General features: G+C 43.5%; 2 protein-coding genes across 5 annotated transcripts; both read left to right on the top strand.

The window, feature by feature from the left end:
• Positions 1–300: 300 nt before the first annotated feature.
• LOC137332923 (MARVEL domain-containing protein 3-like) lies at positions 301–46,536 on the top strand. 4 transcript variants are annotated; one of them, XM_067996986.1, is made up of 4 exons: positions 301–465; positions 9,675–9,903; positions 15,361–15,536; positions 44,628–46,536. In XM_067996986.1, the coding sequence occupies exons 2-4, from the start codon at positions 9,713–9,715 to the stop codon at positions 45,317–45,319; spliced, it is 1,059 nt and encodes a 352-aa protein (XP_067853087.1). In that variant the 5' UTR covers positions 301–465; positions 9,675–9,712; the 3' UTR covers positions 45,320–46,536. The 4 variants fall into 4 exon arrangements, with proteins under 4 accessions (XP_067853087.1, XP_067853060.1, XP_067853069.1 ...); XM_067996959.1 differs by lacking the exon at positions 44,628–46,536 and adding an exon at positions 33,797–34,689; XM_067996968.1 differs by lacking the exons at positions 301–465; positions 44,628–46,536 and adding exons at positions 473–572; positions 33,797–34,689.
• Positions 46,537–81,496: 34,960 nt separating this feature from the next.
• Positions 81,497–118,648, top strand: clptm1l (CLPTM1 like). The gene is made up of 17 exons (XM_068000195.1): positions 81,497–81,778; positions 89,644–89,744; positions 93,820–94,009; positions 96,873–97,015; positions 98,479–98,557; positions 99,349–99,466; positions 101,706–101,800; positions 103,727–103,811; positions 105,715–105,818; positions 105,999–106,064; positions 107,480–107,530; positions 107,867–107,949; positions 108,053–108,087; positions 108,213–108,268; positions 110,314–110,358; positions 116,513–116,628; positions 117,332–118,648. The coding sequence occupies exons 1-17, from the start codon at positions 81,608–81,610 to the stop codon at positions 117,417–117,419; spliced, it is 1,626 nt and encodes a 541-aa protein (XP_067856296.1). The 5' UTR covers positions 81,497–81,607; the 3' UTR covers positions 117,420–118,648.
• The last annotated feature ends 25,531 nt before the right edge of the window (positions 118,649–144,179 follow it).

The following is a 144,179-nucleotide window of genomic DNA, read 5'->3' as shown; positions in this document are numbered from 1 at the left end:
TCCCTTCCCCAGAGAGCGGTGGAGGCAGGGTCATTGAATATTTTTAAGGCTGAGTTCGATAGATTCCTGATTAACGAGGGAGTCAAAGGTTATAGTAGGTGGACGGGGAAAAGAAGGGTCGAGGTCACCATCAGATCAACCATGATCTTATCAAATGGCAGAGCAGGGTCGAGGGGCCGAATGGCTGCTCTTAATTCGTTATGTTGCTACCTGTACGGCAACCAGTGCTGGAAGGCTGCCTCCAGCCTGACTGCCAATGACTGGATCAAATAACCCATTCCAGGCTTGGTGGGCGGTTTCCAAAGTACACCTGTTCCCACTGCCCAACAGGCGTCTCCACAGCACAGAACACTGTACAGTACAGTCTGAATCCACTGTCTGACTGCCTGATCGCAGAGTCACATAGACAGACAGACAGAGAGAGAGAGAGAGGGAGAGAGAGGGGCGAGGCAGTCTGAGGTTCAGGTGAGCAACTCCAGAAAGACAAGAAGGAAACGCGACCCTTTGATTGTCGGGGAGGTTGAGATCAGCTTCTCTCCCGTTTACAGAGGCGGCTGGTATCGGTCAGACAGGTAGTTTATTCGCTGGTTTAATAATTAATCTGAAAAAGAAAGGCCAAATCTGTTGGGAGTGTTGCTTTTTTTTTCTGGGGTGGAGTTGACTCCCAAGTTTTCGGGCGGCCGGTTCCTTTTTCTTTTAATCAGAATTTCTTCCCTCTATCATTAACTCCTGTAATGGTGTGTTTAGTTCGAGCGGTGCCCAAGTAATCTCTCTGAGCTGGAAGCTTTGTACAAACCCGATCAGCCATTGCCCTCCCGCCCTCTCCTGTTCACCTGGTTTCACTCTTCAAACAAGATTGTGCTGCTGGAAGGTGTGGACTTTATCTCGGCTTCAGCTGCGGTTCGATATCCTTTTCCCTCTTGGGTTTTTCTCCTGGTATTTTCACTCAGATGGTTTGAGATTTCGGTCGTGGTTTTGTGGGGTGATTGGCGAGTGGTCTCGGGCTTTTGTGAACCTTCCCTCTCAACCTGGTGAAATGCATCCGCGGTGTTGTGATTTGGACAAAGTTGAATGGCCCCCCCGAGGATTCGAAACCTGCTTCACCTCGGACAAGGAGAGTGCACGGTCTCCCCCCCCAGGTGTGACCCCCGCCCCCCCCCCAGGTGTGACCCCCGCCCCCCCCCCAGGTGTGACCCCCGCCCCCCCCCCAGGTGTGACCCCCGCCCCCCCCCCAGGTGTGACCCCCGCCCCCCCCCCAGGTGTGACCCCCCTCTTCCCCCCCCCCCCCCATGTGTGACCCCCCCCCAGGTGTGACCCCCTCTTCCCCCCCCCAGGTGTGACCCCCTCTTCCCCCCCCCCAGGTGTGACCCCCTCTTCCCCCCCCCCCAGGTGTGACCCCCTCTTCCCCCCCCCCAGGTGTGACCCCCTCTTCCCCCCCCCCAGGTGGGACCCCCTCTTCCCCCCCCCCCAGGTGTGACCCCCTCTTTCCCCCCCCAGGTGTGACCCCCTCTTCCCCCCCCCAGGTGTGACCCCCTCTTCCCCCCCCCCAGGTGTGACCCCCTCTTCCCCCCCCCCAGGTGTGACCCCCTCTTCCCACCCCCCCAGGTGTGACCCCCTCTTCCCCCCCCCCCAGGTGTGACCCCCTCTTCCCCCCCCCCCAGGTGTGACCCCCTCTTCCCCCCCCCAGGTGTGACCCCCTCTTCCCCCCCCCCCAGGTGTGACCCCCTCTTCCCCCCCCCCAGGCGTGACCCCCTCTTCCCCCCCCAGGTGTGACCCCCTCTTCCCCCCCCAGGTGTGACCCCCTCTTCCCCCCCCAGGTGTGACCCCCTCTTCCCCCCCCCCAGGTGTGACCCCCCTCTTCCCCCCCCCAGGTGTGACCCCCTCTTCCCCCCCCAGGTGTGACCCCCTCTTCCCCCCCCAGGTGTGACCCCCTCTTCCCCCCCCCAGGTTTGACCCCCTCTCCCCCCCCCCCTAGGTGTGACCCCCTCTTCCCCCCCCCTAGGTGTGACCCCCTCTTCCCCCCCCCTAGGTGTGACCCCCTCTTCCCCCCCCCATGTGTCACCCCCTCTTCCCCCCCCCATGTGTCACCCCCTCTTCCCCCCCCACCCCAGGTGTGACCCCCTCTTCCCCCCCACCCCAGGTGTGACCCCCTCTTCCCCCCCACCCCAGGTGTGACCCCCTCTTCCCCCCCCACCCCAGGTGTGACCCCCTCTTCCCCCCCACCCCAGGTGTGACCCCCCTCTTCCACCCCACCCCAGGTGTGACCCCCCTCTTCCCCCCCACCCCAGGTGTGACCCCCTCTTCCCCCCCCAGGTGTGACCCCCTCTTCCCCCCCCCCAGGTGTGACCCCCTCTTCCCCCCCCCCAGGTGTGACCCCCTCTTCCCCCCCCCCAGGTGTGACCCCCTCTTCCCCCCCCCCAGGTGTGACCCCCTCTTCCCCCCCCCCAGGTGTGACCCCCTCTTCCCCCCCCCAGGTGTGACCCCCTCTTCCCCCCCCCCAGGTGTGACCCCCTCTTCCCCCCCCAGGTTTGACCCCCTCTCCACCCCCCCCCCTAGGTGTGACCCCCTCTTCCCCCCCCCCTAGGTGTGACCCCCTCTTCCCCCCCCCATGTGTCACCCCCTCTTCCCCCCCACCCAGGTGTGACCCCCTCTTCCCCCCCACCCCAGGTGTGACCCCCCTCTTCCCCCCCACCCCAGGTGTGACCCCCTCTTCCCCCCCACCCCAGGTGTGACCCCCTCTTCCCCCCCACCCCAGGTGTGACCCCCTCTTCCCCCCCACCCCAGGTGTGACCCCCTCTTCCCCCCCACCCCAGGTGTGACCCCCTCTTCCCCCCCACCCCAGGTGTGACCCCCTCTTCCCCCCCACCCCAGGTGTGACCCCCTCTTCCCCCCCACCCCAGGTGTGACCCCCTCTTCCCCCCCACCCCAGGTGTGACCCCCTCTTCCCCCCCACCCCAGGTGTGACCCCCTCTTCCCCCCCACCCCAGGTGTGACCCCCTCTTCCCCCCCACCCCAGGTGTGACCCCCTCTTCCCCCCCACCCCAGGTGTGACCCCCTCTTCCCCCCCACCCCAGGTGTGACCCCCTCTTCCCCCCCACCCCAGGTGTGACCCCCTCTTCCCCCCCACCCCAGGTGTGACCCCCTCTTCCCCCCCCACCCCAGGTGTGACCCCCTCTTCCCCCCCACCCCAGGTGTGACCCCCTCTTCCCCCCCACCCCAGGTGTGACCCCCTCTTCCCCCCCACCCCAGTGTGACCCCCTCTTCCCCCCCCCCCAGGTGTGACCCCCTCTTCCCCCCCACCCCAGGTGTGACCCCCTCTTCCCCCCCACCCCAGGTGTGACCCCCTCTTCCCCCCCCCAGGTGTGACCCCCTCTTCCCCCCCCCCAGGTGTGACCCCCTCTTCCCCCCCCCCCAGGTGTGACCCCCTCCCCCCCTCCCAGGTGTGACCCCCTCTCTCTCTCCCCTCCCCCCCCGCAAGGTGTGAACCCCCTCTCTCTCTCCCCTCCCCCCGCCCCCAGGTGTGACCCCCTCTCCCTCTCTCTCTCCCGGCCCCCAGGTGTGACCCCCTCTCCCCCTCCCCTCCCCGGCCCCCAGGTGCGACCCCCCTCTCCCCCTCCCCTCCCCGGCCCCCAGGTGCGACCCCCTCTCCCCCTCCCCTCCCCGGCCCCCAGTTGCGACCCCTCTCCCCTCTCCCTCCCCGGCCCCCAGGTGCGACCCCCTCTCCCTCCCCGGCCCCCAGGTGCGACCCCCTGTTCCCCCCTCCCTCCCCTCCCTCCCCGGCCCCCAGGTGCGACCCCCTCTCCCCCTCCCTCCCCGGCCCCCAGGTGCGACCCCCTCTCCCCCCTCCCTCCCCGGCCCCCAGGTGCGACCCCCTCTCCCCCCTCTCTCCCCGGCCCCCAGGTGCGACCCCCTCTCCCCCCTCCCTCCCCGGCCCCCAGGTGCGACCCCCCTCTCCCCCCTCCCTCCCCGGCCCCCAGGTGCGACCCCCCTCTCCCCCCTCCCTCCCCGGCCCCCAGGTGCGACCCCCCCTCCCTCCCCGGCCCCCAGGTGCGACCCCCTCTCCCCCTCCCCTCCCCGGCCCCCAGGTGCGACCCCCTCTCCCTCTCCCTCCCCGGCCCCCAGGTGCGACCCCCTCTCCCCCTCCCCTCCCCGGCCCCCAGGTGCGACCCCCTCTCCCCTCTCCCTCCCCGGCCCCCAGGTGCGACCCCCTGTTCCCCCTCCCTCCCTCCCTCCCCGGCCCCCAGGTGCGACCCCCTCTCCCCCTCCCTCCCCGGCCCCCAGGTGCGACCCCCTCTCCCCCCTCCCTCCCCGGCCCCCAGGTGCGACCCCCTCTCCCCCCTCTCTCCCCGGCCCCCAGGTGCGACCCCCTCTCCCCCCTCCCTCCCCGGCCCCCAGGTGCGACCCCCTCTCCCCCCTCCCTCCCCGGCCCCCAGGTGCGACCCCCTCTCCCCCCTCCCTCCCCGGCCCCCAGGTGCGACCCCCTCTCCCCCCTCCCTCCCCGGCCCCCAGGTGCAACCCCCCCTCCCTCCCCGGCCCCCAGGTGCGACCCCCTCTCCCCTCCCCTCCCCGGCCCCCAGGTGCGACCCCTCTCCCCTCTCCCTCCCCGGCCCCCAGGTGCGACCCCCTCTCCCCCTCCCCTCCCCGGCCCCCAGGTGCGACCCCCTCTCCCCTCTCCCTCCCCGGCCCCCAGGTGCGACCCCCTGTTCCCCCCTCCCTCCCCTCCCTCCCCGGCCCCCAGGTGCGACCCCCTCTCCCCCCTCCCTCCCCGGCCCCAGGTGCGACCCCCTCTCCCCCCTCCCTCCCCAGCCCCCAGGTGCGACCCCCTCTCCCCCCTCCCTCCCCGGCCCCCAGGTGCGACCCCCTCTCCCCCCTCTCTCCCCGGCCCCCAGGTGCGACCCCCTCTCCCCCCTCCCTCCCCGGCCCCCAGGTGCGACCCTCCCTCCCCGGCCCCCAGGTGCGACCCCCCCTCCCTCCCCGGCCCCCAGGTGCGACCCCCTCTCCCTCCCCGGCCCCCAGGTGCGACCCCCTCTCCCCCCTCCCTCCCGGCCCCCAGGTGCGACCCCTCTCCCCCTCCCTCCCCGGCCCCCAGGTGCGACCCCCTCTCCCCCCTCCCTCCCCGGCCCCCAGGTGCGACCCCCTCTCCCCCCTCCCTCCCCGGCCCCCAGGTGCGACCCCCTCTCCCCCCTCCCTCCCCGGCCCCAGGTGCGACCCCCTCTCCCCCCTCCCTCCCCGGCCCCCAGGTGCGACCCCCTCTCCCCCCTCCTCCCCGGCCCCCAGGTGCGACCCCTCTCCCCCCTCCCTCCCCGGCCCCCAGGTGCGACCCCCCTCTCCCCCCTCCCTCCCCGGCCCCAGGTGCGACCCCCTCTCCCCCCCCTCCCTCCCCGGCCCCCAGGTGCGTGTGGAGCCTGCTCTGTCTTTCGGGTGTGTTTTCTGTCTGTCTAACCTGCGGCTCGGGGACCCTGGGCCGTGACCAGACATCTGCCTCCACTGAACTCTGCCCTTGTGCCATTTTTTTGGCCACGCAAGCATGCTCTCCGGTCCCAAGTACGTTATTTGAATACCCCCCCCCTCACTTAATGAAGTGTGAATCTTTACTTCATTGGAATTTGTCTTTGGTTATTCCTAACATTTTCTTTTGCTCCAAATCCACTGGAAAACAATTTTTGCCCGTGGATAGAAAATACCGTGCCTGCTCACGAGGAGGGTGCTGAACAATTTCCAGCTATTTGTTCCAGTCCCAGATACTATGGGCGTTTTAAAGATGAGCTGGTTACAGAGAAACCCATCTTCTGCCAGTATTGTTCTTTGCTGGGATGTGCGAGAATGCCCTTGAAAAGGAATAAAACAGAAAGAATGCATCTCCAGAAGTTGTTCAAATTAAACAACATGTCAGTCGTCGCCCTTGATCTTGTCCAGTGACTTACTGAAATTAGGTTCAACTCTCTCATCACTTTTTTTTCCCCTCTGAAAATGTAGTATAACCTACTAGTCAGTTGTAGCAAAAAAAGCAGGGTGTTTTGCAAAATGGTTTAATTGTTTTTACATTGCATGGTTTTTATCATGTTTCAACCTGTCCTGCTGTTGAATTCTTCTAAAATACAAACTGAAATAAGGAAATGTAAATAGCAATCTTAATGTCATTTGAAAGAGGTACTACATTCTGGATTCTAGTATATGCACTGTTCAAATTTCCAGCAACCACTCAAATCTAATAATAGGAACAGGAATGAGCCATTCAGCCCCTCAAGCCTGTTTCGCCATTAAATTAAATGTAAGGAATCTTACAACACCAGGTTATAGTCCAACAGTTTTGTTTGAAAATCACAAGCTTTCGGAGCTTTCCTCCTTCGTCAGATGTGTGTGTGAAGGTTTCCATAAAAGCACCGCATATATAGTCACAGAACAATGCCTGGTGATTACAGATAATCTTTCCAACTGCCCGTTATCACACCTCTGCATGGATGGTGTTCAGACAGGGGAACATTACACCCAAGACCACTGAATACGCAAGCAGTCAGATTACAAAGACAGACAGAGAGAAAGAGAGAAACAAAGAATGGCCAGTTGTATCAAAAACAGATAACTTTTTTTCCCCCTGGTGGGATTACATGTAGCGTGACATGAACCTAAGATCCCGGTTGAGGCCGTCCTCATGGGTGCGGAACTTGGCTATCAATTTCTGCTCGACGATTTTGCGTTGTCGTGTGTCTCGAAGGCCGCCTTGGAGAACGCTTACCCGAAGATCGGAGGCTGAATGTCCTTGACTGCTGAAGTGTTCCCCGACTGGGAGGGAACCCTCCTGTCTGGCGATTGTTGTGCGGTGTCCGTTCATCTGTTGTCGCAGTGTCTGCATGGTCTCGCCAATGTACCATGCCCACATCATGGCCCCGGAGCATGGTACATTGGCGAGACCGTGCAGACACTGCGACAACGGATGAACGGACACCGCGCAACAATCGCCAGACAGGAGGGTTCCCTCCAGCAGTCAAGGACATTCAGCCTCCGATCTTCGGGTAAGCGTTCTCCAAGGCGGCCTTCGAGACACACGACAACGCAAAGTCGTTGAGCAGAAATTGATAGCCAAGTTCCGCACCCATGAGGACGGCCTCAACCGGGATCTTGGGTTCATGTCACGCTACATGTAACCCTACCAGGGGGGAAAAAAAGTTATCTGTTTTTAATACAACTGGCCATTCTTTGTCTCTCTCTTTGTCTCTCTCTGTCTTTGTAATCTGACCGCTTGCGTATTCAGTGGTCTTGGGTGTAATGTTCCCCTGTCTGAACACCATCCATGCAGAGGTGTGATAACGGGCAGTTGGAAAGATTATCTGTAATCACCAGGCATTGTTCTGTGACTATATATGCGGTGCTTTTATGGAAACCTTCACACACCTGACGAAGGAGGAAAGCTCCGAAAGCTTGTGATTTTCAAATAAAACTGTTGGACTATAACCTGGTGTTGTAAGATTCCTTACATTTGTCCACCCCAGTCCATCACCGGCATCTCCACATCATGGCCATTAAATTAGATCATGGCTGATCTGTATCTTAACTCCATCTGCCTGCCTTGGTTCCGTATCCCTTAATACCCTTGCTTAACAAAAATAAGGATCCTTTGTGAAGTCTTAAAGATTACTGTTTGTGACCAGTCAGGAAGACAAAATCTTTATTGCACTTTCAATCGGAACATTTTATTAAACATGGCACCAAAATTTGCAATGTAATTTCTAAAGGAATTTTAGGATACTTAAAGGGAATCATTACTTTTGCAGCAGAAATACTCTGTCCATCCCCAAAGTGGTTTACTGCAAAAGTTTCTTTCGCCTAATTTAGTTAAGGGGAATCTTGCTTTTAACCCCTTCCCATAGCATCTAGAGTCCTGACATTTCTAGTCAGGAAGTCGCCAGAGAGCTGCTAAGCTGACGGTACATATTTCTGTTGAATTAGTGGGATTGACACCCATTTCCATTCTCACTACCATTCCAGGCTAGTCAGCCATGTTGAAGTTCAGTACCACTCAAGTACCATGTAGTAAAGCTTTTTTTTAATTCATTCATGGGATGTGGGCGTCGCTGGTGAGGCCAGCATTTATTGCCCATCCCCAATTGCCCTCGAGAAGGTGGTGGCGAGCCGGCTTCTTGAACCGCTGCAGTCCGTGTGGTGATGGTTATCCCACAGTGCTGTCAAGAAGGGAGTTCCAGGATTTTGACCCAGCGACGATGAAGGAACGGCGATATATTTCCAAGTCGGGATGGTGTGTGACTTGGAGGGGAATGTGCAGGTGGTGTTGTTCCCATGTGCCTGCTGCTCTTGTCCTTCTAGGTGGTAGAGGTTGTGGGTTTGGGAGGTGCTGTCGAAGAAGCCTTGGCGAGTTGCTGCAGTGCATCCTGTGGATGGTACACACTGCAGCCACGGTGCGCCGGTGGTGAAGGGAGTGAATGTTTAGAGTGGTGGAAGGGGTGCCAATCAAGCGGGCTGCTTTGTCCTGGATGGTGTCGAGCTTCTTGAGTGTTGTTGGAGCTGCACTCATCCAGGCAAGTGGAGAGTATTCCATCACACTCCTGACTTGTGCCTTGTAGATGGTGGAAAGGCTTTGGGGAGTCAGGAGGTGAGTCACTCACCGCAGAATACCCAGCCTCTGACCTGCTTTTGTAGCCACAGTATTTATATGGCTGGTCCAGTTAAGTTTCTGGTCAATGGTGACCGCCAGGATGTTGATGGTGGGGGATTCGGCGATGGTAATGCTGTTGAATGTGATGGGGAGGTGGTTAGACTCTCTCTTGTTGGAGATGGTCATTGCCTGGCACTTCTCTGACGCAAATGTCACTTGCCACTTATCAGCACAAGCCTGGATGTTGTCCAGGTCTTGCTGCATGCGGGCTCGGACTGCTTCATTATTTGCGAATGGAACTGAACACTGTGCACTCATCAGCGAACATCCCCATTTCTGACCTTATGATGGAGGGAAGGTCATTGATGAAGCAGCTGAAGATGGTTGGGCCTAGGACACTGCCCTGAGGAACTCCTGCAGCAATGTCCTGGGGCTGAGATGATTGGCCTCCAACAACCACTACCATCTTCCTTTGTGCTAGGTATGACTCCAGCCACTGGAGAGTTTCCCCCTGATTCCCAGCTCTTTAGCATTCCACCTGGATCTAATGTTCCTTTAAATCCTGCTCATTTAAGTGGCGTCACTGAAAATGAAATCCTCTTTTCTTGGCTCATTCTGTATTGTGTAGCCATTATATTTACTCTTATTGCAGAACTACAGCTTGTACATTGTTTCTTGTCTTTGATAATAGAGATAGCAGTTGTATGTTGGCCACTCTGTCTTTTTGAATGGAGATTTGTCACCATGACAAAAATAATCTATGAAAAGCAAATATTTTATTCATAGAAAAAATCTTAATTCCCATTTTATGGTGGAATGCGTTACTGACTTATGGCAAAGTTGTTTTGCCATATGTAAAATATGGAGATGTATTTGGCACACTAAATATTCTAGTTGTACTCCTGAATAGAGAATAATTAACATTTTCTGGAACCAATTTCACTACTATCTTTTATTGCTAGTCTTTCTGTAACAATTATTAAAAGTTTTAATATCTTACGTCAAAGTTAGCTTGCTCCTTTTCACATAGTTTTTTGATAAATGTACTTCCTTTCATCTTCAGATTTGATGTGTGGACCTGGGAGCAAATGAAGCTGCAAAATGTCTGATTCAAGCAAATATGCAAGAAATTCTGACAGAAGTCGACCCTCTAATAGACCACATCGAGAAAGAAGACATCAAGACCGTTCGAATGCTGAGAGTAATCGTTCTGGTAGGCATGGTAGAGATCCCAGAGAGTCTCACCAAAGTAAACCATCTCCTTCTAGGCAATCGGACCCTTCGAGTGAAAGGTATGTTCTATTTTATAACTGTTTTCCATTCTGTCATGTAATAAATTCTTTATTTTAATAACCAAATGACATTGAGCAATTTAAATTTTGTACTGTGTGAGAATTCAAAGTGATCATGTCTATTGGATTCAGATTCACTTTAGAGAACTTGGAAATGATGCAGTTGTGCATTTTTATATAGGGTACTTTCCTGTTTAGTATAGAACAGTATGTGCTACTTTCCTTACCTCATCCTGTGCCGTTTGTGTGCATGTATTTTGGAATGAAAGAATATGTTGAAATACAAGGTTTAGGAGATCACAGTATTTATGATCCTTGGCGGGGATTTAAAAGATCTTGTGGCATTGTGAATTCAAAGGGGATAGTCTGTGGCTTCTGATGCGCTGTAGGGTTTATGGTATGTATGGTGTCAACTTAACTCAGTAGGTAGCCCTCGCCTCTGAGTCAGAAGTTTGTGGATTCAAGCTCCAGCATGGCTTTGACCACATGATCTGGGCTGACAGTATTGAGGGAGTGCTGCATCTTTCTGATGAGATGTTAAACCGAGCCTCCGTTCAGGTGGACATGAAAAGATTTTATGACTCTGTTCGGTGTCTTGACTAAGATTTATCTCTCTACCTACATCACCAAATACAGATTGTCTGGTCATTTGTTCATTTGCTGTTTGTGGAACCTTGCTGTGTGCAAATTGGCTGTCATGTCTACTTGCATAACAGTAACTATACTTCAATAGTAATTTGCTGTTAGTAAAGCCAATTGGAATGTTCAGAGGATGTGAAAGCTGTTGTAAATCGAGTTACATCGAAACTACAGCACAGAAACAGCTCAATTGGTCTGTGCCGACGTTTATGCTTCACATGAGCCTCCTCTCTCCCTACTTCATCTAACCCTATCAGCGTACCCTTCTATTCTTTTTTCCTTCATGTGCTTATCTAGTTTCCCCTTAAATGCATCTCTGCTATTTGCCTCAACTACTCCCTGTGGCAGCGTGTTCCACATTCTTACCACTCTCTGGGTAAAGAATTTAATGCTGAATTCCCTATTGGATTTATATTTATGACCTCTAGTTTTGGACTCCCCCACAAATGGAAACTTTTTTTTTTCTACGTCCACCCTATCAAACTCTTTCATTATCTTAAAGACCTCTGTCAGGTCACCCCTCAGCTTTCTGTTTTCTGGAGAGAAGAGTCCCAGTCTGTTCGGCCTTTCCTGATAAATATATCCTCTCGGTTCTGGTATCATCCTTATGAGTCTTTTTTGCACCCTCTACCGTATATCTATATCCTTTTCTATAATATAGATACCAGAACTGTTCACAGTACTCCAAATGTGGTCTAACAAAGGTTCTATACAAGTTTAACATAACTTCTCTGCTTTTCAATTCTATCCCTCTAGAAATGAAACCCAGTGCTTGATTTGCCTTTTTTATGGCCTTATTAACCTGCGACTCTACTTTTAATGATTTGTGTATCTGTACCCCTAGATCCCTTTGCTCCTATATCCCAATTAGACTCTTAGGGGTCGATTTTAGGGTGGCCGAGCGGGTGCATTGGGGGCGGGGTGGGGGGGCTCGTAAAATCGGGGAATCCCGGAGCGGGTCCGGAGCCCGGCTCCAACCCGCCCACTTCCCAATGACACGTTCGGGTGCGCGCGCAGCTCCCGCATGCGGGACTCCCACCAGCAATTAAAGCCGGCGGGATGACAATTTAAGAACTTACTTACCTAGTTAAGGTCCTTGACAGACCTCATTGACAGGAGATTTTGGCAGGGGTGCAATCTTCATGGATCCTCGGCATGTTTCCCGTGCTGTGGGAAACACTCCCTGTTGGAGCAGATGTGTTTCAGTCAGCAGCCAGTGGGAGATGCAAAGGATTATTTGACAGTTGGGGGGAAATATCTCATTTATTGCAGCAGGGCACTCTGTCACTTCAGACAAAGTTTTGGCTGCAACACTTTGTCTTTCCACTCAAAATTATTAGTTTATATCCTAAACTCTGCTGTGCAAACACATTTACCTACTTTGCGGACCCCCTCAAACTCACACTGTCAGGATGGGGGGGTGCCATGGCTGCATTCATCACTTCATCCGAGAACGAACAACATCACCAGCCTCGCCAGGCACGGCGTCCACCTCCGCCACGTGGAGCTCCACAACACAGTGCTGTACCACAGGCACCTGCACAAAGTAGTTGTGCAACCACACATACACCCACTGTAGGGTGACCCAGTGGGTGGCATCAAGTGTGGGTGTTCATGGTGAACCTCATGAAAGGGACTTATTGCACAAGTCAGTCAAGAATGGCCAAGACGTGGCAGTAGTGGTGACAATACAATATTTAATGTGGGTTGAACCAAAATCAAATATAAATAAAAAACATGACAAACCATCAAACACCCTTGTGCATCCCCTTTATGCTCACAAAACCTTTGCCTTACGCTTCCTACTACTCATACGTGATGCATCCCCTGTGGCTGCAGCAGAAGTAGTAGCAGGTTGGGTGAGGGTAACTGTGAAAGAGATGCATCAGAGGGTGAGTATGAAACAGAGCCATGAGATTGTATAAGGATTGGGTTGAGTGGTAGTGGTGGGATGAGTATTGGGGAGGTGAGTAAGTTGAGGATGAGGTTTGAGTGGGCGTGAGGAGTGATGTGATAGAGTAGTGTTGGCAGTGCAGAAGGAGTTGTGGGGTGGGGCAGTGATGTGGAAGACGGAGTGTAGGAGAATGAGTAAGTGTGCTCACTTTTGCTGACCTAGTTAGATCATTGAAGCGCTTCCTGCACTGTATCCAGGTGCGGGAGATGTTGCTGCTGCTGGTGACCTCCTCTGCTACCTCGAGCCAGGCCGCCTTGGTGGCAGAGGCAGGCCACTTCCTCCCGTCCACCAGGTAGATGATCTCTCTCTCTCCTCCTCCTCACCCCATCCAGTAAGACCTGGAGTGAGGCACCCTTAAATCTGGGAGCAGCCTTTTCCCTGGGCTGCTCCATTGTATAATTTTGATTTTTTTTGCTCCAGGAGCAGCATTGGAGGATTGCCCCTTTAAATAGGGCTCCTCCAGCTGACAGCCTGTGATGCGGGTGCGCAGTCCGCCCGCTGCGCAGGTTTCCAACGGGAAACCCGGAAGCCAAGGTAAGTGTCTTCAATTTACTCCCGATCACATGGGGAACCCACCGATTTGACTGGACGGGTTACCCACGCGCCCAGTCGACCCCCCCGCTGCCAACCCGCCTCCCTGGTAATATCGGGGCCTTAATATCCAAGCAGTCTGTGACCTCTTTATTCTTCCTACCAAAACGCAGTACCTCACTTATCTATATTGAAATTCATTTGCCAATTTCACATCCATTCTGCAAGTTTATTAATGTCTTCCTTTATTTCCTTTATGTTAATTTCCCATCCCTCTGCCCCCCCCCCCCCCCGCCCCATTTGGTGTCATTTGCAAATTTTGAAATTGTATTTTCGATTCCAGAATCCAAATTGTTAATGTAAATTATGAACAACAGTGGTCCCAGCACCGATCCCTGTGGAACACCACTTCCCACCTTTTGCTAATCTGAGTATGTACCCTTTGTACTCTCTGATTTCTGTTTAGTAGCCAACTTACTGTCCATTCTGCTATGGGTCCCCTTACTCCACATGCTCTGACCTTAGTCATGAGTCTACGATGCAGTACCTTATCGAAGGCCTTTTCAAAATCCAAATATATTACTTCTACTACATTACCCTTGTCTACCCTTTGTTACTTCTTCTAAGAATTCAATAAGGTTGGTCAAGTATGACTTTCCCTTCTGAAATCCGTGCTGACTATTCTTTATTATATTTTCATTCTATAGATGTTTCTCTATTACATCTTTGAATAAAGATTCCATTATCTTTCCTACTACCGACGTTAAGCTAACTGGTCTATAGTTCCTTGGACTTACTCTATCTCCCTTTTTAAATATAGGAATAACATTAGCTGTCAGTCAGTCCTCTGGCACTATTCCCGTTTCTAATGAATTTTTATATTGATGTAATAGTGCCTCTGCTATCTCCTCCCTAACTTCTTTTAATATTCGCAGATGCAATCCATCTGGATCAGGGGTTTTATCTCTCCCCTCTTTCTATCTTAAATGTTTTTATTTCTTTTTTGATCTCTTCTTCTAATGTCATGCCCACCTTGTTAGTCTGCCTGGTAAATACTGAGGCAAAGTAACTATGCAATATTTCTGCCATTTCTTGTGCATCCCTTAGTGCCTATCCCTATTCTGATTTTTCTTTTGTTAATTATGTGTCTGTAGAATACTTTTTCTTTTTTATATGTCCTTTTTTTTGAGGAACTCTAGAATTTCTGTTAGATAATACTTAGTTGGGGGAAAGATCCTAGTCCAGTATACCTGATCTCTTGGTATTTTTCACTTAGGAGGACTTAGTTGACTATTGGTTGATATAAACTTTAGTGATGATTTGCATTAAAAGTAACAATATTGTCAAGCTGTATGTAGAACGTGTTTTGATTCAATACAAAAGAATCTTGGCAATTGAAGATTTCAGTCGTGATGCAAGCCATTGCTTCTTGTTACTATAATGTATGGTGATACACTGTGCATTCATCAAAATGGCTTCCTCCTTCCTATTTTTGAACCTGTTACAAATCTTTAAAACTGATGAAAACTGGTAAAAAGTTTAAAAACAGTGGATGTCCAAAGGGACCTAGGGGTACAGGTACATAGACCATTGAAGTGTCATGAACAGGTGCAGAAAATAATCAAGAAGGCTTATGGAATGCTGGCCTTTATATCTAGAGGACTGGAGAACAAGGGGGCAGAAGTTATGCTGCAGCTATACAAAACCCTGGTTAGACCGCACCTGGAGTACTGTGAGCAGTTCTGGGCACTGCACCTTCGGAAGGACGTATTGGCCTTGGAGGGAGTGCAGCGTAGGTTTACTAGAATGATACCCGGACTTCAAGGGTTAAGTTACGAGGAGAGATTACACAAATTGGGGTTGTATTCTCTGGAGTTTTGAAGGTTAAGGGGTGATCTGATCGAAGTTTATAAGATATTAAGGGGAACAGATAGGGTGGATAGAGACAAACTATTTCCGCTGGTTGGGGATTCTAGGAGTAGGGGACACAGTCTAAAAATTAGAGCCAGACCTTTCAGGAGCGAGATTAGAAAACATTTCTACACACAAAGGGTGGTAGAAGTTTGGAACTCTCTTCCGCAAACGGCAATTGATACTAGCTCAATTGCTAAATTTAAATGTGAGATAGATAGCTTTTTGGCAACCAAAGGTATTAAGGGATATGGGCCAAAGGCAGGTATATGGAGTTAGATCACAGATCAGCCATGATCTTATCAAATGGCGGAGCAGGCACGAGGGACTGAATGGCCTACTCCTGTTCCTATGTTCCTATGTTCCTATGTTTCCTATGTTCCTAAAATTTGATAACTTAAAAATATGTTCTGTCTCTGTAGACATCCACATGATCCACCTGAAGAATCTTACTCCACACCACGTACTGCGAGACCTCCATCATCTCAACCAAACAGTAGGCCATCTTCTTCAGCACCTCCCTATTACAAGTCTGTATCACAAACTTCCCCAAAAGAATCCTTCGGGACAAAATGCTCATATTTGTGCTCAAGAAGAGGTATGTATAATATCGCTGACCTTAAACATTCATTTTTTTAAAATGCATCTTGCTATATTATTTTTAAATTCGTATGGAAAATGATTTTGCTGTAGGTGATAAGCTTGATGTAACGCAGCTTATCTACGATCGGTTTACTGTGACATTAGTTTGCTGAAAATATTTCCTGTTAAATATTCAGCTGCACTCCGTATTAATATATTGGCACGTGGATGTTCACAATACAGCGAGCCTATCAGATTTCATGTTCAGATCCACATAGTGTGACGGTTCAAAGGATTGCTATCCGTATTGTAATATTTTGATAAGCAATACAGTTGAATCCAGGCAAGCATAAACTAGTTTGAGAAAAGTGCTACCTTCTAGTACAGGGGTAATTTTACCATCTGTGATACCACATGCTCAGTGTTATTAACCGACAGTGATTTTTATTTTGCATATTGAAGTCTTTTTAATCTATCCTTATTACTATCCTCTCTATCTCTGACTATGGTGGATTGTGAACTTGTTTTGGACACTGCTTTATATTATGTGTAGGATGTTGAATTTCTCACCTGGAAGCACCTGATGTTCTGTGAGATGCTACAACTTTTTGCACCATCATTCAGTGGCAGTTCCAAAAAAGAATTGGCAGAGGATAGATGCATTTCAGAATGGATGAAATGGCAGAGGATAGATGCATTTCAGAATGGATGAATTGGCAGAGGATAGATGCATTTCAGAATGGATGAATTGGCAGAGGATAGATGCATTTCAGAATGGATGAATTGGCAGAGGATAGATGCATTTCAGAATGGATGAATTGGCAGAGGATAGATGCATTTCAGAATGGATGAATTGGCAGAGGATAGATGCATTTCAGAATGGATGAATTGGCAGAGGATAGATGCATTTCAGAATGGATGAAATGGCAGAGGATAGATGCATTTCAGAATGGATGAATTGGCAGAGGATAGATGCATTTCAGAATGGATGAAATGGCAGAGGATAGATGCATTTCAGAATGGATGAATTGGCAGAGGATAGATGCATTTCAGAATGGATGAATTGGCAGAGGATAGATGCATTTCAGAATGGATGAATTGACAGAGGATTGATGCATTTCAGAATGGATGAAATGGCAGAGGATAGATGCATTTCAGAATGGATGAAATGGCAGAGGATAGATGCATTTCAGAATGGATGAATTGACAGAGGATAGATGCATTTCAGAATGGATGAACGCTGATGTTTTTCCTTAATACTGAGATTTGCTGATTTGCATACGGAGTGATTTGACAAATCATAGGCCAGGAATTTGTACACTGAGTCACTACAAGTTAGAAGTGCTACTGGTTAAGTCTGCCACCTTTTTCTTAGTAATGTTCCATTACTGGATTCTTTTCCCCACCCACTCACCAAAGAAAACAGCACACTTACTTTTAGAAACTAAAGTATAAGAGTTAGCTTGAGGAAAATGGCAAATGCAATTGCAAAAACAGCTGTGTGGGGCATGCATGATATGGGCTTTTCTGGATGCACGAGATATCCAGGAGAAGTACACATGAATGAAATGTTGGAAGATTTTGTTGCTTGAGGACGAGTTGATCAGACTCTGCACCACACAGAAGGTTTGTGGAACGTAAGTCCCAGAAAGGGGTCACGTCACAGGCAGAGAAAAGTCAGAAGCAGAAGAAATGGGTGACCACTTGTAGGGCAGGAAGGAGTATCAGAGAGGAGCAGGAAACCCCTCTGCATCTGAAACAGTCCCAAATCCTGAGTACCTGCGATGAGGACAAGATTGGAGATACGGGGTGGGTGGGGTAGTGTGAATATAAGTAACATCATGGTACTGTTGAGCAAGTGGTTATGCAGGTCGACAAAAAGAAAGAGGAGAATGAGTAACTGGTAGAGGTGGCCGATTCGATTATTAGAGTGATGGGTGGCCTTTTTTTGCGGGTTCCAAATGTCGTATTGCCTCCCTGGTGCCAGGGTGAAGGATGTGGAATCATAGAATCGTACAGCACAGAAGGAGGACATTCAGCCCATCATACCTGTGCCGGCTCTTCGAAAGAGCTATCCAATTAGTTTCACTCCCTTGCTCCTTCCCCATAGCCCTGCAAATTTTTCCCCATCCCTTTTGAAAGTTAGTGTTGAATCTGCCTCCACCACCCTTTCAGACTTTGCATTCCAGATCATAACAACTCAGTGTTTTTCTAAAAAAAAAATTCTCCTCATCTCCCCTCTGGTTCTTTTGCCAATTAACTCAAATCTGTGTCCTCTGGTTATCGACCCTCCCGCCAACAGAAACATAACAGAGCGGATGGAAAAACCCTTGGAAAGGAATGGAGAGCAGCCAGACATCGTGGTCCACACGGGAATAGTATTGCCAACTCTGGTTGGACGTATTCCTGGAGGTTTGATTATATGACATTAGCCCAACATTTGCAAATCTTACTGCATTTACCATATAAAGATTGGGTACCCTGAGGTTGAGTGTCTTTGCTCGTGATTTCTTTCTTCTTAAACCTGAACTTGAGTTGGGTTTTTGCTGCTTTCAGCAACTCTGGAGACTAGCACAAACCCCTAAGCCATTTTCCTGGACCGGGGTAATTTCCCATGCAGGATAGGCTTCAGCCGAAATTCCTAATAAGAGGGAGCCCGTTGCTCAGCATCGGAAGAGGTGGCCAGGGATTTAAAGGGGGCTTTTGCCCAGAGAAGATTTCAAAAATTCCTTTTAGGCCTCCCCTGAGACTGAAGCCTAAAAAGGTCAAAGCTGGATTAAGAATTCTTGGGGCATTAATAAAACAAATCAGTAGTAGTAGCAGAGTTAGGAAGGCTGACCCCAGGCACGGTTGAAGAGACAGGTTTCGAAGCTGGGGAAGAGAAAGCCAGGCTGAGGGGATCCGTGAGAAAGTACATTTAAGAACAATGAGTTAAAATCATTTCAAAAGTTACTGTAATTTGCAACGTAATTCTAAAGCAGTGCTGCTAAACTACCTTGAGTACATTTTTGTTGCTCCTATACCTCTGCCAGCGGGAAAGACTTGATTTCCGTGTCGTGAATGAATATCATCAAGTGACAATCAGCCCCTGAGCGACACTCCATGGAGCATCACCGTCAGCCATTAGCTTCTTTCAAGCTGCCCATGTTTGGATAGCAGGAGGGGCAGGGCATTCTGGGAGTTATAGTTCTGCATTCTTGGAGACCTTCCACCACCAAATGGCAGAAGCAAGTTAAGAACTACATCTCCCAGGATACACAGCGCCCAGATGCACATACGCACTGAAGGGTCAGTTATTGGCTTGGCAAGGAGAGACTCCACAGGAGGACGCAAGAACCACGAATTCTACTTCCCTGTTTTCTCCTGGGTTGCTTACAGCAGCGCCCAAGAAATTAATCTTGCATTCCTGGAGACTCCAGGACAATCTGGAAGGGTTGGCAACCCTGTGTAGGAGCTAATGTCTTAAGAAAAAGTAGAAGGGAAGTCCTGCGGCGGCAGTATGAGGAGTTAGGGTCAAGTCTGAAGATCAAGACCTCCAGGAATAAATCGAGTGCGCTAGAAATGTTGGTACATAGAGAGGAAATAGAGGTAGGAGTGACTGAAACCTGATTGAAATCAAATGATGATTCGGGAGTTCGTTTTCAGGGTTTGATGTATATTAGGAAGGACCAGGAAGGAAAGCAGGAAATGGAGTGTCATTATTTGTTAGATAGGGACTAGTTATAGTAGAGTTGGGTGCTGGAAGTGGTACTGAGTCTCTTTCTATAGAATAATAGGAATATGCCATAGGCCACCAAATAATCAAAGGGAGACTGATTCCTTGTACTCCTTTCATTCATATAAGCACAATATTCCTACTCCCTCTTTCTTAATTTATGGTCTGTTCTGCTTTCTCCTCCCCTTGCCATACTAGTTTAAATCTACCCCCGCTGCCTTATCTAGCCTTCTTGCAAGCACATTGGTACCCCCCTGGTTCAGATAAATCGTCCATCCCGAAAAGCTTCCCTCTGCCCGAGAACTGGTCCCAAAGTCGTAGGGATCTGAAACCCTCCCTCTTACACCATCTGTCAAGACACGCAATAATGGATCTGATCAGTCCTTGTCTTGCCTACCCGACCAAGTACATAAGCACAGGAGATAATCCGGAGATTACCACCCTTGAGACTGATGCAATTTTGTGGGAGACAATAAGACAGATGAGTGCCAAGCATTCAGTGGGAATTCCTTGGGGAATTTCAATATTCCTCATATTGACTGGAGGGCGTAAAGGGAACAGTGCATGCGAGCAGGAATTTATTGATGTTTTGAGGGACTCGTTTCTAAAGCACGACATTCAGGAGCCCTCAAGGTAATGCAATATTGGATTTAGTTCTAAGGAATGAGGGGGAACGGTAAGCAAAGTAGAAGTAAGGGAATATTTGGGATCGAGTGACCATAATGTTTTGACATTCAGGGTAGACATGAAGGTAGAAAACAAAAGGAAGCCAATTCATAAGATAAATATTAAACAAGCTAATTATAAGTATGTGAGAGAATGCATGGGAATGGTCAAATGGGAAGGGATAATGGAAGGAAAGTGGAATAGTGTCAGAGATCATCCAACGTGTTGTGTGGCACTACCACCGTGCTAAATGGGATAGATTCAGAACAGATCTAGCAGCTCAAAACTGGGCATCCATGAGGTGCTGTGGACCATCAGCAGCAGCAGAATTGTATTCCAGCACAGTCTGTAACCTCATGGCCCGGCATATTCCTCACTCTACCATTACCAACAAGCCAGAGGATCAACCCTGGTTCAATGAGGAGTGTAGAAGAGCATGCCAGGAGCAGCACCAGGTGTACCTAAAAATGAGGTGCCAACCTGGTGAAGCCACAACTCAGGACTACATGCATGCTAAACAGCAGAAGCAACATGCTATAGACAGAGCTAAGCGATTCCACAACCAACAGATCAGATCAAAGCTCTGCAGTCCTGCCACGTCCAGTCGTGAATGGCAGTGGACAATTAAACAACTAACGGGAGGAGGAGGCTCTGTAAACATCTGCATCCTCAATGATGGCGGAGTTCAGCACGTGAGTGCAAAAGAAAAGGCTGAAGCATTTGCAACCATCTTCAGCCAGAAGTGCCGAGTGGATGATCCATCTTGGCCCCTCCCGATATCCCCACCATCACAGACGCCAGTCTTCAGCCAATTCGATTCACTCCACGTGATATCAAGATACGGCTGAGTGCACTGGATACAGCAAAGGCTATGGGCCCCGACAACATCCCGGCTGTAGTGCTGAAGACTTGTGCTCCAGAACTAGCTGCGCCTCTAGCCAAGCTGTTCCAGTACAGCTACAACACTGGCATCCACCCGACAATGTGGAAAATTGCCCAGGTATGTCCTGTCCACAAAAAGCAGAACAAATCCAATCCGGCCAATTACCGCCCCATCAGTCTACTCTCAATCATCAGCAAAATGATGGAAGCTGTCGTCGACTGCGCTATCAAGCGGCACTTACTCACCAATAACCTGCTCGCCGATGCTCAGTTTGGGTTCCGCCAGGACCACTCGGCTCCAGACCTCATTACAGCGTTGGTCCAAACATGGACAAAAGAGCTGAATTCCAGAGGTGAGGTGAGAGTGACTGCCCTTGACATAAAGGCAGCATTTGACCGAGTGTGGCGCCAAGGAGCCCTAGTAAAATTGAAGTCAATGGGAATCGGGGGGAAAACTCTCCAGTGGCTGGAGTCATACCTAGCACAAAGGAAGATGGTAGTGGTTGTTGGTGGCCAATCATCTCAGCCCCAGGACATTGCTGCAGGAGTTCCTCAGGGCAGTGTCCTAGGCCCAACCATCTCCAGCTGCTTCATCAATGACCTTCCCTCTGTCATAAGGTCAGAAATGGGGATGTTCGCTGATGATTGCACAGTGTTCAGTTCCATTCGCAACCCCTCAGATAACGAAGCAGTCCAAACCCGCATGCAGCAAGACCTGGACAACATCCAGGCTTGGGCTGATAAATGGCAAGTAATATTCACGCCAGAAAAGTGCCAGGCAATGACCATCTCCAACAAGAGAGAGTCTAACCACCTCCCCTTGACATTCAACGGGATTACCATCGCCGAATCCCCCAACATCAACATCCTGGGGGTCACCATTGACCAGAAACTTAACTGGACCAGCCATATAAATACTGTGGCCACAAGAGCAGGCCAGAGGCTGGGTATTTTGCGGCGAGTGACTCACCTCCTGACTCCACAAAGCCTTTCCACCATTTACAAGGCACAAGTCAGGAGTGTGATGGAATACTCTCCACTTGCCTGGATGAGTGCAGCTCCAACAACACTCAAGAAGCTCGACACCATCCAGGACAAAGCAGCCCGCTTGATTGGCACCCCATCCACCACCCTAAACATTCACTCCCTTCACCACCGGTGCACAGTGGCTGCAGTGTGTACCATCCACAGGATGTACTGCAGCAACTCGCCAAGGCTTCTTCGACAGCACCTCCCAAACCCGCGACCTCTACCACCTAGAAAGGCAAGGGCAGCAGGTACATGGGAACAACACCACCTGCATGTTCCCCTCCAAGTCACACACCATCCCGACTTGGAAATATATCGCCGTTCCTTCATCGTCGCTGGGTCAAAATCCTGGAACTCCCTTCCTAACAGCACGGTGGGAGAACCGTCACCACACGGACTGCAGCGGTTCAAGAAGGCGGCTCACCACCACCTTCTCGAGGGCAATTAGGGATGGGCAATAAATGCTGGCCTCGCCAGTGACGCCTCCATCCCATGAACGAATAAAAAAAAGATAGTTATTAAGATGCAAAAAATAATTTTTCGCTGAAATAGGTCAGGGACAGAATAAAAGAGTAGGACCAATTTGGCTTACTGACAACAGTTGTGAAAGACATTATAGAGAAAGCATACAAAAATTTTAAATGTTCAGAGAGGGAAATCGCTAAAGACAGGTTGAGGAGTGCCAAAAAAAACCAATAGACTGTAAAGAAGGATCATGAGGAAAATATCGCTGGAAACAAAGCAGGACAGTAAAGAATTCTTCACGTATTTTACAAGTAACAAAGGGTAGGGTTGCTCCGCTGAAGAAATAAATGAGAACGGAAAAAAGTGTTCTTCGAAGATAGAGAAATTGCTGAAGTACTTAACCGTTATTTTTCAATAGTGTTCGCAAAAGAAACGGGGGGAGAAATGCCAGAATTGGGGGGATAGTTCAAAGGTGAAAAAAATTAAAATCATGGGAGAACATATTTGGGAGGTTGTTGAAGCTCGTGTTAGATAATGTGGAGATGCCTTTATGTTAGATAAGGTCCTGTCACTGACAACTTTCATCCCAGGGTTTTGAAGGAATTGGCTCAAGCGATTGCGGGTCCTCTTGCGGATATTTTTCAGAGTTCACTGGACTCTGGTCAAACCCCAGAGGATTGCAAAATAGCAAATGTGATTCCCTTCTTCAGAAAAAGGATAAACCATCAAATCATTGAATAAATTCAAAGCAGAAATACAGTTTCCTAGAAGTGAAGGGAATTAGGGGTTACGGGGAGCGGGCAGGAAAGTGGACATGAATTTAGATTTGAGGTTAGGATCAGATCAGCCATGATCTTATTAAATGGCGGAGCAGGCTCGAAGGGCCAATTGGCCTACTCCTGCTCCTATTTCTTATGTTCTTATAAACCTGTAAGTGTTGCTTCCACTGTTGGGAAAGTGTTTGAAAGTATTACGTGGGTTAGTGTAAGAGAGCGTCTTGAGGGGGATGAGCGAATCCAAGACAGTTTTATCAGTAGGAGCTCATGCTTGACTAAATTATTCGATTTCTTTGAGGATATGACAGACCTGGTAGATAGAGGAGAGACAGTAGATTTTGGGAAGACATTTGACACTGTCCCACATAATAGATTACTACATAAGGGCCAAGCCCATGAGCTAGACGGGAATGTATTAAAATTAATTAGCAAATGGTCGACTGGTGGAGAACAAGTAGTAGTGTATGGGCAGATATCTGGTTGGCAGCTAGTTACCAATGGAGCGCCTCAAGGTTCAGCGTTGGGGTGGCTGTTGTTTATAAATGAGAGGAAGGAATGATGATCAAGGTGTCCGAATATATCAAATTGGGAGCGATGGCAAATGATGGCTACCAATGCACACTAATTCAAAAGGACCTTGATGAGCTCAATCATTTGGCGGAGAAATGGCAGATGCAATTTAATACATGGAAATATAAGATTTGGTAGAGGGATGGTTGATGTGAATTGTGGTTGTGGGAATGTACTTGAGGTTTTATTAGACAGATCACTAAAACCATCAGTACAATGTTCCCCGGCTGTATTTTTTTTGAAAAAAGCAAATAGAATGTTGGGATGCACCGCAAGGTGTATAACATGGAAATCGAGAGAGTTCATTGTAAAACTGTATTTGGTCCTGATCAGACCACATCTGGAGTACTGTGTGCAGTTTTGGTCTCCCTGTTTCAAAAAGGATGTTCAATTATTGGAGGGGTACAGAGAAGGACTACATGGTTGATCCCAGTGCTTAATTGAATGATGTATGAGGAAATATTGATTGCCCTGGGTCTTTTCTCTCTTGAAAATAGAAGGTGGACAGGAGGTATGGTAGGTGGTTTAAGGTTTGGACAAATTGAAATCTAAGTAATCTTTCTGCTGAGTACAGAATTTAAGCACAGGGGGTTATATTTACAATTAAGGACAACAAAAGAAAATCGGAAATGCAGGAGGAACTTTTTTTTAATTAAAAGGTGGTAAGAATGTGGAACAGATTACTGGCATGCGTGGTAGAACAAGAAACCTTTGTGGGTTTCAAGAAGGAGCTAGTCAGATTCTTGCTGATAAATGGGATTCAGGATTGTTAGAAATGCATCAAGGGAATGCTGTGGATAGGTGGGCTAGATGGACCGAAGGTCTTTGCCTGAAACTGTTACTACGCCGCCATGTCACAAAAATCCCACACAATTGGTACCAGACAATTAGAGGCAGTAATTCATTCTCTGGGTTTAGATGGTATTCAAGCTTCAAAGTTGAGGTTTATGATATAGAGACTGAATTACCAGGTTGCACTGCTGTTGGACTTTCAATTTTAAATACCGCAGCAAGATGGTTGGCATGAGCACAACAGAAGTGATGTGATGCAAGTGAACGGCTGAGCAAGCTAATTATGACTTGGGATCGGGCGAGTCATGCGACTATTTCAGTACTATAGCACCAATGTATAGTACTATGGTGTTATGAATTTTTGAACTGCACTGGATGTGCTCTCAGGCTCAGCATCACTGGTCTCTCCTATAAGTGGATCCTGTGTCCCTTTATGATCAGTAATTTAGTCTTGCAACCCAATATTTTCTCAGAAGATCATGGACCTGGGGCCGTAACAATGAAGCCCTGTGTTAAATTAACTGGATACTGTAATCTCTTGCGTGCCCTTCTTTTGTCTTCTGATTCATTCATCAGTGAGATGAGGCTGAATGCAAACCAACAAACTGGTTTATTTTAACAATTGCTTAGTGAATGTGCAGAGTAACATTTATAATAAATCTCACCTCACTTTGACATAATTCAGTAAACTGCCTTGTAGTACAGTATGGAAGACAACAAAACATATCATGATGTTCCCCATTAGCTGGCTAAGTATTCACTTTTTTTCTGGTCAACCCTTTCTCTGAATCTGACTGGCTCCATCTTCAGGAAAAGACACAGGCCTCTGCCCTGCTCTCATTCAGCAGACCTTCTGCAAGTGGCCCTGTGGAATGTGTACTTCTGTCTTTTTTTGTTTTCCTAGCTGGACAGGAAGCCAGCAGCTTGACCTCTGAACTTTTCCCTGTCAGGGTGTTGGCAGTAGGGCTTCCAGTTAAACCACTGTTACTGCTCTCAAAATGAGTAAGACGACCTTGACATAGCTCACAGGTCTCAACACTCCATTGTCCAGAAGCAACGTGGTATGCAAGAAGCCCATTTCACACCATTGTCCATCTTTTTTTTATTCGTTCATGGGATGTGGACAACGCTGGCCATGCCAGTATTTATTGCCTATCCCTAATTGCCCTTGAGAAGGTGGTGGTGAGCCGCCTTATTGAACCGCTGCAGTCCGTGTGGTGAAGGTTCTCTCACCGTGCTGTTAGGAAGGGAGTTCCAGGATTTTGACCCAGCGACGATGAAGGAACGGCGATAGATTTCCAAGTCGGGATGGTGTGTGACTTGGAGGGGAACGTGCAGGTCATGTTGTTCCCATGTGCCTGCTGCCCTTCTCGGTGGCAGAGGTCGTGGATTTAGGAGGTGCTGTCGAAGAAGCCTTGGCGAGTTGCTGCAGTGCATCCTGGATGGTGTCGAGCTTTTGAGTGTTGTTGGAGCTGCACTCATCCAGGCAAGTGGAGACTATTCCATCACACTCCTGACTTGTGCCTTGTAGATGGTGGAAAGGCTTTGGGGAGTCAGGAGGTGAGTCACTCGGTGCAGAATACCCAGCCTCTGACCTGCTCTTGTAGCCACAGTATTTATATGGCTGGTCCAGTTAAGTTTCTGGTCAATGGTGACCCCCAGGATGTTGATGGTGGGGGATTTGGAAATGGTAATGCCGTTAAATGTCAAGGGGAGGTGGTTAGATTCTCTCTTGTTGGAGATGGTAATTGCCTGGCACTTGTCTGGGGCGAATGTTACTTGCCACTTATTGTCCAGGTCTTGCTGCTTGCGGGCACGGACTGTTTCAGTTCCATTCGCAACCCCTCAAATAATGAACACTGCAATCATCAGCAAACATCCCCATTTCTGACCTTATGATGGAGGGAAGGCCATTGATGAAGCAGCTGAAGATGGTTGGGTCGAGGACACTGCCTTGAGGAACTCCTGCAGCAATGCCCTGGGGCTGAGATGCTTGGCCTCCAACAACCACTACCATCTTCCTTTGTGCTAGGTATGACTCCAGCCACAGGAGAGTTTTCCCCCTGATTCCCATTGACTTCAATTTTACTAGCACTGCTTGGTGCCACACTCAATCAAATGCTGCCTTGATGTCAAGGGCAGTTACTCTCACCTCACCTCTGGAATTCAGCTCTTTTGTCCATGTTTGGACCAAGGCTGTAATGAGGTCTGGAGCCGAGTGGTCCTGGCGGAACCCAAACCGAGGATTGGTGAGCAGGTTATTGGTGAGTAAGTGCCGCTTGATAGCACTGTCGACGACACCTTCCGTCACTTTGCTGATTGACGGTAGACTGATGGGGCAGTAATTGGCCGGATTGGATTTGTCCTGCTTTTTGTGGACAGGACATACCTGGGCAATTTTCCACATTGTCGGGTAGATGCCAGTGTTGTAGCTGTACTGGAACAGCTTGGCTAGAGGCGCAGCCAGTTCTGGAGCACAAGTCTTCAGCGCTACAGCTGGGATGTTGTCGGGACCCATAACCTTTGCTGTATCCAGTGCATTCAGCCATTTCTTGATATCACGTGAAGTTAATCGAACTGGCTGAAGACTGGCTTCTGTGATGGTGGGTATATCAGGAGGAGGCTGAGATGGATCATCGACTCGGCACTTCTGGCTGAAGATGGTTGGAAACGCTTCAGCCTTGTCTTTTGCACTCACATGCTGGACTCCGCCATCATTGAGGATGAGGATGTTTACAGAGCCTCCTCCTCCCGTTAGTTGTTTAATTGTCCACCACCACTCACGACTGGATGTGGCAGGACTGCAGAGCTTTGATCTGATCCTTTGGTTGTGGCATCACTTAGCTCTGTTTGTAGCATGTTGCTACCACCGTTTAGCATGCATGTAGTCCTGTGTTGTAGCTTCGCCAAGTTGGCACCTCATTTTTAGGTACGCCTGGTGCTGCTCCTGGCGTGCTCTTCTATACTCCTCATTGAACCAGGGTTGATCCTCTGGCTTATTGGTAATGGTCGAGTGAGGAATATGCCGGGCCATGAGGTTACAGATTGTGGTGGAATACAATTCTGCTGCTGCTGATGGCCCACAGCGCGTGATGGATGCCCAGTTTTGAGCTGCTAGATCTGTTCTGAATCTATCCCATTTATCACGGTGGTAGTGCCACACCACACGTTGGATGGTGTCCTCACTGTGAAGGCGGGACTTCGTCTCCACAAGGACTGTGCGGTGGTCACTCCTACCAATACTGCCATGGACAGATGCATTTGCGACAGGTAGATTGGTGAGGACGAGGTCAAGTGTTGGTTCGCTCACCGTCTGCCGCAGGCCCAGTCTGGCAGCTATGTCTTTCAGGACCCGGCCAGCTCGGTCAATAGTGGTGCTACTGCGCCACTCTTGGTGATGGACATTAAAGTTCCCCCACCCAGAATACATTCTGTACCCTTGCTACCCTCAGTGCTTCCTCCAAGTGGTGCTCAACATGGAGGGGGACTGAATCGTCAGCTGAGGGAGGGCGGTAGGTGGTAATCAGCAGGAGGTTTCCTTGCCCATGTTTGATGCCATGAGATTTCATGGGGTCTCCCGGAGTCAGTGTTGTGGACTCCCAGGCCACTCCCTCCTGACTGTGTACCACTGCACTGTCACATCTGGTGGTTCTGTCCTGCCGGTGGGACAAGACATACTGGCTTGAATGCACATCTCCTAGCCCTCTTGCTGGAGAATTTAGCCTCATAAGAGTAAAATTTAACTTCAGTAACATTTCAGTATAAATCACACCAAGCTCTTCCCATGGTGAAATTGTCAAAAATCCCATAACATGACACATCTCTTATTATTTTCTAGTAGATTTTAGAAAGATCTACTTGATCCTATTAATAAATTGTATATCCTGTAATACATCATTACTGCCGTCATGACACTCTTCATGAAGATTTAGAAGTTTTAAAAAGTATTAGCTACAATCAAAATAGTGAAAATAAACTCCAGGTAGACAAAGGGGAAAAATTTGAAAATCAAGTTTCTTTTTTGTTGCACTTTTTTGACTTTCTGGGTTCTATTGTGTTGTTAGTTTCTATACCTGCCCTTAAGAAACTACAGTGACCAAACTGGTTTTAACCAGCCTAGTTTCACAAGAGCTATAGAACCACACCCACTGGAAGCACTTTTTCAGTGATGCATGGTAAGCCTTGTGTTGTCATTGGAATGAAACCTGTGTTTCAAGATTCCACTGATAAACCCAAAGCCATTATGTTACAGCATATGCATGTGATGTGGTGATTTGTTTGTCAACCACGTTCTATAGCAATAAGGAGATGTCCTTGGACTTACAAATTTTCTTGGCGTCCCTTTTATTTAAGGCATAACAAAATTTATCTAAAATGCAGGAGATTTATTTTTAACCACTTGAAAAGTGAAGAATTTGGAATTTGCTTTAATTTTGTTTTGAGTGGAGAAGGAAGAGACGAGCGTGAGAAACACAGAGACACGGAAGCCTAGAACTTCTACTCCTTCCTGGGACAGAATTCAGGTGTAGTGGTCGCGGAGGGACCAGGAGTTTCTGCCCCATGGAAGAAGAAATAGCGAATTCTGGTGGCGGGGGGAGGAGTTCTTCCACCTGCTCCTCCAGGAATCGTGCCAGATATATTGCCGACAGAAGTTCTGCCCTGCAACGTTTCCTGTGGTGCAATGGTGGAATATCTAAGCTAGTTATTTTAAGTCTAGGCTTTCCTATTATTTTCCAAACTGAATTGACATCCAACTTTCTTCGAGTTTCGGAATTTCAGTAAAGAGGAATGGAGTAACTAGAGACTAAATTGTCTATATTTGTCACGCCTTTGTTGATACTGAAATTAGGTGCTCTGTAATGCCACAGAATAAACTCAACTCCATATTCCGAGCATTCATGGTATGGCTTTAATTGCATTCCAAACTCTTTGCAGAATGTGTTTTCGTTGCTCAACTCTACTGCAGGCAACCTCCGCAATACCAGCTAGACCTCAAGTAGCAGCCTTCTACCTATTCCACAACCACACGATATCTGTTGTACTTGCACAGAACTAGAGGGCAGGTAGTCAACTGTATTGCAGCAACGTTTAAATCCTTTCAAAGAAAAAAAACAGACTACCTAGTGATGTTTAACTAGTGTACCATGTGTTACTCGGGCATCACTATTTGATGGTTTTGCTTTCCTTTTCCTGACCCCCAAATTTATCGTAGTGCAAGTAATCTTTTAAATGGCTGTCCACCTTCGAAATCCAACCAAGAGCATCCATAAGCCTATTGAGATTCCATGGATTGCACATATCACTCCGCTTTTTAAGAAAGGAGAGAGGGGGGAAACCAGGGAATTATAGACCAGTTAGCCTAACATCTGTTGTGGGGAAAATGCTGGAGTCTATAATTATGGATAGGGTGACTGAACACCTTGAGAATTTTCAGTTAATCAGAGAGAGCCAGCATGGATTTGTGAAAGGTAGGTCATGCCTGACAAACCTGATTGAATTTTTTGAAGAGGTGACAAAATAGTGGACAGGGGAATATCAATGGATGTTATTTATATGGACTTCCAGAAGGCATTTGATAAGGTCCCACATAAGAGACTGTTATGATGTGGAGATGCCGGTGATGGACTGGGGTGGACAAATGTAAGGAGTCACACAACACCAGGTTATAGTCCCACAGCTTTATTTGAAATCACAAGCTTTCGGAGCTTTGCTCCTTCGTCAGGTGAAGTGAAGAGTTGCATAAAGGCACAGCATATATAGTTAGCAAAGATAGAAGCCCATGGAATTGAGGGAAAAGTACGGACTTGGTTAGGAAGTTGGCTGAGCGAAAGGCGACAGAGTAGGGATAATGGGAAGGTACTCACATTAGCAGGATGTGACTAGTGGAGTCCCGCAGGGATCTGTCTTGGGGCCTCAACTTTTCACAATATTTATTAACGACTTAGATGAAGGCATAGAAAGTCTCATATCTAAGTTTGCCGCTGACACAAAGATTGGTGGCATTGTAAGCAGCGTAGATGAAAACATAAAATTACAAAGCGATATTGATAGATTAGGTGAATGGGCAAAACTGTGGCAAATGGAATTCAATGTAGACAAATGTGAGGTCATCCACTTTGGATCGAAAAAGGATAGAACAGGGTACTTTCTAAATGGTAAAAAGTTAAAAACAGTGGATGTCCAAAGGGACCTAGGGGTACAGGTACATACAACATTGAAGTGTCATGAACAGGTGCAGAAAATAATCAAGAAGGCAAATGGAATGTTAGCCTTTATATCAAGAGGACTAGAGTACAAGGGGGCAGAAGTTATGCTGCAGCTATACAAAACCCTGGTTAGACCGCACCTGGAGTACTGTGAGCAGTTCTGGGCACCGCACCTTCGGAAGGACATATTGGCCTTGGAGGGAGTGCAGCGTAGGTTTACTAGAATGATACCCGGACTTCAAGGGTTAAGTTACAAGGAGAGATTACACAAATTGGGGTTGTATTCTCTAGAGTTTCGAAGGTTAAGGGGTGATCTGATCGAAGCTTGTAAGATATTAAGGGGAACAGATAGGGTGGATAGAGAGAAACTATTTCCGCTGGTTGGGGATTTTAGGAGTCGGGGGCACAGTCTAAAAATTAGAGCCAGACCTTTCAGGAGCGAGATTAGAAAACATTTCTACACACAAAGGGTTGTAGAAGTTTGGAATTCTCTTCCGCAAACGGCAATTGATACTAGCTCAATTGCTAAATTTAAATCTGAGATAGATAGCTTTTTGGCAACCAAAGGTATTAAGGGATATGGGCCAAAGGCAGGTATATGGAGTTAGATCACAGATCAGCCATGATCTTATTAAATGGCAGAGCAGGCACGAGGGGCTGAATGGCCTACTCCTGTTCCTATGTTCCTAATCTATGCTACTGTTCCTTCAAATCTCTTCTGTCCGTAGAACTGAAAAGGTGATTTTCTGGTTCTTCATACTTTGTGTGAATTTCTTTCAGTTTGGAGTACAGGATTCAGCAACATTCTACAACAGTTAAACGATGACGTTTGGTGTATTTATACAGATCATAGCTTTGTTCCAGTCTCCTGGTAGCATAAATGGATGAACAGTGTCACTATACCTGTATGTGTGGTGGTGGAGGGGGAGTTTTTGCTCCTGTTTGAATTGCTATCTTGACCTTTACACCGTTGCTTTTACTAGTTGCTGCCTAACTTCATACAGTCGTGCAGATCTCCGCTTTTGCTGACATGTTGGAGGATGGCTGGTTTTCATATGGTGTTTTTCCCAATCTGAATCCTTCATTTTCAAATATTCAAAACAAGTAATAAATAGATTTGCAGCAGATAGTAACATTTTAAAAAGTTTAGATATCAGTTTGGAGCCATGTTAAATGGTGAGAAAAAAATCATAACAACCACATGTGCTTATTCTTGTTATTATCCATGTTGATTATTCCTGTTTTCTGAGTCCTCAATATAATTGGCAATTCAAATAATGAATTGTTAAGAATTAGACTTGCATAACCTATTGCAGAATTATGTGGGGAAGTTCATGGGTACAAATTAAGTTATCAATTGTACAGAGTTCCTGGTATGATCAATTTTTAGTTGTATTGTCTGTAAAACAAATGAAAAGTTCTGCTGTTTAATAAGTCATGACTGCTTACTGGTAGTATTTTTGTCACACCTCTTTGTTGATCAAAGATTTTTAAGGATGCTTTCCAGTCAAATCCTAAACTAGGTACTAAAATACATTAATGAAGTGATATCAAGGCTGGAGTTCATTCATCTAAATATAGGATAATGGATCTTGCTATCAAACAGATGTATGTGTTGCTAGAACCCCAATTACTGCATTAAGCTGCTGCTTTGTGTATACTAGCTGAGGATTTGGGCGTTATGGGTAGTCTGGAGCATGGCTATGATGTTCAGTTGCAAGGTCATTGTTTTATGTCAAGAAGTGGTGTAAATAGATCCTGAAGTTAATTAAAGGTTATTGTCTGACATTTCCCTCACGTGGATGGTAAATGCCTGGTTGGGCTGAATGGCCTCTTTCCGTGCTGTAACTTCTGAGTATTTCCTTGCTTCCTCTCCATAGAAAGACCAAGTTATCTCAGGGCCTGGAGGAGATATTGCTTAGCCATCTATGACATTTGTACTCTGAAGTCCTTGAGAACACTAGCTCATTAATCATATTGAAGACAGGTGCCAGGATAAGGAATAAGATGATGTGCTGTATCTTGTACATTTTCCACGCCTACTGCTCCTGGTGAAAGCAATAGTAATCAGCAAAGTAGATTCAGAACCCCGTTCAGTGGGTATATCAGGGAAGGAGATAACTTGGTACGCATATTTTTTTTACCAATTGTAGATTACCCTGATTTCACAGCAGAAACCACATTAATCATACTTTGGGCTCACTTGGAACAGACTTTAATCACTGTTGGGGTGGGAGGGCAGTTAGCATTGTGTTGCAGTGCGATGGGAGTTGAAGGGACAGGGCAGATTAGAAGCTACCATGGACCTGCATCATAATAGCACGGTGGCAGAGGCCAAGCAAGAGAACTGTGGGAATGAAAACTGCAATTCCAAAGACGTAATGCTGTGCACTTTTCCAGTGTAACCTGAACTAGGTTTATGAACCAGATTTGACTTTACCAATGTATACTGTTTTGAAAACTGAAAATGCTGGAAACACTCGGCAGGTCAGGCAGCCTCTGGAGAGAACAGATGAGTTAACGTTTCTGTTGTGAACCCTTTGTCAAAGCTGTTTTCATAAAAGGTCCACGCCAGAAACGTTAAACTCATTCGTTCTCTCTGCAGATGCTGCCTGACCTGAGTGTTTCCAGCATTTTCTGTTTTTGTTTCACATGTCTGGAATCTGCAGTTTTTTGTTTACACTGTTTTAATATCGCCCATTAAATTGTACCACAACAAAAGAGCAGATTAATCAACCTGTAAGTTCTGTAAATTATATCTTGCTGTGTTTAATTAAACTTTTTAAAAAAAAGGCACCACTTTACATTGGAAAGGCGATAAAAATATCAGATTTCATTGGTATCACCTTAGAGTATCAAAAATACAAATTACATCCGAGGAAAGCAAACACACTTTAAATGCTGTGTCATATACGCAATAACATTGTTGCTTGAACCATAAATTTATTTATTAAAACCACATGGAAAATCTAATCTTTATAGCAATTTCTAAGTACTGTATATTCTAGCATTTATAACAATACATTCGTAACTGATAACACAGCTTAGTTGTGGACCGATTCTCAATGCACTCAATGGTCCTCCATTATGTCCTCTATTGGTCTGTTCTGGTGAGATGTTGGACTGAGTGTGCTGTAACTGCCCATTAACAACTTCCTCAATCTGGTTGTTGCAGGATTGTTGCAGATGTTTGAAATCATTCTCAACCTGGTGGTGCTGATCTGTGCTGCAGCAACCCAAAGTGCCTCTGCAGGCTTCGATAGTATTGGAGGCTTCGGGAGTGCCTATTATTACAACATGGGTTATGCCAACAGTGGATTTCTAAATCACGAAATACAGCAGGTCGGTCAACTAGATGTACAGTACAACCAGATGAAGTCGGCCACGGTGTACTGTGCAGTAGGGCTTAGTGTGCTTCTGTTTGCTTTTGCCTTGGCCTTCCTTGTAGTCGGATGTGTAATACAGCACAACAGATCCTCAATGCAGCACAGTGTATTCTCAAAGCTCCTGATTGTGGAATGTGCAGTAAAGATTCTCGCAGCTGTGGCCTACATCATAGGAGTGGCATTGTACCTTCATTTCATTCATAAAATTAATTCTACTGATATGTGCAAGGAGAGGGAATCGCTGTACAATCGACATGGCTACAGCTCGGTGAAATGTGCCATACTAGGCACAGAAGTTGCAGTTTCCATCTTTGCCGTGATGCTCATAATTGTTTACATTGCCAGTGTAGTTTTTGGAGTTCTGGCTTACCGAGAGATACAAGCGGCACAACCAGAAAATACAAAATCTCCAGGGCCTTCCACTGTGCGGAAAGGTGATACATCCCCTGAGATGGTGCCAATGAAATCTGATCTTTCATATATATAAGCTTGAGTTACTGGTCCACAATTAAGGCTATATTTTAATAATACAAACAGCAAGATATATTTGCCTAATTTTGTGGAATAAATTCTGTATGTGAACGTGGAAAAGCATAATCTTTGTGCATTCAGAACCTGCAAATCTGTTAAATTCCTGCCTGGGAGACTGTAGTTACTACCTGAGTCTTAAATAATGTTTTCACTTGGGCTTCACTTACAGGCTTAGTTTTGGCTTTAAAGAAAAAGGGAACTGTATTCCTGCACTGTTGAAGCATACTAAATGGCAGGACAGCTAAATTATGGCATTAATGTGTACGTGGGCTGGAGCAGGGTTGGGTATGTGAGGCTAATTAGGGAGAAAGGAAGAAAATCTACTGTAATCAAAATAGTTTTCCCTAACATTTGATTGAATACTGGCTGCAGGCTGATTAAAGATGATGTTTTGCCATCAACTATTCTTTTTTGCTTTGATGTCCTTTAGACTAAATCAGGGGTGTCAAACTAAATTTACTTGGTGGGTCTGATCTGACATCCTGACCCTTGGTGTAGCCCACATTCAGCAGAAGTTATTTAGATACACTAGGGTAGAAATTAGTATGTGTTTTGTCCAGTATTTGGGCGTAAAACGGGCGCATTGTGTACCAATTTCTGGGCGCGAGGTCCTCGCACCAAATCTGCGTGACGGCAGATTAAATCCCATTTGTACAAAAGCATTTTGGTCCTCGCTGTCTTTAGGCGTGCCCGGCGACTGACTGGAATCAGCGTTGGATCAATTTACATCTGCAAAGAAGGGTCCTGCGCCTGTTTCAGGACCTTCTGTAAAATGCATGAAAAGCATGGTTTAGCATGCGGTGTGCAACCTCCGTCTAGTTTTTCCAATTGTGCAATGATCCTTAAAGGGACCTCTGGAGGCCGCTGAAGAAATGGATGGGAAAGTTCTTTATTTACTTCCCCTTCTATGGAGCTTGGAGGAGCAGGAGAGCTCCTCACAGCTCCACTGCACTACTGTGACCCTTACTCGGTCCTCCTGCATCTCACTCCTCCTCCATGTATTGGAGTTTGTGATGTGAAATCAGGGCGTGCAGCTCCCTGCGGGCAGGGAGTACCTTCAGTTTCCATCCCCTCGTTCCCAATTCACTCAACAGTGGAAACAATCTTTCACTACTTACCGACTTCCCCCAGCCCCGATCTCTCGAGATCCGATCTCCTGAGGGTGCCACGAATGCTGCTCTTGTTACAGATACTGCGAGGTGTATAAGACAGTATAGGAATGCGTTTATTCAGTGACCCTATTTATTTATTCCCCACATCTGTGTGGAATAAATACCGCTTATAATGGAAAGACTCCCTCTTCACGATGCTGAAATTAAAAATAGTACAATACAATCAGGTGACAGATCACAAAATGGTGAATTTGAATTGATCGTAACACTTTAGCTAGGTATAACTAGACACATTCTGTTGATCCAACAAAGTGTAAAGGAAGTCAGTGCTGTGATATTGGGTATATTAGACACTGTTTTTTGCCCTTTGCTTCAAAACTAGATGTATATATGCCAGTAGCCTCTTGCATAGCTGCAATTTTGTTGCTAAAATGAACAAATTCATATATAAGCTATTAATTATAGAAGGGAAGTGATATATAATGTAAGTTTTAAGCATTTGTAAAAGCTGCATTTCTGCTTAAACTATTGAAGTTGGGATTCTGAAGGAGGTAGGTTAACCATTTAAATAGACTGGATACAGAATGATATAGTCATTATATTACTTTGTCATAGCTTATGCAGTTAATTTTATGTGAGATCACTCCAGTGAGGCTCCCCACTAGGAGTGCAGACTTGTGAAATTACCCCTTATATGTATAGATCCAACTATCATTTAACCTGCAGAAGCGGCACATTAACCTGATCCCTAGTCTTCTGTTGTTTCTCAAATCTAAATTGAGATTTGTTTTGTGTGGCCATCCTTTGTAATTGCTTAAAGTAGATGAGAATTCTCAGGAAAATTCAATCTGTGAAGTAACTGGCTTTGAAAGCTCTGCTGCAAACCAGTTGTGCCAGATGCCACTGGATGTTTACTCTCTGTGTTTCTATGTTTCTATGTTCCTTCTTCAGCAGGTGCTATATCTGAACGTAGTGCAGCTGAGCTACAGATGAATTTGTAGCCCTGGATGTAATTGACACTATAATATTGCTTGATCATGTCATTGTGTTCACCATTGTAACACTATCCCTTCAACTTGAATCATCAGGTGATGGCAAATATATTTTTAAAGGCCAAATTTCCTACAGGACAAAATAGTTAACAATTTCCAATGCCATTATACGTTGGAATCCTTTATAACTAGTATGTCTTGCTCTGATATTTCACTCTGTATCCTGAGCAATTTCAAACTGCTTTGTTACATTGGAACTTTCAACATACAGTCGAAGGAACTTTATTATAAGAGCAATGATGTAGACTTTTTTTAAAAAAATGAGTGCACATTATAATGGAATAAAAACAATGCTAGAAATGCATGTCATATGAAAAGGAAAAGGAAAAGTTAACTTTTTGGGCACAGACCCTTTGAAACTGGAAGGTAAGCAAGTCTCTTTATAAGGCTTAGTCACTCACCAAGAAAGAACATGCCGAAAGAGAAAATGATCCTTGGCATTTTGTTAGTTGTGTGTTTAGCAGTGAACTACAAGGAGGTAATTCAGTCATGCACTTCTGTTTAGGTTAACTACAAGAACAAAGTGTGACTCATTTATTAATATTATTGAAATCTTGAGACAGATCACTACCTTAAAGTTGATGCCAGCTATTTTGTTTACATTCTTTAGTTTTATTTGGCAAATATGTTGAGGCAATGTGATGTGTAGGTAAAAAACTAATGATTTAAGGACTAATAGGTATATGGAAATAATGTACTAGTATCGGCTGTTTTTTAAAAAAATGTTAGTGTCTGTTCATGAAGGGTTTTGCTGTATTTAAGTAGAAAGAAGTATTTTGGAAATTTACTGCTGCAGTAATACAAATATTTGACATCCTTGTTTACAGTTTCATTATGTTAGTAGTGGTTCTCTTACAATTGTAGCACAATGTGATTTATCTATGTAAGTTCAATGGGGGGGAGGGGAGACAAACTTGCTGTTTGGTATTAGCCTAGTAATGCTGGGATGTTGTTGAGTAGATTAAAAATTTCAGCCATTAATGCCAATTGAGAATTTTGGAAAAATTAAAGCATGAAAGTTCAAGAATGATGAAAATGTGCAATCAGCTGTTGGGAGGCAATGGAGTGCAGTATATAGTGATAGGATCCAGGTTTATTCCCTCAATTCTACAAGGAGCAAGTTTTCAATTTTGGGGGAAGGACGGAGGGAAAATTGGACATCTAGTCACCCTAGCTTCTTAATTGGTTTACTGAGGAATGTCAGAGGTCCTGGTCATTTTGGGAATGGTGTATAGTCCTGAAAGGATAAGGGAGAAATAAGACTGGACATATGTTACTGGATACAATAGTCTTGAGGCTTGATGCTGTTTTGTTTTTTTTAAGTATTTAACATTCACTGTTGAGATTTAGGACAGTAGAAATAATTAATTATGTTACAGTTCATTAATTATGTTACATCCATCAATTATGTTACAGTTTATATTGCTACAAAATATTACATTGTCCATCCCTATAATTTTAAAGACTTAATGCCATTCTACAGTGATTTGGAACTTTCTCATTGTCGAGGCTGTTTCTTGATACTTTTGCTCTTTCCATGTCTGTCTGCAATGGTACACGGCGAATACGTTTTTGTGCCAAATGTGCTGAATGTTCAATGATAGTGTCACATTGCACTGAATACAATTTTTTTTCCCCCCCCAAGAAAGAAAGAAAGGGGACACTTCAAAGAGATAAGAATTGCTTAATTCAAATGACCTATTAATTCAAATTGAAATCAATCAAAAAAAAACACCTCCAGTACTGTATTATTAAAATTGGTTAATTCAAACTACTAGATAATTTGATTTTTTTAATCAAGCAAAAAAACAATTTTGAATTAACAAGAGTAGACTGTATACACTCTATGGTGCCTTGGAGTGGAACCCAAGGCCTTAATCACATTCTTGCAGCACTTTCATTTGTGATTTAAAACTGGTTTACTTTAGTAACCACTTGACAGCGTTTTTCAATCCCACAGTTCACTCAGAACTGCATGTTTATATCTGTGTAGAGCGTTATAATTCTGTTACATACATTTTAAGTTAATATTATGATCTTGCAGAGCCAATGGAAAACACTTCATGGTGTAAAATTATTCGTACAAAATTATAGGTCAGTTTTCCACTTGGTTGTTGAAGCTCAAGAACCTAATTTTATTTATTGGTTTACATAAGTCCTTTTTTAATGGCAGCCTGATGGCAATACGGATTTGAGTTTGTTCTTGAATTGTGAGCATTACCAGACCAGAGTGGGTCATTTGATGAAGTGGAAAGAATGCCACTTTATCTGGGATTGTCTACCTTCCTGATCAAGAAGGATAGAATAGATAATGCAACTAGCTGAAGAGAAAAGTGGGGCAGTATTTCAAAATTTATTTCCACTGCTGTCCTGAAGCTTTTCTCCCGGTAACTTTAAGGCGCTGTCCCTTGTGGAGGTACAATTCTACAAGTGTTGCCTTCTTGAAGTAGCTACTCTTCATGTGTAAGCCTAGGTAATGAGTGTTGATAAACTGATCGACTGGGAAGGGCATCGCAGCTCAGCCCCATCCTGTTTTGCACAATGCTCACACATGGGTGTAGTTCCTGAAAATTGAGAGTAGGAACTCTGAATGGTTTTCGTTCCCCCTCCCTTTCTAGGCCAGGGGGACTGAGCTTTTAAAAGACAGGATAGTATAGCCTTGACTGGTGAAGGTGTGGTTTATTTTATTTTTTTATGTGCTTTTATAACCTGCAGATGAAACCACTACAACTTCAGATTAATGTTTTGAATCTTTTCCCCTACACTTTTATTGTCCGTGTGTCTGTATCATTAACTTGGCTATACTATATACTGAACAGGTTCTGAATCTGCTGTGGATTTCAAGTGTTTGAGTGAATTACATCAGCTCTGCTATATTTACTGATTTTTATAGTGCTTGAGTGAGATGCTCCAGAATGCACTTTTCAGTGATATATTAAAATCATTTGTATAATTGCATAATTAACAGCCCAGCCATTCAGAACCCCAACTTACTTTTAGTAGTACTTTGTTCTCAAAAATCACCCATTCCCAAAACATCAAGAAACCATACAGTGTGTGGGTTTAGTTTTGCTTGGTTCTGGCCTGTTTGGAGGTAGATCACTATGGTTACATAGCACTTTGGGAATGAATTTCAGATAACTTTGGTTCCCAAAGTACAGCATAACAAAGGTACTTTTAGCTGGCCAGTTACACTGAGTTTTCTACCGCTTGATACCAGTTTCTCAATTTGTAATTAGAGGTCGCTCTTGTAACATCTAGTGGCAGAAATTCAGTACTACATTATCTTCACTATTTCAGCTTTGTGACCAAGATAAGAACATATGTTTCTTCGCGATGCACTTAGCACTAATTTCATCGCAGTTACCCACTAACACCCCCCAACATATTAACCTATCTCTATCTGTTTACTCAAAACACAACTGAATGTTTTCTGAAACCAAACTGTTGCGTGCAGTATCTTTGTGAATTGTAGTAGTTGGATTAAGTTAGTTAAAGTGCAGCTTTAAAAGATTTTTGGACATGTAGATTATAACTATGGTGTATATTTTTAGAATATTGGTATCTTTTTTAAAAGGCTTCACAGTTTTCTGTACAGTGATATTGAAGATTACGTGGCATCTAGTTTTTTTGAGTAGTGTTTTGGTATCAAAATGCTCAGCTCAACTCTTCAGCCATCCCTCTTAACCACTGAGGATTATTTTAATTCTCTCATGTTTTGGTTAACTTTTTATAAAATTTGTACAGGATTGAACAGAACAATGCATAATCCTATGAAATGTGTTAGTATAAAATACAATTTTAGAAAAATGTTTGATTTTTGTATGCAATGAAGAAATGTTGCTACACTTTTCAAATGGGATAACAAGTCCAGTGTTTTTTGTAAACTGCAAAATGTGATGGGGAAAATGCAATTTTTTACAATAACGTGTTTAGTATGAAAGGGGGAAATTTGTTTTAAGGCTCACATGTTAAACTTGAGAGCATAAATGTAATATAGTAACTGAATACTTTTGGGTGATGGCGATATTTGTACTTTAACTTCACTGTATTTCATTTAAGAAAATAAATTGTCTGCTTTTTTCCTTTTATACGTGTTTCTTTATTACATCTTTTATGTAAAATTTAATGAATATACATTGTTGTCTCCTTAAAAGATCTTGCAAGAGCTAGGTGGAGTAAAAGTGATAGTAGTCTGCATACCAGTTACTGAGTTCTCCAAAACTTTTCATTGCCAAAACAACACATCTGTGCTAAAAATGAACTCCAGATTGAATTCCAGAATTCTAAAAATGGAATTAGAATTTTTTTCCAATTACTGGTATATAAAATGGAAAAATGTTCCAGTTTTGTTTTCCAGGAATCTGAACATAACAGTCAATGCAAGAACCAAAGGCACAAGACTGAAAGTGTGTGTGTGTGTGTGTGTGTGCGCGTATGTTTGTTTAAGAGGGAGAGAAATGGCAGGCTGTTTTCCACTGCATGTCTTGAATGAATGAAAGAAAGACTTGCATTTATATAGTGCCTTTCAGGACGTCCCAACGTGCTTTACAACCACTGAAGTCCTTATGAAGTGTAGTCACTGTTGTAATGTAGGAAACGCGGCAGCCAATTTACACACAGCAAGATCTCACAAACAGCAATGTGATAATGACCAGATAATCTGTTTTAGTGATGTTGATTGAGGGATAAATATTGGCCAGGACAGAATGAGGTGAGAATGTAATACTGTACCCCTCTAAAGAGCTATGCTGAATTCATCGGCTCTATGATCTACAGCTTGCTTTTACTTGTAACTCTTCAGATCATGAGCAGGCTGAGTGGGTAATAGTATTTTTTTAATAACAGAAATCTGTCACTTTTAGTGTTGCAAGTCAAGGATGAGAAAAAACGCATTATGGGTAGGTCACAATGAAATTAATAACATTGGTCCTTTTTTTTGTCACCAAGTTTCCAATTTAGTTGCAGTTATTAAACCAGCCTGTTTACATGTCTACGTAAAAGTTGACAAGCTTTGAAACTGTAGCTATTGTCAACAAATAGCTTTATCAAACCAAATTTGGGAATTAATTTTTTATTATTCGTTTATGGGATGTGGGCGTCGCTGGCGAGGCCGGCATTTATTGCCCATCCCTAATTGCCCTTGAGAAGGTGGTGGTGAGCCACCTTCTTGAACCGCTGCAGTCCGTGTGGTGAAGGTTCTCCCACAGTGCTGTTAGGAAGGGAGTTCCAGGATTTTGAGCCAGCGCCGATGAAGGAACGGCGATATATTTCCAAGTCGGGATGGTGTGTGACTTGGAGGGGAACGTGCAGGTGGTGGTGTTCCCATGTACCTGCTGCTCTTGTCCTTCAAGGTGGTAGAGGTCGCGGGTTTGGGAGGTGCTGTCGAAGATGCCTTGGCAAGTTGCTGCAGTGCATCCTGTGGATGGTGCACACTGCAGCCACTGTGCGCTGGTGGTGAAGGGAGTGAATGTTTAGGGTGGTGGATGGGGTGCCAATCAAGCGGGCTGCTTTGTCCTGGATGGTGTCGAGCTTCTTGAGTGTTGTTAGAGCTGCACTCATCCAAGCAAGTGGAGAGTATTCCATCACACACCTGACTTGTGCCTTGTAGATGGTGGAAAGGCTTTGGGGAGTCAGGAGGTGAGTCACTCGCCACAGAATACCTAGCCTCTGACCTGCTCTTGTAGCCACATTATTTATATGGCTGGTCCAGTTAAGTTTCTGGTCAATGGTGACCCCCAGGATGTTGATGGTTGGGGATTTGGCGATGGTAATGTCTTTGAATGTCAAGAGGAGGTGGTTAGACTCTCTCTTGTTGGAGATGGTCATTGCCTGGCACTTGTCTGGCACGAATGTTACTTGCCACTTATCAGCCCAAGCCTGGATGTTGTCCAGGTCTTGCTGCATGCAGGCTAGAACTGCTTCATTATCTGAGTGGTTGCAAATGGAACTGAACACTGTGCAATCATCAGCGAACATCCCCATTTCTGACCTTATGATGGAGGGAAGGTCATTGATGAAGCAGCTGAAGATGGTTGGGCCTAGGACACTGTCCTGAGGAACTCCTGCAGCAATGTCCTGGGGCTGAGATGATTGGCCTCCAACAACCACTACCATCTTCCTTTGTGCTAGGTATGACTCCAGCCACTGGAGAGTTTTCCCCCTGATTCCCATTGATTTCAGTTTTACTAGGGCTCCTTGGTGCCACACTCGGTCAAATGCTGCCTTGATGTCAAGGGCAGTCACTCTCACCTCACCTCTGGAATTCAGCTCTTTTGTCCATGTTTGGACCAAGGCTGTAATGAGCTCTGGAGCCGAGTGGTGCTGGCGGAACCCAAACTGAGCATCGGTGAGCAGGTTATTGGTGAGTAAGTGCGGCTTGATAGCACTGTCGACGACACCTTCCATCACTTTGCTGATGATTGAGAGTAGACTGATGGGGTGGTAATTGGCCGGATTGGATTTGTCCTGCTTTTTGTGGACAGGACATACCTGGGCAATTTTCCACATTGTCGGGTAGATGCCAGTGTTGCAGCTACTGGCTTCGAGGATCTGTTAAACCACGTATACACAAGCTAATCGTTTTATGAACCAATTTTAACACTCAATTAGTCAACCAGATTGGAGAATTAATTGTCAAACTCCTTGATCTTGATGTCTATACAATCATAGAAAGCACATTAGCATAAAGAAGTGGACATATTATTTGGTTTTCTTTGGATTTACCTAAATCTTTTTATATATCTTAGTTAATTTCTTTTGTATTTCTTATGTTCATTTACAGTTCACACTTTTGAAGGTGCCACCCTGCTTAAAAAAAATGTTGATCAGACTCTGCACGCACCCTTACGCGTGCATCCAAAAAGATTTATGTGCCATTAAACATGACCATGTGATCAGTCAGTACAGAGTCGAAGTAAAACTCTTAATCAGTATCCTCTCTCTATTCCACTCACCCCCTCACACACCATTTTAAGTAATTTAAAAATATTATCAAAACTATATATTGAGTACTTTTGCCTTTATCTTTTTTTCCGTATTGCTTTTCCTTGTGATTCTCTCATATTTCTTGTGCTCATCAAGGTCCAGAATTTCCGAGTTGGGGAATAGGTAACCTGTGTCAGCAAAATGCACTCCCAGGTCAAGAAGACTTTTCACCCTGTTAGAGAAGAGAGGCCTCTCCAAACGTATGAAGCACCCCTTATTATATTCAACATTTAAATTATGACTAATGGTTATTTCTGAATTTTTTTTTAAAAAGAAACTTTTTTTTTTAACCTTGCCATGTATCTGTGATCTGAAAAGCTAAGCTGGTAACTTGGTTCAAGTTTTTCCCAATATCACTCAAGAGCTGTCCACTCAAGTCTACAGCTCCCTAGGATGATTAATCAGTCATTCTTGTTTTTCTCCCAGTGGGGTGATAATGTGAACCAGTTGGGACATTTTGGTTGAAAGTATCCTACCACCTCCATCAGTATGGACAGCATTCAGCCCTTGGCCCAATGTGTTCTAGGAACATAGGAACAGGAGTAGGCCATTCAGCCCTTCATGCCTGATCCGCCATTTGATAAGATCATGGCTGATCTGTGATCTAACTCCATATACCTGCCTTTGGCCCATATCCCTTAATACTTTTGGTTGCCAAAAAGCTATCTATCTCAGATTTAAATTTAGCAATTGAGCTAGTATCTGGTCTACTACAACTGCCAGTTCCACACAATGGGCACAAATCTTAGTATTGGCCATCATCCTGGCTACAAACTCCAGAAGAAGCCACACTCTGCTATAATTTCAAAGTAAAAACAGCCACTGATTCATCAGATCACCTGTAACCAGTGGAATGTGAGGAAAATATTTACCCTTTACAAAATGTAAAGTTCTTTGTGTGATTGCATGGTTTTAAAATGTTTGCCTTTTGTTCGCAGGTGTCTTGCAGTTTTCTGAAATTGTAACCAATCTCATGGTCCTGATATGCGTGGCAGCCTCCCAGTCAGCAATATCTGGGTACACATCTATGGGAGGACTTGGGGCAGGTGCTTTTACCATTGATTCAGCATATAGCCCTTTCGAAGGCACTGAGCTGCAGCAGGTCCGGGAGCTTGATATGCAATTCAGTCAAATGAGAACCCCTGGAGTATACGGAGGGGTAACTCTTAGCATTGTTGGAGGTTCTCTCACCCTTCTCTTTCTGGTGGGCGGTGCTAAACCTCTTCACCGCCTTTCCTCAAAATTGCTCACGGCTGAATTTGTGTTTAATGTTCTTGCCTGTATAGTGTATATAGTGGGCGTTGGACTTTACCTGCATCTTATAATTAAGGTAAATAGCACAGAAGTCTGTAGATTAAGACAACGTTTGTATGCAGGCCGTGGTTACAACTTTATGAATTGTGACGTTCAGGGAGGAGATGCTGCTGTAGCTTTATTTGGCTTAATTACTGCTTGTTTGTATTGTGGGAGTGCAGTTGTGAGTCTCCTGACACTCAGAACTTTGAAGAAAATTACAGAAGATATGAATGAGAGCAATGCAGTCCAACATGATTTTGAGGAAGATGAATATAAAAAGCGTACAAACCATCAGGAGCATAAGGCTGATCAACAGCTGACAACCCTCGTTTAAAGTAGCCAATTTAAGTATATTTTATTTCCCCAGTGGCACAGCCAGTTTAGCCATATAGACCAGGAAGGTCCCATGTTCAATCTCTGGTCTGTGCTGAGTTAGTTAATCTCAGCTGGGTTAATGAAAGGACACTAAAGTTGGCCACCATTCCCAGAGTTAGAAAAAGAGGAAAATGGGTCAGGTTTTCCATCTCTGATAGCTACCCAGTAACCTTTGCAGGAAATATGCACATATGGATGTTGAGTGAGAACACAACCAGGCTTGATTATGATGACCCCCTGGGTCCAGTAGACTGCTGACACAAGTCAAAGCTCATGTGAATAATGACCACTGGAAGGTGACTCGGACCAGTGGAACTGTATGATAGCAAGGAGGGGGGGGGGGGGGGAAGCATTCTAATTTGTTCCATTAACATGATGAAAAAATGTGTTTTTTAAGAATTAAATTGTACAGCTGTGGTGAAGGTTTATAACCTATGCATATTTTTTAAAACAGGTAAATTTCAAAAGAAAATGTAGATCACATGCAGATGACTGTAGCCACATGTTCAGTATCTTAGCTAAGAAAATGAATTGGAAGGTATTAGGTTTTATAACATGTTGAAAATATTACATGCTGTAGAAGTTATGATATTCCTCTATACAAATCAGTAAAAATCAAATTTGAATATTGCTTAACAAGTCACTTGATTCAATTGTGGAAGCCTGCTGTCCATCATTGTCTGATATGGCAATGAAATTGCAAGAAGTCTAGTGTTCGTTCTGTATAAGATACAGGAATAATACATCTGGGATTTGAGTCAATATTAAACAGCTCAAGTTTCACTCTTTTTGTCTGTCGTTCTCTCAATCTTTTGTGTGTTCCTACCTCAATACAGTACAGAATATGCATGCAATGATGAGGCATGTCATGTTGCAACAGCTTAAAAATTGTGCAAAAAATCAGATTAATACAGTGCTTAAGTACTAAATTTACTGAAAGTAGTGTGCTTGCTACTAGAAGAAAGAACATTAATTTTGTTGTCTGATCGGGCATGTTCACAAATTGAGATAAATGGAAGATGCTTTGCAAAGAGCTCGATGTAAATGAGGAAGCCTAATGTCAAGTGTACTGTAAAATATTTGGTTTTGTATATGATCTTTATTATCTTAAGGCTTAGAAATAAAATATCCTGTCTTAAAAATTGTATTTTAATTAAACTGATCTTCTGAAGTCTGCCTTTCATGTGTGTTTGTAGTAATTGAGTCGATCAAACTGATAATTCTCTGTGGAAAAAGTATTGGTTCCCCATTTGGTCAAACTCCATATGTGAATGGGAACTTCCAATCATCCCACAGCGGGATACACGAGGTCACTCCCTACAAAAATGTTGCAGCTCTTGTTGCAATCTTGATCAAGAAACCTTCCACACTTTGCCAACTATAGGGCATTCTGGTCTGTGCATATAGTTTTCTCTTGTCATTGGCAGCAGTTTGCTGTATTGTTTTTCACATCAAAAACATTATTGAGCTTTTATCAATTGTTTTATGTGTTTTTTCCTGTTGTGTAAAACATTTCCACCATGAAATGTAGAGCTGTTTATCAAGTTTGGTGTATCTGAGAGGGAGAATCAACATGCTAAATTGAAGATTTTAAACGTAAAGAAAAATTAATCAAAATTCTAAAAATATGCCATCCAACATCAAACAAAAATTATGATTGTGCCAGGACTTGACATTGGATTCTAATGGGGCTGAAAAAACAGACCCCAAGGCTAACAACTGTCAGGACCAAGACCAGTGAAGAACCACACGATAAGTTAGGACTCTGCAGCCTCAAAGAGCCATCTTAATGGGATACTGAATGGGATACAAAAGTAAATCTATACCTCTGCTTACAGATATACACCATGGCAGCAAGACAACAGGGCACGGGTTCATGAATTTTAGGATAGATGTCAAAGTATTTCTTTACAAGAGGAATAGGTACCAGGAAGGCTGTTTGAAACAAGGTCGATGTGTTCATTTTTTTAAAAAAAAGTCAGATCCTGTAATGGGAAGAAGGTTCTGAAAGGCTGCGATCAAATATAGGCTGAGGGGGCAAATTCACCCATGTAAACAACATGTAAGTTGAGTTATTGGGGAGGCCAAGTCGTGGAACTGGATCGACACAAATGCTGTAACAATATCAATTTAATTCGTTTAAGAGCACAGAGGTAAGTTTTGTTGACACTTTAAAAAAAAATTCGAGTCAACACTGAAATTGTTACCTGTTAAAACTTTGGGTTTTTGTAAGAGATGCGTCCAGCTTATTTGATAGGACGCTGTGGACAGAGCATTCCTACACTTGCTGAACTACTTTCTCACCTTGAACTACTTTCTCACCTGTCCCGACGAGCGCTCCCTCCTCTTTCTGTCCAAGTTCTGATGACGGGCTGGTGCAAGGAAAAACGAAGGTGAGGTCGTGAGGCGGCGAGTGGGGTAAAAGCGCAGCCAAAACCAGGGCAAGATGGAACTGGAAGAAGGGGAGCTAACAAACCTCAAAGAAGGGTAAGAATGATTAGACCCTCAATAAGTACAGAAAAAAAAGGGGAGGAGAGGAAATCCTAATTTTCGGTCTTAACAGCATCTTTAATTTGAAGTCTGATGTGACGTTTGCAGAAACAGTGTGGTCGGTAAGAATATAATTAGTGTTCGATATAGTGCGTTGCTAGAAATATTCTCAAAAGTGTAATCGACGTCAGCTGTATGGAAGAGGAGACAAGACACATCGGTAATGGTTTTTATCAGATTTACTTAGAATGTTTACCATCGACGAATGACAAAAAAATGTTTTTGTTGGAAACAGAAGACATTTTTGTTAAAAAGTTCTTGTGCTTTTCAAATAAGAGACTGAAGTTTGAAAGAGGAAGATTAGAAACTGATTTTATACTGGAATATTGACTGAAGCTGTGAACATGTGACACACCTTCACCATTTTATAAGTGAATGGGGGAATTGATTGATTATTTTCTGTTATGAGTAAGTTCAGTTAATGAGGTGGGTATGGGAAGGGAGAGAGTAAAGATAGTTTAAAAACAAGAAGTGGAGTATGATAGGAAGGCCACAGCAGGAAAGCTAAGCTGTTCGGTGGGGCAGGGGAAGTAGGGAGCTATGAAGCATGGGTCAGCGGTAGTGGTAACAAGGAACGGTTGATCAAACTGGCATAAAAGAATAAGTTCTCTTCTATTTGGATATTTAGTGAAAGTTGTGCTTGGGGAAAAAAAAACATAGAAGCAGCAGATGCACAGACAAGCTGTGAACAGGGCAATGTCACTCCCCCTGGGAAAGAGGAGTTCCAGTAGGTTTTCTCAAGCACCTTAGAGGACTTAGATATTTCCTGTTGCAAGTAAATCAGCCTGGATGAGGTCTACACCAAGCATCCAACAGGAAATGGAAACGTCATGAGTTCGTAGAAATTACAGTGTATTAAGCCATTGTGCCTGTGTTGCTGCCAGCACTTCAACTGGAACTATCTACTCTCATCCCATTTCCCTGTCTTTTATATTGCTTTCCATAGACCTATCCCCATTCCATTTTAAATGATGTTATAGTCTGACTGACTGGGAATGGTTCACAAGTTGCTATTCAATGACATGTGTGGGAGAAAAAATCTTCTAACATTGTTCATTCGTTCTTCTGGTGATAAGCCATTCATTACCAATTTCCCAACCAATGGAAACACTCTCTCACACATCTCAAAACATTTCCAGATTTTGAAAACCTCAACTTTGTTCTGATTTTTGAGCCTTTCCTTCATAATTATAACTTCTCTTTTCCAGTATTATTCTAGTGAATCTTTGCTGTACCATTTCCACATTTTTTTAATGCTTTTTTTCTATCTACACTCTTGCCCTTAAAGATCTGTGCATCTGCACCCTAGGTCGCCCTCTCTCTTCAGTTAAGGATTTTATAATATAAAAGAACTTGAAGAAAGTGTGGTGGAAGCAGATTCAGTAATAACTTTCAAAAGGGAACTGGATTAAAATCTTGAAGGGGGAAAAGTTTGCAAGGCTATGGGGAAAGAGCAGGGGAGTTGGGACTAATTGGATAGCTCTTTCAAAAGAGCCGGCACCGGCACGATGGACTGAATGGCCTCCTCCTGTGCTGTATCATTCTTTGATTCTCAGAAAATCTTGCATTTATATAGCATTTTTCATGACTTCAGGACATCCCAAAGCGCTTTACAGCTAATTAAGGACTTTTGAAGTATGGGAGCTGTTGTAATGTAGGGGAATGCGGTAACCAGTTTGCACACAGCACTGTTGTATTTTAAAATGGTGCAGATGTGTCACATGTTCACAGCTTCAGTCAATATTTTAGTATAAAATCAGTTTCTTTTTCAAATTTCAGTGTCCCCTATTTGAAAAACACTACAAAAACTTCTAACAAAATGCCTCGCCCATAAATGTCTTCTTTTTCCAACAAAAAAAAACTGTTGTCCGAAATCTCTTTTTTTTTTAGTGACATTGAGAGTAAATATTGACTGGCGAGAACTCCCCTCCTCTTCTTTGATGCCATGGGATCTTTTATGTCTATCTGAGAGGGCAGACAGGGCCTTGGTTTAATGTCTCATCCGAAAGACGGCACCACCGACAGTGCAGCACTCCCTCAGTACTGCACTGGGAGTGATCAAGTCTCTGGAGTGGGACTTGAACCCACAACCTTCTGACTCTGAGGTGAGAGTGCTACCACTGAGCCGAGGCTGACACTTCAATATACGTTTTCACTGCTCTTTTTACCAAAATGTACTATATATTTCTCTCCATTGAACAGCAACTATTTACCCACTCAACTAACCTGTTTATGGCCTTCTGCAATCTCCTGTATTTTTCCTCTCAGTTTGCCCTTGCCCTTAATTTGACATCAGCAAACTTCAATATCATTGTGTCTATGTCCAAATTTTTATGTAAGTGGAAAACAAATGAAGTCCCATCACAGACACTTAGGGTACACCATAATTACACCCTGCCAATCTGAAAAGTATCTTTTTATCCTTTGCCACCAAAGTACATGCAGCTACATTCGCATTAATATCATTTTCAAAACAAGCTTTTATGTGGCACCTTATCAAAAGCAGCAACAACTTACAATTATATAGTGCTTTTAAGAACATAAGAAATAGGAGCAGGAGTAGGCCAATCGGCCCCTCGAGCCTGCTCCGCCATTCAATAAGATCATGGCTGATCTGATCCGAACCTCAAATCTAAATTCATGTCCAATTTCCTGCCCGCTCCCCGTAACCCCTAATTCCCTTTACTTCTAGGAAACTGTCTATTTCTGTTTTAAATTTATTTAATGATGTAGCTTCCACAGCTTCCTGGGGCAGCAAATTCCACAGACCTACTACCCTCTGAGTGAAGAAGTTTCTCCTCATCTCAGTTTTGAAAGAGCAGCCCCTTATTCTAAGATTATGCCCCTTAGTTCGAGTTTCACCCATCCTTGGGAACATCCTCACCGCATCCACCCGATCAAGCCCCTTCACAATCTTATATGTTTCAATAAGATCGCCTCTCATTCTTCTGAACTCCAATGAGTAGAGTCCCAATCTAATCATCCTCTCCTCATATGTCCACCCCCTCATCCCCGGGATTAACCGAGTGAATCTTCTTTGTACTGCCTCGAGAGCAAGTATGTCTTTTCTTAAGTATGGAGACCAAAACTGTATGTAGTATTCCAGGTGCGGTCTCACCAATACCTTAGATAACTGCAGCAATACCTCCCTGTTTTTATATTCTATCCCCCTGGCAATAAAAGCCAACATTCCGTTGGCCTTTTTAACATAGAAAAACACCCCAAGGTGCTTCACAAAAGTATGATCAGACAAAAAATGGACGCTGAGCCAAAGACGGAGATATTAGGAAGGATGACCAAAAGCTTGGTCAAAGGGAGAGATTTTAAGGAGAGTCTTAAAGGAGGTAGAGGGGTTTAGAGAATGAACACCAGAGTGTGGGGCTTAGACGGCCTAACGCACATCCACCAGTGATGGGGCGAAAGGAGGCCAGAGTTCGGGGGGGGGGTGGGGGTTGGGACTAGAGGAGGTTATAGAGATAGGAAGATGCAAAGCCATGAAGGGATTTAAATGTGAGAATGATGTTTAAGTTGAAGGTGTTGGGGGAAATGGGAGCCAGTGTGAGTCAGCAAGGACAAGAGTGATGGATGAGAGGTACTTGGTGTGGGATAGAATGCGGGCAACCGATGTTTACAGAGGATGGAGATAGGGAGGCTGGCCAGAAGCGCATTTGGAACAGTTGAGACTGGAGATGACAAAGGCATGAATGAAAGTTTCAGCATAAAAAGGGCTGAGGTGGTGGTGGGGGGGGGAGGCAAATGATATTAAGGAGGTGGCAGTAGGATGTCTTTGTGATGGAGAGGATACGGGTTTGGAAGCTCAGCTCAGCTCAGGGCCGAATTCAAAACCAAGGTTGTGAGCAGGCTGGTTCAAGGGGCAGCGTGTAGATGAAGAGGAGGAGGGGGTCAATTGTAGATCCCTGGGAGACTCCAGAGGTGACAGTATAGGGATGGGAAGAGAAGCCATTGCTGCAGGTGCTCTGGCTATGATCAAATAAGTAAGAGTGGAACCAAGTGAAGGCAGTCCCACTGAGCTAGACAACGGAGGAGATGCATTGGAGGAGAATGGTGTTGTCGACTGTGTCAAAGGCTGGAGGGAGGTCGAGGAGGGAAAATGTACTATTTTCAGTCACAGAAAGTCATTTTTGACTTTGATTAGGGCTGTTTGTGCTGTTGCAGAGGTGGAAACTTGATGCGGATTTGTGAGGCGACAACACGTTCAAGGACTTAAGAGGAAAGCGAGGCTGGAGATGGGGCGGCAGTTTGCAAGGACAGAGGGGTTGAGGATGGGTTTATTGACGAGGGGGTGATGATGGTGGTTTTAAAAGGGAGAGGGAACCATTTACAATGCCAGCTAGCATGGGGGCCAGGAAGGGAAATTAGGTGGTCACCATTTCAGTGAGAATGAGGTCAGGGGAGCGGAAGGTGGATCTCATGGACAAAGTACGCTCAGAGAAGGCATGAGGGAAGATAGCAGAGAAACTAGAGAAAGATGTTGGTCCAGCACTAGGGTAGAAGAGAGGTTTGACTTGACGGACAAGGGAAAGGGGGTGGAAGCCGCAGAGACAGCTGAACAGATAGTCTCAATGTTAGTGATAAAGAAGTTCATAAGCTTGGTATTGAAAGTGATGGTGTAGTGGGCAGGCAAGAGGGGTTTAAGGAGACGTTAGTGGAGAAAGTCGGGGTTATCTTTGCTCTCCAGGATAACGCTGGAGTAGTGGGCGGGTTTGGTAGAGCAAGGTGAGGCCTGATTGTGAGTGTGTGCTGTGGTCCAGCCAGATCTGTTGATGGATGGCTAAGCCATCTATGCCGCAGATACTCAAGTCTGCATCCGGTGGACTTTACGGAACAAAATAGAGGCCATATCAAGGGAACGATGAGGACTGTCGAGAGTAAAGGTTTTACTGGGGACAAGGCGGTTGTGAGGGAGTGGATGAGAAAATCAACAGCTGGAGAACTATTGTGGTGAATGGGGCACAGGTTAAGCAGCTGGGAGTTTCAAAGTACAGTTATAATTGACATGGAGGAACTGGAGTTGGAAGGGAGTAGGGTGATTTAGGTGGTGAGGGATACAAGGAAGTGGTCAGATGGCCTTGTCCATCATCGAGACCATGAAAGTAAAGAGACCACGTGGGATAGCAAGGTCAGTGTGGTGGCCGTGACTTTGGGTAAGGGAGTTTATATGAAAGAAAAGGTTTAGGCAGGACGGGGCAGTGAAATCAAGGAGAGGGGGAGGTGAGATTGAAATCTCCATGGCTGAGGAGATGCTCAGGTAGGAAAGGAGCATATCTGAGGGAGAAATTGGATGGGGCTTGTGAGGTGTGGGAGAGAAGAAAGATTTCAAAAGAGAGGTGAGAGGGGTGAAGCAAAGGGAGGAGCTTGAAAGAGGAGAGGGTTCCAGACGAGTAGGGGGAGAAACCAAGGTGTGATTTGGTGATGAGGGGCACACTGCCACCATGGTGATTAGGGTGGAACAGGTGGTGGAAAATATAACTAGGCAGGGTGTAGTCACTGGTGAGTCAAGTTTTAGTCAAAGCCATGATGTCAATGCAATTATCCACAATAAGGTCATGGGTGGCAAGGGCTTTGTTCTTGGGTGAGTGGACATTCTAGAGAGAAATGCGGAGAGGGATGGTGATTGTTGATCCACTGGGAGAGTCCAAGGCGGCATTGCTGGATGGGGTGAGTGGAATGGGAAGAAAGTTGGTGAGATTACCCTCGCAGGTGCACTGGCTGGGAAGGTCAGCGAGAGAGGAGGATGGAGCAGTTACGATTGGCCTTCGTAATGAAGTCGCAATGGCTGCCTTGGACCCTTCCCGAGGTACCGAGGGTAGCTGTGGGTTATCCAAAGAGGATTCAAGCTTGGAACAGCAGCAGGGGGAGGAAGGTAGGGCAACTAAAGCCAGAGCTCCCTGGATGACAAAGGAGATAGAGAGTAAGATGAAGCAGAAAAATGGGGTGTATGACAGGTGTCAGGTTGATAACACAAGTGAGAACCAGGCAGAAGATAGAAAGTTCAGAGGGGAAGTGAAAAAGGAAATAAGAGGGGCAAAGAGAGAGTTTGAGAATAGATTAGCGGACAACATAAAAGGGAATCCAAAAGTCTTCTTCAGATATGTCAATAGTAAATGGGTAGTAATAGGAGGGACCATAATGGAGATCTGCTCATGAAGGCAGCAGGCATGGCTGAGGTGCTAAATGAGTACTTTGCATCTGTCTTTACCAAGGAAGAAGATTCTGCCAGAGTCTCGGTAAAGGAAGATATAGTTAAGATACTGGATGGGCTAAAAATTGAGAAAGAAGAGGTACTAGAAAGGCTAGCTGCAGTTAAAGTAGATAAGTCACCTGGTCCGAATGGGATGCACCCTAGGTTGCTGAGGGAAGTAAGCGGGGAAATTGCGGAAGTACTGGCCATAATCTTCCAAACATCCTTAGATACGGGGGTGGTGCCAGAGGACTGGAGAATTGCAAATGTTACACCCTTGTTCAAAGAAGGGTGTAAAGATAAACCCAGCAGCTATAGGCCAGTCAGTTTAACCTCAGTGGTGGGGAAACTTTTAGAAACGATAATCCGGGACAGAATTAACAGTCACTTAGATGAGTGTGGATTGATTAGGGAAAGCCAACACAGATTTGTTGAAGGCAAATTGTATTTAACCAAATTGATAGAGTTTTTTGATAAGGTCACAGAGAAGGTAGATGACGCCAATGCAGTTGATGTGGTGGATATGGATTTTCAAAAAGCGTTTGATAAAGTGCCACATGGTAGGCTTGCTATTAAGATTGCGGCCCATGGAATAAAGGGGGCAATAGCAACATGAATACAGAATTGGCTAAATGACAGGAAACAGAGAGTAGTGAATGGTTGTTTTTCGGACTGGAGGGAGGTGTACAGGGGTGTTCCCCAGGGGTCGGTGCTGAGACCACTGCTTTTCTTGATATATATTAATGACTTGGACTTGGGAGTACAGGGCACAATTTCCAAAATTTGCAGGTGACAAAAAACTTGGAAGGTTCGTGAAAAGTGAGGAGGATAGTGATAGACTTCAAGAGGATATAGACACACTGGTGGCATGGGCAGACACATGGCAGAAGGAGTTTAATGCAGAAAAATGCGAGATGATGCATTTCGATAGGAAAAATAAGGAGAGGCAATATAAACTAGAGGGCACAATTCAAAAAGGGGTAGAGGAACAGAGGGATCTGGGGGTATATGTCGTAAAAACTCATCTGGTTCACTAATGTCCTTTAGGGAAGGAAACCTGCCGTCCTTACCCGGTCTGACCTATATATGACTCCAGACCCACAGTAACGTAGTTGATTCTTAATCGCGCTCTGAAATGGCCTAGCAAGCCACTCAGTTGTACAATCTCACTACAAAAAGTCAGCATAAGAATAAAACCGGACGGACCACCCGGCATCGGACCACTAGGCACCGGACACGACAAAGGCAAACCAAGCCCAGTTGACCCTGCAAAGTCCTCCTCACTAACATCTGGCGACTTGTGCCAAAATTGGGAGAGCTGTCCCACAGACTAGTCAACCAACAGCCTGACATAGCCATACTCACAGAATCATACCTTTCAGTCAACGTCCCAGACACTTCCATCACCATCCCTGGGTATGTCCTGTCCCACCGGCAGGACAGAACAACCAGAGGTGGCGGTACAGTGATATACAGTCAGGAGGGAGTGGCCCTGGGAGTCCTCAACATTGACTCTGGACCCCATGAAATCTCATGGCATCAGGTCAAACATGGACAAGGAAACCTCCTGCTGATTACCACCGACCACCCACCCTCAACTGATGAATCAGTCCTCCTCCATGTCGAGCACCACTTGGAGGAAGCACTGAGGGGAGCAAGGGCATAGAATGTACTCTGGGTGGGGGACTTCAATGTCCATCACCAAGAATGGCTCGGTAGCACCACTACTGAACGAGCTGGCCGAGTCCTGAAGGACATAGCTGCCAGACTGGGCCTGCAGCAGGTGGTGAGCGAACCAACACGAGGGAAGAACCTACTTGACCTCGTCCTCACCAATGTACCTGTCGCAGATGCATCTGTCCATGACAATATTGGTAGGAGTGACCACTGCACAATCCTCATGGAGACGAAGTACGGTCCTGACACTAAGGACACCATCCAACGTGTGGTGTGGCACTACCACCGTGCTAAATGGGATAGATTCAGAACAGATCTAGCAGCTCAAAACTGGGCATCCATGAGGCGCTGTGGGCCATCAGCAGCAGCAGAATTGTATTCCACCACAATCTGTAACCTCATGGCCCGGCATATTCCTCACTCTACCATTACCAACAAGCCAGGGGATCAATCCTGGTTCAATGAGGAGTGTAGAAGAACATGCCAGGAGCAGCACCAGGCGTACCTAAAAATGAGATGCCAACCTAGCGAAGCTACAACACAGGACTACATGCATGCTAAACAGCGGAAGCAACATGCTATAGACAGAACTAAGTGATTCCACAACCAACGGATCTGATCAGAGCTCTGCAGTCCTGCCACATCCAGTCGTGAATGGTGGTGGACAATTAAACAATCAATGGGAGGAGGTGGCTCTGTACACATCCCGATCCTTAATGATGGTGGAGTCCAGCACGTGAGTGCAAAAGACAAGGCTGAAGCGTTTTCAGCCATCTTTACCCAGAAGTGCCGAGTGCATGATACATCTCGGCCTCCTCCCAATATCCCCACCATCACAGAAGCCAGTCTTCAGCCAATTCCATTCACTCCACGTGATATCAAGAAACAGCTGAGAGCACTGGGTAAAACAAAAACTATGGGCCCCAACAACATCCCGGTTACAACAGTACAGCTACAACACTGGCATCTACCCGACAATGTGGAAAATTGCCCAGGTATGTCCTGTCCACAAAAAGCAGGACAAATCCAATCCGGCCAATTACCACCCCATCAGTCTACTTTCAATCATCAGCAAAGTGATGGAAGGTGTCGTCGACAGTGCTATCAAGCGACACTTACTCATGAATAACCTGCTCACCGATGCTCAGTTTGGGGCCGCCAGGACCACTCAGCTCCATACCTCATTACAGCCTTGGTCCAAACATGGACAAAAGAGCGGAATTCCAGAGGTGAGGTGAGAGTGACTGCCCTTGACATCATGGCAGCATTTGACCGAATGTGGCACCAAGGAGCCCTGGTAAAATTGAAGTCAATGGGAATCGGGGGAAAACTCTCCGGTGGCTGGAGTTATACCTAGCACAAAGGAAGATGGTAGTGGTTGCTGGATGCCAATCATCTCAGCCCCAGGACATTGCTGCAGGAGTTCTTCAGGGCAGTGTCCTAGGCCCAACCATCTTCAGCTGCTTCATCAATGACCTTCCCTCCATCATAAAGTCAGAAATGGGGATGTTCACTGACGATTGCACAGTGTTCAGTTCCATTTGCAACCCCTCAGAAAATGAAGCAGTCCGTGCCCGCATGCTGCAAGACCTGGACAACATCTAGGCTTGGGCTGATAAGTGGCAAGTAACATTCGTGCCAGACAAGTGCCAGGCAATGACCATCTCCAACAAGAGAGAATCTAACCACCTCCCCTTGACATTCAACGGCATTACCATCACCGAACCCCCCCACCATCAACATCCTGGGGGTCACCATTGACGAGAAACTTAACTGGACCAGCCATATAAATACTGTGGCTACAAGAGCAGGTCAGAGGCTAGGTATTCTGTGGCGAGTGACTCACCTCCTGACTCCCCAAAGCCTTTGCACCATCTACAAGGCACAAGTCAGGAGTGTGATAGAATACTCTCCACTTGCCTGGATGAATGCAGTTCTGACAACACTCATGAATCTCGACACCTTCCTGGACAAAGCAGCCCGCTTGATTGGCACTCCATCCACCAACCTGAACATTCACTCCCTTCACCACCGATGCACCGTGGCTGCAGTGTGTACCATCCACAGGATGCACTGCAGCAACTCGCCAAGGTTTCTTCGACAGCAACTCCCAAACCCGCGACCTCTACCACCTAGAATGACAAGGGCAGCAGGCACATGGGAATAACACCTCCTGCACATTCCCCTCCAAGTCACACACCATCCCAACTTGGAAATATATCGCCGTTCCTTCATTATCGCTGGGTCAAAATCCTGGAACTCCCTTCCTAACAGCACTGTGGGAGAACCGTCACCAGACGGACTGCAGCGGTTCATGAAGGTGGCTCACCACCACCTTCTCAAGGGCAATTAGGGATGGGCAATAAATGCCGGCCTCGCCAGCGATGCCCACATCCCATGAACGAATAAAAAAAAGTGCACAAATCGTTGAAAGCGGCAGGACAGGTTGAGAAATCGGTTAAAAATCATACGGGGTCCTTGGCTTTATAAATAGAGGCATAGAGTACAAATGCAAGGAAGTCATTATGAACCTTTATAAAACACTGGTTCGGCCACAACTGGAGTATTGTGTCCAGTTCTGGGTGGCGCATTTTAGGAAGGATGTGAAGGCCTTAGAGAGGGTGCAGAGGATATTTACTAGAATTCTTCCAGGGATGATGGACTTAAATTGGGCAGATAGATTGGAGAAGCTGGGATTGTTCTCCTTGGAACAGACAAGGTTGCGAGGAGATTTGATGGAGGTATTCAAAATCATGAATGGTCTTGACAGAGTGGATAGAGAGAAACTGTTCCCATTGGCAGAAGGGTCAAGAACCAGAGGGCATCGATTTGAGGTGATTGGCAAAAGAACCAAAGGTGAAATGAGGAAAAACATTTTTACACAGCGAGTGGTTAGGATCTGGAATGCGCTGCCCGAGGGAGTGGTGGAGGCAGATTCAATCATGGTCTTCAAAAGGGAAGTGGATAAGTACTTGAAAGTAAAAAATGTGCAGGGCTATGGGGATAGGACGGGGGAGTGGGACTAGCTGGATTGCTCGTGCATAGAGCCCGCTCGATGGGCCGAATGGCCTCCTTCTGTGCTGTAACCTTTCTATGGTTCTAGGAGAGTAGGAAGGCAGAGGAGTAGTGATGGATTGGGGTAGCGATTGAGGGGCCGAGAGAGGAAATGTAAGGTGGCATAATGGGTGAAAAAAACAAGAGACAGAGAAGAGCCCAAGACGGGGGAGAAAACGGAGATAGAAGTGAAGTGCTTGGGTCCAGAATGGTAGCCAGAATGCACATGCAAATGGGAATAGAGGGACTTCAGGTCGTGTAGGCATGGCGGAGATTAGGAGAGACATGTCCTGGTAATAACCAGATGACAGGGAGGAGACAGTATGAGAGTCCAGAGTTAAAGCCTGAGGTCCTGTGGTGGGATGAGATTTACTCGTAGACTATTCTGTAACCTACTTCAGTCCTACGATCCACCCCGTATTCTCCAATTATCTGACTCTGGCCACTTTTGCACCCCCCTTCCCCCAACACACACACTTTTGCCTCACCGTTGGTGACCATGCCTTCAGCCCCCTAGATCCCAATTTCAGGAATTTCTTGCCTAAACCTCTTGTCTCTCCACCACCTTCTCTTCCTTGACACCCACTCCTTGACCTAGTCTTTGGTCACACCTCCAAATGTCTTTGACATTGCATCTGTTTTCCTTATGCTTCCGCAAAGAACCTTGTTATGTTTTTCTATATTAAAGGTGTTTTTCAATGCAAGCTTTTGCTCACGGCTTGCCTGCTTTTTGTTCTTTTTTCTAACCAATTAGTCTGGGTTCCCTTTCATCCCAATGAAATTAGCTAATTTCCAGTCCAACCTTTGACTTCTCCTTTTGTTTATTTATTTTAAATGCAAACCTAATTAGGTTATGGTCACTATTTCCCAAGCGTTCTCCTACATTCAGGTTGCTTACATGTCCTGCTTCATTGCCAAGAACCCGATCTAGCACTGTATCAAAAGCAAAATACTGCAGATATTGGAAATCTGAAATAAAAACGCAAAATACTGGAAATACTCAGCAAGTCAGGCAACATCTGTGGAGAGAGAAACAGAGTTAACATTTCAGGTCGATGGCACTTCGTCAGAATTGGAAGAAGTTGAAGATTTAACCGTTTTTAAGCAAGTACAGAGCCAGGGGAAGGGGAGGAGGAAAGAATAAAAGGGAAGGTCTCTGATAGGGTGGAGAGCAGGAGTGATTAAATGACAAAAGGGATGATAGTGCAAGGCAAGGAGGGTGGGAATGGGACAAGTAAAGAAACAAAAGATGGGTCTAGGGGAGCTGTAAATGGCAACAGCAGAACCATTACCAGCACCTGCTGTCCGAAAAAATGGGAGCAGTGATTGTGATCTGAAGTTATTGAAATCAATGTTGAGTCCGGAAGGTTGTAAAGTGCCTGATCGAAAGATACTGCTCCTCGAGCTTCCGTTGAGCTTCATTGTAACAGTGTAAGAGGCCGAGGACAGAGAGGTCAGAGTGGGAGTGGGTCGGAGAATTAAAATGGCAAGCGACCGGCAGGTCAGGGTCACATTTGCAGACTGAGTGGAGGTGTTCAGCAAAGCGATCACCCAATCTACTTTTGGTCTTCCCAATGTAGAGGAGACCACATCATGAGAAGTGAATACAGTTTACTAAATTGAAAGAAGTACAAGTAAATCGCTGTTTCACTTGGAAGGAGTGTTTGGGGCCCTGGACGGTGGGAAGGGAGGAGGTGAAAGGGCAGGTGTTGCATTTCCTGTGCTCGCACGGGAAGGTGCCGTGGGGAGGGGAGCAGGTGTTGGAAGAGTGGACCAGCACTGTACTTGTTAGAATCCAACATACTAATTAATGAGACAACAACTGCTTGCATTTATATAGCTCCTTTAACGTAGTAAAACTAAGGCGCTTCACAGGAGCGATTTTCAAACAAAATTTGACACCTAGTGTTAGCGTGGATTTTGGACTGTTGAATTAAGGGCAACGGTGAAGTGACAAATGGGTACATAACAGTGGTATTTACCCTAAAACCACATTGAAATGCGTTATCATACTGTGGCGGGGTAAAACTGATAGGCGTTTAATACCCTGTGTCAGTACATAGCTCAAGTAATGGACTTCCAATTGTTTAACATATGCTTTCTTTTGATACGATTTGTTTTACATTTCTTTCTTATCAATTTTTTTCACTGTAGCATTGTCTGGGTGCCTTTGACATTTCCAAGTAATTGGGTCAACTTTAATAATATAACCTATATCAATTGTTACCTCATGTTCATCTGTGTAATGGTTAGCCTCAGACAGTTCTCAACTGACTGGGTCATTTCTATCTGTTTGAACTGCTCTTGGCATGACAGTCTGGCTTCTTGGGATGGAAGGGGTTAACATTAACTTGCTCTTGTGGTCGGAGTAATTTGATACTACTCCCTCTGAGATTAAGTTTGCACAATCAAAATTTCTCTTCACACAGTTTTGACTGATTTTTTTCACTTCTCACATTTGTGGATTGCTTTCACTTTATCTTTTTACACTATTTTTGAGATTTATTTTAATCATAGTGTTTAATCAATCACAATAGCACAAAATGCTTCGAAGATCAGTTTAATTTATAACTAGAGATCATCCTGCAATTGTAACTTGTAATTCTTTAAATCTGCACTTTATCTTTCTTTTTTACAATTAAAACCTCATTTTGTCTTGGTGAATTGGAAACAGATATCGGTGTCCTTGGGAAGGTTAAACTTTTCTAAGCATACGTCAACGTAATTTTCACATAAATTCTTTTTTTTAAAAAATTCATACTGGGAAACAACATCTTCCATCGTACATTTTAGTTTATAGTTAGTCTTCGTACGTTTTATAATTTGCTCGTCATACACAACTATAGCTTTCCAATTCATTTTTTTTTACACAGTTTTAGTGGGTTTGATTATAACCAACTCTCTGAGCTGTTCCAGGTTTCCGACTTTTCCTATCACGGTGATACCAGATAGCTTTTTTTTTATTTGTCCCGTTATTTTTTTTTAACCTTTTTTTTTTAACCACAGCCAATCACAAGATAAAATTCAAAATGCCAATTTTTAGAAGATCCCATGTCTGGAATTTGACATGCTCACATTTTATAAGAATCAGAATTTAATCGGTCACTTAACCTCAATAACTCCAATTTTAATTCAGCAATCTCAGAATTAAACACAAGACAAAACAAATACATAAACACGTAAGACGCAGTAAGAAGGGGCGTGGCCCACAACACCGAAAAAAAAACACTCACAATCAGGACAGGCTTTTTAAAGAGACAGTACACCCTTTCTTTTCCGGGTCTCTGTCTTTTAAACATTTTAATTGATTCTTTTTTTTCTAATTCCCTTATCCTAGTTTCTAATTCCCTATTTTATCTTTGTCGTCACTCCACTTTTTAGTAGAGGTTCCTACTTGCCCTATTAGTCCCGCTAGTTGGTGGACTAGTAATACTCCTGCCTTTTTTGTTTTATCCTTCTTTTCCCCGTCTATCCACTTTCTCTGTTGTTCTAAGGTCTGAGAAATATCCCAGCCATCCTTTTGCATCTGTTTAATTAATGAGTGTCTGTCTGTCATATACTTCTCGATGAGGGAACCTGCAGGTCCCCATCTAGGTTGTTCACTTGTCATCTTTACTATCGTGCTCTGTTCTCGCTATATCCTTCGGGTCACGGTCTAACCACCGGGTTTTCTTTTCACTTGAACCTTCCGTGTCCCGGTCTAACCACCGGATTTTCTTTTCTGATATATCAGCCTCTCGCTATATCTTTCATTCGGGTCCCGGCTTTTTTTTTTGCCGGATTTTCTTTTCTTTCAACTTTCGGGTCCTGGCCCCGGGACTTGCCGGTACTTAATCACCGATCACTGTCGGTATGTGCTGGTGTACAGCCAGCCGTAATCACCGGTCACTGCCGGTCACGCCAGATTTCCTTTTCCCTCCCAAACTTTCTAAACCTTCTTAACTCCCAGCCTGAACTCCACTCCAGATTTTACTCTCAGTTGCAACTATATACTCACGGTCACAATTATCAGTTTGATAATGTGTTTCCTCCCATGGGGTTCGGTTCTAGGTTGTATGATCAGACAATACACATCGTAAATCAACTTATGCTTTAACTTATGCTCTAATCTCTGCGTTTGTTCGCCACTACAGAGTTTGGTACCGGATGGTTCTGGTTGCTCGTGCTTCACAATCACAAGTGCCCCTGTTTTTGTATCCACTTCAAAATCCTGACCTTCGCGTGGGGGATCTCCCCTCTTAACAGCCAGTCTAAGGCAGAATACAAAAGAGACACTTCCTTGTCCTTAGTCGATCAGCACAATCAACCAGCTCTTAGTTATACCCAACAGTCCCATAAATTCTCTTAACTTACCCCCCCGTGTTAACTGCACTGTTGGCTTAGTCTGACTCCCACAGTTCAATGATCTCTACTCCAGTTCGCTGATCGAGGCCAACCGATCAGCTCACCAGTAGTGAGATCCTGCCGACTACGCCATCTCCCAAAGCTTTGTCCAATAAACTGCATGTTGAATCTTTAAGTCTGACTCCGAGTGGTGATTTTTTCCAACAACACCTAGCCATATAAGGAGATATTAGGACAGGCTTGGTCAAACACATAGGTTTTAAGGAGCGTCTCAAAGGAGGATAGAGAGGCGGAGAGGTTTAGGGAGGGAATTCCAGAACTTAGGGCCTAGGCAGCTGAAGGCACGGCACGGTGGAGCGATTAAAATCGAGGATGCCAAGAGGCAAGAATTGGAGGAGCGCAAAGATCTCAGAGTGTTGTAGGGCTGGTGGAGGTTACAGAGGCAGGGAGGGATGAGGCCCTGGAGGGATTTGAGTGTGAGAATTTTAAATTTGAGGCGTTGGTGGACCAGGAGCCAATGTAGGTCAGCGAGCACAGGGGTGATGAGTGAGCGGGACTTAGCGTGGGTTGAGGCAATTTTGTCCAATACATTAGCCACTAGCCACATGTGGATAATTGGGAATCCAGATGTGGATAATAGCATTTCTCATTAATAAATAAAAAATGAGTAATAAACACAGTCTTTGGGCATGTGATCTCTCTACTCATGGATGGATGTACGCTTTAACCGTTTGAGCGTTTGTTGGTAAAATGGTAGGATGAAAAGCATAGTGTTTTTGGATCATTGCAAGTGTTTTATTTCCTTAGTTACTGGTTGCAAATAGTCTGGTTCAGCCTGAGACAGTAGCCAGAGAGGGAGATGGAATCAGAGTTTGTGGCGGGGACCAAAGATAATAGGGATGTGGAAAACCATAAAGAAATGCCTGACCAAATTAACTTTCTAATACACCTAAACCATAAAGCTGACCATATTAATGTAGAAATACTGAACAGTTACTTGACCATAAAAGAAGCAAAGCATGATGGATAAGTTGACCATGTTAGCTGACCGGCTGAATATAATAGAAAGCTTATGTTTTAAGTTCTCACCAAAGACACATAGAAGAGCTATTGTCTGCTTATAAGATAACTGTCTGACTAATAGAAGTGAATGACCATATAGCCTTGAGACTGAGTACAGAACTGATAATAAAGACAGTTTCTTAGGGGAAAGGCATTTTCCCAGGACAGTGTTCAACATCACGAGACAGGCATGGGAAACTAGAGGGTGGGTTCCCTATTTTTGATTGACTAACCACTTGAACCAATGAGAGTGTACATGTACGCCCATATTCAATGATAGACAGACATTACTGAATTAACTGTATAAAAGTTAACTGCTTTCTTTGTTCGAGGAAGATGTAGCCTCAACCATTGTTTGAGGTACACTTCCACTTGTACAAGTTTCTTAATAAATTCTTACTTGTCTGAAAATAAGTGTTTGGAGTTAATGCATTGTGTATAATAGGTAATTAAGTTTTCGACAGGGGAGTTTCAACCCCCCCCCCCACGACGGGCAGGAGGGGTCGGGGGGTGGAGTTAAATTGGTAAATATGTGAAACCCGACCCCAGCCCCCCGCGAACGGGCCAGCTTCCAGTTTAACCACGGTGGGTTTGGGGGTGTCCAAGTAACCCGCTCTGGAGAGGCGGGTCAGTGATTATAATATTTAAATGGGACATCGTTCCTCAGATTTTGGGCACCATTTGAATTTAGGGCTCAGGAAACCCGGCAGTTGAAGGGAGGTGGGAACAGCCGGCTTTTGCAAGTAAGTACTTTTCCAGCACTGCTTGTGGGCCAGGAGGAGCAGGATGCTTGCCCCGGGTCTCTCAATCCAACCCCTCCCGCGATCTGCCAACCCTCTCGTGCGATCTGCCGGCCCTCCACAGCGATCTCTCCCTCCCTCTTCACTGCTCCGAGCCCCTCCTCAATGACCCCCGATCTTCTCCGATTGCCGGGGACCGTCCCCAGTGGTCCATGGCTGTGGCCTCCTACAGCAGGCTTTCCCGCCCGGCAGCCGGTCAGCCTTTCAATCTGGCCGGCTGCCGGGCGGGAAACGGAGGAAAAAAAATGCTGATGTTAGATTCGGCAGGACCTCCGCCTTCCCGCAGACACGCTCCCCCGCTCCCTCCATGTGAATATTGGGGCCAATGGCTTTAGTCTTCTCAATGTTTAATTGGAGGATTTTGCAGCTCATCCAGGACTGAATGTTGGACAAGCAGGCTAACAACTCGGAGTCAGTGGAGGGGTCGTGAGAGGTGGCGGTGAGGAAGAGCTGGGTGTCATCGGCATACGTGTGGAACCTGATGTCATGTCTTTGGACAATGTCACCGAGGGGAAGCATATAGCTGAGAAATAGGAGGGGGCCAAGTATAGATCCTTGGGGGTCTCCAGAAATAATGGTGCTGGGGCCTGAAGAGAAGATATTGCAGGCGATTTCCTGGCTACGAGTGGATAGGTAAGAGTGGAACCAGGCGAGGGTAGTCCCACTCAACTGGACAATGGAGTTGAAGCACTGGAGGAGGATGGTGTGGTCAATCGTGTCAAAGGCTGCAGGGAGGTTGAGAAGAATGAGGAGAGATAGTGCACCACGGTCACATAGGATGTCATTTGTGACTTTGATTAGGGCTGTTTCAGTCAGGGGTAGAATCCTGATTTTAGATGTTCAAATATGGAGTTGTGGGATAGATGGGCACGAATTTAAGAGGCGACAACATGTTCAAGGATTTTAGAGACGAAAGGGAGGTTGGAAATGGGGCCGTAGTTTGCAAGGACAGAGGGGTCAAGGTTGGGATTTTTGAGGAGCGGGATGATGACGGCAGATTTGAAGAGGAGGGGGACAGTACCTGAGGAGAGGGGACCATTATCAATATCGGCTAACATGGGGCCAGGAAGGGAAATTGGGTGGTCAGCAGTTTAGTGGGAATAGGGTTGAGGGAGCAGGAAGTGGGTCTCATGGACAACATGAGCTCGGAGAGGGCATGAGGGGAGATAGGAGAGAAACTGGAAAAAGATGCAAATTCAGGGTTAGGAAGGAAGCTTGGTGGGCAAGGAGAAGGTGCAGCAGAGGCAACTGAACAGATGGTCTCAATCTTAGCAACAAAGAAATTTGTGAACTCCTTGCACTTGTTGGAGGTGCAGAGGAGAGGGTTTTAAGGAGACAGTTGGTATTGGAGAAAAGAAGCCGGGGATTAACTTTGCATTCCAGGATGATCCTGACAGAGGAGAGCAGATTTGGCGATCAACGGCTAAACCAGTTGTGTGCCATACACGTTCAAGTCTGTGCCCCTTAAGGGAGCGGAGATAGGGGCCGTACCCGGGGAACAATCGTGGTGGGAGAGAGTAAGGGTTTTACGGGGGACAAGGGCGTTAAAGGCGGAGGCGAGGGAGTGATTATCAGATCAACAGTTGCAGAAATACCTTGGTGAATGGAGGGCCAAAGGTTAGACAGTTGAGAGTTTGTCTGCCTGGTCTTAGTGACTCAGACCGACTGGCCTCGATATTAACCCCCGCCTTGGTGTGGGGGGGGGGGGGGGGGGGAGGGTTCAAACCTAAAAAACAGGGAACGTGTCCCCAATCCACCGCGTCTGCACACGTGGCTATTTTTACGGCGGTGTGTTTCACGGCATCCAAGTGTCCTGCCGTGGAGAGGTGGGACACTTCATCAACATATTTAAATCAGGCTCCCACAGTGCAGTTGGGAGCCTGATTTAAATGTAACAGTTGCCACGCGGGTTTCCCAAGGTTCGGGAAACCCAGCAATGAAAGGGAGGCAGGAGCTGCCAGCTGCAGAAGGTAAGTGCTTTTTCTAGCACTCCTTGTGGGCCAGAAGGAGCAGGACTGCTTCCCCCACGGCCCCTCAAGGAAGTCTTCGGCCCAACCCTCTGCCGATCATGGCCTCTCTCTCCCCCCCCCCCCCATGCTGCGATCGTGGCCAACCCCTCCCTTCCTCAACTGATGGCTGATTCACGATCTGCCGACCTCCCCCCGCCAACTGATGGCTGATCCACGATTTGCACTTGCCGGGGACTGTCCTCAAGGGTCCCCGGCTATGGCTTCCTGCCGCTGGTTTTCCCGCCCTGTCAATCTAGCCGGCTGCCGGATGGGAAACCGAAGAAAAAAATTATAATGAGGTCCTGCCATCAAATTCGACAGGACCTCTGCGTCCCCGACCTTGCCGGGTTTCCCCCGCGCTACCCCACTCCCCCCGCGCCTCCCCGTAAATATTGGGCCACTCTGTCTCAGAGCTGAACTCCTGAACTCCATCTCTCAGAAAAAACTCACACAGTCAGCCTCTCACTGCTTAAAGAGCTCTACAGTATATGTGTTAGGTATGAACCCATAAAATCATGTGCCTTAAGATGGACATATTCTGCTGCTCTGCTACGAGTTTTTTGCATTTCTCACATGTCATCCTTTGGCGACTCCTGAAGAACTTTGTACCAATTTTTGCTTAACTGGGAATTTTTTTTCTGCAGACTTGCATTGCTTTAAATTGGGTTAAAATTCTCCACACTCATTTTATATGGGCTCTTGCTTCTTACGGAGATTGGACGTCCATGTCATCAATCTGGCTGGGTTTGAATCCAGATTCCAGAAGTAAATGTAATCCACTGTATGACCCAGTTTCTCTGAGAAATGTTGACTCAATTTTTTTTCTTGTGCTCATACAAAAATTTAAATGTATGGATAGTGTAACTACTTTCCACCAAAAGAAGCATATCACATATAAGTTGTAAGTATTGTTACCATATTCCTTCAGGTAATGAAATCCTGTTCTTGTTCTGCATAGGGTTGATTAACTCCAAACATTATATAAAATCCTTAACTGTTTGTAATTTTTTTAAAATTGCAGTCCATCTGATTCTAATCAAGATTTCCAAAACTTGCAAGGTGAAATGGAGACAGAATTGAATAATACAAAATCTGAGGAAGCAGTTATGAGTAGCGCGTTCAACGGGACAACGGTTACTTCAAAATCCACGTCAAGTCATAAAAATGCTGTGACGGACCTCCGCAAGAGAGAGGAACATCAAAAGAAGAGCAAGGAGTTGAGTTCTACCACCAGAAAACCAATATCCTCTGTTACAAGTCATACTAAGGCTGTACAGAGCTCTTGCGGAGTCAAGAACCATGCATCAGTAAGCCAGACATCTGCAGGATCCAATCAGATGGATTTGCAGCCTTCAATATTAGGAAGATCTCTTCAGACAGGGGGGATTTTATCTTCAATCACTGTACCCATGCGTCTGGATGCTCTTGCCTATTTGCTGAATCATGCTGTTATGAGCCCTTATAATGTGATGCCCCAGGTGCCGTGCTTTGCTAACCAGTGCAGTATAGCTGCATGTAGAAATGCTAACACCAGCCCTTATAGCCATATCCCTCTGACCTACTGCTCCTGTCATGGGGGAACTCCTAGTGCAGTACCTACATACTTGACCCAACAACATAATTCTACAAATGCAATTTATCCCAATCACACAAGCATTAATACAGGATATCATCCTGCTTCAATGAACTCAGTGCAAGGTCAGAATTATAGTCATGCCGATCAGCATGTTGCTAATAGAGAAACGGCAGTTCATTCAGACAGAAGACTGGAACAAATCAACTCTTCACCCTCCACAATTAGTACAAAGAAATGGGAAGATACTTCCAGACCAATGCAAACCTTTGATGAAGCTTCCTATACTGAAAGACGCAATAGTAGTCTTAATCAGGCAAGGTGTTCTTTCACAAGAAATGATTTCAGAAGTACTTCGCTTCAAGGAAGCTCTGGGAATTGGAAAAGTAGTCAGCATGATGGTCGTGAAAGGCAAGGCAGAAGTTTTGGTAGGTCCACAGGAAAGTTTAATGACGATTCAGGTTCCAATTATAGGAGGGGAGGTGCAGGAGATCATTATAAAGGGAGCGGTTTTGACAGAGGAAGATCATTTGGGTCAGACTTCAGAAGCAGGAAGAGAAATGAAGAAGAAAGCTCATGGTCCTCTGGTCAGGATTCTTTTTCAGCTCCCAAACAAGTGTGCTGGTCAGGGATAGCAGAAGGCAGCTGGCAGCAAAGAGGAGGACAACCTGGCTCCACAAAACAAGAGCAATATGAACATTTGGGAGAGAACTGTAGGTCCAAAATGATTGAATCTCCAGATAAAGGGAAGAAATCAATCTTCGCTGGAAAAAGAATTGCATCTGTAGAAGATTGGGATGCAGAATACGACACAAAGCAATCAAAATCAGATGGTCAAGAAGAAAAATCATCTATACTTCAACATGCTAAATACCAGAACAGATCAAAACATGAAGACTGGGAGACTGAATATTTTGAGGAAAAGGATCCTAAGCAAGAGGGCTCATTACAGCTTCAGCACGCTGAAGAGGAAACTATAGATATTGGAAAAGAGGACATTGATGAGCCTGCCAAGAAATGTCAGTCTTCGCTGGGCTCCATCACTTGTGTCCAGAGCAGCATATCATCTGAAGTGGATAACATATTTAAGATTATGGAAAAAGATGCTGCATTTGCTGCTACAGTCAGTGTGTCTGGAGAAAAAGCACACACAGTAGAACTACATGCTATCTCTGGAGCAGTAGATTCAAACATTGATCACCAAAAACCCATAATGGAAACAAGTGAAAGGGACAACCACAGACCGTCTGCAGAGACTTATGAGCAGTCTGCAAATGATGTAATGAAGACTGCTAAAGAACATGGGTATATTGAAGATACCAACAAAGGACATCATGAAGAAAGTCCAGTAATGCAGAATGTTAGTGGTCCTGTAACTTTGATCGTGCCCTCGGAGAAATGTGAATCGATGATTTTTTTTGAAGTGGTGGAATCCGATGTGCCAACAGTGGGTGAAAATGTGGTTGAATCCATCAGTCTGGCAGAGCATAAAGATCTAGCAAACATACTGGATTGATAACTTGAGTTTTTTTTTAAAAAGATTAGAATGAACAAAACCTGGAATAAATATTCCATGCACGAGAATTATTTTTTGTTTTATTTACTTTGTAAAATCTTAAATAATAGCTTCAGTTTTTTTTTAACAAAAAAAAGCAGTTAAGAAATGGGGAATTTTAGCTTGTAATCTGTGATGAGAAAATTTTACAAAAAAATGAAACGCAAAGGCCGGGAATTTTCTTGTAGCTGCTCCCGCTCCACCAATGTAACTTTGTCGGATGTGTAGCAGAAATCCCGTTTACGCGTGTAAACAGGTTCCGCTGCACCGCTGACAAAGTTATGGCAGAGGAACGGAAGCAGTCACGAGGAAGTTCCTGGCCGAAGTATGAGACAGTGTCTGGTCTTGTGTGTTGGATGCATGTCAGAATTATCATCAGTGCATCTTGTTCCAGTAAAAGGGAAGACTTATTATTTCCCAGTCACTACAAGTTTGATAGGAACACAACTATTCAGTTTGGCACTAGTTCTGCCCTAGATGTTTTACATGGATATATCCTTTCAGAATGGTAGTTTTGCTTTACAGTGCTCCACCCATTATTTTTGACCATACTAATAATGTTCATTTTATATGCAGCACACTAGACAGTCAAAAAGGGATAACATTTTGATTATTTAAGTCTGCAATTTTTCAGTAATTTGGTGAGAGGGATTGTAATTTGTTAAGTCTGCAGTTAAACCTGAGTCTTACATATTGATGACATTTTGATTGCTGGTGTCAAAGTGCTATTGCTATCATTGGTACCCCTTTTTTTTTAAAAAGCACAGCTACAAGAGTCAAGTTTAACATCCCTTTTGCCTGTTTGCTGATTTACTTTGGGGAACACTAACCATTGTACTTTAGTGTCCAGTGCACATGTCAATTTAGGGCACTTGTTTTCACAGAGTTTCTACAAGCCTGTTTGCTTTAGAATACAATTAGTACTCACTTTTTGAACAATCATTTAATTAAAAGGATATTAACAATTTTCGTGACTGATATTTTTCAAAGAAGATCTAATACTAACAGCCAAAGTGTGAGTCAGAAAATACTTATTTTGATCTTCACTATCTTTTTTTTCTATGATATTTTGAGATTTAATAATATTCCTCATGTGGGCAAGTTGTGCAATGAAACCCAAACAGGAATTATAGAACTGAGGGGCCCACCTAAAATACTATAGATTCCAGAACTCTTGGGGCAGATAGCTTGAATAAGTAAACCTAAATTGACCTACTTGATATTTGACCACTTGACGCTTTAAATGATTACAGACTAATTCTTTTTGCTTAAATAGAGTTGGGAATATTCCTGGTGCAAATACCATGCAAAAGCTTTGTAGTGGAGGGGAAACCATATCCATTTCAGTCATAAGTAGCATTGTCTGCTCGAGCTACCTGACCGAACAAGGGTTTTCATTTGTTCTGGTGGCCATGTAGGAAGTAGTACCACAGAGAAAGATTGGAGCAAAGAGCTAAAAGTAAGCACTCAGGCAACTGGAGAATTTTTTTTTAAAAACGAGCAAAACTTTCTACTCGGAGTCTAGTTGTAAATCAAGACAGAAGCTTAGCTTTTGTATTTGTTAACACCAACTCTCAACCAGTGCTACTTGCACTAAAATATTTGAAACAACTTCTGATAGAGGAAAAATTGCCTTGCCTGTCAAAGGTTAGCTCCTTGACATATCCAGGGGGAGGTGAAAAGTATTTGTTAATGGAGTGAATCCATTTGCATAAAGTCTAAAATGCATTGGGAATAGTTTTCACAATCACTGTACCAAGTCTTTAGTTTTACTCTACATTTTGCTAGAGTGTGAATTTGGAAATTTTGGGTAAAAACTTTATCTTGTTTCCCATTGTTCCTTAGCTAGCTGCAGGTGCAACATTTGAATTATTTAGAGAGAATACATGTACAATATAGTATTTGTAAGCTCTGGTTTGTGTGGAGCTAAATTTTACTCCCTAAACTGTATTTATGGGGAGCTGTTGTTTCTGTTATCAACCATTCTGCAGTATACCATTTTGTTTTTCTGTTGGCTCAATGACTCTGAGAATTGGGATCAAAATCAACAAGATGGAAAGTTTTTTGATCTCGAAGTTCTAGCCTCAGATGATTTATGCTTTTATTTTCACGTGTCAGAGATGCAACACTAATGCTGTGTGACTTAAACTTGCTGATACTGTTTTGAAATTTAAAATCGACAAACCACTCAGTCAGCATGACATATTCAAAGGAAAAATCAGGTTATGTAGTTAATTGGCTCATTACAGCTTTTGCTTCAGAAGTGCTGCATTAGCACAGCAATGAGAAAGAATCACAAGAGAAAGAATGGCAATGATATAATATCATTCGATGTTATTTATGTAGCAGTTTGCGCCAGCCTTAATATAGTCAAATGTATTATGTTTGAGTTTTTTTATTTGTTTTTACTGTAGATGATGTTCATTGCTTTTTTTCTTCTGTTGGATGTAGAACTTCAAAAACAAGCAAAAATAAAACTTGCTTATGTGCTGTTTTATTCCATGATATAATTTGGTTCTGATTATATATATTTCACTTTCTGCTATTGAAGAGTAGCGTACTAGTCGCACCTGCACCACCTCATGGTAAGTGCTAGTCATTGCTTACACCCATACATAAGTCACACACAAGTTCACAGTTCTTAAAACTCTACATGAAGGTGCAAGTTGTGGACCAAATTTTAAAATACCTTATTCAATCAACAATCTGCAAATACATCCCAGTCAAATGTATTATGACTCCTACCATTGTTAATCTTGTATAGCAGACTAATTTGTTGTTTTGGGCTCCTTGGTGTTCTATGATCTTGCATACTCCAAGTTTAGCAAATGGCGTGCTATCCCATGCATATTTGTTAACTTCTGGTCATTAATGTTGTTGCATCCCTGGTGATTTCTACATTTGAACAGAGAACATTACCTATTCGCAAAAGGCATTTTAATTCAATACTACTTCACTAATGAACATTCAGAACAATGACTGGTTTTGTTACAGTGGTAGATTGTGTAAACCCTCTTTGATAAGGTATTGTAACCATTTGTTTTTATGTGTAAGAATAAATAATTTGGTGGAAAATATTGTCTTAAGTATTGTGTTGTCCTAACATTTGGTTAAAAGCATATGTCACTGTGTACATTAGAAAGTTGTAAATTATGCACCAATAATTACCCCTCATATTGTCACCAGTGCAATAATTTGATCAGCGTGAACAGACTCCTGAATCCTCTAAGAAGTTATCAAGAGCTTAGGGCTCCTGATATTGCCTCTAAAGTGTCATGCACATGCATTTGACCTAACTTCAATGTTCTACCTCACCACTGGCTAAAAATCAGCCTGTGAGATTGGTTTGCAGCTCCAGAGTAAACTGTGGACATTGGAGACATAGGACAATGGGTAAGATAAGAACTTAAAATAAATACATTCAAAATAAACCAAAGTAGAGAATATAGAAGAGAGAACAGGAGCAAAAATAAGAGTGATAGAGTAGAAGAAACATTTTTAAAACTATTTAATGTAAGATTTTTAAAGTATGTAATAATATCATCTTAACATTACAGTAATAAAAATGATTCTGACATCTCTGCCAGTACTGTAATATTTGATTCTTCAGTGTCAGTGTATGTGAACTGAAATTTGTTTTTATTCGTTCATGGGATGTGGGCGTCGCTGGCAAGGCCAGCATTTATTGCCCTTGAGAAGATGGTGGTGAGCTGCCTTCTTGAACCACTGCAGTCCGTGTGGTGAAGGTTCTCGCACAGTGCTGTTAGGAAGGGAGTTCCAGGATTTTGACCCAGTGACGATGAAGGAACGTCAATATATTTCAAGTTCGGGATAGTGTGTGGCTTAGAGGCGAATGTGCAGGTGGTGGTGTTCCCATGTGCCTGCTGCCCTTGTCCTTCTAGGTGGTAGAGATCGCGGGTTTGGGAGGTGCTGCAGTACATCCTGTGGATGGTACACACTGCAGCCACTGTGCACCGGTGTTGAAGGGAGTGAATGTTTAGGGTGGTGGATGGGGTGCCAATTAAGCGGGCTGCTTTGTCCTGGATGGTGTCGAGCTTCTTGAGTGTTGTTGGAGCTGCACTCATCACACTCCTGACTTGTGCCTTGTAGATGGTGGAAAGGCTTTGAGGAGTCAGGAGGTGAGTCACTCACCGCAGAATACCCAACCTCTGACCTGCTCTTGTAGCCACAGTATTTGTATGGCTGGTCCAGTTAAGTTGACCCCCAGGATGTTGATGGTGGGGGATTCGGCGATGGTAATGCCATTGAATGTCATGGGAAGGTGGTTAGACTCTCTCTTGTTGGAGATGGTCATTGCCTGGCACTTGTCTGGCGCGAATGTTACTTGCCACTTATCAACCCAAGCCCGGATGTTGTCCAGGTCTAGCTGCATGCGGGCACGGACTGCTTCATTATCTGAGGGGTTGCGAATGGAACTGAACAGTGTGCAATCATCTGCGAACATCCCCATTTCTGACCTCATGATGGAGGGAAGGTCATTGATGAAGCAGCTGAAAATGGTTGAGCCTAGGACACTGCCCTGAGGAACTCCTGCAGCAGTCCTGGGGCTGAGAGGATTGGCCTCCAACAACCACTACCATCTTCCTTTGTGCTAGGTATGACTCCAGCCACGGGAGAGTTTTCCCCCTGATTCCCATTGACTTCAATTTTACTAGGGCTCCTTGGTGCCACACTCGGTCAAATGCTGCCTTGATGTCAAGGACAGTCACTCTCACCTCACCTCTGGAATTCAGCTCTTTTGTCCATGTTTGGACCCAGGCTGTAATGAAGACTGGAGCCGAGTGGTCCTGGCGGAACCCAAACTGAGCATCGGTGAGCAGGTTATTGGTGAGTAAGTGCCGCTTGATAGCACTGTCGACGACACCTTCCATCACTTTGCTGATAATTGAGAGTAGGCTGATGGGGTGGTAATTGGCCGGATTGGATTTGTCCTGCTTTTTGTGGACAGGACATACCTGGGCAATTTTTGTTAATAGTTTTGTGTATGAAGATTACTTTCTGTTGTCCTGACTTTTGAATTACACTTTTTATGTCAACATTTACCATTGAAACTGACTAAACAATTGCCTGTCATGCAGTTGCAGGCCTCTGGCCACTAGGTAGCACTATTGTGCCTTCTATTCCCATCACCCAACTTTTGTCCCTATCTTGACTTACTAAGCTTTTGTATAACATTAACGTGCAGAAATTGTTAATTCATTGTGAGTGTTAGCGTGGATTTTGGACTGTTAAGTCTGACTCCGAGTGGTAACTTTTTCCCACAACAGTGAGCTTGTTCCCTGAATTTGTTTCAGTTAAACTCTCTGGCAATTAGTCGAGTACTGGATGTTCAGCCTCATACAAAAACAGGGACTTGACCTTTTTGTTAATTTAACGCTAACAGGGGGTTCATGCGTTGGGCCTTGCTGCTTAATTTTTTGCTGCCTAAGGCTGTAGTCCCCCATTCATTTGTTCTAATTTAGCTGCTCCTAGTTCAAGTTCCACTGGGCCTCTATTGGAGCTTCTGACTTCCATCACACTCTTTCAGTTACCATATGCGGCTGGGCATCCAAAGTGTGCTCTCCAACAGCCTAGAGGTAATTCAGCTGTGTGAACTCCACTGCAGCCCGCATCAATTCCTTCATCACCTCACTAATCAGACCCTCAGACAGCTGCTAGGGCCTGCACCACCACCTACTTGTTTTTGCTGCTCCCATTGGTGGCTCCCACACACACCATCCTCCCTCCTTCCGCTGCCTTGCTCCCCTGCTGTGGCTCAGCCCATTCTGAGTTATTGCTGTAAGATCCCATGGGGTCCTCCACTTTCTCCATTCCCCACATCTTTGCTACAGTAGTTGCTCAGTCCATTTCTCTTCACTTTCGACATTAATTTCTCCCATTCACCACCATAGGATCACAGCAGCCTCCAAAGAAATAAAAGATTAAATTTGAAGAGTGAAGAGGGAGAATGTCGTAATTTGCAAGATGCTCCTGATACCAGAATTACAAAGTCGAATTTTCTTTAAAACTTCATATACCATCCCTCAAAAAGCTGCCCGTTTCCACTCATTCTATGCAACTTGTTCCTATCTGCTCATTGCATTATCTGGCATTCCCATAAAACATTAATAATCAATATTCTTTAAAACCATTGCTCTCAACTTTTTCTTTGTATGCATAAATGTATCTCTTCAACATTCCTCAAATTCACTGGGAACAAAACCATGGGAGAGCCACTAGTTTGGAAGAAACTGTCAGCCCCAGGGAGAACTGCATTCCCTGGAACGGCCAGCAGTGTACAGGTTAAGGATGTTACGGTAAATTGATTATTTGAGATTGACACAAAGTCAAGATTAGTTTATGGTTGGACTCTTGATAGCTGATAGGTTAATAGCTTTAAATGGCAAGTCTATTGGACGTATAAAAAGTTTGGTTCAGCTTATTACTGATGCGCTTGTAGCTTTAGCAATGATTCCAGGTGCTTATGGAACCTCATCCTTCTGCTTTGGCATAGTAGGGTTGGTTGCCATCCTTTCATCTGGGATTATTGTGTCAGCCTTCCGGCAAGTCAGAGTAATGAACCTACATCCCTAGGTGTGCAATATATTGCCTTTTAGATTGTCTGTTTCCTGGGTAGGTCCATCATAAGTGACGGTAAGTATATCTGGACGAGAGCTAGTTAAAATCTTGCTTCCCTTATTCTCAGGGAAACTCCTTGTACATTTAAATGACACTTTTAAACGTGCCTATTTTTGGCTTGTAAATTGCTTTAATGGGAAGCCCTAAGATCCCTTTTTCACCGGATTTATATCAAAAACACCATATTTTCTACCTTTGGTTCTCAAATAATTGATTTTATCATTAACCAATCTGAGTGACACGTACTGCAAAGTTCAGCCCCTTTAGGTCTCAATCACTTTAAATATGAAACGTCAAGGAATTGTAATGATGCCATGTAAACTGTGAAAAAAGCATGTATCAGGCTTGCTCCCATAACTTCACAGCCTTCACAGGAGCCTAATGAATACTCACTGGAGTCCCATGAATACTCACTGGAGTCCCATGAATACTCACTGGAGTCCCATGAATACTCACTGGAGTCCCATGAATACTCACTGGAGTCCCATGAATACTCACTGGAGTCCCATGAATACTCACTGGAGTCCCATGAATACTCACTGGAGTCCCATGAATACTCACTGGAGTCCCATGAATACTCACTGGAGTCCCATGAATACTCACTGGAGTCCCATGAATACTCACTGGAGTCCCATGAATACTCACTGGAGTCCCATGAATACTCACTGGAGTCCCATGAATACTCACTGGAGTCCCATGAATACTCACTGGAGTCCCATGAATACTCACTGGAGTCCCATGAATACTCACTGGAGTCCCATGAATACTCACTGGAGTCCCATGAATACTCACTGGAGTCCCATGAATACTCACTGGAGTCCCATGAATACTCACTGGAGTCCCATGAATACTCACTGGAGTCCCATGAATACTCACTGGAGTACCATGAATACTCACTGGAGTACCATGAATACTCACTGGAGTACCATGAATACTCACTGGAGTCCCATGAATACTCACTGGAGTCCCATGAATACTCACTGGAGTCCCATGAATACTCACTGGAGTCCCATGAATACTCACTGGAGCCCCATGAATACTCACTGGAGCCCCATGAATACTCACTGGAGCCCCATGAATACTCACTGGAGCCCAATGAATACTCACTGGAGCCCAATGAATACTCACTGGAGCCCAATGAATACTCACAGGAGCCCAATGAATACTCACAGGAGCCTAATGATACTGAGGAGTCCAATGAATGCTCACAGGAGTCCAATGAATGCTCACAGGAGTCCAATGAATACTCTCAGGAGTCCAATGAATACTCTCAGGAGTCTAATGATTACTCACTGGAGTCTAATGATTACTCACAGGAGTCTAATGCTTACTGAGAGGAGTCTAATGATAATGAGAGGAGTCCAATGATAATGAGAGGAGTCCAATGATAATGAGAGGAGTCCAATGATAATGAGAGGAGTCCAATGATTACTGAGAGGAGTCCAATGATTACTGAGAGGAGTCCAATGAATACTCACAGGAGCCTAATGATACTGAGAGGAGTCCAATGAATACTCACAGGAGTCCAATGATTACTGAGAGGAGTCCAATGAATACTGAGAGGAGTCCAATGAATACTCACAGGAGCCTAATGATACTGAGAGGAGTCCAATGATTACTCACAGGAGTCTAATGATACTGAGGAGTCCAATGAATACTCACAGGAGTCCAATGAATACTGAGAGGAGTCCAATGATTACTCACAGGAGTCCAATGATTACTCACAGGAGTCCAATGAATACTGAGAGGAGTCCAATGAATACTGAGAGGAGTCCAATGATTACTCACAGGAGCCTAATGATACTGAGAGGAGTCCAATGATTACTGACAGGAGTCCAATGATTACTGAGAGGAGTCCAATGAATACTGAGAGGAGTCCAATGAATACTGAGAGGAGTCCAATGAATACTCACAGGAGTCTAATGATTACTGAGAGGAGTCCAATGATTACTGAGAGGAGTCCAATGATTACTGAGAGGAGTCCAATGATTACTCACAGGAGCCTAATGATACTGAGAGGAGTCCAATGATTACTGAGAGGAGTCCAATGATTACTGAGAGGAGTCCAATGATTACTCACAGGAGCCTAATGATACTGAGAGGAGTCCAATGATTACTGAGAGGAGTCCAATGATTACTGAGAGGAGTCCAATGATTACTCACAGGAGCCTAATGATACTGAGAGGAGTCCAATGAATACTCACAGGAGCCTAATGATACTGAGAGGAGTCCAATGATTACTCACAGGAGCCTAATGATACTGAGAGGAGTCCAATGATTACTGAGAGGAGTCCAATGATTACTCACAGGAGCCTAATGATACTGAGAGGAGTCCAATGATTACTGAGAGGAGTCCAATGATTACTCACAGGAGCCTAATGATACTGAGAGGAGTCCAATGATTACTGAGAGGAGTCCAATGATTACTCACAGGAGCCTAATGATACTGAGAGGAGTCCAATGAATACTCACAGGAGCCTAATGATACTGAGAGGAGTCCAATGATTAAAGAGAGGAGTCCAATGATTACTCACAGGAGCCTAATGATACTGAGAGGAGTCCAATGATTACTGAGAGGAGTCCAATGATTACTCACAGGAGCCTAATGATACTGAGAGGAGTCCAATGAATACTCACAGGAGCCTAATGATACTGAGAGGAGTCCAATGATTACTCACAGGAGCCTAATGATACTGAGAGGAGTCCAATGATTACTGAGAGGAGTCCAATGATTACTGAGAGGAGTCCAATGATTACTCACAGGAGCCTAATGATACTGAGAGGAGTCCAATGATTACTGAGAGGAGTCCAATGATTACTGAGAGGAGTCCAATGATTACTCACAGGAGCCTAATGATACTGAGAGGAGTCCAATGATTACTGAGAGGAGTCCAATGATTACTGAGAGGAGTCCAATGATTACTCACAGGAGCCTAATGATACTGAGAGGAGTCCAATGAATACTCACAGGAGCCTAATGATACTGAGAGGAGTCCAATGATTACTGAGAGGAGTCCAATGATTACTCACAGGAGCCTAATGATACTGAGAGGAGTCCAATGATTACTGAGAGGAGTCCAATGATTACTCACAGGAGCCTAATGATACTGAGAGGAGTCCAATGATTACTGAGAGGAGTCCAATGATTACTGAGAGGAGTCCAATGATTACTCACAGGAGCCTAATGATTACTCACAGGAGTCCAATGATTACTGAGAGGAGTCCAATGATTACTGAGAGGAGTCCAATGATTACTGAGAGGAGTCCAATGATTACTCACAGGAGCCTAATGATACTGAGAGGAGTCCAATGATTACTGAGAGGAGTCCAATGAATACTCACAGGAGCCTAATGATACTGAGAGGAGTCCAATGATTACTGAGAGGAGTCCAATGATTACTCACAGGAGCCTAATGATACTGAGAGGAGTCCAATGATTACTGAGAGGAGTCCAATGATTACTCACAGGAGCCTAATGATACTGAGAGGAGTCCAATGATTACTGAGAGGAGTCCAATGATTACTGAGAGGAGTCCAATGATTACTGAGAGGAGTCCAATGATTACTCACAGGAGCCTAATGATTACTCACAGGAGCCTAATGATACTGAGAGGAGTCCAATGATTACTGAGAGGAGTCCAATGATTACTGAGAGGAGTCCAATGATTACTCACAGGAGCCTAATGATACTGAGAGGAGTCCAATGATTACTGAGAGGAGTCCAATGATTACTCACAGGAGCCTAATGATACTGAGAGGAGTCCAATGATTACTGAGAGGAGTCCAATGATTACTGAGAGGAGTCCAATGAATACTCACAGGAGCCTAATGATACTGAGAGGAGTCCAATGATTACTCACAGGAGTCCAATGAATACTGAGAGGAGTCTAATGATACTGAGGAGTCCAATGAATACTCACAGGAGTCCAATGAATACTCACAGGAGTCCAATGAATACTGAGAGGAGTCCAATGATTACTCACAGGAGTCCAATGAATACTGAGAGGAGTCCAATGAATACTGAGAGGAGTCCAATGATTACTCACAGGAGTCCAATGAATACTGAGTGGAGTCCAATGAATACTGAGAGGAGTCCAATGATTACTCACAGGAGTCCAATGAATACTGAGAGGAGTCCAATGAATACTGAGAGGAGTCCAATGATTACTCACAGGAGTCCAATGAATACTGAGAGGAGTCCAATGAATACTGAGAGGAGTCCAATGATTACTCACAGGAGCCTAATGATTACTGAGAGGAGTCCAATGATTACTCACAGGAGCCTAATGATACTGAGAGGATCCGCCCAATCTATCCAAGTACCAGTGGGAGAAGGTCGAGTGGGGGGGGAGAGGGGGGGGAGGGGGGGGAGGGGGGGGGAGAACTCCAATGCCCACAATCCATTGCGAGGGAGCGCCGCGCCGCCGCGCGCGTAGTTTTTTGAAAATAACCGACAGCGGGGCCGCGCGCGCAGTAACCCGCTTCCGGCGGTTGGCCGTTGACGTCACATCCAGGCGGAAAGGGCCTTCTTTGGAGACTGGTTGAGGATGGGGGAAGAGTTTGTGGGCGGCCGGACTGTGACCCAGATCAGAGCGGCTCTGCTCCCACACTAGAGCTGCTGCTGCGGTGGTGGTTAGGGGTTAGGTTCAGTTAGGGTAGGGTAGGGTGGGGAGGGGAGGGGTGAAGTTAGGTGCCTGTGGTGTGGTTTACTATCAGCTCTTGTTTGGGTTTTTTTTTTGATCAGATAATGTTGCAGTGCTCGAATAGGTGAAGTGTCCCAACATGTTTGGGTTGAAGAGGACCTCTTTCACCACCCTGATTGTCGGGGTCTTTATTGCCTATGTGTTGCACACTTGCTGGGTGATGTATGGCATAGTTTACACCAAGCCCTGTGCTAATCCCAAGACCAAGAATTGCATCAAGCCTTACCTAGCTGGTAACCCTAGACTTCAGGTCAGTGCCTTCCACTACAATATTGTAATGTGTCAGCTGAGTTTCTTCTAGATGTTGCATATCTAGATCAGGATATCAACATGATGTGGCTTAAACTTTAATTTTTTTTTTTAAGAATATCATTTGAGCTGTTATTTTGCCAGCTGGTTTTTTGATAGTTGGACATTTCCATTAATTTATTGCGCTGATTTGAAATATTGAGGGGGAATGCATCGAATCAGTTTAAAAATGTGTAGTTTTACAGGGTGAAGCTTGTACTCAGCAATGTTATACTTAGTCACTCCTGTTGCTGTAGCAACTATTCCATTTAAGTTATGGGGAGGTTCACTTTAAAACTACTGTGTCTGTGCAGTTGTTTTAAACCACAGTGATTATTTTGGCACGAGTTGGTGATTAATTGCGAGGTAGGAGACAGCGTAGAGATAAGGGAGATGTTCTTTGATTAGCAGGATGTGACAGGTAAAGTTCAGCTTTTCACTATATTTATTAATGACTTAGATGAAGGAATAGAGAGTTGCAGATCCAAATTTGCCGATGACACTAAGTTAGAAGGCGCTGTAAATTGTGCGGACAGGAGCAGGAAGTTAGAAAAGGACATAGTCAGACTAAGTGAGCGGGCAAAACTGGCAGATGGAGTTCAGTGTGGGAAGTGTGAGGTCATCCACTTTGGATGTGAGAAAAACAAATCAGGATATTTTCTTAATGGTGAGAGACTAGGAATTATGGAAGAACACAGGTAAAAAGAATCAAAAAGGCTAATGGAATGTTGGTCTTTATTTGAAGGCGTCTGCAATCCAAAAATGAGGAAGTAATGCTTCTTGTACAGAGCCCTGGTCAGACCCCATCTGCAGTACTGTGTTCAGTTTCGGGCACTGCACCTCAAAAGATATATTGGCCTTGGAGGGGGTACACTGCAAATTCACCAGAATGATACCAGGGCTTAAAGGGTTAAATTATGAAGACAGGTTGCAGAAACGTGATGTGTATTTTCTTGAGTTTGCAAAGTTGAAGGATGATCTAATTGAGGTGTTTAAAATAATAAAGATTTGATAGGGTAGATAGAGAGAAACTGTTTCCTTTGCTGGGGGAATCATGAACAAATGGGCATAATCTTAAAATTAGAGCTAGGCCATTTAGTAGTGAAATCAGGAAGCACTTTTTCACACACAGGGTAGTGGAAATCTGAAACACTCTTGTTCCTAAAGTGGATCTGGCTGCCTTGAGACCACCTTGCTCCAGAACTAGTTGCGCCTCTAGCCAAGCTCTTCCAGTACAGCTACAACACTGGCATCTACCCGACAATGTGAAAAATTGACCAGGTATGTCCTGTCCACAAAAAGCAGGACAAATCCAATCCGGCCAATTACCACCCCATCAGTCTACACTCAATCATCAGCAAAGTGTCGTCGACAGTGCTATCAAGCGGCACTTACTCACCAGTAACCTGCTCACCGATGCTCAGTTTATGTTCCGCCAGGACCACTCGGCTCCAGACCTCATTACAGCCTTGGTCCAAACATGGACAAAAGAGCTGAATTCCAGAGGTGAGGTGAGAGTGACTGCCTTTGACATCAAGGCAGCATTTGACCGAGTGTGGCACCAAGGAGCCCTAGTAAAATTGAAGTCAATGGGAATCAGGGGGAAAACTCTCCCGTGGCTGGAGTCATACCTAGCACAAAGGAAGATGGTAGTGGTTGTTGGAGGCCAATCCTCTCGGCCCCAGGACTGCTGCAGGAGTTCCTCAGGGCAGTGTCCTAGGCCCAACCATCTTCAGCTGCTTCATCAATGACTTTCCCTCCATCATAAGGTCAGAAATGGGGGTATTCGCTGATGACTGCACAGTGTTCAGTTGCATTCGCAACCCCTCAGATAATGAAGCAGTCCATGCCCACATGCAGCAAGATCTGGACAATATCCAGGCTTGTGCTGATAAGTGGCAAGTAACATTCGTGCCAGACAAGTGCCAGGCAATGACAATCTCCAACAAGAGAGAGTCTAACCACCTCCCTTTGACATTCAACGGCATTACCATCACCGAATCCCCCACCATCAACATCCTGGGGGTCACCATTGACCAGAAACTTAACTAGACCAGCCACATATATATATACTGTGGCTACATGAGCAGATCAGAGGCTGGGTATTCTGTGGCGAGTGACTCACCTCCTGACTCCCCAAAGCCTTTCCACCATTTACAAGGCACATGTCAGGAGTGTGATGGAATACTCTCCACTTGCCTGGATGAGTGCAGCTCCAACAACACTCAAGAAGCTCGACACCATCCAGGACAAAGCAGCCCGCTTGATTGGCACCCCATCCACCACCTTAAACATTCACTCCCTTCACCACTGGCGCATAGTGGCTGCAGTGTGTACCATCCACAGGATGCACTGCAGCAACTCGCCAAGGCTTCTTCGACAGCACCTTCCAAACCCGCGACCTCTACCACCTAGAAGGACAAGAGCAGCAGGCACATGGGAACAACACCACCTGCACGTTCCCCTCCAAATCACACACCATCCCGACTGGGAAATATATCGCTGTTCCTTCATCGTCGCTGGGTCAAAATCCTGGAACTCCCTTCCTAACAGCACTGTGGGAGAACCTTCACCACACAGACTGCAGCGGTTCAAGAAAGCGGCTCACCACCACCTTCTCAAGGGCAATCAGGGATGGGCAATAAATGCTGGCCTCGCCAACGACGCCCACATCCCATGAACGAATAAAAAAAAATATATGGAATGGTTTCTTCAGCAACAGTAGTAGCAGCCAATATAAATTTCGCATTACTCCATTCATTTCTTGCTTTTAAAAGCTTAAATAGATTTCATTATATAGTGCAACAATTTCTGTTTTTTTTTGTCAAACCAAGTATCTGAATGACTGAATAATATTTGGTGGGTTAACACTCTGTCTTTTCATTTCTAGTGCCTTCAGCTGCCTAGGCCTTGAGCTCTGGAATTCCCCCCCCAAACCTCTCCACCTCTCTACTTCTCTCCTCCTTTTAAGATGCTCCTTAAAACCTACCTCTTTGACCAAGCTTTTGGTCACCTGTCCTAATATCTCCTTATGTGGTTTGGTGTCAACTTTGTTTGATAACACTGCTGTGAAGCGCCTTAGGACATTTTACTGCATTAAAGGCGCTATATAAATGCAAGTAGTAGTAGTAGTAATAGTAGTAGTTGTAGGTCTTGGGTTTGAATGCATAATGTTTTGTTTCACCCAGTGAGAGCATCAGGTTGACATCAATTGAAAATAATGTTTCATCTCCCCAGTTACCCCACAGCCTGACACTAAACCTGTGCTTGTAACTTCAACTGACAGTGTCAAAATAATTTTATTTTAAAAGATGTATATAGTATTCTAAATATAATAAACCACTAGGGATCAGTGGCTCACAGAGTGCAAACTACTGGTAGTGGCCATGTAACTCACTTGTCTCCAGTGTTTGTGAATTATGTAGCCACTCCAATGGTTTATTTTCCAACACTTGAGATGGATCCTCTACGTTCCAATTTTGAATCGGGTTAATTGGTGTAGGCAAGGGTTCTCCAGAATACTAGTGTAACCTACCTGGGTTAAAAACGGCTGCTGTCAGGCTTGTACTGTGGATACTGTGCATCAGGTGACTGTTTCCCAGCACAATGCTGTAGCTGACCTCAGTAGTTTGACACACAGTATTACAAAGTTGACTTTTTTAAAAAGGCGAGGAAAAAGAAAGCTGAAATCTATTAACTGTTTGAGCCAATATATACTTAGCTTTAATGGAGCTTGAGAAATTCTAGTGTTTTTTTTAAATAACAACTACAAATTAGTTTAAACAATTAATGGATTACAGCTTGCTTTCTTCCTTGGCTTTTTAAAAATCAACTTCGTATGTGTGTCAAACTGTTCATAGCATCATAGTAGGTAATGCGCGGGAGGAGGCCATTCGGCCCATCATACCTGTGCCAGCTCTTTGAAAAAGCTATCTTAAAGCCTAGATTTTGTGCTCAAGTCTCTGAATTGGGGCTTTAATCCATGTCCCACTCCCCTGCTCCTTCCCCATAGCCCTGAAAATTTTTTCACTTCAAGTATTTATCCAATTTCCTTTTGACAGTTACTATTAAATCTGCTTTGACCACCCTTTCAGGCAGTGCATTCCAGATCATTACAACTCGCTGCGTAAAAAAATGTTTCCTCATGTTGCCTCTGACTCTTTTGCTGATCACCTTAAATCTGTGTCCTCTGGTTACTGACCCTCTGCCACTGGAAACAGTTTCTCCTTATTTACTCTAAGAACCGTTCATGATTTTGAACACCTCTATCAAATCTCCCCTTAACATTCTCTGTTCTAAGGAGAACACCCTCGGCCTCTCCACGTAACTGAAGTCCCTCATCCCAGGCACTATTCTAGTAAATCTCTTCTGTACCCTCTCTAAGGCCTTGACATCCTTCCTAAAGTGTGGTACCCAGAATTGAACACATACTAATCCAGCTGAGGCCTAACCAGTGTTTTATAAAGATTTAGCATAACTTCCTATGCCTCTATTAATAAAGCCCTGGATCCCATATGCTTTTATAACTGCTTTCTCAACTTACCCTGCCACCTTCAAAGATTTGTGTATGTGCACCCCCTTTAAAATTGTACCATTTAATTTATATAGCCTCTCCTCATTCTTCCTTCCAAAATGCATCAACTCATACTTCTGCATTAAATTTCATCTGCCCATTTCACCAAGTGTGTGTCTGCCCATTTCACCAGTGTCTATGTCCTCCTGAAGTCAGTTACTACACTTCCGAGTTTCGTGTCATCTGCAAACTTTGAAATTATACCCTGTATACCCAAGTCCAGGTCATGAATATATATCAAGAAGAGCAGTGGTCCTAATACTGACCCCTGAGGAATACCACTCTATACTTCCCTTCAGTCTGAAAAACAACCGTTCACCACTACTTTCTGCCCTCTAGCCAATTTTATATCCACGCTGCCCTTTAATTTTGCTAACAAGTCTATTATGTGGTACTTTATCAAATGCCTTTGGAAAGTCCATATACACATCAACCTCCGCACTACCCTCATCAACCCTCTCCGTTACTTCATCAAAGAACCCTAAATCAGGTTAGTCAAACATGATTTTTCTTTAACAAATCCGTGCTGACTTTCATTTATTAACCCATACTTTTCCAAGTGCCAATTAATTTTGCCCCGGATTATTGTCTCTAAATGTTTCCCCACCACCGACGTTGGGCTGACTGGCCTGTAATTGCCGGGTTTATCCCTCTCTCCTTTTCTAAACAGGGGTGTGACATTTGCAGTCCTCTCATCATCCCCATATCTAAGGAGGATTGGAAGATTATGGCCAGAGCCTCTGTTATTTCCACCCTTACTTCCGTCAGTAACCTAGGATGCATCCCATCTGGACTGGGTAACTTTTCTACTTTGAGTACTGCCAAACTTTTAAGTACCTCCTTTATTTTTATCCTGTCCAATATCACTGCTACCTCCTCCTTTACTGCTACAATGGCAGCATCCTCTTCTCTAGTGAAGACCGATGCAAAGTATTCACTTAGTACCTCAGCCATGCCCTTTCCCTCCTCGAAGATCTTTTTTGTCTCTAATCGATCCCACGCTTCCTTTGACTACCCTTTTTACTATTGAGGTCAGCTACAGCATTGTGCTGGGAATAGTCACTTAATTCTCTTCTGGACTCAACATTGATTTCAGTAACGTTAGATCATAACCACTGCTCCCATTTTTTCAGACAGCAGGTGCTGCTAATGGTTCTGCTGTTACCAATTACTGCTCCTCTAGACCCATCTTTTGTTCCTTTACTTGTCCCATTACCACCCTCCTTGCCTTGCACCATTGTCCCTTTTGTCATTTAATCACTCCTGCCCTCCACCCTATCACAGACCTTCCCTTTTGTTCTTTCCTCCCCTTTCTCTCTCTCTTTCCCCCCCCCCACTTTACCTGGCTCTATACTTTCCCTGGTTCTGTATTTTCTTGAAAACTGCTTAATCTTCAACTTCTTCCAGTTCTGACGAAGGGTCATCAATCTGAAATGTTAACTCTGTTTCTTTCTCCACAGATACTGCCTGATTTGCTGAGTATTTCAAGCATTTTCTGTTTTTATTTCAGATTTCCAGTAGCTGTAGTATTTTGCTTTTGATCCAACAAAGCACGAGGGTCCAAGCTTTTTGTCTTTGTGGGCTCCACAGATGCGTACCGTGGAGTCTCGGGAACCTAATAAAGTTTAAATCCATGTTTCTGTTAATTTGCTTACATATCAGGTTGCTAACGCTAACCAATCTTGGTGTTCTGATTTATCCACTAAAAACAGGCCTTTCCAGACCAGTAGTGCTAAAAATAACCCTTTTCAAGCTTCTAGAACCACATAAATACCGTGGCTACAAGAGCAGGTCAGAGGCTGGGCATTCTGTGGCGAGTGACTCATCTCCTGACTCCCCAGAGCCTTTCCACCATCTGCAAGGCACAAGTCAGGAGTGTGATGGAATACTCTCCACTTGCCTGGATGAGTGCAGCTCTAACACCACTCGAAGCTCGACACCATCCAGGACAAAGCAGCCCTCTTGATTGGCACCCCATTCACCACCCTAAACATTCACTCCTTTTACCACTGGCGCACCGTGGCTGCAGTGTGTGCCATCCACAGGATGCACTGCACCAACTTGCCAAGGCTTCTTCGACAGCACCTCCCAAACCCGCGATCTCTACCACCTAAAAGGACAAGAGCAGCAGGCACATGGGAACAACACCACCTGCACGTTCCCCTCCAAGTCGCACACCATCCCAACTTGGAAATATATTGCCGTTCCTTCATCATTGCTGGGTCAAAATCCTGGAACTCCCTTCCTAACAATACTGTGGGAGAACCTTCACCACACAGACTGCAGCAGTTCAAGAAGGCGACTCACCATCACCTTCTCGAGGACAATTAGGGATAGGCAATAAATGCTGGTCTTGCCGGCAACGCCCACATCCCATGAACAAATTTTTTTTAAAATTCAAACATCTCAAACCCGCAAATAAGAAATATATTTGCAAATAGGACCAAGTTGCCTGGTCTTTAAGGGCTGGATTGCCAGGATTTAGGGGCAGGTTAGATACCCCCCTACATGACTTTTACTCCTATCCTTCCTCCAGAGCAGCTAGAGTCATGCTGAGCCTATCCGAGCACCATGTGCTTCCTGGGAAATTTGTCAGGCTGTCGATGAGCTGAGATGTGCAGCTGAAACCTGATCAGATCATCTACGGACTATGTGGGTTTTTTTTTATTAGAAGTTAGCCTCCTTATATTTTCCTTCCAAAGCTGACCAAAGGATGTTTGTGGCTTCCTCTCAAGCCATCTCTGTTCTTACTCTGAGCCAAGTTCTTGGAGTTGCTAGAGAATGCCCTGGGAATGACAATCTTCCCTCCTTGTCAGGAAGTACCTGGCTTCCAATCGATCCATCGGGAAGCCGGTGGTAAGGGCCGTTTGAACTTGCATTCCATCTCTCTGCAGCACCATATGTTGGTTCTCCAGTGAAATGTAGCACATAGATGAAAAAAAATGAGGCTGTATGATTTATTAATTATCAAATTGTTAGTGGTGAAATTAAAATGTTATTGATTTTGCTGCCAACAGTCTAACAATTAGGACATTCTTTTAAATACTTGTCATTTTCAATTCTTTGCCGCTCAGTGTTGTGATGCTCTTTGTTTACACCAAAATGTTGTTTGATATGCCTTTTTTGGCATTGCTTGTATGATTGATGCTAACATTGGCATTTTATTAACATAGTTCAGTTTTGCACCCTTGAAATAATAATAGTGTATATGATTTTTTTTAAAGTTTGCTTACAGTTTTGAACTTGTATTTTAGCTGAGCATCTATACTTCAACAAAAAGCAGTGTTACTGACGGAGCCAATCTAAACCTCATGTTGAACATAGAACACTTTGATGTGAACTCTAAATTTGAGAGGTAACTTTTTTTATAAGTTTATATAACTATTTTTGCCGATTAATTCACAGAGTTCAAATACTGCTTCCTGCTGGTGTGCCACTAAGAGTTATGTTCAACAGATTCTTACAAAATATGACCATCTGAGTTTGAATGTAGTATCTGGGGGAGGATACATGGGGGAACAGAAGGAAGGATAAATAATCCCTTAGAAGATTAGTAGGGTTCATGCTTTATGTGATTGCTGTATGCAAACCCCCATAGTGCTCTAAATAGGCTGTGTTTGAACTTTCGGGAGTAATTATAAAAATGTTAAATAACTACCAATGTTTACTTGTATTAAAATACAATCTACTCTTAATTCAAAGTCATTTAATTCGAATCAGTTAATTTGGATTTTTTTTTAGTACAAAATGCTTGTCCCGTTTTATTTATATTGCTTAATTTGAATTATTGGGAAATTCACATTTTTCATGTAAAAAATGACTTTGATCAGGAGTAGACTACCTGCTTACTCGTTAAGACAAGCATTCTAATATATTTGGGCGTAGGCTCAAAAAAAAATGAATGATTAATTCTGCCTAAACATTCTAGCTAGAAGTTCTCTTGTAGCATTTTCCACTCTTCTAACATTGAACGGTTCTTGGCCAAATCCTCTTATTATTCCAGGATCATTCAGGAGGGCAAGGACAATCCAAGCTGTGAGGAGTTTATGGACTCCCAAGTCAAGGCCATCTGTTCAGCTGTCTCTACCATAGTGTAGTCAATTTGACTCTGTTTAATTGTTCGAGACTGACACCATAATGGTTAATAGTCATATGAGTTTATTTAGCACAAGCAAGAATCAATACATTACAGTATTTAAGTAGTAATTTACAAAGCACAATTGAGAATTATATTACCCCGTTGTCCTTTGGGTAGAAACCGCGACCTCGTTCCCCGTTCCTTCATGCAAGTGTTCTCGTTCTCGTTTACCTGCCTGGTACTCTCTCTTCTGTCCTCTACACTTAACAAAGGCTGAGGCTCCCCAGCTATATCCCAAAAAAATGGAACTGCAGCAAAATACATCAAATCAGGTATTTTCCAAAATACTCCCTTTAATTTACCTAATCCAGAAGAGACAGTGCCTTGTGGGACCCCCTTATCTCTCCTTATCCTTAGTACAATGTTCCTCAGTCCATGCAGTTGATAAATCACCCTATAGGCCTCAAAGGTGACAGGAGATATCTAGCTTCAGCATTCCAGTAGGTCTGAAGGAGTGGGGGTACCGTTATGTTTGTCCCTTAGTTTGCAGTATCAAGATTCTCATGGCTGTTAGTTCCTGTAGCTGCAGTAAGTTAATTTAAAAGCAGTCTGTGTTAATAGTACAGTAGTTTCAGCTAAAGCTTTGACTAGTTAACCCTTTCAAGCCTGGTTCCCCTAAATACCTTAACTTAGATTTCCTTACCATAGCCCCCACTTTTCTAAGCCTCGTTCCCATACTCTGTAGCTCCTTCCCAATTTCCGTTGCAGCCCTCATCAGATTTATTTTCTCCAAGAAGCCCACTACTTGGTCCTTCAACCAGCTTCGGACCATCCAGCTTCCCTTTCTCAGCTTCATACTTTCTGACGTGGTCAACCTCACATCCTTCCAGCACTGTTCCCATATGTTTTAAAACTTTAGCTTTCAACCCTTTATTGATAGTCCTGTGCTCGACCCTTCTATTGCCACTCTGTCTCCAGTTTTCCCTTTCTGTCCAAGCTCCTTGGGCATATCCCCAAGTGCTTACTACTCACTGAGTCTCAAGTTTCAGTTTATGACCGGGCAACAGCACTCTGGTCAAAGTCACCAATGACATGCTCTGTGAATATGACCACAGCTCACTGCCTCTTTCCCCTTCTCAACTTCTTTGCTATCTTGACACTGTTGACTATTCCATTCTCCTCAACTGTTTCTCCTTCACACTTCACCATTATAGCACTGCACTTTTGTGATTCTAATCCTATGTGTACTAACACAATTGGTGCATCTCATGTTATAGATTCTTGTCCTGTAACCACACAGTCACCTCCATTGTTTTCTAGGGCTCTCTCTTTGATCTGTCTTTATGGATAACTGCAGGTGAGAGAAGATTTTGGTGATGGACTGAATGTGGGGCAGAAAGCTCAGTCAAACAGAACATTAAAGTTGGTTTATGTGATGAGTGCTATTAAAACTGCAAATTGTTGACTTCAAAAAAGGTCACAATTTCTTGGTTACTCTTCAGTGCCAGATATAATCAGCTTTTAGGGTGTGGAGTGCACATTTCAACTTGGCTAACTGTGCATTGAATAGAATGTGCCATTTGCTAAGTAATTTATGTTTTTAATTTGGGTTAGTATGGATGAGGCATTTGATGACCATTTCACAGATCCATTCAGTAGTTTCCTGGCTATAGTAGATAAAGGTTCAGCACCTTATGGAAGAGCTGCTCGGTAGTGTCCAGTTCTGGGCACTGCACTTTAGGAAAGATGTGAAGGCCTTAGAGAGGGTGCAAAAGAGATTTACTAGAATGATTCGAGGAATGAGGGACTTTAGTTACGTAGATAGACTGGAGAAGCTAGGGTTGTTCTTCTCTGAGCAGAGAAGGTTGAGGAGATTTTATAGAGGTATTCAAAATCATGAAGGGTCTAGATAGAGAGAAACTGTTCCCATTGGCGGAAGGGTCAAGAAGCAGAGGACATAGACCTAAGGTGATTGGCAAAAGAACCAAAGGCGACATGAGGAGAAACTTTTTTACACAGCGAGTGGTTATGATCTGGAATGCACTGCCCAAGGGGGTGGTGGAGGCAGATTCAATCGTGGCCTTCAAAAGGGAATTGGATAAGTACCTGAAGGGAAAAAAATTGCAGGGCTACGGGGATAGGGCAAGGGAATAGGACTAACTAGATTGCTCTTGCAGAGAGCTGGCACGGACTCGATGGGCCGAATGGCTTCCTTCCATGCTGAAACCATTCTATAATTCTATAGTGGGAACTTACCAACTGAGAGATAGCAAGAAGTTGAAGAATTTGTGGATTAACTTTTTTAGCAAACCTTTCCATCAACCCTAATGCATTGGCTTGGGTGGTGCAGTATATGAGAACGCTTTTCTTCCACCTCCGAAGCCTAGGTTTCCATCCATCCTAGAACAATCAAAAGTTTTTTTTTTCTGTCATAATTGCAATGGTGCTAAGTGAAATGTGTTGAGGGCTTATCTCTATTCCTACTGGATGTGAGTCCACAGTACAAAACTGTCCTTAAAGAGAGCACAAAATCACTAATATGGGAAATGTCACAGTTTTGTCACCTGCTCCCTTGGTGAGAATACTCTGTCAATCTATTTAGGTCATTTTGTGTTGCTGCGACATTCCTTTTTCAGGTGTTAATTATAGATGTAGAGGATAAACACCAATACGGATTGGTTGGCCAGTTTCAGTGTTGTAATTTCTATGTAAATGCAAGTTCGTTCTTTTTTAAATGTCCCCCATTCCACAATATCATTCACAGTAAAGTAATTGAATCTGTGTGGGAAGAGGCATGTACTTTATGCAAGAACCATGAAATCTTCATTGTGTTGTTTAATTCTTAAAACAAAGAATTCTTGGTAGAATGAGTGAAACAAGTACTTTCTCGCAAAACATGTAGCCCAAATGAATGAGCATAGAGCTTTTTAAAAGAATAAGAAATAGAGAAACCCCCATCACAGAACTCAGGAAGATTTTGTTACGAGCTTTTAGTACACTGCATGTTTCAGTATTTGTCTGCTTTTATATAGAGAAGCGATGACTGTGGCTAAATTCACACAGTAGTCTGGTAAATGATGTGTTCTTTTGAATTTCAGCAATAACAGTCAATATCATTAGAGATAATTAGGTGGAATGAGTTTTTCATTTGGATTTAATTTCACTTTAACAGTCCCCTGATTTTTTTTTTTGAATTCTACATCCTTTGAAATTCAAACTTGGTTGATCATAACAGATGTTGTCATAAAAGATGTTATCATTTTATTAATGTTATCGAAACTTGTATATATGTGTGCACCCATTTCTTCTGTGAATCATTCTATTTAACATACTCTTATTTATCTTGTTAAAGGGCCGTCAATGTTTCATTACCAAAGAAAACTCGTAGCAATGGGACACTGTACACTCATTTATTTCTCCACCATGTTGGTATGCTACCTTGGCATGACAGTAAGCATGTGTATGCCATTGGTCACCTTACAACATACATGATCCCTAAACCTGAGGAAATCAACCTAATTACAGGAGAGGCTGATGCCCAAGTACGTGTTGTTTTATATATTTGGGGGGTGGGGGGAATTAAAATTACAAATAAAATTAGAAAAGTAGATTTTTTTTGTTTGGACAATAGATTGAAAACATGTAGTACGTTCAGACTGGACTGCTGTTGATGACTAGCTCCAAAATTGGTAGCAAACTGACATTGTAAACAAGGAAAGCTTATGTATTTGGAAATGGTGCACATTGTGAGAAGAGGTGATTTCAGCAAAAGTGGTGGGTTTTTTTTGGTTGTCGATAGGCTGAGCAGCTGAAGTGCTCATACCTGCACTACACAAGCCAGGGAAGTGGTTAGAATATCTCATTTCCAATCACTGGCGATGGTAGCAGCCCCACCCCTGGCAAATAGTTGCTGTTTCTGACTTCAAAGTAGCCTGTGTTTTTGATAAAATTATTGCCATGTATTTTGCATTTCCCATTTGCTGTGCTATATAGCCTAATTGGTGCTGCTAGTGGTGACGCCTCACCCTGATTTTTCAGAAGACTTTAGTGTTTGAATGCAATGTAGTGATGCCTACAATACTGAACTTGCTGCTTTGTAAAATAAAATCTCATTATACATTGCCTTCATGTCAATGCAGTTCATTTTTGTTTTATAAACTTTCTTTGCACTCAACAACTTGAGTGCCTAGAAGGTTGAGAGAACTAGTGCTGGAGTACTAAGGAAATGGTCAAAAGTGTTCTGCGGGCACATTGTGGATGAGTCTGAAGTTCTTGTTTTTCTCGGCATTGGCAAGACCAGAACCATCCTGTTTGGCCCCCACTGGAAACTCTACATATTAATTCCTGATATTCCCTTTCCTGGGTATCTGCTTGAGCTAAACCCATTGGTACACAGGCTTGGTGTCTTCTTCATCCCTGAGCTTTGAGCCCCATAAGAACATGAGAAATAGGAGCAGGAGTAGGCCATACGGCCCCTCGAGCCTGCTCCAACATTCAATAAGATCATGGCTGATCTTTGACCTCAACTCCACTTTTCCGCCTGATCCCCATATCCCTTGATTCCCCTAGAGTCCAAAAATCTATCGATCTCAGTCTTGAATATACTCAACGACTGAGCATCCACAGCCCTCTGGGGTAGAGAATTCCAAAGATTCACAACCCTCTGAGTGAAGAAATTTTCCTCATCTCAGTCCTAAATGGCCAACCCCTTATCATGAAACTAAGCCCCCTGGTTCTAGACTCTCCAGCCATGCGTAACAGTCTCACAGCATCTAGCCTGTCAAACCCTCTCAGAATCTTATGTTTCAATGAGATCACCTCTCATTCTTCTAAACTCCATACAGTATAGGCCCATTCTACTCAACTTCTCCTCATAGGACAGCCCTCATACCAGGAATCAATCCTTTGATAAGGAGACCAAAACTGTACACCGTACTCCAGGTGAGGTCTTACCAAAGGCCTGTAGAATTGCAGCAAGAGTTCCTTACTCTTGTACTCCAACCCCATTGCAATAAAGACCAACATACCATTTGCCTTCCTAATTGCTTGCTGTATCTGCATGTTAACTTTCTGTATTTTGTGTACAAGGATACGCAAATCCCTCAACATCAACATTTAATAGTTTCTCACCGTTTTAAAAAATATTCATCACCAGTACTGCCCACTTCCACCTTTAAACGTCACATGTCTCTGTCCCTAACTCAGCCCCACTGCAGCTGAAACTCTCAAGCCACACCTTTATGTTGAGACTTTATTTTTCCAATGCTCTCTCCACTGGCTTCCCAACCTCTGCATTACATAAACCATAACTCTTCGAGAACTCCCCTGATACAAATTCCTGTTTACCGATCATTTGGGTTCTTACCGACTTCCATTGACTCCCCATCCTCAGTGCCTCAATTTTAAAATTCTCATTCTTGTCATCAAATTTCTCTATGACCTGCTTTTCCTCCATGACATCCTCAACCCTTACTCTCTGCTTTCCCCCCCCCTCTGGTCTTTTGCATTATCTCCCTTCCCTTTCTTCCCCCTCCTCCCTGGGCTCTACTATCAGTGGCAGAGCCTTCAGCCATCTTGCATTCACTGACTGGAACTTTGTCCTTAAACCCATTTGACATGCTACATCTTCAAAAGCCTCCTTAAAATTCTTTGGCTGCAATTTTGGTCACCCTAACCCTCACCTCGTCTTCTTGCTTGCATCTAAGACTCCTCTTGGGAAGCTTTGCTATGTTAAAGGCACTATGTAAATATAAGTTGATGCTGTAGCTGAATGTGTGCTCCAGCAATCCTGGTTCAGTGGCTGACCGTCAGTATTCAAATTTCTGTGCATGAGGGATTGAACTCTGGGTAGCAACACTATTTGTGAGAATTTGAAACTTTGGTGGTATTCTGTGAAGAGTTTTAATGCAGGTACATCCTTAAGATTCCAGTTTTTATTGTGTAAACCTGATTTAAGTACTGTTGTGATGATGTTCTGGTCATCTGTTTCAGAGAACTGACAAACTAGCGATATCTCGGTAGTCTTATTAAGGGTCAACTGTAGCAAGGAGTAGGCCGTATTCTGTGTTTTGTTGCACAGATAGTTCAACAGACTAAAAGAGTGGTTCCCATGGTAGTTAATCCACAAGATTGACTGACAAAGATTCGGGCATGCTATAATTGTTGTTGTAGCATAATGTTGCCACTGGTATGTTTCCCTGGATATTCATCTGAATAATAAAGGGATGTTATGGATTAATCAAATCCCTATGTCCTTACTAACTTATTTTAACGGTTTGTTACCTTTTAGAGTTTGTTAAATTCTATCTTTTGGTTATTCTTGAGTTTCTCATTGAGCAAGATTAACTACTGTTTTCCTTTGCAGAGTCATTTTTGACCTTTTTTCCTTTTTCCCCACCAAACCAGGAAACAACAGCTAACACTGAAGCTAAAGTTCTAGACCATCCTGTTGCGCATTGGCGATCGAAACTCACCATCAGTATCATGGCAGACAACTTCACTTTTGATGGATCTGCACTTCCTGCTGATGTACACAGATATTTACGACTGTAAGTTTATAACAACTAATTGTACATATTCCAAACAAACCTTAATATTGTTAAGTACATTTATATTTATCTAGTTGATGGGTTCTGTAAAATTTAAAGAAAACTGTTAGAATTACTGCACATTGTAACGCTTGTTTTTTTTAAAGTTTCTTTTAGCGCTCAGTAGAATGACATTTATCTGCATATGGATGTAATGTGTACAATTTTACGCATGACGTACCTTCCCAGATCTTTAAGGAAGACTGCTGCTGAGGTGCTCACTGCCACAGCCATTACTCCCTAATCCCCACTGAACGCCAACTAACTATTGCTTGGCACAATATGAAATACATGCATTTCACTGGAAGACTGCATTCTGTTCATTTAATATTTCATGTAAAATAAACCAATTAGCCTTGTCTTAGAGTGCTTCTCAGTATGTTTTCTGAAAGATGAGAACACCTACTGGTGGCATGTGTGAAACCACAGTATCCAGCACACCTAGCGAGCGGCCTTATTGTTACGGTCCCCACTCCATGCTATCATCGAACTAGATATTTGGCAGTAAAGCTACTCTCCAGATCACAAGGTCTGCTTACTATGAGCATGATGCTGAACCCAAGAGAATATTTAGTGCAGATCTAAAATTTATAACAAATAAGTTCAGCTATGATGCTTCCCATAGTGAAATAGCTTGCCGACATTCACTGCCAAGACTGAGACGTGACCACTTGGTATGATGTACTGGAGGGTGCCCGGCATCCATGGAGTAGTACCCCAGCAGGAGCTAAAAGCTTCAGGAAATGAGTGGGTGAAAGAGAAAACTAGCAGAATAAACCTTTTTTTAAAAAATAAAGCTCTCCATCCAGAGGACAAGGTAGAGAATGTATCAAGGAGAAAATGCAAGCTGTTAATCTATTAAGATATTTTGATTCATTGGGTACACTTACAGGAAAAGAAAGTCTATGCAATAAGTTTTATTTTGATCTCTCTGTATTTTCTTTCTGTCTCTCAAAATATGAGTATGAAGACAGACTCTGTTTAGTCTCTTACTGGCCAAAAGCCTCTAATTCTCTTATTTTAGCTGTGGCTTAAAATCCTATGTACGTAGCTTACGTGCTGCCCTATTAATTCTTACTGTCAGTGGATTGACATGAGGGATTCATAATGAATGTTATCTGTTGAATTTGAGATTTTGTGTTTAGAGCTCTGATATTCCTCAGATAAAGAGACCCATTAATTTTCAGAGTTTAACTACTATAACTGTAAAATAAAATGCTATCTCATTCAAAACACACAGTTGCACATTCAAATATTGTCGTAGCCAAATTTAGCAACTAATTGGCTGCTGAGTCTGAAGTACTTGAGCACATATAAACACAAGGATTTGCTTTAAAAAGGAAGTATCATTCTGTGCTTTTCAAAAGGCTTAGATGACCAAGATCCAGTTCCTTTTAACACTGTTGTGATGTTTGGTATCTTAGGATGCAGCATGGAAAGTCTGTGCAGTATCTTCCTATACTGTTTGTTGATGAGCTGAGCAACCGAGTGAGAGATTTGATGGTGAGTTCATTTTTTTCCCCCAGTAACAGGGAAGACTTTTGTTACAACACTTGACTGTATGGCTGTGCTTCATTCCATTTTCTGCAGTGCCAAATTTAATCTTATGACAATATTTAAAAACGTTTTTTTCCCCAACTTTTTTTTTTCCTCCTCCCCTGTTTTTCCATGACCCTCACCATGCCTGGTCGAGAGGGTAGGAGGCAGCCTGCCCTACTGCTCTGTAACTACCCACTGGGAGGTGCCCTATAGTTCCTCAGGCGCTCCAACCTTATGTAGGAGCATCTGGCATCCCCATGATGATATGTTTGAAATATGTAACGCATCATGTGGGAAATCATAGATGCAAACCCCCAGCTTACCAATCTGTGGTTCAAAGCATTGATGTTCCAATTTACTGCCTATGATATTTTCATAAACGTGCATTTTGTTAGTCTCTGGTCCACTCGCTATGTAAGTAAATGGCAAAGCTAAAAATAAAGGAACATTGGCCACCAATATAGCGGGACATCTTTAGAGGCCCAGTAAATTATACCCAGTAACAATTTACTAATCAACAGAGGGAAGCAATGATTGGATTAGAATGGATGTCTGAGTCCTTCGTGTACTAGTGTGTGTTGTGAAATTCTGCTGGATTATACTTTCAATCAGAAAATGGCTGTAAATTTGACATTTTAGTGCAAAATTGCATTCATGGTTCCCTTGAACTAAACTCTTTGAATGCTCCAATACCGTTGCACCCTTCAAAACAATCTGCTTTCTGTTGTCTAATATTTACAAACTTTCTATTGCAGATTATAAATACTACTTCAATTACATTACCTCTTACGATCTGTTATGATGCAATATCACTCGGGAAGCTGCGGTTTTGGACCCACATGCAAGAGGCTGTCTTTTCATTACAACGGTTTGGTATGCTTTTTGTCCTTCAAAATGCCCAGCTAATTTCTGTTATTTTTAAAGTATCCCTTTTGTTATGAAATTGAGGGATATCAGTACTGGGGAATGGGACTCTCTTCCATTTTGGATGCCCATGCAAATATTCAATACACTAGGATGACCTATCTCACCGAGCAAAACTTCTTCAACAGAGTAGGAATAAACGGGTCATTTTCGGGTTGGCAGGTTGTAACTAGTGGGGTGCTGCAAGGATCAGTGCTTGGGCCTCAGCTGTTTACGCTCGGTCCCCTCATCTAAGAATTGTAATGTATCCAAGTTTGTTGACAATACAAAGCTAGGTGGGAAAGTAAGCTATGAGGATGACTCAGAGACTGCAACGGGATATAGACAGGTTGAATGAGTGGGTTAGAAGGTGGCAGATGGAGTATAATGTGGGGGAAAAGTGAAATTATCCCCTTTGGTAGGAAGAATAGAAAAGCAGAATATTTTTTAAAAGGTGAGAGACTAAGAAATGTTGGTAGTCAGAGGGATTTGGATGCCTTTGTACATGAATGACAGAAAGTTAGCATGCAGGTACAGCAAGCATTTAGGAAGGCAAATGGTATGTTAGCCTTTATTGCAAGGGGGTTGGAGTATAAGAGTAAAGAGGTCTTGCTGCAATTATGTAGGGCTCTGGTGAGTCCACACCTGGAGTACTGTGTACAGTTTTGGTCTCCTTACCTGAAGAAGGATATACTTGCCTTAGAATGAATGCAAATGAGGTTCACCAGATTGATTCCTGGGATGAGAGGGTTGACCTATGAGGAGAGATTGAGTAGGATGGACCTATATTCTCTGGAGTTTAGTAGAATGAGAGGTGATCTCATAGAAACATGTAAAATTCTTAGAGGGCTTGCCAGGGTAGATGCTGAGAGGCTGTTTCCCCTGGCTGGAGATTCTAGAGTAAGGGGTCGGCCATTTAACACTGAGATGAGGAGGAATTTCTTCACTTGGTGGATTGTGATTCTTTGGAATTCTCTACCCCAGAGGGCTGTGGATGTTCAGTCGTTGAGTATATTCAAGGCTGAGATTGATAGATTTTTGGACTCTAAGGGAATCAAGGGATATGGGGAATGGGCGGGAAAGTGGAGTTGAGGTCAATGATCAGCCATGATCTTGAATGGCGGAGCAGGCTCGAGGGGCCGTTTGTCCTACTCCTGCTATTTCTTATGTTCTTATAACTGCTGCAACAATGTGCCTTAACACCAATCTCCGATGCGCACCCTTTACTGTACCAGTTTTGCATTTCCATTTCCCACATCAACTATCCCTTGCCACCTCTTTTAATATTGCTGATTTAGAGCTGTGTTATGGACAGTTTTCTGCTGCAGGTCATTATCACTGGGACCTGGGTTAGAGCTACCCGATATTTCAAAGGTAGACAGTATTATTACTGAACTGTGCAGTAATGTGTGATGAATGCTTCTCAGTAATTTGGCAGTATTTATAAGAATGCTTTTGTAGGTATTTTTGTAGACCAGTGGAATTCACATGAACTGCTTCAATTATACTTTGAATTAAAATCATACTGTTTTGTTTTGCAAGCCATGCAAATACTGGAATATTGTTATTATAACCCTCCATTTGATTACTACATTTATCACATCTCTTGTATGTCAGTTCACTGAGTTAAGAAAATAAGTTTGGAATAAGAAAGGGCCATTTAGTCATGAAAACTCATCCTTGCATCTAGTCATATTTTAAATAACCCTGAAATTTTTAAGTCTCTTCGCTTATGTGATTATGTCAAAGCACTTGGCATTCTGAGCAAAGAAGTGTTTCTGAGATGTTCTAAATTTACTTTTCACTAAAAGGAAGTTAACATAATTCTGTGCTTAATTGTTTTGTGAATGATGGTAACGAAGTGTACAATGGAATGTTGAATATTTCAAATCTCATAGTTTATTTCTGATTTTTGTTGCTTTGGATGTAGTGATATACAGTAATTGTCTGCAATTATTTCCTGCTGGGGGCACTTCCTTCTTCAGCACAGGAAATCCCTGTCCACAGCTACGTCAGCTCATCTAAAGAAGACCCAGCTGGTGAATTATTTTACTGGAATTGTAATAGTGCTAATTATTTTGTATTAGTTGCCAGCATCTTTACCCCCCGGACTAGGAATAGGAACGAATATTCTTTACTTTACTGAAAAATTCAATTTGTTAATTTTCTTTTAAATTATCTTTTCCTCTTTCCATGGTGTGCATTTTAGGATTCACAGAAAAAGATGTTGATGAAGTAAAAGGGATCTTTGTAGACACCAACCTCTACTTCTTAGCATTAACATTCTTTGTTGCTGCATTCCATGTAAGTTTTATAGTTAAAACAGGAGCTTTATTCTCTTGGGGCCATTCTGTATGTTGTTTAATATATTTAGACTTGGGGACACTTCTTGGTGAGATTGAATCAAGTGCATAGTTAAGGATTGTTTCTTTTGGGGTGTTTTGTGGAATTTAATGTCTTCTGTCTAATGCAAGAAGCCAATGCACATAAAATAATTGTTTTTTGGGGGAGTGGGGGAGACTTTTTTAAGATCCATGGGGTCAGTATTCGGACTGCTGCTCTCTGCTATATATTGATGACCTGGACTTGGGTATACAGGGCATAATTTCAAAGTCTGCAGATGACACAAAACTCAGAAATGTAATAAACAATGTGGAGGATAGTAACAGACCTCAGGAGGACATAGACAGACTGATGAAATGGGCAGATATGTGGCAGATGAAATTTAATGCAAAGAATGAGGAGAGGCAATATAAACTAAATGATACAATTTAAAGACTGCAGGAACAGAGACACCTGGGGGCGTATGTACACAAATCTTTTTATGTGACAGGACAAGTTGAGAAGGCTGTTTTTTTTCAAAAAAGCAATTGGGATCCTGGGCTTTATTAATAGAGGCACAGAATATGAAAGCAAGGAAGTTGTGCTAAACCTTTATAAAACACTGGTTAGCTGAAGTATTGTGTTCAATGCTGGGCACCGCACTTTGGGAAGGATGTCGAGAGCGTACAGAAGAGATTTACTAGAATGGTACCAAGAATGAGGGACTTCAGTTATGTGGAGAGATTGGAGAAGCTGGGGCTGTTCTCCTTAGAACAGCGAAGGTTAAGGGGGGATTTGAGAGGTTTTCAAAATCATGACCGATTTTGATAGAGCAAATAAGGAGAAGCTGCTTCCAGTGGCAGAAGGGTTGGTAACCAGAGGAGACAGATTTAATGTGATCGGCAAAAGAGCCAGAGGCGACATGAGAAAACATTTTTTTACACAGCGAGTTGTAATGATCTGGAATGTACTGCCTGAAAGGGTGGTGGGAGCAGATTCAACAGTAACTTTCAAAAGTGAATTGAATAAATACTTGAAGGGAAAACATTTACAGGGCTATGGGGAAAGAGCAGGGGAATGGGACTAATTGGATAGCTCTTTTAAAGAGCTGGCACAGACAAAATGGGCCAAATAGCCGCCTCCTGTACCTGCTATGATAATGCTGGTGTTCAATAATTTTGCAGGCCAGGTTTTAAAATGAGGAATGACAGCAGCTGATTCTGTACGTTTTTATTTTACTGGTGTTGCCTTTAAGACCTATGAAATGTTTCCTGGGTAGTATTCAAAATTTTACAAACTATAAAAGTAGTTAATTTAATGTTATTGTTTTCAAAGGAAAATGTTTTTATTCTAAGCAATTCCTGTGGATGAATGCATGTATGAACAAATGAGCGTACAAATTAAAAGCATTCTCCATCCCACAGGTGCTATGTACATTTCCAATCTTTCTCCCAGACCCCTGCCATTGCTGCTGAGTATCCAGCTGCTAGAGGGTGGGCCACAGTGCCTCGTCTGCTGATTTCCCAGCCTTTTCTGTGGAAAATGCTTCACCGGAAGGGATTTTTTAGGTGTGGCAAATCATGGGCATAATCCTGTATGGGATGCTCATGCTTACCACGTTCAACAATTTGGTGAAATTAAATTTAAAGTAGTGCAGTAACGTGGAATTGAAATACTCAGCATCTAACTTGAGAAAAAAGCTGAATCTACAAGCATGGTTTATGCTTTTATTGCTTTGAGATAGCCCTTCAACTGTGCCTTCAGTTACCAATGCCAGATTTCCTCTCAAGCTTCTGCACAGTGTTCAGTTCCTCTTATAAAGTGACATTTTCCTACATTAAAGAGGCAATATAAATGTGAGTTATTGTTGCAGTCATACATTAAATATCTATTTGCCTTTTTGTGCAGCTCCTGTTTGATTTCTTGGCTTTTAAAAATGATATTACCTTTTGGAGGCGAAAGAAAAACATGGTTGGCATGTCCACTAAAGCGGGTAAGTGTTAAATGCAATTTAGTGAACAGTACACGCATGTGTGTAGACAGGCAACAAATACCGTATTGTTTTGCTTTAGTGCCTTTAGACATCCCATTTTAGCTTGCGGTGGTGATTGAACACTTAGTTCCTAGGACGGAAAGGTTTTTGCCTTTTTTTGCCCCTCCCAGGAGATCGCATGGCATGGGGTGGGAAGAGAATGTATCGTGATACACTGTGTATCGCGATTGCGTGGGACAGGCTGGATGGACCAGAGGGTCTTTTTCTTAACCATCATTGTTCGTATGTTCCTGTTGATCTCTGCTTCAGCAAAATGTGAATAGAAATGCACATTAATAGGCGTACAGATTCTTTTTACATAGCCTATGTTGTAGTACAGTCCCCATTATATGAAGTGTGAGGTAATGCTTTTGGGGAGGGTAAACAAGGCAAGGGAATATACAATAAATGGGAGAATTCTGAGGGGTGAGGAGGAACAAGGAGATCTTGGAGTGTGTGTCCACAGATCCATGAAGGTAGCGGGACAGGTAGATATAATGGTTAAAAAGGCATATGGGATACTTTCCTTTATTAGCCGAAGCATAGAATATAAGAGCAGGGAGGTTATGCTTGAACTGTATAAAACATTGGTTCGGCCACAGCTTGAGTACTGCGTACAGTTCTGGTCACTACATTACAGGAAAGATGTGATTGCACTAGAGAGGGTACAGAGGAGATTTACGAGGATGTTGTCAGGGTGGGAAAATTTTAGCTATGAGGAAAGATTGGATAGGCTGAGGTTGTTTTCTTTGGAACAAAGGAGGCTGAGGGGAGATTTAATTGAGGTGTATAAAATTATGATGGGACTAGATAGAGTGGATAGGGAGGACTTATTTCCCTTAGCAGAGGGGTCAGTGACCAGGGGGCATAGATTCAAAGTAATTGGTAGACGGATTAGAGGGGAGCACAAATGAGTCAGCAATAAGCGGTGGGGACTGTTGCACTATTTGTTAGCATACGGAAGAAGAAAGATCCAGGTTCAATTTCTGATCTGTATCGGGTTAAACTGAGATGGAACAGCAGGGGCAATTGGCTTTAGTGATCCCTAGACTAATGAGGGGGCAGAATCAACCAAAGTTCCTGCTCTTGATCACTGGAAGTGCCGAGGTATATTATGGGCTTGTATATAATGGCCTCACAGTCCAACAGTTTGCTCACTGTTTAGATTGCTGACTGCTTAGTCTCAGAACTGGAAGGCTCCTGCCTTCAGAAGACAAGAATTAAGGAGAGAAAATTGGAGGAGAATTTTTTAAAAATTAAAACCTTATTATAGTCCTTGTCTCAGCTTTCTTCTTTATGTCTTGAACTTAGCCACGCAACTAAGTCAAACATTTGACCTTTTGATGGTAGCTAGTAATTTAACTTGAGGTTATAACTATCAGGAAAGATTGAGCAGGCTGGGGCTCTTTTCTCTAGAAAAGAGAAGACTAAGGGATGACTAGATCGTTAAGATTATAAAAGGGTTTGATAGGGTAGACATAGAGATGTTTCTAATTGTGGGGGAGACCAGAATTAGGGGCCATAAATATAAGATAGTCACTAATAAATCCGATAATGAATTCAGGAGAAACCTCTTTACCCAGAGAGTGGTGAGAATGTGGAACTTGCTACTACAAAGAGTAGTTGAGGTGAATAGCATAGATGCATTTAAGGGGAAGCTAGATAAACACATGAGGGAGAAAGGAATAGAAGGATATGTTGATAGGGTTAGATGAAGTAGGGTGGGAGTTGGCACGTGTGTAGCGTAAGCACTGGCATAGACCTGTTGGGCCGAATGGCCTGTTTCTACACTGTAAATTCTATGTAATTCTATGTTTTTAAAATAAAATCTAACTTTTTCCCCCTCTGGTTCTCTTTTCTGCAGTGCATTGGCGATGCTTTAGTACTATTGTGGTATTTCTTTTCCTTTTGGATGAGCAAACCAGTTTATTAGTCCTTATTCCAGCTGGCATTGGTGCAGTCATAGAGGTAAAGTGAAAATCAAAAATTACAAATCAAAAATCAGTATCTACTCTTGGATATTGGATCAATTTTTAAAGGGCTTAAAATATTTGAATTCCTTTTTACTTTTGAGACTTTTCTCAGTATTTGTTTTTAGTTTGCATGTAAATAGAGAGTAACTTAGTTATATGCTCATTTATTCTGTAGGTCTGGAAAGTTAAGAAAGCCTTTAAGATGACCGTGAAATGGCATGGCTTAAAACCAATATTTCAGGTGAAGTATGAAAGAAAACAGGAATGTATGTTTACATATGCAATGGGGGTGACTTTAATTTATGTTAATTGCGTATTAGTGTTTGCATGGGCTAGCTTTTAAGTTGTGAGGTCAGCTAAGTCTTTCAAATGTTAAAAAGAGTTAAGGGTTCAACATGAATGGCTTCCTACATGCATTCAATGTTGTTGTTCACCTATTTTTCATTCCGTGTGTTTTTTGTTATTTTAGAGCCATCATTAAAACTTGTGGGTCTAGTATCGTAACCACTAAGGTATGGTAGCCTAGTAGTTATGGAACTGGGTTAGAAATGCAAAAGTCATGAGTTCAAGACCCCCCGTCTCATGGCAAGTTCTGAAATAACCATAAAAGTTTGCAAATTGTCATCCTCACCAACCTACCTGTCACAGATACGTCTGTCTACAATAGCATTGGTTGAAGTGGCCACTGCACTGTCTTCGTAAAAATAAAGTCACGACTCCATTGCAAGGGCATCCTCTATCGTGTAGTGTGGCACTACCATTTTGCTAATTATAGGATCATAGAAAGTTACGGCACAGAAGGTGGCCATTCGGCCCATCGTGTCCGTGCCTGATTGGGACATACTAAGCAAAACTCGGCATCCATGACACGTTATCGGTTGCAACAGAATTGTATACCACCACAATATGTAACCTCGTGGCCCGGCACATCCCTCATTCCTTGATCACCATCAAGCCAGGAGTTTTGGTGCTGTAGCAGGGGTGGAAACCTGTTTGGAGAGCTTCAAATAAGGAGCTGCGGGAAAGTTTGGCACAGATTTGGGAGATGACCACATATTTAAGGATGTTGAAGAAGAAAAGGAGATTAGAGATGGGGTGGTAGATTCCAAAGTCAGAGGAGTCGAGAGTAGGTTTTTTTGAGTTGGGGGTGAATGAAGGTTTCAAAAGGGAGGGGGCGGTACCTGAGGCTAGGGAACTATTTACAATGTCAGCTAGCATAGGGCCCAGGAAGAGAGGTTGGCTGCTCAACAGCTTAATGGGAATGGGGTCAAGGGAGCAGGAGGTGGATCTCACTGGGAGAGATGAGCAAATAGAAATGGGGGAGAAACTAGAGAGATGAGGGATCAGGACTAGAGCACGGAGGAGTGGGGGGTGGTGTTGGCTATCAGAATTTGGCTGAACCCAATCCTTTCGTCACCAATTCTCCACGGGAACTTTTGGGCAAGGCCTGCTTGATAGCAGGAATCTAAGCTAATATTTCTCCTCCCAAGCCCAAGGAAGCTATGGCTAGATTTTTGCCCCGCACCATTCAAACTGAAGTAAGGTATCTTTGCCTATACCAGGGCATTCCTTTTTATGTACACTTACAAGTTGTCTATGAAAAATATAAATTTAGATGGACAGCAAAATAGATTACTTTGGATATCCTTTTTGCAGTTTGGAACATTTGATGAATCTGAAAAAAAGACTGAAGAATATGATACTCAGGTATTTGACTTGTATGTGCTATTCTACCTGTGCTTGACATGGTTGTTTAAGAAAATAAATATAATATTCCATTGAAATTACATGGACAATTGCGCATAGACCTCACAGGCTATGCTTGGGATAATGCAAAATGCATTATCCCAATGTGAGCTCATGTTGACTAGTGTAAGTCTGCTAACTGAATCAAAATCAAAGTAAAAGTGAAATATTTAAGAGCTTGTTGCAGTTTTTAAGAAATATATATATATTCATTTTCATAATTTATAGTGGATATGGTTATCACTTTGTATGTTCGAAACCTGTTCTGATTGTGGATTTTTCTCCCTCACTGTTTAGGCAATGAAATACTTGTCCTATGTACTTTATCCACTTTGTTTTGGTGGAGCTGTATACTCCTTATTAAATATGAAGTACAAAAGGTGAGTATTAATGGCCCTTGAGTCAAACTTAAGTTATTTTTGATTCTTCAGGAAAAGGTTATCTGTAATGTATTGGATTTACAATAGTTCATTTTTTTTTCAGTTGGTACTCATGGTTGATAAACAGTTTAGTTAATGGTGAGTGCCTCTCATACATTGTTTTCTAACTTTTTCTGAGTGTTTTTCTAGATCCAGTCATTTATATATTTGCTAAATGCTTGTTTTTTGGCATGACCATTAAAATGCCTGTGTGGTTGTTGCAGGTGTCTATGCTTTTGGATTCTTATTTATGCTGCCCCAACTGTTCGTTAATTATAAGGTTAGTGATCAGACAATACAATCCTGTGTGTTTATAGCTATTTTAGGAAAAATCTGCTATTCTTAATTGGAAGTGGAATGATCCAGATACCATTTTTATAGAATCTAAATGTTTCTCTCTTTTCCCCTCTCTGCATTAATTATGTATTATAGTCTCCCTGTCTCTTTTGGTCATCTCAAATGTGCGCTTTCTTTCTGAGCAGGCAGGCTGGCTGCTAGAAGTGTGAGGCAGTGGCCTTGGGTGCCCTGTTTGTTTTGTTGTTTTACATCCTGTGGGAAAGCCATGAATAAGATCAAGGAACTATAGGTATGAACCTGCATCTGGCACCACATATTGGAACATCTATGTACCACGCGCATCTATTAAAGTTTCCCTGAACACTCAGTTGGTTAATCCACCATTTTGATAGAGTAGTGTCATAAAAAACAAGAAGTTTCGAGCCCCCTGCCTCTGTTTTGTGCTGTTAGCTTATTTCAGCTGTAGCAGCAGTGGGCTAGGGGAGGGGGTGGTAAATCGTTTAGGGTACCTGCTCAAGACCACTGGTGAACTGTGGTAGAAACTGCATGTGTTAACATTGATGTGGAAAGGATCAGACTTGGCTGTGATTCTCCATGGTCACGTAGCCTGTCAGGACTCTCAGTACAAGTCCACACATGAAGAACGATATGGACAAAGTACCAGAGGGCTGCTGGCACAATTGGAGCCCCACCCCAATAAGAGTCAAGGAAACAGTTTTTGTAAACTTTGTGTATCCAAAATAAAGAAAAGTTCTCTTGTACATCAGCACTTCAAAACGTTTGCATTGATTTAGAAACAGTGACGCTGGGATACTGCAACACTAGTCCTCCGATCCCTTTAGTGGATCCATGTCAGTGACATTTGCAAATATTGAGTATGTTCTAAGGTACAAAAAATTGGGTAATTTTTTTTTATAAGTAAGTGGTTTTGTGTTAGATTTGAAAACTACAAAACATTTTATACGGCATTACAGTTTTATGTAGTAATCAATGTACACAATGTTACATTAGGGACACCGGAAGATTCTAAATTCAGAATTCTGATAGGCAGTCTTTAAGCTCATTCTTTGTCTTTGCAAGGTGATGATACTGTCTCTATACATTTTGAGCCTTAAAGAGGAGCAAAACTATTTTGGGAAGGAAGTACTTTAAAGTACAGTCAGAAATATCAGCACTTTCCTTTTTTTAAAAAAAAGGCTCCATTCTTGCGGGAAAAAAAATAGCTTTGTGAAGGCATGCTACATTGACTGTTGTAGCTGAAAATGGTCCAATTTGAATGAATTATTTGGCAGGTTCATCTGCCACCTTCCACGGAGGTGACTGGGGGGTTGGTAGTCTTCCCAATCCCAATAAGTATTGTTCCCCTTTAAAGTACTTTGACATTTGGTAAACAAGTTTTAATAAATATCAGACTTTCACGGCATTTACCACTTAATCTAGCCTGCAGTTTAATCTCTTTCTACATCATGTTCCTAAAAGACTGGATTTGTGTAATAGGGCAAGGTTGGTAAAGTACTCATTTGATACGCTCAATCAAACTCAGCTTGTACTTGAGGATACCCATCAGCTAGACAGATATTCAGAGTTATGTCTGATCATTATTTTTTGCTATTTTGCCGTACTGGGTTATAGTTCCGCAATCACTGGTAGCCTTCTCGTATCTTACTCAAGTGGCCGTTCTTCAAGTGTAAACTTGGACAATGAGTGTCAGTATGGGAATTTATTTATGGTGGGAACCACAGTTGAGCCCAATCCTATTCTCAAGGTCCACACATCTGCACTTGAGCATGGGATCCTGGCTGCTTTTTACACTCCTCTTGGGAGGTATACCCAACAACAGCATTCCAGCTGAGATCCTGGGACTTCCTTATCTATGTGGCTTAGTGCTATACCAGATGATGTCTTTAACCACTAACCCATCAGGGGAGCTAATGACCATTACCTCTAATGGGAATGAAACTTGCTTGCTGAATATGACACTTTTTTAACTTGGACAACTGCAAATTAATGTTTTTTGTTTACTTGCAGCTGAAATCTGTGGCACACTTACCATGGAAGACTTTTATGTACAAAGTAAGCTATTTTAATTTTATTTGCAAATCTAAACAGACTGATTCAAGTGTTACATGTATAATATTGAAAGGAACAAGTTAAAACAACCCAATTCCTCTTACACGGTATCTGTGATCTATCACCTATAACTTGGGAATTTCACATTTTTGGCAGCACCTATTTGCTATCCACCATCTTGTAAAGCACTCTGAAACATCTCTTTGCACATGATGAGTACAATAGAAATGTAAATTATTGTTGCTAATGGTGTCACATTTATAACTGTATCTCTGAAAATGAAATTCTGCATGCAACCCCAAATTGCATCATCGTGTGCTTGTTGGTGATATGTGATGGCTGGATGACTATTTCCAAATCTAAGAAAGTTGCAATTCTCTAAAACATAGAATCATAGAATGATACAGCACAGAAGGAGGCCATTCGGCCCATCCTGCCTGTGTCGGTTCTTTGAAAGAACTATCCAATTAGTCCAACTCTTCTGCTCTTTTCCCATAATGCTGCAGACTTTCCCCCTTTAAATATTTATCCAATTCCCTTTTGAAACTTATTATTGAATCTCCTTCTAACAGCCTTTCAGGCAGTGCATTCCAGATCATAACAACTCGTTGAGTTTTTTTTTAAATTCCTCATGTTATCTCTGGTTCCTTTGCCAATTACCTTAAATCTGTATCCTCTGGTTACTGATCCTTCTGCCACTGGAAACAATTTCTCCTTATTTACTCACCAAAACCCTTCGTGATTTTAAACACCTCTATCAAATCTCCCTTTAACCTTCTCTGCTCTAAGGCGAACAACCCCAGTTTCTCCATTCTCTCCATGTAACTGAAGTCCCTCATCCCTGGAACCATTCTAGTAAATCTCTTCTGCACCCTCCCTAAAGCCTTGACATCATTCCTAAAGTGTGGTGCCCAGAATTGGCCACAATACTCCAGCTGGGGCCTAACCGGTATTTTATAAAAGTTTAGCATAACTTCTTTGCTTTTGTACTCTATGCCGCCACTTATAATGCCATGGATCCTGTATGCCTTTTTAACAGCCTTCTCATCTTGTCCTGCCATCTACAAAGACTTGTGTATGTACACCCCCAAGTCTCTCTGTTCTTGCACCCCCTTAAAATTGTGACATTTAGTTTATATTGCCACTCATTTTTCCTACCAAAATGCATCATGTCACACTTCTCTGCGTTAAATGTCATCTGCCCATTTCGCCAGTCTGTTTATGTACTCCTGGTGTCTGTTACCATCCTCTTCGTTGTTTACTAATTTCTGAGTTTCATGTCATATACAAGCTTTGAAATTGTGCCCTGTATAGCCAAGTCCAGGTCATTAATATATATCAAAGAGCAGTGGTCCCAACACTGAACCCCTGGGGAACACCACTGTATACTTCCCTCCACTCTGAAAAACAACCGCTCACCACTACTCTTTTTGTGTCCCTCAGCCAATTACATATCCACACAGCCACTGTCCCTTTAATCCCATGGGCTTCAATTTTGCTAACAAATCTATTATATGGTACTTCATCAAACACCTTTTGAAAGCCCATATAAACATCAACCGCACTACCCTCATCAACCCTCTCCATTACTTCATCAAAGAACTCAATCGAGTTAAACATGATTTGCCTTTAACGAATCCATGCTGGCTTTTATTTATTAGCCCATATTTTACCAAGTGCCAGTTAATTTTGTCCCAGATTATTGTCTCTAAAAGTTTCCCCACCAATGACGTTAGACCGACTGGCTTGTAATTGCCGGGTTTATCCCTCTACCCTTTTCTGAACAGGTGTGTAATATTTCCAATCCTCCAGTCCCCTGGCACCGTCCCCATATCTGAGGTGGATTGGAAGATTGTGGCCAGAGCCTTTGCATTTTCCAGCCTTACTTCCCTCAGTAACCTCGGATGCATCCCGTCTAGACCGGGTGACTTTTCTACTTTGAGCTTACCTTTTCCTTTTGAGAGATCAGAGAATTATCCTACCCTCAAAACAAATATAAATAATTTAATTATAAATATTTTACAGCATTAACTTGACTAATTTAATTTTTAAGCATCTTTTTAAAAAAAAAAAATTAGAATTGATTGTGCATTGGTTGAGAGGGTGGCTGGGTGGCCTCCTCCCAGACCTTTGCCAGTGCCACTCCTGATGTAGCAAAGTATGCCAGGGTAGCCTATCGCAGTCAGACAGCACTCGTCATCTTCAACTCTTCCCTCCGAAAACCCAGCCAAGGTAGGGAACCGGAACTTGCTGAGGGGTCATCATGGGTATGGATTCTATATCCTACTACTTTATAACACGGTGGCTTATATTATCCCCAGCATTTGTGATCGTATATTGTACCCATTTACAAATCCAAGAAAATAGATTTTTGGAGATTAATACAGGGGTTGAAAAGATGCATTCTGTCATGAAATATTTCAGTAGATTCACTAAAACAAGTATGCATTGGATTGTTCAGTGACAGCGTGAATATATTTTCATAAGCACTGAAAACACTTGTTGCAAGTTTTGGATCTTGCCTGAAATATTCTATCAGGTACAGCAGTGCTATTCACTCTTCTAAACAGTCTGTGAGTATCTTGTTTAGGGGTGTGCCGGTACTACCCAATATCGAACTATACGATAGTGTAATCCAAGGGTGGAACAATAGGGACCCCCTTGTGATCTGAACTGCATATTCATGTTTTTCACACATCCTCATGTTCCTCTCTCATCTTCTCTATGGTGGACCAAGAAAACACCTGGTACGTTGAGGTCATATACGAATTGTTACGCTGCTTTATTTCACAGCAAGTGAAAAAAGAGACAGCTATGATCAGAGTTAAATCAGTACAACTTATCTTCCTGTAATACTACAAAATAATGCCCCAGCTTTTGCTGTCAAAATAACGGTGAGGGTAATGGCACTCGCTATTATTTATGCGTAAATGGTGCAGCAACTTCAAGCGAGGGGCAGATGCTCAGTTAAACTCAAATATCCAAAAGTTGCCTTTCCATGATGCGCCATTCCACCGTTAGCTTCTCGAAAACGGCATTTCACCGTCTCATCAAATGCATTGAATGGCGTGAAGTTGCTGTATTTGTGCGGTAGATACGAACTAAACTTGCCACAGAAAGTTAAGTCTTGCCCATTCCAGTCTGATTACCCTTTTAATGACGTGCTATGTGTTAATTACCGCCAACCTCTCTGGCACTGAAAATTTACTATTACAAGTGTGGAGTCTCATTCCTTCAAGTTTTAATTATTGGTGATTTAAAAAATTTTGAATTTTTTTTTTTACTTTTGCTTTATGTCTCTTTTCTCTATCCTAATCCAGTCTTTCTTTCCCTCTCTTTATCTCTCTGTACCTGATTTGACATTGAATTCATCCACTCTAATTCACCCTCGTTCTCAGTCCTTACACTGTTAATTTCACAATCCTTCAATCTGATTGATTAAGTAGATACCCAGTTGTTTACCCTGTTCACTCGGGTCCCAGATGCCCTGTTTCCCTCACTGCAGCGTTATCAGCTCACGCTGTCAGCAACTTGCCACGCAAAAAAATTAAAAACTTAAACTTTTCAAGGGCAAGTCTAACTAATGGCAGACACCATTATATGCCCTGCCACAGCAAATTATGGCCCACTGAAGAAGCTATTAGTGAGTTACATTAGTGGGTTGTCTTACTTGACTTAAACAAAATAACTCTAACGATCCTTCCGCATTCTCCTCAGAGCCTGGACAGAGCTCGACTTCACAGCTTTCTGTTTGAAAATCTGATTGGCTGCCTGCTTGTGTCTCTCTTTCTGTTTTTAACATTCTCTGTTCATAGTCAGAAGAGAGAGCCTGCCAGGTCCCTCCCACCCCCTCCCCAGCTGTGTTCCTGGGGCCAACATAATGGGTGTGAGGTGTTTGCTAATTACGGAGAAAGGCCAATGAATTCCTTATCGTTTACAGACTCTGAGAGGCAATGTCAAAGCTTGGCTCATTAGAATTTTAACCACCTTTCGTCTCAGTACATTTTTTAAAACCTGTTTGAAATACATCTTGCTTTTTAAAACCCAACATTTAAGTTAAGCTCCCCCTCCCCCCCCCACCCCTCAAATCTTTTCTATGGAAAAATCAGCAAAAGTCCCAAAGCATGACACTGGCAAAAGTATTTAAGGTGCTGGTATTACTTCCTGGTTTCATTTTGTTGCCTTCAAGATTGGCTCCATTCTGTTCATTTATATCAATGTTTATTCATGCGCCGCCAAACACAAACTTCTATTCCGGAATTGCTGTTATATAGTTCACTAGATTGATTCTTGGGATGAGAGGTTTGGCCTAGGAGAGATTGAGTAGAATGGACCTATACTCACTCTGGAGTTTAGAAGAATGAGAGGTGATCTCATTGAAACATATAAGATTCTGAGAGGGCTTGACAGGGTAGATGCTGAGAGGATGTTTGCCCTGACTGGAGAGTCTAGAACTAGTGGGCATAGTCTCAGAATAAGAGGTCGACCATTTAGGATTGAGATGAGGAGGAATTTCTTTCCCCAGAAGGTTGTGAATATTTGGAATTCTCTACCCCAGAGGGCTGTAGATGCTCAGTTGTTGAGTATATTAAAGACTGAGATCGATTAGATTTTTAGACTCTAAGGGAATCAAGGATTATGGGGATCGGCCGGGAAAGTGGAGTTTGTCGAAGGTCAGCCATGATCTTATTGAATGGCGGAGCAGGCTCAAGGGGCCGTATGGCCAACTCCTGCTCCCATTTCTTATGTTATATTTCCATTTGAAAACAGTGGAACTTCCTAGAATTGTATTATTACTATAGAGGCAAGTCAATCCAAATGCCTGGACGTACAGTGGATTGAGAGGCTATTACTGGATAAATTGTAAAGGAAAAGCTATATCAATATATCTGAGGTGTAACCTGAAAATATTTTAGTCATAACTTCTTTCAACAAAGAGAGCAAGCAGGTGTCCTGTTTTGTAACCAGTTATGTGTATAAAGCCCAGGATGAGTCTCTTTCTTGTCAACCACTCCTCTCCCCAATGAAAACAAAACACAAACCAAATCTCTATTATCCACCTCCTTGTTATAGCCTAGTAGAGATAATTAAAAATCGAAACATAGACTTGTATCCGATCATTATCATGTTGGCTCAACAACTTCTATTGTCACCAGATAGCCGTAACAATTTAATATGCATTCACAGAATCATAGAACGTTACGGCACAGAAGGAGGCCATTCGGCCCATCGTGTCCGTGCCAGCTGAAAAAGAGCTATCCAGCTTAATCCCACTTTCCAGCACTTGGTCTGTAGCCCTGTAGGTTACAGCACTTCAAGTGCACATCCAAGTACTTTTTAAATGAGTTGAGGGTTTTTGCCTCTACCACCCTTTCAGGCAGTGAGTTGCAGACCCCCAGCTCCCTCTGGGTGAAAAGATTTCTCCTCAGCTCCGTTCTAATCCTTCTACCAATTACTTTAAATCTGCGCCCCTGGTCACTGACCCCTCTGCTAAGAGAAATTGGTCTTCCCTATCCACTCTATCTAGTCCCGTCATAATTTTATATACCTCAATTAAATCTCCCCTCAGCCTCCTTTGTTCCAAAGTAAACAACCTCAGCCTATCCAATCTTTTCTCGTAGCTAAAATTCTCCAGCCTTGACAACATCCTTGTAAATCTCCTCTGTACCCTCTCTAGTACAATCACATCTTCCCTGTAATGTGGTGACCAGAACTGTACGCAGTACTCAAGCTGTGGCCTAACCAATGTTTTATACAGTTCTAGCATAACCTCCCTGCTCTTATATTCTGTGCCTCGGCTAATAAAGGAAAGTACCCCGTATGCCTTTTTAACCATCTTGCGTACCTGTCCTGCTACCTTCAGTGATCTGTGGACGTGCACTCCAAGGTGTCTCACTTCCTCTACACCTCTCAGTATCCTCCCATTTATTGTGCACTCCCTTGCCTTATTTGCCCTCCCCAAATCCATTACCTCACACTTCTCCGGATTGAATTCCATTTGCCACTTTTCTGCCCACCTGACCAGTCCACCGTCTACAGCTTCCTTCCTCACTATCAACCACATGGCCAATTTTTGTATCATTGTCGAATATCTTCCACAATTCTGACTTGGAAATAATGTTCCTCTTTTATTGTCACAACCTATCTTTTGTTGCAGGCATTCAATACTTTTATTGATGATGTCTTTGCTTTCATCATCACCATGCCAACATCACACCGACTAGCTTGCTTCAGAGATGATGTAGTGTTTCTTGTTTACCTGTACCAGAGATGGTAAGCCTTTCAAATATACATTAATGTGATATATTAATTTGAGATACATATTTATTTAAACATTGCTATATATTCCTAATTTCAAGCAGAGGTGTCATTAGAAAGATATGGGGATGCAGTAAGTTGCATCCCTGTTCTTTCATTCCCTGAACTTGAATTCAGCCCAAACTAACACAGTTTTCTTTCTAATATAATAACAGAAAATGCTGGAGAAGCTCAGCAAGTGAGGCAGCATCTGTGGAGAAAGAAACAGAGTTAACGTTTCAGGTCAAAGACCTTTCTGCTGTCTGAGAATCTCGACTCAAATGGATTTGAGCTTTCTCAACTCTTTTCCTGCAAAACATATTTTGGCACTAAACTGGCTGTTTAGTGGCTGATATAAGAGATGAAAATGCCACACTGCACTGCAGGTTTTTTTAAGACTTGGCATTAGAGAATCAGACAGGCAGTGCATGACTTGAGAATACTGACACTGAAAACAAAAAGTAGAAGTAGTGTTTCTTTCATTAGTACAAATGTTTATCATATTAAGCCGTAAACTACTTTGATAACATTTTTAAATCAAGTAAGCAAGGGAGAAAGTTGACTCAAGAACTTTCTTGTGTGAATACACTGCTGCCTCTTAAACATCTACTGGAATAACCAGATATATTTACCTTTAAATTTCCTTAATTCTGAAATTCAATATTATTTTTTATTGCAGGCTTTACCCAGTGGATAAAACCAGAGTAAATGAGTTTGGTGAATCATATGATGAAAAAGAGACTGCAGGAAAACTGCATAAAGAGTGATTTCAGACTGGACTTCATCTGCAAGCAGCCACTGTTCAGCTGCTGAGCTGAACCTTTAAGAGCTCTGCTGCCTGCAGCCTGGCCACTTCATCATTGATCTTTTCCTTTTTGTGACTGCAATATGAATCTATTTCCAGCAGTGCCAACCTTTTTTGGATTTATAATTCTGGGTCATGGCTCATGAGGGTTAAACAGTATTACTCTTATAAAGAAGATATAGATTGAAAACTATAATGTTGCTGTATGACAGCACAGTTCAAATTTGTAACTTAATGTCATTTGTTTCAAGGGCCCATTTAACTGAAAGAACGCCTTTGGGGTGTTAACTGATCGGAATGGAAGATACAGTTAGTCAAGGACAATGTTGCAACTCCATTAAGGACTGGTGTACTAAGTGTCCTTGCACAGTACTCTTCCTGGCTTGCTTTTAGTTTACTGGTCTGCAAACTTTTTTTGAGTTACAACATTAACAATATGAATGGCTTATAGCGACTTTAATAAGTGTCATTGTTTTTGTGTGACTACGGTTAATAATTACAGAAGCTGCAGTTCTGCATTCCATTTATTGTATTAGTAAACTGTGATTTGGCCAAATGAATGATTGCTAAGTCAGATTAGTTTGAACTGTTTCACAGAGTGTAGCCTTTTTTAAAAAAAAATTTCAAATCAGATGTTAAACTTGACCACATTGTTGATTAGTAAAGGGTACAATAAATATTTTGCGAGTTAAATGTTTAAAAGGTTAAAGGGGACAATAATTTGCTTGAATTTGTTGGGCTGGATTTTCAAACATTCAAATCGAACCTCCAGAACATTTACTTTTTTCAGCGATATCACTTTAATTCAATGGGTTTTTTTTAAGAACATTTTTTAGCCAAATAAGATAAAATGGATATAATAGGAAAAAATTGTGCCTCATGCTAAAACTTGGTAATATATTAACATTTAAATTGTCTCTTTAGAACTTCTGATTTCTTTTCGGCTAGTGGGTGGTCATCTCAGGCTGATGAAAGTAAACATTGTCTCTTTAAGTTGAAAAAGGCTCCATGTCTCTGTTAATTTAATAATTGACAGTGCTGGCTAATCTGCTCGGCTGAAGGTTGTGCTTTGCCTAGGCTTTTTTGACTATTGGTAAAATTTGCTTTGATTTGCTGAACAGATGAAATGATCTCTCAATTGAATATGCATTCCTTTTTTGTGACTGGTTATAAAGATATTTTTTAATAATACTCACCGAAGGCGTTTTCTGCAGTTTTTAATGTGGCAGTGGTGAAGGTTGATGCATCTTTTTCCAACTTTAAAGCTTATTGGTACTTCGCAATGAGATAGCCAACCTTTTGTAAAGGAGCAAGTCCCAGAGCTTAGAGTACTGAACACTGCTAGGTATGCTTTTAACTTTTTTTTAGTGACACCACATGTACTCTTCTGCTCTGGATTGCACCATTACAACCACTCCTTCCAGATCAGCTGGAGTGACAGATATAATCTGCTCACGATCGTGGTTGTTGCTGTGCTATGAGCTTGGGCTTCAGGTAGGTGTTTTTCTAATTTAGTTGGTAGTAGAATTACAATATTGGTGATCCTAATACCAGCTAAAATACCACCCCTTTAGGGAATGTCATCGCAAGCATCTTTTTTCCCCTTTTACATAGGAAGTGGTGAATCCAGGTTGTAGAGCAAATAATGTCTTCAGAATCAGGTCAACACCAAAATTTTGGGTCAACAGAAATGTTGAGTGCACTTATCTGATGCACAGTTGCTGGCACTATGGAGCTGGTCCCCCGACCGGATGGGATGCATCCTAGGTTGCTGAGAGAAATAAGGGTGAAAATTGCAGAGATGCTGGCCATAATCTTCCAAACATCCTTAGATACGGGGGTGGTGCCAGAGGACTGAAGAATTGAAAATGTTACACCCTTGTTCAAAAAAGAGTGTAAGGATAAACCCGACAACTACAGGTCAGTCAGTTTAACCTCGGTGGTGGGGAAACATTTAGAAACGATAATCCGGGACAAAATAAAGTCATTTGGACAAGTGTGGATTAATAAAGGAAAACCAGCATGGATTTGTTAAATTGTGTTTAACTAACTTGATACTTCATCAGAAAACTAACAGAGAGGGTTGATGAGGGCAATGCGGTTGATGTTGTGTATCTGGACTTTCAAAAGGCATTTGATAAAGTGCCTCATAATAGGCTTGTCAGCAAAATTGACGCCCATGGAATAAAAGAGCCAGTGGCAGCATGGATACGAAATTGGCTAAGTGACAGGAAACAGAGTAGTGGTGAACGGTTGTTTTTCGGACTGGAGGAAGGTGTACAGTGGTGTTCCCCGGGGTAGGTACGAGGACCACTGCTTTTTTTGATATATATTAATGACTTGGGTGTACAGGGAATAATTTCAAAATTTGTAGATGACACTAAACTTGGAAGTGTAGTAAACAGTGAGGAGGATAGTGATAGACTTCAAGAGGATATAGACAGGCTGGTGGAATGGGCAGACACGTGGCAGATGAAATTTAATGCAGAAAAGTGCGAAGTGATACATTTCGGCAGGAAGAACGAGGAGAGGCAATATAAACGAAATGGTACAATTCTAAAGGAACAAAGACCTGCGGGTATATGTGCACAAATCTTTGAAGGTGGTAGGACAAGTTGAGAAAGCAGTTTTAAAAAAAGCATATGGGATCCTGGGCCTTATTAATAGAGGCAGAGAGTACAAAAGCAAGGAAGTTATGTTGAACCTTTATAAAACACTGGTTGAGCGAACAACTGAAGTATTGTGTCTAATTCTGGGTACCATGCTGTAGGAAGGATGTGAAGGCCTTAGAGAGGGTACAGAAAAGACTTACGAGAATGGCTCCAGGGATGAGGGACTTCAGTTACATGGATAGACTGGAGCAGCCGATTCTGGAAAGGTCCCAGCGGATTGGAAAACCGCAAACGTAACACCCCTATTCAAGAAGGGAGCAAGACAGAAAGCAGGTAACTATAGACCAGTTAGCCAAACATCTGTCATTGGGAAAATGCTAGAATCCATTATTAAGGAAGTAGTAGCAGGACATTTGGAGACTCATAATACAATCAAGGAGAGTCAACATGGTTTTATGAAGGGGAAATCGTGTCTGACAAATTTATTCGAGTTCTTTGAGGAAGTAACGGGCAGGGTGAATAAAGGGGAACCAATGGATGCAGTATATTTGGATTTCCAAAAGGCATTCGATAAAGTGCCACATAAAAGATTACTGCACAAGATAAGAGCTCATGGTGTTGGGGGTAATATACTGGCATGGATAGAGGATTGGCTAACCAGCAGAAAACAAAGAGTCGGGATAAAAGGGTCATTTTCAAAATGGCAATCTGTAACTAGTGGGGTGCTGCAGGGATCAGTGCTGGGGCCTCAACTATTTACAATATATATCAATGACTTGGATGAAGGAACGGAGTGTCTTGTGGCCAAATTGCTGCTGATACAAAGATAGGTGGAAAAACAAGTTGCGATGAGGACACAAAGTGTCTGCAAAGGGATATTAACAGGTTAAGCGAATGGGCAAAACTTTGGCAGATGGAATATAATGTGGGAAAATGTGAAGTCATCCATCTTGGGAGGAAAAATAAAAAAGCAAAATATTATTTGAATGGAGAAATACTACAAAATGCTGCGGTACAGAGTGATCTGGGTGTCATCGTACATGAACCACAAAAAGTCAACATACAGATGCAGCAGGTAATCCGGAAGGCAAACTTAATATTGGCCTTTATTTTGAGGGGGATGGAGTATAAAAGCCGGGAAGTCATGCTACAACTGTACAGGGTGCTGGTGAGAGCACACCTGGAGTACAGCGTACAGTTCTGGTGCCCTTATTTAAGGAAGGACATACTTGCATTGGAGGCAGTTCAGAGAAGGTTCACTAGGTTGATTCTGGGTATGGAAGGGTTGCCTTATGAGGAAAGATTGAACAGGTTGGGTCTATACTCATTGGAGTTCAGAAGAATGAGAGGAGATCTTATTGAAACATACAAGATTCTGAGTGGACTCGATAGGGTAGATGCTGAGAGGCTGTTACCCCTCATGGGGGAATCTAAAACTAGGGGGCATAGTCTCAGAATAAGGGGTTGCCCGTATAAGACGGAAATGATGAATTTCTTCTCCCAGAGGGTCGTGAATCTTTGGAATTCTTTACCCCAAAAAGCTTTTTTCTCCGTTCATGGGATGTGGGCGTTGCTGGTGAGGCCGGCATTTATTGCCCATCCCTAATTGCCCTTGAGAAGATGGTGGTGAGCCGCCTTCTCGAACTGCTGCAGTCCATGTGGTGACGGTTCTCCCACAGTGCTGTTAGGAAGGGAGTTCCAGGATTTTGACCCAGCAACGATGAAGGAACGGCGATATATTTCCAAGTCGGGATGGTGTGTGACTTGGAGGGGAACATGCAGGTGGTGTTGTTCCCATGTGCCTGCTGCTCTTGTCCTAGTTGGTAGAGGTTGCGGGTTTGGGAGGTGCTGTCGAAGAAGCCTTGGCGAGTTGCTGCAGTGCATCCTGTGGATGGTACACACTGCAGCCACAGTGCGCCGGTGGTGAAGGGAGTGAATGTTTAGGGTGGTGGATGGGGTGCCAATCAAGCGGGCTGTTTTATCCTGGATGGTGTTGAACTTCTTGTGTTGTTGGAGCTGCACTCACCCAGGCAAGTGGAGAATATTCCATCACACTCCTGACTTGTGCCTTGTAGATAGTGGAAAGGCTTTGTGGAGTCAGGAGGTGAGTCACTCGCTGCAGAATACCCAGCCTCTGACCTGCTCTTGTAGCCACATTATTTATATGGCTGGTCCAGTTAAGTTTCTGGTAAATGGTGACCCCCTAGGATGTTGTTGGTGGTAGATTCGGCGATTGTAATGCCGTTGAATGTCAAGGGGAGGTGATTAGACTCTTGTTGGAGATGGTCCTTGTCTGGTGCGAATGTTGCTTCAGCTGTGGAGGCTGAGTCATTGAATACATTCAAGGCTGAGTTAGACACACTTTTGATCAGCAAGGGAGTTAAAGGATATGGGGAAAAGGCGGGAAAGTGGAGTTGAGGTAAAAATCAGATCAGCCATGATCTCGTTGAATGGCGGAGCAGGCTCGAGGGTCTGAATGGCCTGCTCCTCCTATCTTTTATGGTCTAGCTGGGGTTGTTCTCCTTGGAGCAGAGAAGGTTGAGAGAAGATTTGATAGAAGTGTTCAAAATCATGAAGGGTTTCGATAAAATAAATAAAGAGAAACTGTTCCCATTGGCAGAAGGGTCGAGAACCAGAGGACACAGATTTAAGGTGATTGGCAAAAGGTATGAGGGAAAAACTCTTTTATGCAGCAAGTAATTATGATTTGGAATGCGCTGCCTGAAAGGGTGGTAGAAGCAGATTCAATTGTGCCTTTCAAAAAGGAATTGGATAAATACTTGAAGGGAAAAAATTTGCAGGGCTACGGAGAAAAAGCGGGGGAATGGAACTAACTGGATTGCTCTTAGAAAGAGCTGGCACGGGCTCGATGGGCAGGATGACCACCTTCTGTGCTGTAACCATTTTATGATTCTAAGTGGTGATAACAGAAATTGCACTCAAGACTTGCATAAGTTGTTGTTTCTTATCTAACTTATTTTTTATGAAAGTTTATTTAAAAATACATGTATATGCACCCGTACGTATTGTGACACCATGCAGCTATTTAAAGTGACAATGTTTTTCATCCCCATCTACAAAATTGTTAGGTAACAGTCTTGAGCCACAACTACTACATTTGTGAACAAATCTAGTCTGGGACTGGATCCATCAAGGACATAGCCCAGTGCCACTCAGCTCAGTATATTTTGCCCAGATGCCATTCCTGATTGGGGTCTATGCAGTAAAAATGTGGAAAAGTGCTTCATGCCTCATCCTGATAGCAGGCTGAGATTTCCAAATGATGTGGGGAATCACAGCTGTGTTTTTTATGGGCTAGTCAGTGGAATGTGCAGATGGGTGACAGGTGCCATTTAATGTGGAAGAGCGAGGTGATGCATTTTCGGAGGAAAAACAAGCAATGGGAGTACCAACTCAATGGAAAGAAGCTGAAGGGTGCGGAGCAACAGAGACCTAGGGGTTCAAATACATAAGTCCTAGAAAGTGCAAATGCAGGTAGATAGTAAAACCACAAAAAAGGCCAATAGCATTTTGTGTGTTCTAAATAGGGGCACAAAATACAAGAGCAAAGATAAATTTGTAGATGGCAATGTTTAGGCCACAGTTATTTTAGGTGCTCCATCTGGGATTTGGTGTCCATGCTGAGGGAGCTGTCCTACAGACAGTCAAGCAATAACCTGATAGTCATACTCTCAGAATCATACCAATATCAGTAAAGATCCCAGACTCATCCATCCCTGAGTACGCCCTTGCCCATGGGCAGGACAGGCCCACCAGAAGTGGGGGCACAGTGGTATACAGATTTTGGGGGGGGGGTGGGTGGTGACGCTGGGAACCCCCTCCATTGACTCCACACACCATGAAGTCTCATGGCTTTAGGTCAAACGTGAGCAGGGAAACCTCCTGCTGATTGCCATCACTCAGCTGATGAATCACGTTAAACACCAAATGGAGGGATCACTGAGCGTAGCAAGGGCATAGAATGTACACTGGGTGGGGGACTTCAATTTCCATCACCAAGTGTGGCTCGGAACGAGCAGCTCAAAACTGGGCATCCATGAGGTACCGTGGGCCATCAGCAGCAGCAGAATTATATACCCCCACAATCTGTAATCTCATGGCCTGGCATATTCTCACTCCTCCATCACAATCAAGCCAGATGACTACCCCACTGTAAGGTATTTGTTTTAACTCTCAACTCTTTAGGGTAATCAGAGGCGAGATTAACCAAGACTTAAAACCATTATTTTGGAAAAGTTTAATTAACATTAAAATACAATAAATTTTACCGATAGAGATTCATACAACCTCTAAATAAGTAGTACAACTCAATAGTCAGAATGGCCAATTCATCTGTTTTGGGGCCTAAGGTCAATTTGCCATCGACATCCTGCGCGCCGTTCTTGTGGCCTGTGTCCCCCAACTTACTCAAATGGCTGGTTTTATACCCATCTTGCTGGTGCAAAACAAGTTTCTAGTACTTTTCCACTCCCTTTCCCGTGATTTAAAAGAAGTTGATGCGACAGCACCTGATGTTTATAACAGATTTTCAAGGCCTCGCAGCTGTCTTGTCTTTATACTTCTAGAGAGTCTGCTGAATAAGACTTTTCCAATGTGGCCAACCTTCTCAGCATGCTGCCTTGAACAGTCAGTTTCCTTAAAATTAGTATTTTGGTTTTATATTGAAAAGTCCGCTATCCTTCAGTTACTCCTCAAGCAAATGTGAGAGATCAAACAACTCACTTTAACCATTCATTGACTCTGAATTGCACTCACCACACATAAGGTTAAGGCATTGTTGTTACAAGAAGCACGATCACTGTGCCATCTATGCGAAAGTTACTTATATTTTTTTCTTTTTAAAATTATTTTATTTCCTTAAATCTACTTTGACTTGACTATATTACTCCAGCTTAGGCTGCTTCACCCTGTCGAATAGCAGCCATCTTCTACTTTCCCAACAGTGGGTAAGTTCTGTATTCCAACCTTCATAATTCCCTATTCAGCTGCCTCAGGGTACAGCATAATCAGCAAGTAATAATTAGTAAGATTATAATGAAGCCTGCCTGAAGAATAACAAAAGCTTTAAATCCAAATTCTAACCATGTTCCTTCCATCAAATTAGTGTAATCTCCCTCATGGAGCAGTTTATTCAATCGTTGACCAGCTGTACGCGTGTCATTGCTAATCAAAACCAGGTGTGTGTCTTTCCTTGCCAATAACGTGTGTAAATCCAGCGGGAGGAGCTGAATAAGTGTGTCGAAAGTGGGGGTATACTCCTTGGGGTCGCTATATAGGATGGTCTTGCTTTCATAGACAATTATGGGGATAATGACAACCTCCCCAATCACTACCGTCTGAAGCAAAAATTTGGCATCAGCACCAGGCAACTCATAGGGTCGTAGGCATAGCTCTTAACATTGGTTACGACACAGTATCACCCTTCGGCGTCGTAAGTCACCTTAACCATTTCTTGTTGCCATTGTGTCACCATCACTGGGCATATTTCCAAACTCCTGGTACGGATCACTTTTGGACAGCCCACAAACAGATTGAGTAACCTCAAGCACATCACACCGACGCACATACTCATGCTCAGTTACTGAACGACAATCAGTGCATGGTGCTGTCCATTGCCCTTGGTGGTCATTATAAACCAATAATCATGGCAGGTTTGTTCTCTATTTATAAACATCCTTTTCAAGGACCCCCTACTGCACGCACCCTGACCGGCTTCGTGAACACGGACGTTTCCATGTTCAGGACTGGTAAGGATAGGGTGAAGGAAATGTACATTAAATCCTTCACTAAACAGCCTCCAGTCGCACATCCATTACGTTCACCAGAATGTGGTGTGACAAACCCCAGGTTCCTTACAGTGGTTAGACCGCACCTGGAGTACTGTGAGCAGTTCTGGACACCGTACCTTCGGAAGGACATATTGGCCGTGGAGGGAGTGCAGTGTAGGTTTACTAGAATGATACCCGGACTTCAAGGGTTAAGTTTCAAGGCGAGATTACACAAATTGGGGTTGTATTCTCTAGAGTTTAGAAGGTTAAGGGGTGATCTGATCGAAGTTTATAAGATATTAAGGGGAACAGATAGGGTGGATAGAGAGAAACTATTTCCGCTGGTTGGGGATTCTAGGAGTAGGGGGCACAGTCTAAAAATTAGAGCCAGACCTTTCAGGAGCGAGATTAGAAAACATTTCTACACACAAAGGGTGGTAGAAGTTTGGAACTCTCTTCCGCAAATGGCAATTGATACTAACTCAATTGCTAAATTTAAATCTGAGATAGATAGCTTTTTGGCAACCAAAGGTATTAAGGGATATGGGCCAAAGGCAGGTATATGGAGTTAGATCACAGATCAGCCATGATCTTATCAAATGGCAGAGCAGGCACGAGGGGCTGAATGGCCTACTCATGTTCCTATGACACCCAAGGTATTTCACAGCCTCCTGCCCCATAATACAGTCTCCTCAGATCCTTATCCTTAAATAGGTCTTGGATAATCCCCCTGGACACATACTGCAGGAGGTCACTCAGGGTCTGGAGTACACAGGACCCATAAGCAGTACAATTGGAGTAGCTGCTAATTTCTGGTTCTTTGTTCTCTCAATATTCTCATCGATTTTATTTTGTGTCTCATTGAACAAGTTAGCAATGTTATGTTATACACCGTAAATAATTCTTCCAGTGCTAACCCACTAATCCCTTGTAACATCGGCCTCACAATACTGTCGGCAAGGCTGTTCTCAAAATAGTATAGGTGTCTCTTTATGGTCTCTGCATCCACCCAGTTCCAGACTGACATCCCCATGCCAAATAATTTTGACACAGCTCCTTCTAGCCCCGTTATATCTATCCGTCTTCAACCGGAGTGATCTGAACACCACCCCCACCCCCAACTCCCCGCCCCTCCTGACCATCTTCCTTGGCTCATTGGGGGATCCCTAGTCTTCTTCTGATCAATTCTCCGCATGTTTACCAAGGCTATATTGGAAAATAAAGAAACTGCACTAACATTAAAACAGTAGGTGTTATGATTAGCCCAAGCTGAAAAATTAAACACTGCAGGTACTTGGAGAAACTGCACGTTATTAATCAAAGTCCCCAGAATCGGGGTGGCAGCCAGCCCACATTATAGACTATCTCCCACCATTCAGGTTTCCCAAGGGTAGATATCTCCTTTTCAATGTCAGCGTTACATTGTCTCATAAGCACTGTCAGTCTTTCAATATTAGGATTTTTAAACTGCGGAAGTAATCCAAGAAAATGGTTTCCTTTACAATGTCTCAGTCTTTAATCTCCAACAGCCTCCTCACTCACTGCAAAGTCCTCCTCACTAACATCTGGCAACTTGTGCCAAAATTGGGAGAGCTGTCCCTCAGACTAGTCAAGCAACAGCCTGACATAGCCATACTCACAGAATCATACCTTTCAGCCAACGTCCCAGACTCTTCCATCACCATCCCTCGGTATGTCCTGTCCCACCGGCAGGACAGACCCACCAGAGGTGGCGGTACAGTGATATACAGTCAGGAGGGAGTGGCCCTGGGAGTCCTCAACATTGACTCCGGACCCCATGAAATCTCATGGCATCAGGTCAAACATGGGCAAGGAAACCTCCTGCTGATTACCACCTACCGCCCTCCCTCAACTGATGAATCAGTCCTCCTCCATGTCGAGCACCACTTGGAGGAAGCACTGAGAGTAGCAAGGGCACAGAATTTAGTCTGGGTGGTGGACTTCAATATCCATCACCAAAAATGGCTCAGTAGCACCACGACTGACTGAGTTGGCCAAGTCCTGAAGGACATAGATGCGAGACTGGGCCAGCAGCAGCTGGTGAGCAAAACAACACGAGGGAAAAACCTACTTGACCTTGTCCTCACCAATCTATCTGTTGCAGATGCATCTGTCCATGACAACTTTGGTAGGAGTGACCACCGCACAGTCCTTGAAGACAAAGTCCCATCTTCACACTGAGGACACCATCCAATGTGTTGTGTGGCACTGCCACTGTGCTAAATGGGATAGATTCAGAACAGATCTAGCAGCTCAAAACTGGGCATCCATGAGGCGCTGGGGCCCATCAGCAGCAGCAGAATTGTATTCCAGCACAATATGTAACTTCATGGCCCGGCATATTCCTCACTCTACCATTACCAACAAGCCAGGGGATCAATCCTGGTTCAATGAGGAGTGTAGAAGAGCATGCCAGGAGCAGCACCAGGCGTACCTAAAAATGAGGTGCCAACCTAGTGAAGCTACAACTCAGGACTACATGCACGCTAAACGGTGGAAACAGCATCCTATAGACAGAGCTAAGCGATTTTTCCGGGTGGCAGGCAGTGACTAGTGGGGTACCGCAGGGATCAGTGCTTGGACCCCATATCTTAATGCTAAAGGGATCAAGGGATGTGGGAAAAAACGGGAACAGGGTACTGAGTTAGACGATCAGCCATGATCATTTTGAATAGCGGAGCAGGCCCGAAGGGCCAAATGGCCTACTCTTGCTCCTATTTTCTATGTTTCTATTCCACAACCAACAGATTAGATCAAAGCTCTGCAGTCCTGCCACATCCAGTCGTGAATGGTAGTGGACAATTAAACAATTAACGGGAGAAGGAGGCTCTGTAAACATCCCCATCCTCAATGATGGCAGAGTCCAGCATGTGAGTGCAAAAGACAAGGCTGAAGCGTTTGCAACCATCTTCAGCCAGAAGTGCCAAGTGGATGATCCATCTCGGCCCCCTCCCGATATCCCCACCATCACAGAAGCCAGTCTTCAGACAATTCGATTCACTCCACATGTCATCAAGAAACGGCTGATTGCACTGGATATAACAAAGGCTATGGGCCCCGACAACATCCCGGCTGTAATGCTGAAGACTTGTGCTCCAGAACTAGCTGCGCCTCCAGCCAAGCTGTTCCAGTACAGCTACAACACTGGCATCTACCCAACAATGTGGAAAATTGCCCAGGTATGTCCTGTCCACAAAAAGGACAAATCCAATCCAGCCAATTACCGCCCCATCAGTCTACTCTCGATCATCAGCAAAGTGATGGAAGGTGTCGTCGACAGTGCTATCAAGCGGCACTTACTCACCAATAACCTGCTCACTGATGCTGAATTTGGGTTCAGCCAGGACCACTCGGCTCCAGACCTCATTACAGCCTTGGTCCAAACATGGACAAAAGAGCTGAATTCCAGAGGTGAGGTGAGAGTGACTGCCCTTGACATCAAGGCAGCATTTGACCGAGTGTGGCACCAAGGAGCCCAAGTAAAATTGAAGGCAATAGGAATCAGGGGGGAAAACTCTCCAGTGGCTGGAGTCATACCTAGCACAGAGAAAGATGGTAGTGGTTGTTGGAGGCCAATCATCTCAGCCCCAGGGCATTGCTGCAGGAGTGCCTCAGGGCAGTGTCCTTGGCCCAACCATTTTCAGCTGCTTCATCAATGACCTTCCCTCCATCATAAGGTCAGAAATGGGGATGTTCGCTGATGATTGCAGTGTTCAGTTCCATTCGCAACCCCTCAGATAACGAAGCAGTCCGTGCCCGCATGCAGCAAGACATGGACAACTTACGGGCTTGGGCTGATAAGTGGCAAGTAACATTCACGCCAGACAAGTGCCAGGCAATGACCATCTCCAACAAGAGAGAGTCTAACCACCTCCCCTTGACATTCAATGGCATTACCATCGCCGAATTCCCCCACCATCAACATCCTGGGGGTCACCATTGACCAGAAACTTAACTGGACCAGCCATATAAATACTGTGGCTACAAAAGCAGGTCAGAGGCTTGGGATTCTGCGGCGAGTGACTCACCTCCTGACTCCCCAAAGACTTTCCACCATATACAAGGCACAAGTCAGGAGTGTGATGGAATACTCTCCACTTGCCTGGATGAGTGCAGCTCCAACAACACTCAAGAAGCTCGACACCATCGAGGACAAAGCAGCCCGCTTGATTGGTACCCCATCCACCACCCTAAACATTCACTCCCTTCACCACCGGCGCACAGGATGCAATGCAGCAACTCGCCAAGGCTTCGTCGACAGCACCTCCCAAACCCGCGACCTCTACCACCTAGAAGGACAAGAGCAGCAGGCACATGGGAACAACACCACCTGCACGTTCCCCTCCAAGTCACACACCATCCCAACTTGGAAATATATCGCCTTTCCTTCATCGTCGCTGGGTCAAAATCCTGGAACTCCCTTCCTAACAGCACTGTGGGAGAACCTTCCCCACACGGACTGCAGCGGTTCAAGAAGGCGGCTCACTACCACCTTCTCAGGGGCAATTAGGGATGGGCAATAAATGCTGGCCTTGCCAGCGATGCCCACATCCCATGAATAATAAAAAAGCCCCCGGTGGCTCTGCCTGTCCCCCTCCCCCCGCTTCTTTGTGAGATCTTCGGGGCCTTATCTAAGGTCTGCATCGTGTTAAAATCACATATCTATCTCAAGCCAATTGTTCTTATAATCTAAGTTTCATTTGGTTAATATTACACTACATGAACAGACAAAGAATATCATAATACATTGTACAGAAAGCTACGATGTACCATATTATCAAGAAATCATGAACTTAAAAGATCGTCCCGCTCTCCTTTTACCATTATCCATCTTGTGGATAATTCTGTCTAAATATTAATTCTCTCTAGCCCTCAGTTGTCCCAATTTCATTGTTATCTCAAAGGATCCCATCCCTGAATTTGGAAATCCAAATTATATGTCCCTCTTTACTTTAATTTCAATCCCTCTGATAGGTACCAGTGTTTAACTCTATCCTGATTGTTCCATTAACTAGTTGGTTTCTCTATGGAGCATGTGTTAGTGCCTTGATTGACAAGTTCAAATCAGTAGTGATACAGTATATGTCCTCAATCTCCTGAGCACATTAACCATTTCATGCAGTGGTGTTGTCTACGTGACTGAGCATATCTGAAACCCGTTCTTCTGTGCATCTTCGTCATGATTCCAGGGATGAGGGATTTTAGTTAAGTGGATAGAACGGAGAAGCTGGAGTTGTTCTCCTTGGAACAGAGAAGGTTGCGAGGAGATTTGATAGAGGTGTTCAAAATCATGAAGTGTCTAGACAGAATAGATAGAGAGAAACTGTTCCCATTGGCAGAAGGGTCAAGAACCAGAGGTCACAGATTTAAGGTGATTGGCAAAAGAACCAAAGGTGACATGAGGAAAAACTTTTTTACACAGCGAGTGGTTAGGATCTGGAACGCACTGCCCGAGGGAGTGGTGGAGGCAGATTCAATCATGTCCTTCAAAGGGGAACTGGATAAGTACTTGAAAAGAAAAAATTTGCAGGGCTACGGGGATAGGGCAGGGGAGTAGGACTAGCTGGATTGTTCTTGCATAGAGCCAGCGCAAACTCAATGGGCCAAATGGCCTCCTTCCATGCTGTAACCTTTCTATGATTCTATGCATTCCACATACTAGTTGCCTCACGCACATATGACATTTGCACACACAGCAGCATCCCAAGATCATGCCACGCATGACATCAGATACAAGCCAGTCCTGAGCTTTCAGGCTACCTTATCAACAGATCAGGGGGTGTCCGGAGTTCTTTGCTTATCTTCCCCCCTGCGCGGCCCCGATGTCACTGGAAAGTGGCCGGGCTATCAAATGCATTTTTTTTCACTGTTCAGTATGGACAAGGGCTCAACCATCTCCAAGCGAAAGCTATCAATTAACTACTCTTAACTACATTTTCCTGGCTTTTACTAGATTGTACATTGATACTAGATTAATATCTTTTGGTGAATCACACCCAGATGATTTATGTTACTTGTGAGTGGACTCACACATCTTTCCCTAACCCCTTTGGTTTGGGTTCCTGAAATTCACCCATAATCATCTAGGGCAATGACCTTCGACCCCATTTGGTGGTGTAATTTTCCTGTTTCTATCTTATACCCTTTATCACTTCCTCTCATCCAATACACATCCCATTATATTACCATTCCATCTCATTCACGAGTCCTGGACCAACACAATATCATTACCCCTTAAAACATAGATTGAAAGTTTCCAACTTGGTCCAAGTTATCAACACATTTTTATTTATTGTACTTAAACTCTTCTTGGACCTCTTTCAAAATATCCCACTATAATGTGCATTATATGTTCATTTTATCTTTCCAAAATTATCCCAATTCCAGAGACAGCCCAGTCTGCAAGATGAGGAATGTTAGTTACCTTAACTCAACAGTATCCCCGCCCACCACCCCCCCCCACCCCCACCCCCTGACACAGGAATAGGTTCAGACTGGACTGTTGGACTGACAGGACTTTCTTCCTTGATATACAGCATTGGGCAAGAACCACCTAGGCGGGACTTCTCCTCCTCCCCCCCCCCCATAAAAATGTGATTATTCCCTGTTAAATTTTTACCCTTCTCGAGTGCTTGAATAGCAACTCATATCAATATAATCTTAACAATTTCAATTTCACAAACAAATAATGCCCAGGCTTGGTGGTTTTACAGCAGAGACAGAAGTGCTTGCAATTACCTTTGGAGGTACCTCCCATGTTCTCCCCCCTCCCCCACCTCGAGCATTCTGTCTCGGAAGATAACAAAGGACCCTGAAAGGGTTAAAGCCGAGCCTTTGAGAGACTAAGCTTTACTCCAGCTTATCACCATGTCATGACATTTGATATCTGCTGATGTCTGCAGACCTGATTTTAAATTCTTAACACCGTTGGATCTCCTCCTTGCACCAACACCTTTCCAGCGAAGGCTGCACCCTAACTCTGTGGAGCTACTTTCACGTGAAAGCAATCCTGTGCCAGCACCACTGACACGGTCCCAAAAACCATGGTCACCTGTTAAAAAATAAGAAAATCCACCGTGGCTCTTCCTGAAACCCAATCGGTTAATTGCGTAATATGCATTTGTCAATTCCTGATTCCCTTCTGTCACCATGGTGAAATAGTCACTCAAATTAAGAAACTTAAAATTTAATAATGCCTGATATATGTTCACATTCAGCAATGCAAAAGTTGTTCCTTAGTGAGCATTTAAAGAAAGAATTTGCATTTATATAGCACCTTTCACAACCTCAGGACGTCCCAAAGCGCTTCACAGCCAATGAAGCACTTTTGAAGTGTAGTCATTGTTGTAATATAGGAAACCTATTTGCACACAGCAAGTCCCATGAACAGCAATGTGATAATGACCAGATAATTTGTTTTTTAGTGATGTTGGTTGAGCAATAAATACTGGCCAGGACACTGGGGAGAACTCCCTGCTCCTCTTCAAATAGTGCCATGGGATCTTTCACGTCCACCTGAGAGGGCAGACGGGGCCTCGGTTTAACATCTCATCTGAAAGATGGCACCTCTGACAGTGCAGCACTCCCTCAGTACTGCACTGAGAGTGTCAGCCTAGATTATGTGCTCAAGTGTCTGGAGTGGGACTTGGACCCACAACCTTCTGACTCAGAGGCAAGACTGCTACCAACTGAGCCATGGCTGACACCTAAACAGAGTTAATCTGATACTCGAAAAATTAAAATCAGCTGCCTGTGGAAGGGATAACTTCTTTGCTGTGAAAAGAAGGGCGGAGCCAGCCAGCCTGGAGACTCATGCAGATTTCATGCAAACCTAAAGAAACTTTGATCTCAAAATCTCACAGATATGCTTTGTTCAAAGTCTTTGTGCATTTAACAGTTATGCTGTGGATCTATTAAACTTTCTGCTATCAATTTTACTTAAAATAAAACTTGCACAAAGATCCCAATACAATCAAATTCTGGCAACTAAATTTCTGTTCTTCTTTGACTTCCAAGGAACCTTACATGAGCCATGAAGACACAGAAATATTATCAATTATTACCACTGCTTCCTTGGGAATTGCAAATCCGCCAAAACAAGCAGAAATCATTACTATTAACTTTCATATTTCTGTGAAACAATTCTGTTGAGGAAAACAGGATTTTAGTTCATTCATATCATTTTTAAAAAAAGAGTAGGTTTCTCCTGGCCTTGAACCTACAATTCAGATTAAACCCCCTTTTTTATTAAATCACTTCTCATTTACTTACGAGATGTCCAAAACCCCTTACATTATAAACTCTTTGGTGATTAGTAGATTCCAATCAAAAGATGTCTCCAGGTTGCTTGCCATGGAGATGACAGTAGATCCTTTAATCATTCTTTTTATTAACTCCGGTCACTTTTTTTTTGACCATAGTCAATCATCGAAGGGTGCTGTCAGCTTCCACTACAACCAAGATGATTAAACAAGCAGATTCACCTCAAATCTCCCAACATTTTAGAGGCACCAAACCAAGTTAAAATTGATGCCCTGTACTGTACCAGCCCACCCAGATAACAACAGTATTCATGCTCTCCAATACTCAACACAACTCCAAACACATCAATTACACTCAACATTAACTCCTTATCTACCTCAAATCATTGAGTCCTTGGCATGGATGAGAAATTCAAAAATGCCAATTTTGTTTATGTGATACTCTCATGTCCGGAACTGGAGACTCTCCCATAATTTACAATTACCAGAATTTTACCGTGGCTTCAATAAAAGTCTGGTTTTCACAATTTAATAGGTTAGTTAACCTCAATAACTCTAATTTAATTCAAACCCAAAAACAGAAGTCCTCACTATCCCAAAGCAACATAAGACACAGGCAAAGGTTTAAAATAGCATGTGCTTATATTAAAAAACCTAGTACATAATAAATCATCTTCCTGTTGTTCTTTCTTCAGGTGCCTTTCCAAATGACTGTAAAAATTCTCACTATAACTGAAGGAAAAGTTAACTGCCACAGTTATAAAAAATCTTTGTAACATTCTTACACATAATAAGCAATGAAAGGGGGCATAGCCACAGCCAGTGGCACCAGCACATTCACACAGGCTTTTTAAAGAAACAGTCCACTGAAATCTTGCAGCCTTTCACATTTTATCCTTTTTCTCTCCAACCAATTTTCAATTTCTGATATTTGCTACTTAACTCCATTCTCTACTGATTCAAAGTCTCAAACTCACAGTCTATGTCCTCACCCAGGCCTGGTGTGGTGAAGGTCCAGGCAATAGAATCATAGAACGGTTACAACACAGAAGGAGGCCATTTGGCCCATCGAGCCCGTGCCGGCTCTTTATAAGAGCAATCCAATTAGTCCTATTCTCCCGCTCTTTCCCACTAGCCCTGCAAATGTTTTCCCTTCAAGTATTTATCCAATTCCTTTTTGAAAGCCACAATTGAATCTGCTTCCACCACCCTTTCAGGCAGCACATTCCAGATCATAACTACTCGCTGCGTACAAAAAATGGTTCCTCATGTCGCCTTTGGTTCTTTTGCTGATTACCTTAAATGTGTGTCCTCTTGTTCTTGACCATTCTGCCAATGGGAACAGTTTCTCTTTATTTATTTTAAGTTAACCCTTCATGATTTTGAATACTTCTATCAAATCTCCTCTTAACCTTCTCTGCTCTAAGGAGAACAACCCCAGCTTCTCCAGTCTATCCATGTAACTGAAGTCCCTCATCCCTGGAATCATTCTAGTAAATCTTTCCTGCACCCTCTTTAAGGCCTTCACATCTTTCCTAAAGTGCGGTGCCCAGAATTGGACACAATACTCCAGTTGTGGCCAAACCAGTGTTTTATAAAGGTTCATCATGACTTCCTTGCTTTTGTACTCTACGCCTCTATTTATAAAGCCCAGGATCCTATATATAGTTTTTTAACCACTTTCTCAATCTGTCCTGCCACCTTCAAAGATTTGTGCACATATACCCCCAGGTCTCTCTGTTGCTGCACCCCCTTTAGAATTGTACCATTTAGTTTATATTGCCTCTCCGCATTCTCCCTGCCAAAATTTATCACTTCGCACTTCTCTGCATTAAATTTCATCTGCCACATGTCCGCCCATTCCACCAGTCTGTCTATATCCTCTTGAAGTCTATCACTATCCTCCTCACTGTTCACTACACTTCCAAGTTTTGTGTCATCTGCAAATTTTGAAATTGTGCCCTGTACACCCAAGTCCAAGTCATTAACATATATCGAAAAAAATATATAAAAATATATATAGCCTTGAGGAATTTTAATTTCTTCCTCTTTTTCCTAATTCTTTTGTTACTCTTGGCTTGTCTAACCAGGGGAAGTTTTCACAACTCCTTCACAGCCTCTGTCTGCTGTGGAAGGACTATTCTTGCTGCACAATTCTTAACACTCTTCTCTGTTGGCATACGGAAATGGGGTAATGAAATAGAAGAAAGGGAAAAGGGGACGCTAAGGATCCAGTAGAGAGCCCCAGTCCATTTCTCGGTTCACCCTCTGGAACTGATGTATCTGCCTCTTTCACCGCTGGTATCAACATCCCAACTCCCATTCTGCATCCCTTTAGACCTTGTTTACAACTCCCACATTTTTGCTTTTCACTGAATATCTTATCAGTTTTGAGGCGGCCCATTCCGACAGAAACTTTAAGTGCTTCTCAGCAAGCTGTTCCTCCACTTTCATCTCTAGCTGTTTCAGCATCAATTTCTAATTTTTAAAAATTCTTAAATGAAACTGTTAACAGCCAGACCATCTTTGTCTTCCTATCCTTGAGTTTCTTTTCCTGTTTCAGCTCCCCGAGCCAAATTTTGCACCAACACGCTGCTTTGAGTCCACAAATTGTTCCTATCCTCTTGGGAGTATGAAAGACTCCATTGCTATAAGCCCCCCGAGCTTGTCTAATGTTCATCATTTCCAGAACCGCTAAATGCTCCTCGAGCTTTACTGAATCTCTTACTTTAGTTGCACCAGCCAACTTGGCACTAATATCACTCAAAGCAACTAAACTCTTGGTTGACTGAATGCTCTGTCCCATTTGGTAGTTGAGAGGAGTTCAATCCGAGGGAAGATCAGACACAAACATAAGTCAACTTATTGCTAAAATTAAACTTCTACCAATTACTTAATAAACATTTAAACAATAAAAATCTGTTATTGTTTCTCCCATTTCTGTTTTTACTCTAGTTGGAGAATCCGAACTTTGTTACACCAGCTGGAGAATCCTACCTTTGTTACACTAGTTGGAGAATCCTACCTTTGTTACACGAGTTGGAGAATCCGACCTTTGTTAAACCAGCTGGAGAATCCAACCGTTGTTACACAAGTTGGAGAATCCTACCTTCGTCACACTAGTTGGAGAATCCTACCTTGGTTACACGAGTTGGAGAATCCTACCTTTGTTACACGAGTTGGAGAATCCTACCTTTGTTACACTATCTGGAGAATCCGACCTTTGTTACACTAGTTGGAGAATCCAACCTTTGTTAAATTAGCTGCAGAATCCAACGTTTGTTACACTAGTTGGAGAATCCTACCTTTGTTACACTAGTTGGAGAATCCTACTTTTGTTCCACCAACTGGAGAATCCAACCTTTGTTACACTAGTTGTAGAATCCTACCTTTGTGACACTAGTTGGAGAATCCTACCTTTGTTACACTAGTTGGAGATTCCTACCTTTGATAAACTAGTTGGAGAATCCTACCTTTGTTACACTAGTTGGAGATTCCTACCTTTGTTACACTAGTTGGAGAATCCTACCTTTTTTACACTAGTTGGAGAATCCAACCTTTGTTTCACCAACTGGGGAATCCTACCTTTGTTACACGAGTTGGAGAATCCCACCTTTGTTACACTAGTTGGAGAATCCAACCTTTGTTTCACCAACTGGAGAATCCTACCTTTGTTACACTAGTTGGAGAATCCTACCTTTGTTTCACCAACTGGGGAATCCTACCTTTGTTACACTAGTTGGAGAATCCCACCTTTGTTTCACCAACTGGAGAATCCTACCCTTGTGACACCAACTGGAGAATCCTCCCTTTGTTACACTAGTTGGAGAATCCTACCTTTGTTTCACCAACTGGAGAATCCTACCTTTGTTACACTAGTTGGAGAATCCCACCTTTGTTACACTAGTTGGAGAATCCTACCTTTGTTACATGAGTTGGAGATTCCTACCTTCGTTACACTAGTTGGAGAATCCTACTTTTGTTACACTGGTTGGAGATTCCTACCTTTGTTGCACTAGTTGGAGAATCCTACCTTTGTTACACTGGTTGCAGATTCCTACCTTTGTTACACTAGTTGGAGAATCCTACCTTTGTTGCAGCAACTGGAGAATCCTACCTTTCTTACACTAGTTGGAGAATCGAACCTTTGTTACATTAGTTGGAAAATCCTCCCTTTGTTACACTAGTTGGAGAATCCTACCTTTGTTACACTAGTTGGAGATTCCTACTTTTGTTACACGAGTTGGAGAATCCTACCTTTGTTACACTCGTTGGAGAATCCTACCTTTGTTACACGAGTTGGAGAATCCTACCTTTGTTACACCAACTGGAGAATCCTACCTTTGTTACACTAGTTGGAGATTCCTACCTTTGTTACACTAGTTGGAGATTCCTACCTTTGTTACACGAGTTGGAGAATCCTACCTTTGTTACAATCGGTGGAGAATCCTACCTTTGTTACACGAGTTGGAGAATCCTACCTTTGTTACACCAACTGGAGAATCCTACCTTTGTTACACCAGTTGGAGAATCCGACCTTTGTTGCACCAACTGGAGATTCCTACCTTTGTTACACTAGTTGGAGAATCCTACCTTTGTTACACTAGTTGGAGAATCCTACCTTTGTTACACGAATTGGAGAATCCTACCTTTGTTACACTAGTTGGAGAATCCTACCTTTGTTACACTAGTTGGAGAATCCTACCTTTGTTACACCAACTGGAGAATCCTACCTTTGTTACATTGGTTGGAGATTCCTACCTTTGTTACACTAGTTGGAGATTCCTAGCTTTGTTACACTAGTTGGTGAATCCTACCTTTGTTACACCAACTGGAGAATCCTACCTTTGTTACATTGGTTGGAGATTCCTACCTTTGTTACACTAGTTGGAGATTCCTACCTTTGTTACACGAGTTGGAGAATCCTACCTTTGTTACACTAGTTGGAGAATCCTACCTTTGTTACACCAACTGGAGAATCCTACCTTTGTTACATTGGTTGGAGATTCCTACCTTTGTTACACTAGTTGGTGAATCCTACTTTTGTTACACTGGTTGGAGAATCCTACCATTGTTGCACCAACTGGAGAATCCTACCTTTGTTACATTAGTTGGAGAATCCTACCTTTGTTACTCTAGTTGGAGAATCCTACCTTTGTTACACCAACTGGAGAATCCTACCTTTGTTACACTAGTTGGAGAATCCAACCTTTGTTACACTAGTTGCAGAATCCAACCTTTGTAACACCAACTGGAGAATCCAACCTTTGTTACACTAGTTGCAGAATCCAACCTTTGTTTCACCAACTGGAGAATCCTACCTTTTTACACCAACTGGAGAATCCTACCTTTGTTACACCAACTGGAGAATCCTACCTTTGTTACACCAACTGGAGAATCCTTCCTTTGTTACACTAGTTGGAGAATCCTACCTTTGTTGCACTAGTTGGAGAATCCTACCTTTCTTAAACTCGTTGGAGAATCCAACCTTTGTTACACTAGTTGGAGAATCCTACCTTTGTTACACCAGTTGGAGCATCCTACCTTTGTTCCATTAGTTGGAGAATCCTATCTTTGTTACACGAGTTGGAGAATCCTACCTTTGTTACACCAACTAGAGAATCCAACCTTTGTTACACCAACTGGAGAATCCAACCTTTGTTTCACCAACTGGAGAATCCGACCATTTTACACCAACTGGAGAATCCTACCTTTGTTACACCAACTGGAGAATCCTACCTTTGTTACACCAACTGGAGAATCCTTCCTTTGTTACACTAGTTGGAGAATCCTACCTTTGTTACACTCGTTGGAGAATCCTACCTTTGTTACACCAACTAGAGAATCCAACCTTTGTTTCACCAACTGGAGAATCCTACCTTTTTTACACGAGTTGGAGAATCCTACCTTCGTTACACCAACTGGAGAATCCTACCTTTGTTACACTATTTGGAGGATCCCACCTTTGTTACACTTGTTGGAGAATCCTACCTTTGTTACACTAGTTGGAGAATCCTACCTTTGTTACACTAGTTGGAGAATCCTACCTTCGTTTCACCAACTGGAGAATCCTACCCTTGTTACACCAACTGGAGAATCCTCCCTTTGTTACACTAGTTGGAGAATCCTACCTTTGTTACACCAACTGGAGAACCCCCTTCGTCAGGTCACATCGTTCACCTGACGAAGGGGGAAGCCTCCGAAAGCTTGTGAATTTAAAATAAAATTGCTGGACTATAACTTGGTGTTGTAAAATTGTTTACAATTTTCTTGCACAAGTTGGAGAATCGAACCTTTGTTACATTAGTTGGAAAATCCTCCCTTTGTTACACTAGTTGGAGAATGCTACCTTTTTTACACGAGTTGGAGATTCCTACCTTTGTTACACTAGTTGGAGATTCCTACCTTTGTTACACGAGTTGGAGAATCCTACCTTTGTGACACGAGTTGGAGAATCCTACCTTTGTTACACTAGTTGGAGAATCCTACTTTTGTTACACTGGTTGGAGATTCCTACCTTTGTTACACCAACTGGAGAATCCTACCTTTGTTACATTGGTTGGAGATTCCTACCTTTGTTACACGAGTTGGAGATTCCAAGCTTTGTTACACTAGTTGGTGAATCCTACCTTTGTTACACTGGTTGGAGATTCCTACCTTTGTTACACTAGTTGGAGATTCCAACCTTCGTTACACTAGTTGGAGACTCCTACTTTTGTTACACTGGTTGGAGATTTCTACCTTTGTTGCACTAGTTGGAGAATCCTACCTTTGTTACACTGGTTGCAGATTCCTACCTTTGTCACACTAGTTGGAGAATCCTACCTTTGTTGCACTGGTTGCAGATTCCTACCTTTGTTACACTAGTTGGAGAATCCTACCTTTGTTGCACCAACTGGAGAATCCTACCTTTGTTAAACCAGTTGGAGAATCCTCCCTTTGTTGCACGAGTTGGAGAATCCTACCTTTGTTACACTAGTTGTAGAATCCTACCTTTGTTGCACCAACTGGAGGATCCTACCTTTCTTACACTAGTTGGAGAATCGAACCTTGGTTACATTAGTTGGAAAATCCTCCGTTTGTTACACTAGTTGGAGAATCCTACCTTTGTTACACTAGTTGGAGATTCCTACCTTTGTTACACGAGTTGGAGAATCCTACCTTTGTTACACTCGTTGGAGAATCCTACCTTTGTTACACGAGTTGGAGAATCCGACCTTTGTTACACTAGTTGGAGAATCCTACCTTTGTTACACCAACTGGAGAATCCTACCTTTGTTACATTGTTTGGAGATTCCTACCTTTGTTGCACTAGTTGGAGATTCCCAGCTTTGTTACACTAGTTGGTGAATCCTACTTTTGTTACACTGGTTGGAGAATCCTACCATTGTTGCACCAACTGGTGAATCCTACTTTTGTTACATTAGTTGGAGAATCCTACCTTTGTTATTCTAGTTGGAGAATCCTACCTTTGTTACACCAACTGGAGAATCCTACCTTTGTTACACTAGTTGGAGAATCCAACCTTTGTTACACTAGTTGGAGAATCCAACCTTTGTAACACCAACTGGAGAATCCAACCTTTGTTTCACCAACTGGAGAATCCTACCTTTGTTACACCAACTGGAGAATCCTACCTTTGTTACACCAACTGGAGAATCCTTCCTTTGTTGCACTAGTTGGAGAATCCTACCTTTGTTAAACTCATTGGAGAATCCAACCTTTGTTACACTAGTTGGAGAATCCTACCTTTGTTACACGAGTTGGAGAATCCTACCTTTGTTTCACCAACTGGAGAATCCTCCCTTTTTTACACAAGTTGGAGAATCCTACCTTTGTTACACCAACTAGAGAATCCAACCTTTGTTACACCAACTGGAGAATCCAACCTTTGTTTCACCAACTGGAGAATCCGACCATTTTACACCAACTGGAGAATCCTACCTTTGTTACACCAACTGGAGAATCCTACCTTTGTTACACCAACTGGAGAATCCTTCCTTTGTTACACTAGTTGGAGAATCCTACCTTTGTTACACTCGTTGGAGAATCCTACCTTTGTTACACCAACTAGAGAATCCAACCTTTGTTTCACCAACTGGAGAATCCTACCTTTTTTACACGAGTTGGAGAATCCTACCTTCGTTACACCAACTGGAGAATCCTACCTTTGTTACACTATTTGGAGGATCCCACCTTTGTTACACTTGTTGGAGAATCCTACCTTTTTTACACCAGTTGGAGAATCCTACCTTTGTTACACTAGTTGGAGAATCCCACCTTTGTTACACTAGTTGGAGAATCCGACCTTTGTTACACCAGTTGGAGAATCCTACCTTCGTTTCACCAACTGGAGAATCCTACCCTTGTTACAACAACTGGAGAATCCTCCCTTTGTTACACTAGTTGGAGAATCCTACCTTTGTTACACCAACTGGAGAACCCCCTTCGTCAGGTCACATCGTTCACCTGACGAAGGGGGAAGCCTCCGAAAGCTTGTGAATTTAAAATAAAATTGCTGGACTATAACTTGGTGTTGTAAAATTGTTTCCAATTTTCTTGCACAAGTTGGAGAATCGAACCTTTGTTACATTAGTTGGAAAATCCTCCCTTTGTTACACTAGTTGGAGAATGCTACCTTTTTTACACGATTTGGAGATTCCTACCTTTGTTACACTAGTTGGAGATTCCTACCTTTGTTACACGAGTTGGAGAATCCTACCTTTGTGACACGAGTTGGAGAATCCTACCTTTGTTACACTAGTTGGAGAATCCTACTTTTGTGACACTGGTTGGAGATTCCTACCTTTGTTACACCAACTGGAGAATCCTACCTTTGTTACATTGGTTGGAGATTCCTACCTTTGTTACACCAGTTGGAGATTCCAAGCTTTGTTACACTAGTTGGTGAATCCTACCTTTGTTACACTGGTTGGAGATTCCTACCTTTGTTACACTAGTTGGAGATTCCTACCTTCGTTACACTAGTTGGAGAATCCTACTTTTGTTACACTGGTTGGAGATTTCTACCTTTGTTGCACTAGTTGGAGAATCCTACCTTTGTTACACTGGTTGCAGATTCCTACCTTTGTCACACTAGTTGGAGAATCCTACCTTTGTTGCACTGGTTGCAGATTCCTACCTTTGTTACACTAGTTGGAGAATCCTACCTTTGTTGCACCAACTGGAGAATCCTACCTTTGTTAAACCAGTTGGAGAATCCTCCCTTTGTTGCACTAGTTGGAGAATCCTACCTTTGTTACACTAGTTGTAGAATCCTACCTTTGTTGCACCAACTGGAGGATCCTACCTTTCTTACACCAGTTGGAGAATCGAACCTTGGTTACATTAGTTGGAAAATCCTCCCTTTGTTACACTAGTTGGAGAATCCTACCTTTGTTACACTAGTTGGAGATTCCTACCTTTGTTACACGAGTTGGAGAATCCTACCTTTGTTACACTCGTTGGAGAATCCTACCTTTGTTACACGAGTTGGAGAATCCGACCTTTGTTACACTAGTTGGAGAATCCTACCTTTGTTACACCAACTGGAGAATCCTACCTTTGTTACATTGTTTGGAGATTCCTACCTTTGTTGCACTAGTTGGAGATTCCTAGCTTTGTTACACTAGTTGGTGAATCCTACTTTTGTTACATTAGTTGGAGATTCCTACCTTTGTTGCACTAGTTGGCGAATCCTACCATTGTTGCACCAACTGGTGAATCCTACTTTTGTTACATTAGTTGGAGAATCCTACCTTTGTTATTCTAGTTGGAGAATCCTACCTTTGTTACACCAACTGGAGAATCCTACCTTTGTTACACTCGTTGGAGAATCCAACCTTTGTTACACTAGTTGGAGAATCCAACCTTTGTCACACCAACTGGAGAATCCAACCTTTGTTTCACCAACTGGAGAATCCTACCTTTTTACACCAACTGGAGAATCCTACCTTTGTTACACCAACTGGAGAATCCTACCTTTGTTACACCAACTGGAGAATCCTTCCTTTGTTGCACTAGTTGGAGAATCCTACCT

Source organism: Heptranchias perlo, chromosome 2 (genome assembly GCF_035084215.1).
Source record: "Heptranchias perlo isolate sHepPer1 chromosome 2, sHepPer1.hap1, whole genome shotgun sequence".
NCBI lineage: Eukaryota > Metazoa > Chordata > Chondrichthyes > Hexanchiformes > Hexanchidae > Heptranchias > Heptranchias perlo.
The sequence above is the reverse complement of the archived record's forward strand: the minus strand, read 5'-3'. Positions and strand labels throughout refer to the sequence as shown.

Excerpts from the sequence above, each read along its gene's own strand:
- LOC137332923 (XM_067996959.1), top strand. The coding sequence starts at position 9,713 with ATGTCTGATTCAAGCAAATATGCAAGAAATTCTGACAGAAGTCGACCC. Across the intron at positions 9,904-15,360 it reads TCGGACCCTTCGAGTGAAAG|ACATCCACATGATCCACCTG; the intron begins GTATGTTCTATT and ends CTGTCTCTGTAG. Across the intron at positions 15,537-33,796 it reads ATATTTGTGCTCAAGAAGAG|GATTGTTGCAGATGTTTGAA; the intron begins GTATGTATAATA and ends TGGTTGTTGCAG.
- clptm1l (XM_068000195.1), top strand. The coding sequence starts at position 81,608 with ATGTTTGGGTTGAAGAGGACCTCTTTCACCACCCTGATTGTCGGGGTC. Across the intron at positions 81,779-89,643 it reads CTGGTAACCCTAGACTTCAG|CTGAGCATCTATACTTCAAC; the intron begins GTCAGTGCCTTC and ends CTTGTATTTTAG. Across the intron at positions 99,467-101,705 it reads CTTTTCATTACAACGGTTTG|GATTCACAGAAAAAGATGTT; the intron begins GTATGCTTTTTG and ends TGTGCATTTTAG.